The following is a 144179-nucleotide window of genomic DNA, read 5'->3' as shown; positions in this document are numbered from 1 at the left end:
CAACAACCCCTGAAACCACAACAACCGAAACATCAACAGACACCACAACCCCTGAAACCGCAACAACTGAAACATCAACAGACACCACAACCCCTGAAACCGCAACAACAACCCAAACATCAACAGACACCACAACCACTGAAACCGCAACAACTGAAACATCAACAGACACCACAACCCCTGTAACCGCAACAACTCAAACATCAACAGACACCACAACCCCTGAAACCGCAACAACTGAAACATCAACAGACACCACAACCCCTGAAACCGCAACAACTGAAACATCAACAGACACCACAACCCCTGAAACCGCAACAACCCAAACATCAACAGACACCACAACCACTGAAACCGCAACAACAACTGAAACATCAACAGACACCACAACCACTGAAACCGCAACAACAACTGAAACATCAACAGACACCACAACCCCTGAAACAGCAACAACAACCCAAACATCAACAGACACCACAACCCCTGAAACCGCAACAACCGAAACATCAACAGACACCACAACCCCTGAAACCGCAACAACAACTGAAACATCAACAGACACCACAACCCCTGAAACAGCAACAACAACCCAAACATCAACAGACACCACAACAACTGAAACCGCAACAACCCAAACATCAACAGACACTACAACCCCTGAAACTGCAGCAACTGAAACATCATCAGTTCGTGTTAGCTTTTCCAGCAATGAAAATTTTGATTCACAACTGTTAAATACATCTTCTGATGCATTTATTAACAGAAAGAATCTAACTGAAAAAGAGGTATGTAGTGTAACACATTTTTAATGCATGTGCAATTTACTCAGTAAGATAAATAGAAACAAATAATTTGCATGTGAATGTATTAAGTATTTTATTCTGCAACGTAATGTAAATATTAGTGCAAACTATTTGCACCCCACATAGACTAAAATGTATGTTATTTTTACACCAGTGCAATTAGTATCCTTCATTTGTGCACTGGTGTAAATATCACTACACTTTTTTTTTTTTTTTTTTTTAATAATTATAAGTCTATAGTTTAATTTCACAAATTTCACAATGAGTGTCATGCAGTATAGTATGGAGTTAGAAATATGACAACACAATTTGAATTTAAATTTTGTACATTTGAATGATAGACAAGTGTCATTTAACAGTATTGAATATTAAGTGGCATTTTATATAGTTTTGAAGTTAAATTTTTTTTAAACTTGAATCCTGGAAATTTGATATTTAACAATATTGAAATTTTTATGACATCATTTTCTACATAAGTATTTTCAAACAGCACATTTTATGTTCTGAATTCTTAGACTGCAAATATCCACTTCTTGAGAATACAGCTTCAGGTTTTCAACATGAACAAATTCTAAACACGAAATTCAATATTCTAAAATTCAAAACGCAGAAACACAGATACAGAATATTTAAAGTAGGTCAGAGGTCCCACTTCCAGGTTCCACAAGGAAGAGTGGAGGTTCTCGGAAAAGTCGAACATCGCATTTAGGCCAATTACAGAGTAGCAATAATTCTCAGTATGCAAGACATTTATCTCTGGGGGTCTCTGTTATGCCTATTTGTTTTCGTATAAAATATATTTAGTATGAAAGTGCAATTACTATACTTATGCTTCTTTCTGTTATTGGAATCAAATCCAAGTTGGATGTTACTCTATTTCAAACACTCGCTGATGTTTTGAGCTCAATAACTTCACAAATTATCATTCAGATATGTGTAACATAGCAGGCACGATTACATGATACGATTTATTTCCGCACAATATCATTCATATTGTAGACTTGTTAAAATAAATAAAATCAAATCAGAAGGGATAAGTATATGTGACCTATTAAAAGTCCCATTAAATTACACTTGTCTATAATTAAAATTTACACAATTAAAATTCAGATCATATTGTCATATTTATAGATCCATAGCTGGTAGTTTGTGGTGGTTCATTTTTTCCAAGAAGTCCATCAAAAGCCCAAGGTGTAGGCAGTAACAGGTGAAGTCTCTTTAGCTATCTATCAACCTGGGGTGCGTTTCCCCAAAGCGAACTATGGTTGACTAACAATGCTTTGGGGAAATGCACCCCAAGCTGAGAGCTGAATCAGTCCATCCTAAGTAAAGCTCATTGTGGAAGACTGAAGTGATGTAGAGACTGATAAAAAAAAAAGTCTACACCAAATGGTTTAAAAGTTAGATCTCAAAAATAAGTGAATAAATAACAACAACAACAACAACAGAAACTATAGGTGAAAATAGGTGCAAATATTAAAAACAAAAACATGTAAATACTTTTGTAATGGATGATGTACAAAGAAAGTTTAAGTACACAGTTGAGCAAGAACTAAGGCCTGTTACAGTAAATGCTACTATGCACTGAAATTTGGAAACAGTAACTGCATATCATGTAACAACAAATTAATGACATCCTGATATTGTGAAACTGTTTTCCACAGTTTGGGCTAATCTTTAAAACGGAATTCAATGATACCTTCATTGCATTGACAGTTATTTCATTCAGGTGAGTATTTCTTTATTTTACTTATAGTAAGAATATATTTCATTTTTGAAATTTGTTTTTTCTCTTTTTTTTTTTTTTTTTTTTTTTAGAAAAAGTCTAATATATTTATTTAAAAAAGTTAATAATATAACCTAGATTACACATTTTTCAATTTTACTCAAATTAGGGTGATGCAAAATGATTACACCCTACAACAAAAACTATTACATCTAGTACTTTGTATGGCCTCCATGATTTTTAATGACAGCAGCAAGTCTTCTAGGCATGTAATGAACAAGTTTGCAACATCTATCTTTTTCCATTCTTCAAGAATGACCTCTTTTAGAGACTAGATGCAGGATGGAGAGTGATGCTCAAATTGTCTCTTCAGAATTCCCCATAGGAGTTTGACTGGGTTCAGATCAGGAGCCATTGAATCACTTTCACCCTGATCTTCTTCAGAAGTCCAACACTGGCCTTAGATGTGTGTTTAGGATCACTGTCATTTTATAAAATGACCACGGAGTGATGGTAGCATCTTCTCTTTCAGTATAGAGCAGTACATCTGTGAATTCATGATGCTGTCAATGAAATGCAGCTCCCCGACACCAGCAGCACTCATGCAGCCCCACATAAGGACACTGCCACCACCATGTTTCACTGTAGGCACCAGGCATTTTTTCTTTGTATTCCTCACCTTTGTGATGCAATACAGTTTTGAAGCCATCAGTTCCAAAAACATTAATCTTGGTTTTTATCACTCCAGAGTATAGAGTCCCAGTAGTCGTCATCTTTGTCAGCATGGGCTCTGGCAAACTCTAGGTGGACTTTTTTGTGCCTGGGCTTTAGGAAAGGCTTCTTACGTGGATGGCACCCATGCATGCCATTCCTCTGCAGTGTATGCCGCATTGTGTCATGGGAAATAGTCCCCCCCAGTTTGGCTTTCTACTTCTTTAGATAAATGCAGTGTACTTGTATGCTGATTTTCTTCAACCCTTTTCATCAGAAGACACTCCTGTCGAGGTGTTAACTTCAATGGGTGACCTGGACGTCTCTGAGATGGTTGTAGTTCCATCTTTTTTAAATTGTTGAACCACTTTTACTATAGTATTGTGACTGATGAGCAAAGTTTTGCTGATCTTCTTGTAGCCTTCACCTTTCTGGTGTAAAGAAATTATTTTCTTTCTCAGGTCTTGTGACATTCGTCTTCCATGTGGTGCCATTGCTGACAGCATAAAATGGGAAGGGGATTTAACACCCTTTTATAGTCAACTGTCTGCTGGACACCTGTGTAATGAATAATTAGACTCAACTCTGGTTGACTTCTTGTTAAATTAGACATTTGTAGTCTAAAATTTAGCTTTGTTCCAGAGACTTTCAGTGTAGTGTACTCATTTTTGCATCACCCTAATTTTAGTAAAACTGAACATTTTGTTCTCCAAGTTATATTATTAACCTTACGTTCATGTTATCATGTTATAAGTTAAACAGATGTTATACAAAGCTTAGTCTTGTCAACATTTTGGAAAATAGTTTTTGTGTTCATTGAGATACTGTTTAAAATGTTACTTTTCAAAGGGGGTGTACTCATTTACTCTGAGCACATATACATATACATATATATATATATATATATATATATATATATATATATATATATATAAACACAATTTTATTTTTACAAACATTACTATTACAAATGTTGTAATGATTCAGTGGTATTTTTGTATGAATAAGGAGTTTGATAACAGAAGGTATGAACAACACATATCTATTCACACCATTATTGAGTCAGTTTGGAAAACATGGAAGACACAGAAGCATCTGAGGCTAAACCCTAAATCCATAGAACTATGGCAACTTCCCAAGATGTCTGGAACAACCTACAGTATCTCATAGAAGTGAGTACACCCCTCACATTTTTGTAAATATTTTTATTATATCTTTTCATGTGACAAAACTGAAGAAATGACACTTTATAAAATATAAAGTAGTGAGTGTACAGCTTGTATAACAATGTAAATTTGCTGTCCCCTTAAAATAATTCAACACAGCCATTAATGTCTAAACCGCTGGCCACAAAAGTGAGTACAACCCTAAGTAAAAATTTCCAAATTGGGACCAATTAGCCATTTTCTCTCCCCGGTGTCATGTGACTCGTTAACGTTACTAGGTCTCAGGTGTGAATGGGGAGCAGGTGAGTTAAATTTGGTGTTATCGCTCTCACTCTTTCATACTGGTCACTGGAAGTTCAATATGGCATCTCATGGCAAAGAACTCTCTGAGGATCTGAAAAAAAAAAAATTGTTGCTCAACATAAGATGGTGTAGGCTATAAGAAGACCCTGAAACTGAGCTGCAGCATGGTGGCCAAGACCATACAGCGGTTTAACAGGACAGGTTCCACTCAGAACAGGCCTCACCATGGTCAACCAAACTTGAGTGCATGTACTCAGCATCATATCCAGAGCTTGTGTTTGGGAAATAGATGTATGAGTGCTGCAATCATTGCTGCAGAGGTTGAAGGGGTGGGGGGTCAGCCTGTCAGAGTGCTCAGACCATATGCAGCACACTATATCTAACTGGTGTGCATGGCTGTCGTCCCAGAAGGAAGCCTCTTCTAAAGATGATGCACAAGGAAGCCTGCAAACCTGGATTACTGGAACCATGTCCTGTGGCCTGATGAGACCAAGATATACTTATTTGGTTTAGATGGTGTCAAGCGTATGTGGTGGCAACCAGGTGAGGATTACAAAGACAAGTGTGTCTTGCCTACAGTGAAGCATGGTGGTGGGAGTGTCATGTTCTGGGGCTGCATGAGTGCAGCCAGCACTGGGGAGCTACAGTTCATTGAGAGAACCATGAATGAGCAGATCATGATCCCCTCCCTTCGGAGACTGGGCTGCAGGGGAGTGTTCCAACATGATAACGACCCCAAACACTCCTCCAAGACAACCGCTGCCTTGCTAAAGAAGCTGAGGGTACATAAACCCTATTGAGCATCTGTGGAGCATCCTCAAATGGAAAGTGGAGGAGCGCAGGGCCTTTAACATACACCAGCTCCGTGAAGCCATCATTGGAGGAGTGGAAGAGGACTCCACTGGCAACCTGTGAAGCTCTGATGAATTCGAGGGCCCAAGAGGGTTAAGGCAGTGCTGTGAAATAATGGTGGCCACACAAAATATTGACACTTTGGGCCCATTTTGGACATTTTCACTTAGGGGTGTACTCACTTTTGAGGTCAGCGGTTTAGACATTAATGGCTGTGTGTTGAGTTATTTTGAGGGGAAAGCAATTTTTCACTGTTATACAAGCTGTACACTCACTACATTGTAGCAAAGTGGCTTTTTCTTCAGTGTTGTCACATGAAAATATATAATGTTTACAAAAATGTGAGGGGTGTACTCACTTCTGTGAGATACTGTACCTACAAACTTCCTTAAAATCTGAGTACATCTAGGAAAGAGCTGTTTTGAAGGCAAAGTGTGGACACACTAAACACTGACGTGATTTGCATAATAAACGTTAATTTTTAAACAGTACAATAGATTGCTGGTAGGTTGTTTCAGAATCTTGGAAAGGCTTTGACACTTCTATGGCTGTCGGCTTTAGTCTCAATTGCTGTGTCTTCCTGTAATCCCAGACAGATTCAATGATGGTGAGATGAGATCTTTATGTGAACTGTACCATCTATTGTTGAGCTCCTTATTTATTGTAAAACATGCCAAGATAATTTCAAAACTTGCAAAAAGAATTTGTAAATATAAGATACTACTGATATACTTAGGCAAAAGTAACTGTCAAATGTTTTTGTGAATCATCTATATTTTGTTAATAACAGGATCAAACAGACTTGTATAATACCACAAGAAAACTACGGAAAATGAAAAATAGCTGCATAAATTAACTCTTCACCAAATGCATTATAAGATTGTCTGTGCTAAATCTTACTCATTTAAAAAAAAAAAAAAAAAAAAAAAAAAGACAATGACTCCTTCTCTTCCCGTCCCTTCTGTAGTCATGGATCAATCATCACTGCTATGGAGGCAACATTTAAAAATGTACCCATTGATGTGAGGATAACCGATATTATTACAAATAGTAGCACCTCTTTTAACATCACCAGTGTAAACGGTAAGTCAAAGCAATATCTTCAATGCAATGTAATTCGGAACTATTTATTATTCTTTATTGTTATCAAACTTTTGTTGTTTATAGATTTTCTCTTGTACACTATTTTTATCTTGTTGGAAAATTATAGTTTTTTTTTAACTGTTATTTTTGTTTAACTATATTCTACAAATTATCTAAACACACAACAGTAACAATCATAACCAGTCCTACTACAACTACAACCACAACCAGTCCTACTACAACTACAACCACAACCAGTTATACTACAATTACAACTACAACCCCTGAAACCGGGTCAACAACTGAAACATCAACAGACACCACAACCCCTGAAACCACAACAACCCAAACATCAACAGACACTACAACCCCTGAAACCGCAACAACCGAAACATCAACAGACACCACAACCCCTGCAACCGCAACAACAACCCAAACATCAACAGACACTACAACCCCTGAAACCGCAACCACCGAAACATCAACAGACACCACAACCCCTGAAACCGGGTCAACAACTGAAACATCAACAGACACCACAACCCCTGAAACCGCAACAACCACAGAAACATCAACAGACACCACAACCCCTGAAACAGCAACAACAACCCAAACATCAACAGACACCACAACCCCTGAAACCACAACAACTGAAACATCAACAGACACCACAACCCCTGAAACCGCAACAACAACCGAAACATCAACAGACACCACAACCCCTGAAACCGCAACAACAACCCAAACATCAACAGACACCACAACCCCTGAAACCGCAACAACCCAAACATCAACAGACACCACAACCCCTGAAACCCCTGAAACCGGGTCAACAACTGAAACATCAACAGACACCACAACCCCTGAAACCGCAACAACAACCCAAACATCAACAGACACTACAACCCCTGAAACCGCAACCACCGAAACATCAACAGACACCACAACCCCTGAAACCGGGTCAACAACTGAAACATCAACAGACACCACAACCCCTGAAACCGCAACAACCACCGAAACATCAACAGACACCACAACCCCTGAAACAGCAACAACAACCCAAACATCAACAGACACCACAACCCCTGAAACCACAACAACCCAAACATCAACAGACACCACAACCCCTGAAACCGCAACAACAACCGAAACATCAACAGACACCACAACCCCTGAAACCGCAACAACAACCCAAACATCAACAGACACCACAACCCCTGAAACCGCAACAACTGAAACATCAACAGACACCACAACCCCTGAAACCCTTGAAACCGGGTCAACAACTGAAACATCAACAGACACCACAACCCCTGAAACCGTAACAACCGAAACATCAACAGACACCACAACCCCTGAAACCGGGTCAACAACTGAAACATCAACAGACACCACAACCCCTGAAACCGGTCAACAACTGAAACATCAACAGACACCACAACCCCTGAAACCGGGTCAACAACTGAAACATCAACAGACACCACAACCCCTGAAACCGGGTCAACAACTGAAACATCAACAGACACCACAACCCCTGAAACCGGGTCAACAACTGAAACATCAACAGACACCACAACCCCTGAAACCGGGTCAACAACTGAAACATCAACAGACACCACAACCCCTGAAACCGGGTCAACAACTGAAACATCAACAGACACCACAACCCCTGAAACCACAACAACAACCGAAACATCAACAGACACCACAACCCCTGAAACCTCAACAACAACCCAAACTTCAACAGACACCACAACCCCTGAAACCGGGTCAACAACTGAAACATCAACAGACACCACAACCCCTGAAACCGGGTCAACAACCACCGAAACATCAACAGACACCACAACCCCTGAAACCGCAACAACCACCGAAACATCAACAGACACCACAACCCCTGAAACAGCAACGACAACCCAAACATCAACAGACACCACAACCCCTGAAACCGCAACAACAACCCAAACATCAACAGACACCACAACCCCTGTAACCGGGTCAACAACTGAAACATCAACAGACACCAAAACCCCTGAAACCACAACAACTGAAACATCAACAGACACCACAACCCCTGAAACCGCAACAACAACCCAAACATCAACAGACACCACAACCCCTGAAACCGCAACAACAACCCAAACATCAACAGACACCACAACCCCTGAAACCGGGTCAACAACTGAAACATCAACAGACACCACAACCCCTGAAACCGGGTCAACAACCACCGAAACATCAACAGACACCACAACCCCTGAAACCGCAACAACCACCGAAACATCAACAGACACCACAACCCCTGAAACCGGGTCAACAACTGAAACATCAACAGACACCACAACCCCTGAAACCGCAACAACAACCCAAACATCAACAGACACCACAACCCCTGTAACCGGGTCAACAACTGAAACATCAACAGACACCACAACCCCTGAAACCACAACAACTGAAACATCAACAGACACCACAACCCCTGAAACCGCAACAACAACCCAAACATCAACAGACACCACAACCCCTGAAACCGCAACAACAACCCAAACATCAACAGACACCACAACCCCTGAAACCGGGTCAACAACTGAAACATCAACAGACACCACAACCCCTGAAACCGCAACAACCACCGAAACATCAACAGACACCACAACCCCTGAAACCGCAACAACCACCGAAACATCAACAGACACCACAACCCCTGAAACCGCAACAACCACTGAAACATCAACAGACACCACAACCCCTGAAACCGGGTCAACAACTGAAACATCAACAGACACCACAACCCCTGAAACCGCAACAACAACCCAAACATCAACAGACACCACAACCCCTGTAACCGGGTCAACAACTGAAACATCAACAGACACCACAACCCCTGAAACCACAACAACTGAAACATCAACAGACACCACAACCCCTGAAACCGCAACAACAACCCAAACATCAACAGACACCACAACCCCTGAAACCGCAACAACAACCCAAACATCAACAGACACCACAACCCCTGAAACCGGGTCAACAACTGAAACATCAACAGACACCACAACCCCTGAAACCGCAACAACTGAAACATCAACAGACACCACAACCCCTGCAACCGCAACAACAACCCAAACATCAACAGACACCACAACCCCTGAAACCGGGTCAACAACTGAAACATCAACAGACACCACAACCCCTGAAACCGCAACAACTGAAACATCAACAGACACCACAACCCCTGCAACCGCAACAACAACCCAAACATCAACAGACACCACAACCCCTGAAACCGCAACAACAACCCAAACATCAACAGACACCACAACCCCTGAAACCGGGTCAACAACTGAAACATCAACAGACACCACAACCCCTGAAACCGCAACAACAACCCAAACATCAACAGACACCACAACCCCTGAAACCGCAACAACAACCCAAACATCAACAGACACCACAACAACTGAAACCGCAACAACAACCCAAACATCAACAGACACCACAACAACTGAAACCGCAACAACAACCCAAACATCAACAGACACCACAACCCCTGAAACCGCAACAACAACCCAAACATCAACAGACACCACAACCCCTGAAACCGCAACAACAACCCAAACATCAACAGACACCACAACCCCTGAAACCGGGTCAACAACTGAAACATCAACAGACACCACAACCCCTGCAACCGCAACAACAACCCAAACATCAACAGACACCACAACCCCTGAAACCGCAACAACAACCCAAACATCAACAGACACCACAACCCCTGAAACCGGGTCAACAACTGAAACATCAACAGACACCACAACCCCTGAAACCGCAACAACTGAAACATCAACAGACACCACAACCCCTGCAACCGCAACAACAACCCAAACATCAACAGACACCACAACCCCTGAAACCGCAACAACCCAAACATCAACAGACACCACAACAACTGAAACCGCAACAACCGAAACATCAACAGACACCACAACCCCTGAAACCGCAACAACAACCCAAACATCAACAGACACCACAACCCCTGAAACCGGGTCAACAACCCAAACATCAACAGACACCACAACCCCGGAAACCGCAACAACAACCCAAACATCAACAGACACCACAACAACTGAAACCGCAACAACCCAAACATCAACAGACACCACAACCCCTGAAACCGCAACAACCCAAACATCAACAGACACCACAACCCCTGAAACCGCAACAACAACCCAAACATCAACAGACACCACAACAACTGAAACCGCAACAACCCAAACATCAACAGACACCACAACCCCTGAAACAGCAACAACAACTGAAACATCAACAGACACCACAACCCCTGAAACCGCAACAACAACCCAAACATCAACAGACATCACAACAACTGAAACCGCAACAACCCAAACATCAACAGACACCACAACCCCTGAAACCGGGTCAACAACTGAAACATCAACAGACACCACAACCCCTGAAACCACGACAACAACTCAAACATCAACAGACACCACAACCCCTGAACCCGCAACAACCCAAACATCAACAGACACCACAACCCCTGAAACCGCAACAACAACCCAAACATCAACAGACACCACAACAACTGAAACCGCAACAACCCCAACATCAACAGACACCACAACCCCTGAAACCGGGTCAACAACTGAAACATCAACAGACACCACAACCCCTGAAACCACGACAACAACTCAAACATCAACAGACACCACAACCCCTGAAACAGCAACAACAACCCAAACATCAACAGACACCACAACAACTGAAACCGCAACAACCCAAACATCAACAGACACTACAACCCCTGAAACTGCAGCAACTGAAACATCATCAGTTCGTGTTAGCTTTTCCAGCAATGAAAATTTTGATTCACAACTGTTAAATACATCTTCTGATGCATTTATTAACAGAAAGAATCTAACTGAAAAAGAGGTATGTAGTGTAACACATTTTTAATGCATACAATTTACTGAGCAAGATAAATAGTAACAAATAATTTGCATGTGAATGTATTAAGTATTTTATTCTGCAACCTAATGTAAATGTAAAAAACTATTTGCACCCCACATAGACAAAAAATGTATGTTATTTTTACACCAGTGCAATTAGTGTCCTATTTCATTTGTGCATTGGTGTAAATGTCACTACACTGTTTTTTTTATAATAATAATAATAATAATAATAATAATAATAAGTCTATATTTTAATTTCACACTGTGTGTCATGCAGTATAGTATGGAGTTAGAAATATGACAATACAATCTGAATTTGAATTGTGTAAATTTGAATGATAGACAAGGATCATTTAACAGTATTGAATAACAAGTGCCATTTTATATAGTTTTGAATTTTAATTTTTTTAAACTTGAATCCTGGACATTTGATATTTAACAATATTGAAATTAAGACATTTTCTACATAAGTATTTTCAAACAGCACATTTAATGTTCTGAATTCTTAGACTGCAAATATCCACTTCTTGAGAATACAGCTTCACGTTTTCAACATGAACAAATTCGAAACACGAAATTCAATATTCTAAAATTCAAAACGCAGAAATTCAGATTGTATTGAAAGTAGGTCAGAGGTCCCACTTCCAGGTTTCACAGGGAAGAGTGGAGATTCTTGGAAAAGTCGAACATCGCACAGGCCAATTACAGAGTAGCAATAATTCTCAGCATGTGAGACATTTATCTCTGGGGGTCTCTGTTATGCCTCTTTGTTTTAGTATAAAATATATTTAGTATGAAGGTGATTAGCATGCGTAAAAGTCACACATAACAATTACTATATTTCTGCTTCTTTCTGTTATTGGAATCAAATCCAAGTTGGATGTTAGGCTATTTCAAACACTCGCTGATATTTTGAGCTCAAGAATGTCACAAATGATCATTCAGATATGTGTAACATAGCAGGCACAATTACATGATATGATTTATTTCCGCTCAATATCATATTGTAGGCTAAAAAATAAATTAAATCAAATAAATATCTGTGACCTATTAAAAGACCCACTTAATGACACTTGTCTATTATTCAAATTTACACAATTAAAATTCAGATCATATTGTCATATTTGTAGCTTCATAGCATAGCTGGTAGTTTGCGGTGGTTCATTTTTTTCCAAGAAGTCCATCAAAAGCCCAAGGTGTAGGCAGTAACAGGTGAAGTCTCTTTAGCTATCTATCAACCTGGGGTGCGTTTCCCAAAGCGAACTATGGTCGACTAACAATGCTTTGGGGAAATGCACCCCAAGCTGAGAGCTGAATCAGTCCATCCTAAGTAAAGCTCATTGTGGAAGACTGAAGTGATGTAGACACTGATAATTTAAACCCCCTCATTGGTCACTCAGCCTTGGAAAAAAAAATAACAACAACAGAAACTATAGGTGAAAATAAGTGCAAATATTAAAAAAAAACAAAAACAAAAACAAAAACATGTAAATACTTTTGTAATGGATGATGTACAAAGAAAGTTTAAGTACACAGTGGAGCAAGAACTAAGGCCTGTTACAGTAAATGCTACTATGCACTGAAATTTGGAAACAGTAACTGCATATCATGTAACAACAAATTAATGACATCCTGATATTGTGAAACTGTTTTCCACAGTTTTCGCGAATCTTTAAAACGGAATTCAATGATACCTTCATTGCATTGACAGTTATTTCATTCAGGTGAGTATTTATTTTACTTATAGTAAGAATATATTTCATTTTTGAAATTTGTTTTTTCTTTTTTTTTCTTTTTTTTTAGAAAAAGTCTAATATATTTATTTAAAAAAGTTAGGTAAGGTTGAAAGTAACGTTAATAATATAACTTAGATTACACATTTTTCAATTTTTCTCAAATTAGGGTGATGCAAAATGATTACACCCCACAACAAAAACTATCACATCTAGTACTTTGTATGGCCTCCATGATTTTTAATGTCAACAGCAAGTTGGCGACATTTTGCAACATCTATCTTTTTCCATTCTTCAAGAATGACCAGCCAGTTTGGCTTTCTACTTCTTTAGATAAATGCAGTGTACTTGTATGCTGATTTTCTTCAACCCTTCTCATTAGAAGACGCTCCTGTCAAGGTGTTAACTTCCGTGGGTGACCTGGACGTCTCTATGAGATGGTTGCAGTTCCATCTTTTTTAAATTGTTGAACCACTTTGCTTATCAGTCAGAATACTGTAGTAAAAGTTTTTCTGATCTTCTTGTAGCCTTCACCTTTCTGGTGTAAAGAAATTATTTTCTTTCTCAGGTCTTGTGACATTTGTCTTCCATGTGGTGCCATTGCCGACAGCATAAAATGGGAAGCTTATAGTCAGCTGTCTGCTGGACACCTGTGTAATTAATAATTAGACTCACCTCTGGTTGACTTCTTGTTAAATTAGACATTTGTTGTCTTAAATTTAGCTTTGCTCCAGAGACTTTCAGTGTAGTGTACTCATTTTTGCATCACCCTAATTTTAGTAAAACTGAACATTTTGTTCTCTAAGTTATATTATTAACCTTACATTCATGTTATCATGTTATATGTTAAACAGATGTTATATAAAACTTAGTCTTGTCATCATTTTGGAAAATAGTTTTTGTGTTCATTGAGATATTGTTTAAAATGTTAGGGGGTGTACTCATTTACTCTGAGCAATATAGATATATATATATATAAACAATTTTATATTTACAAACATTAGTATTACAAATGTTGTAATGATTCAGTGGTATTTTTGTATGAATAAGGAGTTTTATAACAGAAGGTATGAACAACACAGATATCTATTCACACCATTATTGAGTCAGTTGTTTGGAAAACATGGAAGACACAGAAGCATCTGAGGCTAAACCCTAAATCCATAGAACTATGGCAACTTCCCAAGATGTCTGGAACAACCTACAGTATCTCACAGAAGTGAGTACACCCCTCACATTTTTGTAAATATTTTTATTATATCTTTTCATGCGACAAAACTGAAGAAATGACACTTTAAAAAATGTAAAGTAGTGAGTGTACAACTTGTATAACAATGTAAATTTGCTGTCCCCTTAAAATAATTCAACACAGCCATTAATATCTAAACTGCTGGCCACAAAAGTGAGTACAACGCTAAGTAAAAATGTCCAAATTGGGCCCAATTAGCCACTTTCTTTCCCCGGTGTCATGTGACTCGTTAGTGTTACAAGGTCTCAGGTGTGAATGGGGAGCAGGTGAGTTAAATTTGGTGTTATTGCTCTCGCTCTTTCATACTGGTCACTGGAAGTTCAACAAGGCACCTCAAGGCAAAGAACTCTCCGAGGATCTGAAAAAAAAAAGAAAAAAAAAAAAAAGTTGCTCTACATAAAGATGGCGTAGGCTATAAGAAGATTGCCAAGACCCCAAAACTGAGCTGCAGCATGGAGACCAAGACCATACAGCGGTTTAACATGACAGGTTCCTCGCCATGATCAACCAAAGTTGAGTGCACATACTCAGCGTCATAACCAGAGGTTGTGTTTGGAAAATAGATGTATGAGTGCTGCCAGCATTGCTGCAGAGGTTGAAGGGGTGGGGGGTCAGCCTGTCAGTGCTCAGACCATATGCTGCACACTGCATCAAATTGGTCTGCATGGCTGTCGTCCCAGACGGAAGCCTCTTCTAAAGATGATGCACAAAAAAAGCCTGCAAACAGTTTGCTGAAGACAAGCAGACTAAGGACATGGATTACTGGAACCATGTCCTGTGGTCTGATGAGACCAAGATAAACTTATTTGGTTCAGATGGTGTCAAGTGTGTGTGGCGGCAACCAGGTGAGGAGTACAAAGACAAGTGTGTCTTTGCCTACAGTCAAGCATGGTGGTGGGAGTGTCATGTTCTGGGGCTGCATGAGTGCAGCCAGCACTGGGGAGCTACAGTTCATTGAGAGAACCATGAATAAGCAGATCAGGATACAGATCCCTTCCCTTCGGAGACTGGGCCACAGGGGAGTGTTCCAACATGATAACGACCTCAAACACACTTCCAAGACGACTGCTGCCTTGCTAAAGAAGCTGAGGGTACATAAACCCTATTGAGCATCTGTGGGGCGTCCTCAAATGGAAGGTGGAGGAGCACAGGGCCTTTAACATCCACCAGCTCCATGAAGCCATCATTGGAGGACTGGAAGAGGACTCCACTGGCAACCTGTGAAGCTCTGATGAACTCGAGGGCCCAAGAGGGTTAAGGCTGTGCTGGGAAATAATGGTGGCCACACAAAATATTGACACTTTGGGCCCATTTTTTTTGGACATTTTCATTTAGGGGTGTACTCATTTGTGGCCAGCGGTTTAGACATTAATGGCTGTGTTGAGTTATTTTGAGGGGACAGCAAATTTACACTGTTATACAAGCGTACAAAGTGTCATTTCTTCACTGTTGTCACATGAAAATATATAATAAAATATTTACAAAAATGTGAGGGGTGTACTCACTTCTGTAAGATACTGTACCTACAAAATTCCTTAAAATCTGTGTACATCTAGGAAAGAGCTGTTTTGAAGGCAAAGTGTGGTCACACTAAACACTGTACAGGTACAGTAGTTTGCTGGTTGTTTTCAGATCTTGGAAAGGCTTTGACACTTCTGTGACTGTCAGCTTTAGTCTCAATTGCTGTGTCTTCCTGTAATCCCAGACAGATTCAATGATGGTGAGATGAGATCTCTATGCGAACTGTACCATCTATTGTTGGGCTCCTTATTTATTGAAAAGATTTATTGAGAAGATAATTCCAAACAACAAGATAATTCCAAATTAACAAGATAATTCCAAAACTTGCAAAAAGAATTTGTAAATATAAGATACTACTGGTATACTAAGGCAAAATATATCAGAAACTGTCAAATGTTTTTGTGAATCATCTATATTTTGTTAATAACAGGATCAAACAGACTTGTATAACACCACAAGAAAACTACAGAAAACAAAAATAGTTGCATAAATTAACTCTTCACCAAATACATTATAAGATGGTCTGTACTAAATCTTACTCATCAAAAAAAAAAAAAAAAAAAAAATGACAATGACTCCTTCTCTTCCCGTCCCTTCTGTAGTCATGGATCAATCATCACTGCTATGGAGGCAACATTTAAAAACTTAAGTAAACATTTACCCATTGATGTGAGGATAACCGATATTATTACAAAGAGTAACACCTCTTTTAACATCTCCAGTGTAAACGGTAAGTCAAAGCAATATCTTCAATACAATGTCATTCAGAACTATTTATTATTCTTTATTGTTATCAAACTTTTGTTGTTTATAGATTTTCTCATATACATTATTTTTATCTTGTTGGAAATTAATAGTTTTTTTTTCAACTGTTATTTTTGTTTAACTATATTCTACAAATTATCTAAACACACAACAGTAACAATCATAACCAGTCCTACTTCAACCACCACAACCATTCCGACTACAACCACAACCAGTCCTACTACAACTACAACTACAACCAGTCCTACTACAACTACAACCAGTCCTACTACAACTACAACCAATCCTACTACAACTACAACTACAACCAGTCCTACTACAACTACAACCAATCCTACTACAACTACAACCACAACCAGTCCTACTACAACCACAACCAGTCCTACTACAACCACAACCAGTCCTACTACAACTACAACCACAACCAGTCCTACTACAACTACAACTACAACCAGTCCAACCACAACTACAACCAGTCCAACCACAACTACAGCCAAACCAACCACCACACAAACAACAATAACGCCCACCACCACAACCACACTACCACCATATCCTCAGTTAACAGTAGCCTTACAGGTTGTCATTAAAGTGGAATTTGTTCCATCGCTTCAGAATTCAACAAGTCCAGAATTTATTACCCTAGCCACAAAGATAGAAGCTGAGGTAAGTTTTACACTGCAGACCATCCACATTCTTCAAAATCTTCTTTAGGTTCAAGAGAACTGAAGAGCAATACATACGTATTATCATTCTCAAAGATAAGGATATGATGGATTTTAAAAATCTTTTTGTTTTGATTTTAAATGCTTATATGTTTTGTTTTTTTAAATAACAGTAAAATTCAAAAGCAAAAATCTAAACTTAATTTAATACAAAGAATGTAAAATTATTTTTATTAGCACTAAAAAAGATCTACATCCATGAAATGTAATAGTTTTATAGAATATTTAGAAACATTCCTAAAACTGACTCACTATTTTCACAGTTTAACATAGTCTACAAATCAAAGTATGGGGATCTTTTCATCAAGACCAATGTGGTTGCTTTCACGTAAGTTAATAGTTTGCTTCAGTACTTAATTTACACTCTTTATCTTGCTTTCAATGTCAGACAGATTGTGTGACATTCTTAACATATTAAATAATGTCATATAAACTTACATTTATGCATTTGACACTCACTCATATTCTCATATATCTGGAAGCAGTTATAAACCGTGCTGTTTTTGTTTTGTTTTAGAGATGTTTCCAAAACCAGGGCAGATGTACAGGCGGATGTACAGGTAGATGTTAAGTTAGTGTTTAATGAAACATCAACGGAACCCATCCCCAGCAGCAATGCCATTGTGGAGACTCTGAAAGAAGCAGTTACAGCTCAAAACTCAACCTTTAACCTGGCAGTTGATACCAACACTATTACTGTCGTTAGTAAGTTCAAATCACAGATGATTTACAGTTATCTGATTTGCCCAATAAGAAATTTACAATTAATTTTCTCAAAGACTGATTTTATTGTGGTCAATGTATGCTTTTACCTTTGAGCTTTTTGGTTTTATATGCATTTTTATATGCATAGTAAAATAAAACCTGTAGCTGTAGTTTGCCTTTTTTGACAAATAATTTTGTCAGATAAATAAAATTAATTATACGTATATTTTCCTCATACAGTATCTTGTTGGCTTAATCCAACTTGTAGAGTCATTAAAAATACTTTTGGCCACTACTGTATTCCCAATAAAAAGAACTTTAAATCTTTGAAGGAATGCAGATTATGAGCTTTGACACTGAGAGAGAATACTAATGTGTTAACATTCAAAACAGTTCAAACTGACAGTGTTACTCTGTCTACTTTATTTTTTTTATCCAAACCAGCCACAACTACAGCCAAACCAACCACCACACAAACAACAACAACAACAACAATAACGCCCACCACCACCACCACACAACCACATCCTCAGCCAACAGTAGCCTTACAGGTTGTCATTAAAGTGGAATTTGTTCCATCGCTTCAGAATTCAACAAGTCCAGAATTTATTACCCTAGCCACAAAGATAGAAGCTGAGGTAAGTTTTACACTGCAGACCATCCACATTCTTCAAAATCTTCTTTAGGGTCAAGAGAACTGAAGAGCAATACATACGTATTGTATCATTCTCAAAGATAAGGATATGATGGATTTTAAAAATCTTTTTGTTTTGATTTTAAATGCTTATATGTTTTAGTTTTTTAAATAACAGTAAAATTCAAAAGCAAAAATCTAAACTTAATTTAATACAAAGAATGTAAAAAAAAATTATTAGCACTAAAAAAGATCTACATCCATGAAATGTAATAGTTTTATAGAATATTTAGAAACATTCCTAAAACTGACTCACTATTTTCACAGATTAACATAGTCTACAATGGAAAGTATGGGGATCTTTTCATCAAGACCAATGTGGTTGCTTTCACGTAAGTTAATAGTTTGCTTCAGTACTTAATTTACACTCTTTATCTTGCTTTCAATGTCAGACAGATTGTGTGACATACTTAACATATTAAAGAATGTCATTTAAACTTACATTTATGCATTTGACAGACATTCATATTCTCATATATCTGGAAGCAAGTTATAAACCGTGCTGTTTTTGTTTTGTTTTAGATCCATTTCCAAAACCAAGGCAGATGTACAGGCGGATGTACAGGTAGATGTTAAGTTAGTGTTTAATGAAACATCAACGGAACCCATCCCCAGCAGCAATGCCATTGTGGAGACTCTGAAAGAAGCAGTTACAGCTCAAAACTCAACCTTTAACCTGGCAGTTGATACCAACACTATTACTGTCGTTAGTAAGTTCAAATCACAGATGATTTACAGTTATCTGATTTGCCCAACTAAGAAATTTACAATTAATTTTCTCAAAGACTGATTTTATTGTGGTCAATGTATGCTTTTACCTTTGAGCTTTTTGGTTTTATATGCATTTTATATGCATAGTAAAATAAAACCTGTAGCTGTAGTTTGCCTTTTTTTGACAAATAATTTTGTCAGATAAATAAAATTAATTATATGTATATTTTCCTCATACAGTATTTTGTTGGCTTAATCCAATTTGTAGGGTCATTAAAAACACTTTTGGCCACTACTGTATTCCCAATAAAAAGAACTTCAAATCTTTGAAGGAATGCAGATTATGAGCTTTGACACTGAGAGAGAATGCTAATGTGCTAACATTCAAAACAGTTCAAACTGACAGTGTTACGCTGTCTACTTTATTTTTTTTATCCAAACCAGCCACAACTACAGCCAAACCAACCACCACACAAACAACAACGACAATAACGCCCACCACCACAACCACGCTACCAGCATATCCTCAGCCAACAGTAGCCTTACAGGTTGTCATTAAAGTGGAATTTGTTTTAGACCAACAAAGTCCAGAATTTAAGAACCTAGCCGCAAAGATAGAGGCTGAGGTAAGTTTTATACTGCAGACCATCCACATTCTTCAAAATCTTCTTTAGGGTCAAGAGAACTGAAGAATAATACATACATATTGTAGGATATGATGGATTTTAAAATGTTTTTGTTTTGATTTTAAATGCTTATATATTTTAGTTTTTTTTTAAATAACAGTAAAATTCAAAAGCAAAAATCTAAACTTAATTTAATACAAAGAATGTAAAAATATTTTTTAGCAGCACTAAAAAAGATCTACATCCATGAAATGTAATAGTTTCATAGAATATTTAGAAACATTCCTAAAACTGACTCATTGTTTTCACAGTTTGATGTAGTCTACAAAACAAAGTATGGGGATCTTTTCATCAAGACCATCGTGCTTGCTTTCATGTAAGTTAATGGTTTGCTTCAGTACTTAATTTACACTCTTTATCTTGCTTTCAATGTCAGACAGATTGTGTGACATTCTTGACATATTAAAGAATGTAATTTAAACTTACATTTATGCATTTGACAGACATTCATATTCTCATATATCTGGAAGCAAGTTATAAACCGTGCTGTTTTTGTTTTGTTTTAAAGATCTGTTTCCAAAACCCGGGCAGAACAAAGGGTACAGGCAGATGTTAAGTTAGTGTTTAATGAAAAGTCAACTGAAACCATCCCCAGCAGCACTGCCATTGTGAAGACTCTGAAAGAAGCAGTTACAGCTCAAAAGTCAACCTTCAACCTGGCAGTTGATACCAAAACTATTATTGTCATTAGTAAGTTTAAATCACAGATGATTTACAGTTATCTGATATGCCCAATTTCTAAAAAAATTAACTATGTTAGCTTGCCTAGAAAACAGCAGTTTGTGATCATTTTTTAAAATCATATTTGTAGAGTCACCACAGACAAGTCCAGTGATAATCCTGACTGAAGGAACCTTTGTGACTGCTCTTTCAAATAAAAGTTCACCTGAATTTCAGAACAAGGCAACGATGATAAAAACAGGGGTAGGTGTAATGTGTCTTCTTTTTGGTTATTTTAGGAAACATGCTTTTGCCAATTTAGTCTAAACAGCTCTCTCTTTTTTTTGCAGCTTGAACCCTTTTTCTTCGCTGAATACCCTGGATTCAGTAGCTTAACCATAACAAACTTCAGGTATGTATATGCTGCCGTGTTCTTGAATATAGCTTATAATTTATCATTATACTCAGTTTTAATGAATGAATTTCGATTCACATTCCCTCTCTCCAGTGATGCAGGTGTAAGAACAAAGAGTGTGCCCATGATCCGAAACTCCATAGATCTTACATTTACAGCGGAGGCCATTCTACCCAATAGCAACCAGATAGTGAACACTATAGTTCGAGCAGCCAAAAACAACTCGTTAACTTTCCAGATCTTCACGTCTGAAATTGTGATAAATAGTACAGGTAAGTGATGCACTTTAATCTTTTACTCAGACTAGTATTTTCACTTTAATTACTGCACTGTAGTATTTTTTTTTTAATTCTGTAGGATAGAGTACAGTTGTGTTTTTTTTATGCAATATTGCGCAAAATAGTGTTCACTCCTGCAAGTTCTGCGCTATCAATGCAGGAATACTTGTGCTTGGAGTCAGTTGTTTTATTTGTGATAATGCAATGAAATATGCCAAATTGTATGATAGCCTGGCCAAAAATTACATCCACACAAAGAAATTATGAACACATGCAAACAAAACCAGCAAAATATTAATAACTGATTTTAATGTGGTCAATGTATGCTTTTACCTGTGAGATTTTTGATTTTATATATGCATTTTTAGCATAGTAAAATAAAACCTGTAGCTGTAGTTTGCCTTCTTTTTGTCAGATAAATACCTTAACTATATGTATATTTTCCTCTTATTTTGATGGCTTAATCCAACTTGTAAGGTTCAATAAAAACAAATATCCTATCCGGTCAACACTTCTGGCCACTACTGTATTCCCAATAAAAAGGACTTTAAATCTTTGAAGGAATGCAGACACCGAGAGAGAATCCTAATGTGTTAAGGCCTGTTTAACACTGCAAGCATGAGCAGCGCATATTTTTTCGGCGCCCATGTTAACCAACGGATGCATTCACACAGGCTTCGGGAGCATCGCGTAAGCAGCAGTGAAGCGGGGTTTTCGGCGCCGAGTTTATTTTTGCTGCGCTGCTGATGCTCAATTAAAGTGAAAGCACACTTTTGATGGACAAAATAAATATAATTTCACACACAAAGTGTTCAAAATGCCCAGAATAAGCATGTCTAATGTGTTTTAACAAAAAATTGAGTATGACAGAAAAGAAAATTAAGAATCAAAAATAATTATAGAAGATTTACCCATTTAAATTAGTTTTTTAATTATTCAGTTTAGATTAAAGTATGGTGTATTATAAAAAACTAAAGTAAACTAGCCAGAAAATATGATATATAAACATTATTTTAGTTATTACACAGACAGCAATATAAGCTCTTGCATACCCAAATCAAACCAGAGTTTGCTCCCTTGTAAACATGTGCAAGCGGCAGATGATGTCAAACACAAACCTTACCTCATTTGTGTGCAGGATGACATGAGGCTTTTATTTATTTATTTTTATTTATTTATGTATTTACGTTTATATGAGAATGTTGTACACCTCCCCATGTTAACAAACTTTCAAGACTATCAAGTTTATAAATGATCATCTTATAAAAACTAATTTATAGCTGTCTTTGTAAACAAATGCTCACTTTATATGCAGCTTCGAGCCGCTGCTGTGACGCTGTACAAATGCTTCCAGTGTGAATACTCGCGCGTCTCTGCAGCTGCAGTGATGGTGTAGTTACACTCACGCGCTGCTCACGCTTGCAGTGTAAAACAGGCGTTAACATTCAAAACAGTTCAAACCTGCACTGTTACAACCCTCCTCTGTCTACTAGATGAGCTTTAGGCAAAATTCTGAAGGGTAACTGAATGATAAATTCTGTCTGTTCTGTTTTCTTTGTAACGCAGCAGTTTCATCAGCAGAAGTCAGCAGCAAGATCAGTGTGTTGACCGCTTTAGTCCTGGTTACTGTGTCACTTCTGGTCCCGGGGTTTGATTGACCATAACTACACATCCCAACATTACTGATTCAGACAGGTCTGAATGTCTCCTTGCACTTCTGCTCAAGTGAAGGACTCATACATAAAGCTACCGATGCTACTTAATGTGTAGTAATGAATGTACTATTTTACATAACTCTATTCTGAAAACTACAAACTTAAGCTATAATGTATTCCATTTCAGTTATGGATCTGTGTGTTCCTACATGTTTTTATAGATTTAGATCAGAACCCAGCATTGTGCACTTTTATAAACATGTAAATTCATTACATTGGTTTGTAAACTCTAAAGTTTGCTGAAATGCACATTATCTCTGGGATCATAAATTGGATAACACAAGTTCCACAACTACCTGTGATTTATATATATATATATATATATATATATATATATATATATATATAATGTTTCTGGGTTTCACACACAGACATTTATCTCATGTACACATACTTTGCAGTTCTTCTGAAATGCAACATAACCACTCTTTTGAAAGCGAGCATAAGCCATGTAATAGAAAATCTGGGTCTCTTTTATGCAGGCTGACTTCGAAGAGTGTGGAAAAGAGCTTTGATGAGCAAAAGGATGAAGTATTTCAATGATTATGAAACTTGTAAAACAACTTGGAAGAATGATAAATATTTACAGGATGTGACATCAGAAACATATGGTGGAAAAAAGTACAGATAAGATGGTCTGATAATATTACATAAAAACCTGTACAAAACAATACTTTGCCGCAGTTGGTTTTCCTCATCTTCTAAGCATCATTCTTAGTTTGTTAGCTGCATAATATTTAACAGGCATGGTTAATGCAAAATTATCTGTATCATACCAGTATTTTCTAAATTATTTAACTAAAATGTATATCCAATATTTCTGATGTTAATGTAATGCAAACCTCTTTTCTGGGGTCTTTTCTGTGAATTCATGAGAAATGTATTGACTGTTATATTGTTCACGCTGGATGTGGTAATTATTTTTCTATAACAGTTATGTATGTAGTAATATTTATCACTTTTCTTAGGACATGCTAATTAACTGTGGTGACAACTATGATTTTAATGGTGATAATAATAATAATAATAATAATAAAAAAAAAGATTCTAATTTTTAGTCATTGTATATTTTTTTTCTCTTCCTTTCTCTCAGCATTCAAATTTTCATATCAGCCGAGTTTAATTATTAGATTTAATCTGTCTTCCTACAGCCGTCTGTCCAGTTTTAGCAGTTTCATATGCGATTCATTGGCTTTTTTTAAAGCATATGATAATTAAATGATTACAAAATAATTTTGCCACCTGATGTCACCTGTTGGAGTTTGGGTTCCTTGCCGCTGTCGCCTTTGGCTTGCTTAGTTGGGGACACTTGACATTTGACTTGACATGTGATATTCAACAGTGCTTTGTTCTGCCTGCATTGACATTATTCTATAAGAGCTGCTGTGCAGCCAAAATTATATACCAGTTATCACTTTAAAGCTGCTTTGACACAATCTGCATTGTAAAAAGCGCTATATAAATAAAGGTGACTTGACAAAACATTATTAATTGATAGTCCACCTTGAAATTACATAATTTACTTACCCTCATTACATTCTAAATCTGTATGAGTGTGAAAAGATATTACACAAAAAGATATTTTGTTTTTACATTCCATGCAATGTAAGTTATGGGAAACAACCCATTTATTGTTTCACATAAGAAAGAAAGAAAGAAAGAAAGAAAGACTGCAGCTTCCAATATACATTCTTGGCCACAAGTTATGTCAATACAATCAATAGTCTGTGATTTGTTCTCTTGAACTTTTGTTTAATTGTCAAAAGAACAAAGAAAAGATTTTCAGAAAATAAATGTTTTCACTGACCAACTTAAAGGGCATATTGCAGGTTAGAGCTTCAGTGATTCAATGTATAGAAAAATAATGTAGAAACTAGATTTTCTTTAAAATACACATATAAATTAGCTACTTAAGCTTCTGGAGTCGTTTTTTTTTTAATGAGAAAATGTTACTTCCGCGTCTGAAAAATGCTAAATCGGAAGTGACGTAACAGGAGGGAGTGCAGTCAATATAAACAATAGGAAAACAATGGATCGCAATGACAGTTCGGACACTGAGGAAATTGTAAATGTTTATTCATACTTGTATAACAGACCACAGCCATACAATTATCCTGCTATATGGGCAAGAGAGCAGGTAGAGACTGGTGTTAGCTTATAGATATACACATTAGCAAACAATGCAACACTGCTCAGATCACAATAGTGTACAGATTATCATCATGTATCAGGCAACAGCAAAGCTAGTATTGGTCATCTAGGAGGCAGGATGCAGAGCTGGATGTTTACTGCTGTGATGTTTGCACGGCACAGAAGGGACCCAGCCAACACTCTCATGTGCCGTTGCAGCAGTACCTAGTCGGGGCACCCCATGGAGAGGATTAGATAGGACATTTTGGGTCCGTCCCCCATCACGGAGGCCAGAAACAGTTTTGTCCTGGTCGCAATGGACTATTTTACAAAGTGGCCAGAGGCATATGCAGTGCCAGATCAGAGTGCTTCCACGTCGGCACAGCGGCTAGTGGACGCAATGTTCGCCCGGTTTGGAGTGCTGGACAAACTTCATAGTGACCAGGGGCGGAACTTTGAGAGCCGATTGTTCAGTAAGGTGTGCCAGCGATTAGGGGTGAAGAAGACAAGAACCACTTCCCTCCACCCTCAGAGCGATGGACTGGTTGAGCAGTTCAACCGCACCCTGGCCACCCAACTTGCTATCTTGTCCAGTCATCACCAGAGAGACTGGGACCAGCATCTGCCCCTGGTCCTGTGGGCGTATAGGACAGCAGTGCAAGAGTCAAGCCAGTTCACACTGGCGGCGCTGATGTTTGGGAGGGAGCTCCGCACGCCGGTGCACTTGGGGGTGTTCGGGTCACCCCCAAGCCGGAGATTGCTGGTGGTCTAGAACTGGAGTACTTCAGGCGATTGAAGAAGCGCCTGAGCACGGTCCTTCGACTGGCCAGGGATGCTCTAGTGGATGCTGGAGCCCGCCAGAAGCGGGCATACAGTGGGGATCGAAAGTTTGGGAACCCCTTTCAGAATCTGTGAAAATGTGAACATTTTTAATAAAACAAGAGAGATCATACAAAATGCATGTTATTTTTTGTTTAGTACTGTCCTGAGTAAGGACATCTTCATCCTATTCAAAAGTTTTCACCCCAGATCTTATTGTATTGTGTTTCCTTCTGGAGCATCAGTGAATGTTTAAACCTTTTTTAACAGTTGTGTTTGAGTCCCTCAATTGTCCTCAGCATGAAAAGATGAATCTCAAAATCATACAGTAACTGCTGGAAAGGGTTCAAATATGCAAAAGATGCTGGAAAACTGAAGAATTTGCAGGACCTGTAGGATTTTTCTGAAGAACAGAGCTCAGTTTAACTGCTCAGAACAAACAAGAGCCTCATGAACAACCATCACAAAACATAAAAACAGTCATGGATCATCACGTAACCACACAAAGTATTAAGATCCAAGGGTTCCCAAACTTTTGAACGGGGTTATTTTAATAAATTCAGCTATTTTTTTTGTCTTGTGGACTATATGTAAACATCTTTTATGTAAAATATCTTACTTAGGACAGTACTAAACAAAAAATAACATGCATTTTGTATGATCTCTCTTGTTTTGTTAAAAACACATTTTCACAGATTCTGAAAGGGGTTCCCAAACTTTCGATCCCCACTGTATGGCACTCAGGCTCACGGGCCTACCCTTGGGCCAGGAGATAGAATGTGGGTGTTGCCCCCAGAGGAAGTGGGGGTTGTCACCCAAACTGACTCATCATTGGCAGGGACCTGGAGAGATTCTGGACAAAATTTCTGAGGTGGTCTTCCGGGGCGGAATGCCTGGATGGGGTTGACGGGTGGTGCTACATAAGGATCGGTTGGCACCGTACCACCCGCTGGCTCCAGAGCAAGAGAATGGTGGGAGCCAAAGAGGCTCCCCAGAGTCCACTCCCAGCACAGAAACGGACAATGATGGACTCAGGGCTGAGCCTGGCGCTGCGGATAGAACACCAGGGAGGCCGAAGCGTGTTCGACGTCGGCCAAGACATTTGTTGGATATTGTTGTGGGGGATTAGGGTTGTGGGGACACTAACCCTTTCTTGGGTTATTGTAATGACCCAGCATTCAACACCAGCAGCCAGTTGCATTATGGGTATTTGTTTGTTTTGAGTTGATTTATGCATTATTTAAGCAAGATGGTTGGGTTTTTGCTTTAGCAAAGTTATGTGTGCTTATGTGTTAAGTTAGTTTGGGTGGGTTGGTTTATTTACCACCTGGTTATAAAAGTGTGGTTCTCACCGTCATGGAGAGAGATGTCTACGGGAGGGACTTGGCGCTCTGGCCTTGCCTGTGTAGTTCTTATTCTGTGTTCAGAATAAAGAGGAGAAAAGACAGTACTGCCTCCTGCTGTTTTATTCTGCCTATAGAGACACTCATGGTCGTGTGGTGTATGAGACAGGCATGCTCGTACTAGTATTTAGCATAGTACAAGTATACTAGTTTAGTATAGCTCCAGTTAGCCACACGCTCTACTAAAGAACTGACAATTACAATATTATATATATATATATATATATATATATATATATATATATATATATATATATATATATATTATATATATAGTAATTGTCATATATATATATATATATATATATATATATATATATATATATACACACACACAGTGGGTACGGAAAGTATTCAGACCCCCTTAAATTTTTCACTCTTTGTTATATTGCAGCCATTTGCTAAAATTATTTAAGTTCTTTTTTTTTTTTTCCCTCAATGTACACACAGCACCCCATATTGATCATCCTTGAGATGGTTCTACACCTTCATTTGAGTCCAGCTGTGTTTGATTATACTGATTGGACTTGATTAGGAAAGCCGCACACCTGTCTATAAAAAAATTTCTGCTGCACTTAAGGTTCCTAAGAGCACAGTGACCTCCATAATCCTTAAATGGAAGACGTTTGGGACGACCAGAACCCTTCCTAGAGCTGGCCGTCTGGCCAAACTGAGCTATCGGGGGAGAAGAGCCTTGGTGAGAGAGGTAAAGAAGAACCCAAAGATCACTGTGGCTGAGCTCCAGAGATGCAGTCGGAAGATGGGAGAAAGTTGTAGAAAGTCAACCATCACTGCAGCCCTCCACCAGTCAAGGCTTTATGGCAGAGTGGCCCGACGGAAGCCTCTCCTCAGTGCAAGACACATGAAAGCCCGCATGGAGTTTCCTAAAAAACACCTGAAGGACTCCAAGATGGTGAGAAATAAGATTCTCTGGTCTGATGAGACCAAGATTGAACTTTTTGGCCTTAATTCTAACTGGTATGTGTGGAGAAAACCAGGCACTGCTCATCACCTGTCCAATACAATCCCAACAGTGAAGCATGGTGGTGGCAGCATCATGCTGTGGGGGTGTTTTTCAGCTGCAGGGACAGGACGACTGGCTGCAATCGAGGGAAAGATGAATGCGGCCAAGTACAGGGATATCCTGGATGAAAACCTTCTCCAGAGTGCTCTGGACCTCAGACCGGGGGCGAAGGTTTACCTTCCAACAAGACAATGACCCTAAGCACAAAGCTAAAATAACGAAGGAGTGGCTTCACAACAACTCCGTGACCGTTCTTGAATGGCCCAGCCAGAGTCCTGACTTAAACCCAATTGAGCATCTCTGGAGAGACCTAAAAATGGCTGTCCACCAACTTTTACCATCCAACCTGACAGAACTGGAGAGGATCTGCAAGGAGGAATGGCAGAGGATTACCAAATCCAGGTGTGAAAAACTTGTTGCATCTTTCCCAAAAAGACTCATGGCTGTATTAGATCAAAAGGGTGCTTCAGCAAAGGGTCTGAATACTTAGGACCGTGTGATATTTCAGTTTTTCTTTTTTAATAAATCTGCAAAAATGTCAACAATTCTGTGTTTTTCTGTCAATATGGGTGCTGTGTGTACATTAATGAGGAAAAAAAATTAACTTAAATGATTTTAGCAAATTGCTACAATAACAAAGAGTGAAAAATTTAAGGGGGTCTGAATACTAACTCCTCATATAACTCCTAATGAGTATGCATGGAACTAAAACAAATATCAATTTTTATAATGTTAAAATATTTTTTCCTAAAGTTCTTTTTATTCAACACACACACACGCACACACACACACACACACACACACACACACACACACAAAAACTGTATCCCAATGAACTTAGTAATATCTTCCTCATTTACTTTTACAGAAATCAATTCAACAAATTTAACAAATATGACACCTTTCATATAAATGGCCTTATAAAAGCAAATTCCTATACAACTCACTATCATTGTTTATGGACTCTTAATCTCAAAAACAAGAGCAACTACAAGCAAGGTTCAGATGTTCACTCTGCCACAATCAAAACTTTCCTCTCAAACATTGTTTGATTGGAGTGAGGAGTAGGTTTGTTTTTTGTTTTTGTTTTCTTAAATATCCCATAAACCATTAAATAGCACCATCTGCTGGGTCTAAAAGCAATGCACATAGCACATACAGTAATTCAGCCATTCATTCTCAAGTCAGAGTCTTGATGCCCTGCATTTAAGCCCAAACAGGCCCAAACAAAAATAAACTTACTTGATGGAAGGAGAATTGTGCAAAGTCTTCAAATCCAAAAGACTTGAATTCTTATGTTATATTAAGAGATGACCAAGTGTGTGATACCATTAAAACAGGTTTTTGTAATTCTGCCCTATACAAAGATTACTGATGCTTATAAACACTCTAAACATTTGTCCAGCGAGAGCTTTTCATAAAATCTCTTGATAAAATTTGTACATAATTATTAATGTAATGTGTCTTTGTGATAAGACCAAGCAAAGCTACTTAAAAAAAAAAAAAAAAAAAAAAAACCTTTTAAAATGCACAACAAAAATGTGTGTATGTTTTTGGCAGCGAGTGAGAAGAAGACTTGGTAGTGTGATTTTGTTTTGTTTTTTATATTTGGTAATTAGTGGGCTGGTAATTAACTGGACTATACGATTTCAATGCATTCGCCATATTAGTAAACATTTATTGTCCTTTTAAAGGGCAATTTTGTTACAGCACATGATGACACACACTTAAGCCTGGAATTCACAACTATAAAATCTAAACAGATTTTAAAACACTCACCATCGTACACTTTACAACTTTGTACACTTTACGACTACGTAAATGGTTACAAAAATAGAACTGGCCATCATACGAGAATTTCATGGTATTCTGAACACAACAAACTCACATAGAAACATGGAGATGCGTGACAAATGAAAACAATATCTTTAATCTTCTCCAAATATCAAATATGTTTGATATTCTAAAAAAAATAAATAAATAAATAAAAATAATAAAAATATGTCTATGAACATCATATACACTACACATTTTTCTATGAAATCTGTCGATCTGGACAAAAGTTGTGTAGTGTATTCCAGCCTTTACAAAACACATTAACAACAAAAGGAATATACAATAATATCTAATATATTATATATTATTATAAAAAATGTTGTTAATGCCTTTAAAGGTAAACTGAAAATGATTAAGTTGTGAGTTCTTAAAGGTCGTGAATAAATCACTTAGATGACAATCAGTTAAGACACAAAAAGTTACAATAGCACTTTTGTTCTGGGAAAAAAAGCATTTCATATTCATCTCTTCTTGGCTTTTCAAAGCTTATCATCTGGTCTTCAGTATGTCAGCAATGAGGAATGAGGAATGATACAATCTCAGTCTTGTTTGGCTAAAATGCAATGTTATAAAGCACCTCTTAACAGCCTAAGAATGACTGAGAAGAACTTAAAACTTTGGAATGTTGCTTAACAATTGCACCTGTCATTGAATGATGGTCTTCCTCCTTTCATAGAACTACTTGTCATTGTGATAATGACACATCACATGACTCTTAACAGAGGTAATAAAACACTGAATTTGAGTAACGCATCACTGCACTTTACCATGGGACTTACAGTTCAACCTGTGTTTTAGGTATCATTCAACTCCATCATCATTAACTTGAAGTGATTAGACGAATTGGGTGAGTTTTTCTTTCTTATCTTAGAGGATTTTATTGAAATAAGAACATTTCCCCAGAAGATAAAAATCAATGGTTTATTTTTAAATAAAAAAAAATAATCTAAATGTATATAGTATGTTGTTTATTAGCTTGCATATTGGCTGTTTATTAGTACTTATAAATAGGGCTGTTCGATTCCGGATTTTTTGGAATCGATTCCAATTCCTGTTTCTGGAATCGAAAGAATCGATTCCAAGAATCGATTCCTCACTGTTATTTTCGATTTTTTTTTTTATACCAACACCGTGTCTAACATTGTCGCGTCTAACCGTGCCACACAGCAAGAAACTCTCTACACCGGGCTTGACAAAGCGACCGTTGCAAATCCATTTGTCCTTCCTATTAGATGTATTGCGAGTGCTGCTTGGTCATAATTATAACGAGGCATTTACTTCGGGGATTTGTCATCTCGTGCTTCCTGCGTCAGGTGTAGACAGTAGACACCGTGTAAAGACAACGAATATGTTCACCATATACATATAGGTAGATTCTATTTACATACATACAGGGTGTGATTTGTGAAAAAAAAAAAAAAAACAGAGGGGGGGATGTTTTGAAAAGTTTATTATTATTATTTTTTTATATATATATAGCTATATACTATTTTTGGCAGCTGTTACAGAAACATTAAAAAAAAAAAAAAAAAAAAAAAAAAGATTTAACCTTGAGATTTGAAGTATTAGACAGCTTAAACATTTGCAACACTAGTGTCATTGTAGTGTTGCAAATATCTAAGCTATCTAATAAATTAATATAATTCTTAATTTCTGATAGAAATGCAAAATCAATCGGTATTATTAATAGAATAACGATGCACAAACCTTTACATTCAATCGTGTTTGGTCCCATTTTTTACAGTGCATACACATACAAAATTTTAGTCCAAAAGTGTGCACTTTTGGAGAAATGCACGTTTACCTCTTATTTCATTAGATAGAATATAATCTGGCCAGGGTTTCATAATTACCGAGGACAGAAAATGTAGTTTGCCAGGGGGGTACGGGGGCATGCTCCCCCGAGAAAATTTAGATTTCCCTGGTGTACATATATGAATGTTTCAGATGTTTTAAGGCCAACAAATTGGATAACAATAAAACCATGTCGACAAATACATGCATGCACAGTTTTGAGGCAGCTTTAATCGCATAATTTCATGACTTAACTTACAACAGAACAACGACAGTCATTGCTCGTAGTTTCTTTTGCGCTTTATTTAAGCTATAATAAAGTAATTATGCAGCGTGCGCTAGCGCATTTGCGCATGCAATTCTTGAGTGCGCGCCACGAGCACAGTATAACGGCTGATTGGACAGTCGTGTTAATTTTGAGTTTTACCAACATAGCTTGACAACATCTCATCTGACCGCAGTTCACGGTTGTTCAACTGAAGCTCCCTCGTCGTCACCTTTTCCGCGCTCGTTTAACTTGCGCCTGGCGCTGAGGCGAAGCCGGATATTTTATTTATCCCCACCGGGATAAAGGGGATAAAAATAATTCAGCAGAGGCAGGGATACATAGACCAGAAGGGGGGAAATCCTAGGCCTTTACACATATAAACTTTTTTTAGGGCCTTTACACATATATTCTTCGCGTGAGTGTGATTGATTGTTGTTGTCAATTGATTTATTCTTCTTGTCCTAAACTACAACGAGTAAGATCAAACCCCGCCCAGCAACCGATTCTAAAGATTTCATTGGGTCAGTCATTACGCGTGATTGCCTACACAATGCTGAAATAATCATCCTACCCTAAACCATACTCTGTGTCACGACTGGATCCATTTATTTAGTCTGAACTTTATTTCTTTACAGGTGACGTGATTGTGTTGACAAATGAAATCGGCTACAGGCCACGGTTTGTGTTAAAAAAAAATCTTAAAGAGGAGTCGATTCCCCTTAATGGAATCGATTCCAACCTTTGGAATCGACTCTCAATTCCCAACGGCTCGGAATCTATTCTTTTTGGAATCGATTCCCAGCCCTACTTATAAAGCACATATTATTGCCTTATTCTGCATAACCATATTCTACATCTCAAAATACTACCTCATACCTAAACTTAAATTCTACAACTACCTTACTAACAATAACTAAACAGTAAATTAAGAGTTTATTGAGGCAAGTCATAGTTAATATTGAATATGTGTTCCCCATACCAAAGTGTTACCAAATGTTATGTTTATATATGAGGAATTGCCTTATTAAATATTAATTAGTTTGCATACACATCCAGAACATAAGTCTGAACATTGGATGAAGTCAGGTTTAAAAATGTTGTTCCATTGCGTGTTGCAGGTAAAGGTTTTTACAGAGGGGATTTTGAAGACATAAAAAAAGAAAAAAATCACCATGTTTTTAGGAATAAAATCTTAAATCAGCTGAATTATTTTTGAACAACCCCCTCAGTAAAAACCTTAAGAATATAGATAGGAATAAAATGGTAAAATCTAGTGTATGTAAAGGCAGGAACACACCAAGCCGACGGTCGGCCGTCGGACAGTTTTGTTCATCGGCCGACTAAGTTTTCTCAGTGTGTTCTGCACCGTCGGCTGAAGTTGGTCCTCGACGGCTTTTTTTTTCAGCCGATTCGACATGTTGAATTGGCGTCAGAGCTCATCGGTCCATCGGGCCATCTGATCATTCTGATTGGCTGTTCAGCTGTCAAACGTCGGTTTGGTGTGTCAGGGCAACTTTGGACACAGACGCTGCCGACGTGAGCCAACCCCGCAGTCTAATTTCGTCACCACTAGTTTGTCTGCATCGGCTTGGTGTGTTACTGAAGTGGAGAAAAAAAAAAAACATTTTGAGCCTTTAAATTAAATAAATCTACAGGTGCAAATATATAGTGTAATAAGATAAACACTTAAATGTGTATTTCAGATGTTTTCTTTCCAGTCTGAAATAAGATATGGAAGCACAATACATTTCTCAATGATTTTGCCTGTAGTGTAAATCCAAAACTTGTCATGTAAATGAAACTGCACTTGGCTCAACCAGACAGCTACAAATTCTATTCTATTATTTGATTTACAGAAAGTTTCCTACTATATACTGAAATAGATCTAAATGTAATGTAATTTAATGTAATTTTACAGTAAAATGCAATTAAATTAAGTTTGTTTAAAGGTGCCCTGAAACCCTTTTTCACAAAATGTAATATAAGTCTAAGGTGTCCCCTGAATGTGTCTGTGAAGTTTCAGCTCAAAATACCCCATAGATTTTTTATTATTCAATTTTTTAACTGCCGATTTTGGGGCATAATTAGAAATGTGCCGTTTCTGTGCGTGTACCCTTTAAATGCTCGCACTCCCCGCCCCCTAGCTCGCGACTCTATAATACATTACATAAACAAAGTTCACACATTTTTAAAATGTCATGTGTTACCACGATGGTGTTCAGTGTTTGTGCGAATGACACAATGTGTGCACTTTATATATATTAGTGTTGTTCTTCTCAGCTTGTGAAAAAGCTTCTTGTGATGAACTATGATTCATCATGTAACTCTCATCACCACTGTGTTTGGTGGTCAGTGGTCAGTGTATTACAAAGGTACAAAGAAGATATTGGTACTTCAATAGGTTGGTATATTAACATTATATTTAATGAATTATATAGTTTTACAGATTTAAATAGTTATGCATTATGGGAAAATGGGCTTTCATAAAGTCTGCTCAAGCACTGGAATTTTTTTTCAGGATATTTCCCTGATTTAACACACCTCATTCAACTAATCAGCTCATTAGTCAAGAGTTCCATGACCTGAACTGGGTGTATCAGACTGGAGATTGCAAGAGAGATTGAGACATTTTTAACAATACATTTATAGGGCAAAAAAAAATAAAATATATATATATATATATATATATGACATCTATTTTTTGATGTACCTTAATTTATCTCTCATATGTTGTGTTTTAGTGTGATTAATTCTGACAGCTATCAAGATGTGGAGAACAGCATGGATTACCACAATTTTTATGTTAACATGTAAGTTTGTGTCTTTTTATGTATATATTGAGTGTCATTGTTTTTACTTATTCAGTTCTGTTTATGCAATATATGCACTTGATCTAACATTTGGTCTTTTTTTAAATAGTACATACTGTAATCAGAGCTCAAACAACAATGACTGATGTTACAGAAGCCACAGACACAACAGATGACATTACAAATGATTCTATGACAAACACAACTGATGAATTGCCCACAGAAATAACTATGGAATCAATTAGCACAGATGAATCTATAACCGGTTTAACAGGTAAATTCACTTAACTACGCACAATTGCTTCAACTTCCCAGAAAAGAATTTACTAAAAAAATATTCACATTGTTTACAGATAAGTCAACCTATGATGACATGACGAAAATGACAACAATGGAAGATTTTTCAACATCTTTGTTGGATGACCCTACCATTGATCTTACAGATCAGTCAACCAACATACCAAAATTTACAACAGATTTTACTGACAAATCACCAACAGATTTCACAGATGCATCAGCCACAGATGTTACAGATGAATCAACAACAGAATCTACAACAGATTCATCAGAGGAAAATTCAACAGAGGAAACTGAATGGTCAACAACTGGATTTACTGATCAAACATTAAATACTGATGAGACACTGGAACCGATAACAGCATTCACGCCAGACATATCTACAGGGGTCACTGAAATATTAACACCATTTACAGATGATTCATCAGAGGAAGATTCAACAGAGGAAACTGAACCATCAACAGCTGGATTTACTGATCAAACATTAAATACTGATGAGACACTGGAACCAATAACAGCATTCACGCCAGACATATCTACAGAGGTCACTGAAATATTAACACCATTTACGGATGATTCATCAGAGGAAGATTCAACAGAGGAAACTGAACCATCAACTACTGGATTTACTGATCAAACAATCAATACTGATGAGACACTGAAACCGATAACAGCATTCACGCCAGACATATCTACAGGGGTCACTGAAATACTAACAGAATTTACAACAGATTCATCAGAGGAAGATTCAACAGAGGAAACTGAACCATCAACTACTGGATTTACTGATCAAACATTAAATACTGATGAGACACTGGAACCGATAACAGCATTCACGCCAGACATATCTACAGAGGTCACTGAAATATTAACACCATTTACGGATGATTCATCAGAGGAAGATTCAACAGAGGAAACTGAACCATCAACTACTGGATTTACTGATCAAACAATCAATACTGATGAGACACTGGAACCGATAACAGCATTCACGCCAGACATATCTACAGGGGTCACTGAAATATTAACACCATTTACAGATGATTCATCAGAGGAAGATTCAACAGAGGAAACTGAACCATCAACAGCTGGATTTACTGATCAAACATTAAATACTGATGAGACACTGGAACCAATAACAGCATTCACGCCAGACATATCTACAGGGATCACTGAAATATTAACACCATTTACAACAGATTCATCAGAGGAAGATTCAACAGAGGAAACTGAACCATCAACAACTGGATTTACTGATCAAACAATCAATACTGATGAGACACTGGAACCGATAACAGCATTCACGCCAGACATATCTACAGGGGTCACTGAAATATTAACACCATTTACGGATGATTCATCAGAGGAAGATTCAACAGAGGAAACTGAACCATCAACAACTGGATTTACTGATCAAACAATCAATACTGATGAGACACTGGAACCGATAACAGCATTCACGCCAGACATATCTACAGGGGTCACTGAAATATTAACACCATTTACAGATGATTCATCAGAGGAAGATTCAACAGAGGAAACTGAACCATCAACAGCTGGATTTACTGATCAAACATTAAATACTGATGAGACACTGGAACCAATAACAGCATTCACGCCAGACATATCTACAGGGATCACTGAAATATTAACACCATTTACAACAGATTCATCAGAGGAAGATTCAACAGAGGAAACTGAACCATCAACAACTGGATTTACTGATCAAACAATCAATACTGATGAGACACTGGAACCGATAACAGCATTCACGCCAGACATATCTACAGGGGTCACTGAAATATTAACACCATTTACGGATGATTCATCAGAGGAAGATTCAACAGAGGAAACTGAACCATCAACAACTGGATTTACTGATCAAACAATCAATACTGATGAGACACTGGAACCGATAACAGCATTCACGCCAGACATATCTACAGGGGTCACTGAAATATTAACACCATTTACGGATGATTCATCAGAGGAAGATTCAACAGAGGAAACTGAACCATCAACTACTGGATTTACTGATCAAACAATCAATACTGATGAGACACTGGAACCGATAACAGCATTCACGCCAGACATATCTACAGGGGTCACTGAAATATTAACACCATTTACAGATGATTCATCAGAGGAAGATTCAACAGAGGAAACTGAACCATCAACAGCTGGATTTACTGATCAAACATTAAATACTGATGAGACACTGGAACCGATAACAGCATTCACGCCAGACATATCTACAGGGGTCACTGAAATATTAACACCATTTACAACAGATTCATCAGAGGAAGATTCAACAGAGGAAACTGAACCATCAACAACTGGATTTACTGATCAAACAATCAATACTGATGAGACACTGGAACCAATAACAGCATTCACGCCAGACATATCTACAGGGATCACTGAAATATTAACACCATTTACAACAGATTCATCAGAGGAAGATTCAACAGAGGAAACTGAACCATCAACAACTGGATTTACTGATCAAACAATCAATACTGATGAGACACTGGAACCGATAACAGCATTCACGCCAGACATATCTACAGGGGTCACTGAAATATTAACACCATTTACAACAGATTCATCAGAGGAAGATTCAACAGAGGAAACTGAACCATCAACAACTGGATTTACTGACCAAACAATCAATACTGATGAGACACTGGAACCGATAACAGCATTCACGCCAGACATATCTACAGAGGTCACTGAAATATTAACACCATTTACGGATGATTCATCAGAGGAAGATTCAACAGAGGAAACTGAACCATCAACAACTGGATTTACTGATCAAACAATCAATACTGATGAGACACTGGAACCGATAACAGCATTCACGCCAGACATATCTACAGGGGTCACTGAAATATTAACACCATTTACGGATGATTCATCAGAGGAAGATTCAACAGAGGAAACTGAACCATCAACAACTGGATTTACTGATCAAACAATCAATACTGATGAGACACTGGAACCGATAACAGCATTCACGCCAGACATATCTACAGGGGTCACTGAAATATTAACACCATTTACAACAGATTCATCAGAGGAAGATTCAACAGAGGAAACTGAACCATCAACTACTGGATTTACTGATCAAACAATCAATACTGATGAGACACTGGAACCGATAACAGCATTCACGCCAGATATATCTACAGGGGTCACTGAAATACTAACAGAATTTACAACAGATTCATCAGAGGAAGATTCAACAGAGGAAACTGAACCATCAACTACTGGATTTACTGATCAAACAATCAATACTGATGAGACACTGGAACCGATAACAGCATTCACGCCAGACATATCTACAGGGGTCACTGAAATATTAACACCATTTACAGATGATTCATCAGAGGAAGATTCAACAGAGGAAACTGAACCATCAACTACTGGATTTACTGATCAAACAATCAATACTGATGAGACACTGGAACCAATAACAGCATTCACGCCAGACATATCTACAGGGATCACTGAAATATTAACACCATTTACGGATGATTCATCAGAGGAAGATTCAACAGAGGAAACTGAACCATCAACTACTGGATTTACTGATCAAACAATCAATACTGATGAGACACTGGAACCGATAACAGCATTCACGCCAGACATATCTACAGGGGTCACTGAAATATTAACACCATTTACGGATGATTCATCAGAGGAAGATTCAACAGAGGAAACTGAACCATCAACAACTGGATTTACTGATCAAACAATCAATACTGATGAGACACTGGAACCGATAACAGCATTCACGCCAGACATATCTACAGGGGTCACTGAAATATTAACACCATTTACAACAGATTCATCAGAGGAAGATTCAACAGAGGAAACTGAACCATCAACTACTGGATTTACTGATCAAACAATCAATACTGATGAGACACTGGAACCGATAACAGCATTCACGCCAGACATATCTACAGGGGTCACTGAAATACCAACAGAATTTACAACAGATTCATCAGAGGAAGATTCAACAGAGGAAACTGAACCATCAACTACTGGATTTACTGATCAAACAATCAATACTGATGAGACACTGGAACCGATAACAGCATTCACGCCAGACATATCTACAGGGATCACTGAAATATTAACACCATTTACAGATGATTCATCAGAGGAAGATTCAACAGAGGAAACTGAACCATCAACTACTGGATTTACTGATCAAACAATCAATACTGATGAGACACTGGAACCAATAACAGCATTCACGCCAGACATATCTACAGGGATCACTGAAATATTAACACCATTTACAGATGATTCATCAGAGGAAGATTCAACAGAGGAAACTGAACCATCAACTACTGGATTTACTGATCAAACAATCAATACTGATGAGACACTGGAACCGATAACAGCATTCACGCCAGACATATCTACAGGGGTCACTGAAATATTAACACCATTTACAACAGATTCATCAGAGGAAGATTCAACAGAGGAAACTGAACCATCAACAACTGGATTTACTGATCAAACAATCAATACTGATGAGACACTGGAACCGATAACAGCATTCACGCCAGACATATCTACAGGGGTCACTGAAATATTAACACCATTTACAACAGATTCATCAGAGGAAGATTCAACAGAGGAAACTGAACCATCAACAACTGGATTTACTGATCAAACAATCAATACTGATGAGACACTGGAACCGATAACAGCATTCACGCCAGACATATCTACAGGGGTCACTGAAATATTATCACCATTTACAACAGATTCAACAGAGGAAACTGAACCATCAACTACTGGATTTACTGATCAAACAATAAATACTGATGAGACACTGGAACCGATAACAGCATTCACGCCAGACATATCTACAGGGGTCACTGAAATACCAATAGCATTTACAACAGATTCATCAGAGGAAGATTCAACAGAGCAAACTGAACCATCAACTACTGGATTTACTGATCAAACAATAAATACTGATGAGACACTGGAACCAATAACAGCATTTACATCAGACGTATCTACAAGTGTCACTGAAATATCAACAGCATTTACAACAGATTCAGAGGAAACTGAACTGTCAACTATTGGAGTTACTGATCAATCAACTGCAACCACAAAACCCCAGTCAACCACCAGAATTACAGCTGGATCCACCGTAGAAGAAACAACTATAGACATCACTGATGAAATAACTACTGATGAGACACTTGAACCAATAACAGCATTCACTTCAGACATACCTACAAGTATCACAGAGATATCAACACCATTTACAACAGATTCATCAGAGGAAGATTCAACAGAGGAAACTGAACTACCAACAACAGGAGTTACTGATCAATCAACTGCAACCACAAAACCCCAGTCAACCACCAGAATTACAGCTGGATCCACCTTAGAAGAAACAACTATAGACATCACTGATGAAATAACTACTGATGAGACACTTGAACCAATAACGGCATTCACTTCAGACATACCTACAAATATCACAGAGATATCAACACCATTTACAACAGATTCATCAGAGGAAGATTCAACAGAGGAAACTGAACTACCAACAACAGGAGTTACTGATCAATCAACTGCAACCACAAAACCACAATCAACCACAAGAATTACAGCTGGATCCACCGTAGAAGAAACAACTATAGACATCACTGATGAAATAACTACTGATGAGACACTTGAACCAATAACAGCATTCACTTCAGACATACCTACAAGTATCACAGAGATATCAACACCATTTACAACAGATTCATCAGAGGAAGATTCAACAGAGGAAACTGAACTACCAACAACAGGAGTTACTGATCAATCAACTGCAACCACAAAACCCCAGTCAACCACCAGAATTACAGCTGGATCCACCTTAGAAGAAACAACTATAGACATCACTGATGACATAACTACTGATGAGACACTGGAACCGATAACAGCATTCACGCCAGACATATCTACACATGCCACTGAAATATTAACTGAACTACCAACAACAGCAGTTACTGGTCAATCAACTGCAACCACAAAACCCCAGTCAACCACCAGAATTACAGCTGGATCCACCTTAGAAGAAACAACTATAGACATCACTGATGACATAACTACTGATGAGACACTGGAACCGATAACAGCATTCACGCCAGACATACCTACACATGCCACTGAAATATTAACTGAACTACCAACAACAGGAGTTACTGGTCAATCAACTGCAACCACAAAACCCCAGTCAACCACCAGAATTACAGCTGGATCCACCTTAGAAGAAACAACTATAGACATCACTGATGACATAACTACTGATGAGACACTGGAACCGATAACAGCATTCACGCCAGACATACCTACACATGCCACTGAAATATTAACTGAACTACCAACAACAGGAGTTACTGGTCAATCAACTGCAACCACAAAACCACAATCAACCACAAGAATTACAGCTGGATCCACCTTAGAAGAAACAACTATAGACATCACTGATGACATAACTACTGACGAGCCACTGGAACCGATAACAGCATTCACGCCAGACATATCTACACATGCCACTGAAATATTACCTGAACTACCAACAACAGGAGTTACTGGTCAATCAACTGCAACCACAAAACCCCAATCAACCACCAGAATTACAGCTGGATCCACCTTAGAAGAAACAACTATAGACTTCACTAATGAAATAACTACTGATGAGACACTGGAACCAGTAACAGCATCCACATCAGACATGTCTACAAGCTTCACCAAAATATCAACAGCTTTTACAACAGAGGAACATTCAGAGGAAACTGAACCACCAACAACTGGAGTTACTGATCAATCAAATGCAACTTCAACACCACAATCAACTACAAGAATTATAGCTGGATCCACTCTAGAAGAAACAACTGTAGACTTCACTGGTGGATCAACTACTGATGAGGCACTGGAACTGACAACAGCATTCACATCAGACATATCTACAAGTGTCACTGAGATATTAACGGCAGTTACAACAGAGGAACTATCAACTACGAGAGTTACCGAACAATCAACAACAACCTCAACACCACAATCAACCACAGGAATTATAGCTGGATCAACATTAAAACAAACAACTGTTCAGTTTACTGACAAAATAACTACTGATGAGGCACTGGAACTGACAACTGCATTCACATCAGACATATCTACAAGTATAACTGATATTTCAACAGCACCTACAACAAAGGAACATTCAGAGGAAACTGAACTATCAACTACAAGAGTTACCGATCAATCAACTACAACCTCAACACCACAATCAACCACAAGAATTACTATTGGATCCACCATAAAAGAAACAACTATAGACACTGCCTTATCAACTACTGAAAATGCACTGAAATCCACAACACCATTCACATCAGGAATATCTAAAAGTGTGACTGAAGAATCAACAATATCATTTACATCAGAATTGTCTTCAAGTGTTACTGAAAAATCAACACCCTTTACAATTGAGGAAGCTTCAACTGCAGAGACTGAAATGCCAACTACAGGAATTACTATTCAATCAACTACGCTCATGACACCAGACTCAACCACAGGATCCAAATCATTCACTAAGATTCCTGATTTATCAGCTACAACAGGAGTGATTTCAACAGAATTTACAACTACAGGAATTGCTGATCAGTCAGTTTCATCCATCACAACAGAAATTAAATCCACATTAGCAGAATCAACCACTCATGTCATGGCTGAGTCCACAGCTTCATCAACCAAGGCTACTACAGTAAAATCAACGACATCAATGACAGAACAGCTAACAATCACATTCACATCAGAGTCATCTACAGGAATTAGTGGAGGAAAAGAAACCACAGTGATGACAACACAACCTGAGGTAACCACATCCAGGACTACAGCAAATACAGAAGAATCAGTGACATCAGTGGATACTACATTAGCTACCATTGAGAGCTCATCTACCAGTGCAACCACTGTCTCGCATGAAAGTCCCAGCTTTTGTAAGTTAGACAAACCCATATTCATTTTGTGTGATACATGACAATGCATAATGTTTTGCTAGGGTCACTGAAATTTTTCCAGTTGAAAAATTTGTTTGTAAATTATTAATTTGGCATCCTACTCTACAGAAGTGGCAGAAGGTAGGAAAGCCAGTAATTGAAGATTGTCCTCCATTAAGATCATAATATTTTTCCTTTGGTTTTCATTCTTTAAATATAATCTGCTTCTTTGTGTTTCATTCAGATCGCTTGGTTTTAAAAGAGAAGTTGTGTATTTTCCTGATTGAGACTAATATCCATTATTCATTCTTTGAAAACAGCACCACAATCTACAACACAACCACTAACCACTGGAGTGGAACTCACTACAACTGCAGCAAAGCCTACACTACTTACAACTACAGTCCTTGTCAGCTTTACAAGTGATGAAAATTTTGATCAAGAACTGAAGAACTCAACTTCATCTAAGTTTACAGATCGAGAACAAAAAGTCAAACATGAAGTATGCTGTGTAGAAATCTATTCAATACTTTTTAAGATATTCTTTAGTACAGACAAAGTGCAAAGTAGTGAAAGAACGGAAAAAAATGTTTAAGTGCAATGCATTCAAATTTGGACATAACTGATACTGTAAATACAACAACAAATTCATCACCATCATAACTCTTTATATGCTGTTTTTTTCTGCAATGTTTTAAAGTTTATAACTTAATGTTTTACCTGCCTTTGATGCTTTCCTACAGTTTGAGCCAATCTTTAAAAAAGCATTTACCTTCTTCCTCGGATTGACAGTTATCCGGTTCCGGTGGGTATTTCTTCATTTCTTGATGTCTGTCATCTCTGGAGTACCTAGCCATCTCTATGCAAATATCTGTGCTTGTTTAATAAATGGTGTTTTTGATCACTGCACATGCCATACTTTTATGCTACCACAAGAAAAATACATAAAACAAGCAACATAACATTTTCTCAAATGCTATGTATCTAATTACATTAATCAAAGGCTAATTTTGAAACCTTTCACACTATTTGACACAACCTTTAACAAAAACTTTTGCTCTCTTTTTTATGTAGTTCTGGATCAATCATCACAGACATGAATTTGACATTCATAGACAAAGTCCCTGAGGATAATAATATCACACAAGTTATCATGAATGCAAACACTACATTTAATATAACCAATGTAGAGGGTAAGTACATCATTTGATATAACCAAAATTTGTAAATTATCATTGAATTGAATTTAATGGAAATTATAATTGAGACTAATATCATTTCTCATTTGTTTTTGTCAACTATAATTCAACCCAAAATTCACAACCAATTATATACTTTACAATAAACAACATCAGTCAATCCGACAACAAGCCAGACTACAGTTACAACACCACCCCAGGATACAAACAGCACCCAGACTACAACCCTCACAGCAACTATATTACAACCTGTAACAACTGCGATCCAGTCATTAACGACTTCACAACAAACTGAAATCGAACCTACAACTGAGACTCTGTCAACAATGACATCATACCTTGCAACAGCTACAATCTCAACAACTGCCCAGCCAAAAAATACAACTCATTCTGTGACCAATTCACAACCTACACAAACTGCAATCAAACCTATAACTACAGATATAACCCAGACCACAACACAGCCTAAAACTTCAATCCAGCTGACAAAATTGACCCAACCTCAGAGTACAACTCAATCTACCATTATATCTACAACCAGCTCTACAACTGCAATCCAGACCACAACTACAACCCAACCAATATCAACTACAGTCCAGTCAACAATGACATCAAACCCTGTGACAGCTACAAGTAAACAGCCAACTACAATTACAACCCAGCAGGCAACATTAGCCCCTTTAAAACCTACGATTACTGCCCAACAAACAACAAATTTATTCCAACCTACCAGTACAATTCAAGCTACATTTAAATCTACAGGCAAATCTACAACTACAAACCAACCTATAACTCCTACAATCCAACCCACAATTACATCTCAGTCTCCAACAACTGCAACTCAGCCTACACTTCAAACTACAACACAGACTATAGCTTCTTCCCAGACAACATTAACTATGTCACCACCCACCACAACTACAAACCAGGTAATAACTTCACCTGCAACAACTGCAACACAGTCTACATCTTCAACTATAACACCATCTAAAACACCAACCCAACTCACCATAGCTACAATCCAGCCAACAGTAAATACACTGAAACCTACAACTAAATCACAGATTGTAACTACACCTACAACTCGACATATAACAACTGCAGCCCACTCTATGTCTTCAAGTACTACCTCACCTAATGCAACACCAACAACACCACCATCACCACATTTACCAACCACAACACCAATACCAAAAACAACAACCACAACACCACTACAACCACCACCACCACCAACAACAACAACAACCACAACACCAACACCCACGACCACAACACTAACACCACCAACAACAACCACAACAGCACCACATCCACCAACACCAACAGCCACAACAACAACCACAACACCAACAACAACATCCACAACAGCACCACATCCACCAACACCAACAGCCACAACACCAACACCACCATCAACAACACCAACAAGCACAACAACAACAACCACAACACCAACAACAACATCCACAACAAGAGCAGCCACAACACCAACAACCACAACACCACCACCACCACCACATTTACCAACAACTACAACACTAACACCACCAACAACCACAACAGCACCACATCCACCAACACCAACAGCCACATCAACAACACCAACAGCCACATCAACAACACCAACAGCCACATCAACAACACCAACCACCACAACACCAACAACATCCACAACAAGAGCAGCCCCAACACCAACAACCACAACACCACCACCACCACATTTACAAACAACCATAACACCACCACCAACAACAACCACAACAGCACCACATCCACCAACACCAACAGCCACATCAACAACACCAACCACCACAACACCAACAGCCACATCAACAACACCAACCACCACAACACCAACAACATCCACAACAAGAGCAGCCCCAACACCAACAACCACAACACCACCACATTTACAAACAACCATAACACCACCACCAACAACAACCACAACACTAACACCACCAACAACCACAACAGCACCACATCCACCAACACCAACAGCCACATCAACAACACCAACCACCACAACAACACCAACAACAACATCCACAACACCACCACATTTACCAACAACCACAACAGCACCACCACATCCACCAACACCAACAGCCACATCAACAACACCAACCACCACAACAACACCAACAACATCCACAACAAGAGCAGCCCCAACACCAACAACCACAACACCACCACATTTACAAACAACCATAACACCACCACCAACAACAACCACAACACTAACACCACCAACAACCACAACAGCACCACATCCACCAACACCAACAGCCACATCAACAACACCAACCACCACAACAACACCAACAACAACAACAACAACATCCACAACAAGAGCAGCCCCAACACCAACAAAAACCACAACACTACCAACAACCACCACAACAACCACAACACCAACAACAGCCACAACAAGAACAGCCACAACACCAACAACAACAACCACAACGATAACAACCACAGCACTAAAACCAACAACAACCACAACAACACCAACAACAACAACCACAACAACCACAACAACACCAAAAACAACAACAACAACCACCACCACCACCACCACCACAACAGCAATTCCAACACGCCCTCCACCAGCTGTAACCATAGAGATGGTCATTTTAGTAGTATTCACCGAAGAGCTACAAAACACGGCAAGTGTGGCATTTAAGAACCTAGCTGAACAAGTTGAAACTGAGGTGAGTTTTAAACAACAAAATCTTTCTTTGGATGTATTAGCAAGTGCAAAGAGATTCTATTTTTGCTGTTTACATTGTGGTTTGTTTGGTTTTCATGTTTAAATAGAAAATAAACAGTTTAAATAAACAGTGCCCTCCATAAGTATTGGGACAGTAAAGACAAAATTACTCTGTTAGCTGTGGTGTCAAGACATCTATAAATATGATTAAAAGATTAATATGAGGCAGAAGAACAAAATGTCACATTTTATTATTGGCTGTTTCAACACAAAATGTTTTACCAACTAAGAAGTACAGCACTTTTAGAGTTTCATCCTTCCGCTTAATGTGAGCATAAGTACAGGGACAGTTTAACTTAAAGCAAATGTGTAAAAGCTAATATTTAATTGTTAATCCCAACTGGCCAATTCTACAGATTTAAACCCTATTTAACATGCATTTCACTAGATGAAGAGGAGACTAAAAGCAGAAACTCTCCAAAACAAGCAACCATTGAAAATGGCTATATTAAAGGCTTGGAAAAGCATTTCAAAGTGTGAAAACAAGAGTCTGGTGATGTCTATGGGTCACAGACTATCTTTTACATATGCTCACATTAGGAAGAGGGAAGAAACTATAAAAGTTCTGTACTTCTTATATAACACAATATTTAATAACATTGCCAAAACTGACTCTTCCACAGTGTTACAAAGTATATAAAATGAAGTATGGACCTCTTTTCATCAAGGTTATTGTGATTGCTTTCAGGTGGGTTTCTATACAGTTTACTAAATTATAAATTATGTGTGTGTGTGTGTATATATATATATATATATATATATATATATATATATATATATATATATATATATATATTATACACACACACACACACACACACACATAAAAGACAAAATATATAAAAGACAAAATCCTCATGTCTTCTACACTGGCAGATGTAAACTGTATGCGTTTCCTTTCAGAGCTGTTGCTAAAACCCGGGCAGAACAAAATGTACAGGCAGAGCTTCAATTAGTGTTTGACCAAACCTCCACTGAACCCATTCCTACCAACACTGAAATTGTGCAGACTCTAAAAGAAGCAGCAACAAATCCGAACTCAAACTTCAACCTTACTGTTGATGTGACCTCTATTACTGTTACCAGTAAGTTACTAGTAAATTATGGTTGACCTGAAATTTAAGCTCTTCAATGTTAACATCTCTTGAAAAATCCAACTGATACACTGTTTTCTTAATTTTAAACCTTTTTAGAATCACTGCAGATAATTCCATTGACAATCCTGACTGATGGAACCTTTGTGGCTGCTCTTTCAAATAAAAGTTCAATTGATTTTCAGAACAGGGCAACAATGATAAAAAATGGGGTAAGTGTGAAGTGTCTATTTAAGAATTTTGGGTATGCTATGACAAAAGAAAATTTTGTTGAAACAACTCTTATTTTGCAGCTTGAACCTTTTTTCTTTGCCGATTACAGTACGTCATTCAGCATCTTAACTGTAACAAACTTCAGGTAAGCATGTATGTGTATGCTGGTGTGTTTTGAATAAAACTTTTGACATATAATACTCAGTTAATGAATTTTGATTTAAAACTCTCTCCAGTGATGCCAGGGTAAAAACAAAGAGTATGCCCACGATCCGAAACTCTATGGATCTTACATTTACAGCGGAGGCCATTCTACCCAATAGCACCCAGATAGTGAACACTATAGTTCGAGCAGCCAAAAACAACTCGTTACCCTTCCAGATCTTCACGTCTGAAATTGTGGTAAATGGTACAGGTACGTGATGCACTTTATTTATTTTTATTACAGGAAAACACTGTTTACTCAGATTAGTGTTTTTACTTTGATTAATACAGTTATGTAAATACAGATGTGTTTTAGATAAATTCCGCATTGACAGTGAATGATAAATATTAAATAAATGTTCTGTTCTGCTTTCTTTGTAACACAGCATTTTCATCATGTGAAGTCAGCAGCAAGATCAGTGTGTTGACCGCTTTAATTCTAGTTACTGTGTCACTTCTGGTTCCATGGTTTGATTGACCATAATCCCAATATAACGGATTCAGACAGGTCTGAATTTGTGTGGGAAGGACTGGTACATATATGTAAACTAAATTTCAGCTCTGTATATACCTAGAGAACCATGCCTAGTCTTAAAAGTACTTTCTGTCATTTGTTATTTATTCTAAAAAAAAAAAGAAGAAGAAGAAAAAAAACACTCCCATTAACAATTATACTGTCATGACTTTCATTTTATGATTAATGTAATCTGTAAATCAAAGGCCTTTTCTCTAAATTCATCAATGTATTGCTTGTTCGCACCGGATGCAGAAGTGGATACAACTTTACGATCTACCAAGTATTTTGAATATTGAATACCATTGTAATATATACATTTCAGAATACTGTATGTACATATATTGAATGTAACTATCTCTGTTATATTTTAAAAAAAAAGCATATATGTTTTCAAGGTTTCAGGTAAACTCTGATAAAACTATTGGAATTCATTACAGTTGTTAATTTATTTATTTATTCATCAATAAAAACAATCAATATAATTAGTTACCAAATCTCAGAAACCAAATGTTCTTAGTCTTTCACTTCAATTTTTTTTTTATTTCAGATGTTATATCTATCATCAGATTTATCTGCTCCCTCTTCCCACATCCCTGTTTCTCCAGCTTCTGCTTAGTTCTTTGATCCATTCGCTTTTGGGGAAATGTAAAAAAAAAAAAAATAGGAGTGCTAAATAGGAGAAGGATCTACTGCCTGCAGTTGATTTTGATATTCTAGGTATTATCAGCTGGCCTGAATTCTGAGATTGCAATAGACATAAAGGACTATAATGGATTAAGATCTTGCTCAGGTACTGGGGAGCTAAACCACTTAGTGCTTTGTAAGTGATTAGCAAGATTTTAAAATATTTTATCTTCAATAAGGAGCCAATGCAGTGTTGACAGAACCGGGTTAATATGGTCATACTTCCTAGTTCTAGTAAGAACTCTAGCTGCTGCATTTTGGACCAGCTGTAGTTTATTTATCAGGCGAGAACAACCACCCAGTAGAGCGTTACAGTAATCTAGCCTTGAGGTCATGAATGCATGAACTAACTGTTCTGCAATGTGGTTTTCAAATGAAAGATTGGTATGAAAGAGCACACCCAGGTTCCTAACTTTCGACAAAGACTTAACAGAGCAGCTAACACGCACATCATCAGTATTAACAACAGAGGTTTTGCACATACAAAGAGCTGCATTTTTTTTTTTGTCCATCCGAAATAAGGTGGGTATTTTCTACTAACCAGTTCTTCACACCTATGCACAATCATAAAATCCATTTGAAGGATTTGGGGAAGTGACCATTATAAGCCCATGTTCCATATAAGCCCAAGTTGATTTAATGTAAGATATTTAAGATTAAATACTCTATGTAATTATACCCACAAAACATTACTTTTTGTCAAGTCGGTTTATTAGGAACAGCTCCATCGATCCTAATAAGCTCAAAACACTTTGAAGCTCATATAAAACAACATTAACTATACCCACTTGTATGCAAAATGGGGAAAAAATTAGCAAATAAGTAAAAAAAAAAAAAGTAAATGGAAAAAAGTAAATTACAAACAATAGGATAAATACAATAGAAAAGATTATAAAAAATTTTTGATTTAAGTTTTTCATGCAAGTCTGCAAGGTAACCTACAACAGAAATTGAATAATCAAATGTAAAATAAAACAGCAGTCTTCACCACAAGAATTAAACTTGCTTTGATTCTTAATAAAGCTACAAAAGTCCTTCAAAAGCGGTGAGTGATTTTCTCTTTTGTTGTTTGATTACCATGAATGACACAGACAGCAGTGGTTTATTAGGCTGCTGTCACTTTAAGACTGACTGCAGGAATCCAGTACAGATACACATTTTATTTTCTCCCTACTGATTTGAATTGTAGAAGTAGATAATAGTTTATAAGTATGCAGGTTTAAACAGATGTGTTTTTAGTCTAGATTTAAACTGTGCGTTTGCTTCTTTGAGTCGTAACAAAGCACTGTTCGCCAGAGGAGAACTGGCCCCCCGACTAAGCCTGGATTCTCCCAAGGTAGTTGGGGACACTTGACATTTGACTTGACACTTGATATTCAACAGTGCTTTGATCTGCCTGCATTGACACTATTCTTTAAGAGCTGCTGTGCAGCCAAAATAATGGACATGTTATCAATGTAAAGCTGCTTTGACACAATCTACATTGTAAAAAGCGCTTTATAAATAAAGGTGACTTGACTTCCCGAACAACGGCTACGTTTACATGGACAGCAGTAATCTAATTACTGACCTTATTCTGAATAAGACAATATTATGATTAAGGTGTTTACATGAGTTGCTTTTAGAATATTCCATTCATGTTCCCATTTTACATGTTATAGAACTTAGATCGATTAATGGCAAACGTCATTTATACATATCGATTTATACATAGAGGGAACAAATTAGTAAATCGTTTGCACGATTTAGCCCAGGCTACTATTTATTTTCTCTCTCATGTGTGGGGCTCTGTAAATAGACAACGGTGGATACAAATTCTCCAGCAACAGGCCTCCTGTACTTTAATTCGGCAACTTTTATTCATGCCACCGCGACAAATTCATAGGTACTGGATGAGAGATGAGGTGAGAGGAATTTGATTTGTGGCTTCTTGCTTGACGCTTGATCTCTTGTTTGCCGTCAAACGGTTGACCACTGCCGTGTGTGTATTATGTGGCAAAATGTGGCAAAAACTCCCACATGACGTTAATAGTGTGATTAAGGTGTGTACATGTCTACAATGCACTCCAATAATGCGACTAAAATAGGAATACTCCACCTGTCTTAATTCGATTTGTGTTTACTTCGAGTATGACTTTAGTCGGATTAAGGTAATAAAACATCGCTGTTTACATGGTTCTTTCTTAATCAGAGTATTGTCTTAATCTTATTAATATCGGATTACTGCTGTCCATGTAAACGTAGTCAATGATAGCAAGACTGTTCCAAAGTTTAGGTGCTAAACAGGAAAAGGATCTACCGCCTGCAGTTGATTTTGATAATCTAGGTATTATCAACTGGCCTGAATTCTGAGATTGCAATAGACATGAAGGACTATAATGCATTAAGAGCTCGCTCAGGTACTGGAGAATTCAGTGTAATCAGACTTTACCACTGAAAATAAGTTACAGAAATAAGCACAAATGTCAGGGCATGTCAAAACACCTCCAGGGTCCAGAAAACACCTCAGACCCCAGAGGGTTAACAAACTTTACTTTTGGTAAGTTCATTTTTAAGGCCCTATTTGATTCACTCCCCGAAATATGTGGCTCTATACTGCATTATCAGGCTGCTTGTAAACAGCTAATCAGATCTGACCTGGAAAAAAAAAATCCTTCCCTGGTACACAATCAGGTCTGTCATCAATGTTGAGAAAAATGTCTGTAATGAGAAACATAAGTAAAACAATTCCTTATCAGCAAAATGGAATCACCAAGGTCATTGATTCTGATCAAACAGTGTTGAGTCCTCTTGATATTACTTGTACTATTATAAGTCAGGCTATTAATCTATACAAATACAATTCAAAAACGCAGTCAAATGAATTACACTAGGGCTTTTCACAGTTGAAATACTTAACCCAGGTTCATTCTAAACCCAGGGTAAACAGAATTCTGGGTTACCTTGCTTCACGGTTCATATATTATATGTTGCCAACTGTACTATCAAGTTTATTCTGAATGGACTTTTCGAACTATAAAAGGTAAAAATGAAACAGTCAATTCATTTGTCGCATTTTCTGTCACCATTTGACATCTTTCCCCTCAGATGCTGAAACAAAGCCTATTGTTTATAAAACGCGCACTGTTTCCATGACTGTCCAAAGTAAATTAATATGAGGAACGTGATTGGCTGGCTGTTGCCAAGCATCCTAAGCATCTAGCAGTAACATTCTAACATTTGTTTCACACTGTGGGGCGCAAAAGCCTTTTAGCCAGGATTAAAAGCACGGTTTAGAATGATGATAACCAGCAAGCGGAGAAGCGGAGGAGAAAACCCGCGTAATTTAAAAACTATTTTATTGTGTCATGAAATGTAGTTTTAAAAGTTTTTCAGGTGAGAATGTAGTTGTTTAAAGCTCAAATCTGTTGTTTATTTATAAAGATAGAGCCTATTTGAAAATTTGATCTGACGTTGTTTGAGTTGTGAGATCCAGGCGATCACGAGAGCAGCTGTACTTCGGCTAGTCCTTCTGACATTTGCCGTCGGCTCTGATGTCCCTGTAAGTGGTTAAAAACAAGATTTCATCCATCTTGTGTATAACGGGCAATCTTTGGTCTCATGAATTTATAATTTGTTCCCGGACAAATCGCTTTGGCTGAGGGCAAAGTGAAGTTTCAGAACTTTATATTTTTATTTAACTTTTACCGTTGTAGTGCGCTGTACGTTTGACCGAATTGTTTGCTTGTCTATATTTCTTATTGTATAGCTTCTCATACTTTATACTTACACTTTTATAATGGTTATTATTGGTAATTAAAACTGACTTTTAACAAAAAGAGGGTTGTTTTGTAATTTCATTTTATTATAGGCTTCATACAGTGAGGATAATCAGAGTACATATGCTCATATTGCCTGAACCACATATTAATAGGTTTCATATTTTTCAAATGTAAACGAAAAGAGGCAGGGTTGTGTTTTATATTATGTTTTGTTATATAGGCTACATGAAGGGAAGATAATCAATGCACACATTGCCTGAACCACATTTGTGTGGCGCCTTGTGTTGTCATTCCCCTTGCTCACGCGCAAGTGGCGATTCTCTGTCAACCAATCACCGTTCTGCAGAGTGTAGCTCCACCCTTTTGTGCTTGGTACCCCAACGAAAGGGTCCCAAAAAAGTGGTAAGGTACGGTTCGGTTCGGAATTAGGGTACCATTCACAACTTTTGACAATGGAAACGGCACCATACTGTACTGCTCAGTGGAAACGAGCCATAAATCTCATTATAATCGCATTATGAGGGTGCGTGTAAACATGAAACATGCAAATAGTTTAAGAAATGCCTTTAGAAGTAAATATATTGTGTTTTCTATCCTATTACTGACCAACATTCCACAGTGATTCATTCAGACAGTCTGAAGTCAGATTGCGATAACTGCATTTTTAAAATGGCACAACACACTGAAAGTAGATGAAGCCTGAAAACACACCCTGTCTGAATGACACCTTACTCAAGGCTGACTGCAAACTCACACTGCATTTATATGGTACTTCAAACTTGAAATGGCACGATGCAATGGTTAATAATTAATTGTACTAAAAATGAATTGCATTGAAATAAATCTCATTTTCAACATGTTGATACTGGAACTTTATTTGAACAGGATTGATGGAGAAGATAAACTATAAAGGGAACTTCCCCAGATCAAATTTTTGTTAATATTTTTTCTGTAGAAAGTGATGAAAGCCAGAATATTAAACATCACAGATGTATATTTACTGAGTAATCCACTATTTTGAGTGTCAAAGTGACCATTTTCACCTGAGATTTGGAGCCAAATTAGAGGAGTGTAAAAATGACTTTAGAAAGATGGCAGCATTGTTATTTTATTGTTTACACAGAGATTGGTAGATCTATTAGTAAAATCTATTGAAACTAGAACTGTATGTTGTGTTTTTCTATCAACTCAATTGCATTGAACATTTGCATTGAGTGCCATAAATATTCCTTTTCCAAAGTTGTCATGCCTAAAACTCTAAAAGTATTCAAGATATCTTAATATCCTTCAAGATTATCATTGTTAATAAACTTTTCTTTTGGAAACTTCATTTTCAAGTTTAAGAACCAGAATCTAAAAGGATATCAAAATATCTTTAATACTTCTTGAGTTACAGGCAATCAAATTGGGTAACACTTTAGGATAACTCACGCTATGAAGCATTAGTTAAGCATTAGTAAATAGTTAATTCCTCATTTATAAAACATTAATAGACATTAGTAAGCCATTTATAAATACAGCTATAAATGCTTTGTTCTTGATTTATAAGCATATCTATAATGAGTTTAATAATTGTATTTTCATACTTTATTAATGATCAATTTATCATTTCTAAATTATGTATTACATTATTCACAAACCAGTAATTTAGGAGTTGTCAGTGGTTCATAAGATCATTTAGGAAGTGTAAGTAAATGATTAATAAAATATTTAAATGTACATTTATGCATCTTATTATTTAGACATATAGTAATAGTTACTCAGTGTGTTAGTAAATGCTTTATTAACATATTCCTAGTGTCAAAACTACCTCGGTACTAACTTTAAAACATTAGAGAACAGCAGTGCAGAAGATCACTGAAGCTTTAAATCTCATTTATAAAAGCTTTACAAAGCATAAATAGTCCTCACTTTAGATGAGCTCACAAAAATAGTTAACTGACTACTTCTAAATGTTTTATAACTACCTGAATTAATCATGAATTGCAGTAGGAATATGTGTTAATAAAACATTTACTAACACACTAAGTAACTATTACTATGTGTCTAAATAATAAGATGTATAAATGAATGTTTAAATAGTTTATTAATCATTTACTTACACTTACTAAATGAACTACTGACAACTCCTAAATTACTGGTTTGTAAATAATGTAATACTTAATTTAGAAATGATAAATTGATTATTAATAAAGTATGAAAATAAAATTATTAAACACATTATAGATATGCTTATAAATCAAGAATAAAGCAATTATAGCTGTATTTATAAACTACTTACTAATGTCTATTAATGCTTTATAAGTGATGAAATAACTATTAACTAATGCTTAACTAATGCTTCATAGTGTGCAGTTATTATAAAGTGTTACCGTTGCGATAATACTTCAGCTTTAAATCTAAATCGATTCTTTCCAACAGTCACAAGGTGACGTATATATCCAGTCTGAGCCTTTCCCTACTGACCTTTACTGAGGTAAAAATACAAATTATAAAGAAGACAGACTAGTAAAACTGCATTGAATTGACATTTCAGGAACTCTGATGTGTTTTTTTGTTTTTTTTTCCTTGTGCACTTTTTATTAATTTCTTTTTTTATAAATTTGTGGTATCTCTATTTGTGTGTTTGTGAGTATGTGTTTAATTTGGTACTGATCCCATGACCAGAAACATGACAACTTGCAATGTTGCAAGACAGTGAGTATTTGTATGTTTTGTTTGGCTACATTCCATAGAAACTTTTCAAGTAGTAAGGTAGAAGGAAATAGATTATCTAAAGATGTAAAGATTTCCAAATAAAAGGAGCATGACAAAAAAGTCCATCAGAATGTTCTAGATCATGTGAGAAAAATAAAGTTTAAGTAGTCACAGAATAGTTTTCGCATCATCATATCATAATCTGACCTCTGTGCCCAATAGCCACCAATAATATAACAACCCTGCTGAGAAGATCAGCACAGATGCTCACTACAGGGTCCCCACCATGCTTCGAAACTTAACCACCAATACTGCCTTGGTCAACCGGTATAACCAGAATGATTGCACAGGCTGGACACGCATTTTGCTGATGAACAGATTTATTCATGGAAAAATGGTAGGATACTAATCTTGCTGGTGAGGAGAAAACCAGCTTAAACAGCATAGATTGAGAACCCGTGTTTATGGACCTGCTGGTAATTTTTTTTAAAACTGTAAACAAGATTATTGGAGTATGTTTTACAAGAAAATACTATTTCAGTCTTTATTCTTCATTCAATGCGTGTCTTAGTAATTCATTTGTGAAATGTACGAGCAATTTCTGAGTGAAAATTGTGTAAAACCCTACACCATTTCTTTAGTGAACTTTCTGGTGGAAATACTCATTGACAGCTTTTTAGCTTTATAGAAACAGTATTTCTTTCAGTCTTTCTTCAACTTGACAGACCTGGATGAGTGTCTCACATTTTTGTCAAATGATACATACAGCTTTTATCTGAGGAAGCGTAACACAACACTTTTTCCATTTTAGCTGTAGCCACATTTTTTTAAAATAAATACTTGACTTTCTGGTAGTTTACTTCATTATAAAAATTTCCTAGAGTACTAATTTATTTTACAACAAAATGAATGCCAAGTTAGTGAGCTAGGGTGAGTCCACAGACTGTAAACTTATCAAGATTTTCAGGACTTTAAAGCATGGCTTGAAACTGACTTTTTTGCCACACTTGCCAATGGTCGATGGGTTGAGAAAATTTACCGGCCATAAATATTTTTTTACTGGCCATGAAATTGTATTTACATTATTTCATTAAAAAAGACAGAACAAATTATATTTTCCTAATTTATTCTGCTGTTTTTTAATGAAATAATGCAATTTCATTGCAATTTGTTTGCAATTTTTTTAAAAATATATTTTGTTAAAAGAACACCAGGTTTGCGATGCTTGTGCGTAGGACTGCATGATTTTACCCCAAAATCATATTGCGATTATTTTGCCATATTTTTTTGTGATGTATTATTTTGTTGTTGTTCTCTCTCCACTTCAGTTGTCTCAAGCCTCATTTATTATTTTTATGGAACCCATTTAATATTAATATACAAACAATAAAATACATTTATTTTATTAAAATATATAAATTACATTACTTTAGAAATAATACAGTATTATTGCATTGTAAAAAAAAAAAAAGAACTATATAATAAAAACAATTTTATTATAATAATTTCACAAAATAACAGTAAAATTACAATATTAATATTTATGCCCATCTTAATTTCTTAGCTTTAAAGCATTAAGCAATGGCACTTGTATTGTGGCAGAAAATGGCAGGGAGACTTTAAAGCTTCTGTTTTGCTGATAAACTTGGGAAGATGTTTGGTGCATGTTGCATTATCAAATGCACGTTATAATAAAATCATGATCACTAAAGTACACTTTGAAAGGCTTGTGTGCTCATAATTACACGGCGGTCTTTGCAATTGATGATCACAGTGAGCCATATCACGTTCTCACAAGCATGCATTATTAGAATTCATTAAAAAATGACCGGCCAGTATAGGTGAACAGCACTGATTTTTTAAACTCGCATATGGTGTTAATTATAGGCCATGTTTTAAAGTATTACACATTTATAAAAGTATGGCCTTTATAAAAAAAAAATTATAATAAAAAATAATAAAAAATAGGGTTATTGTTAACTAAAACCATAAAAAATAAACATTTCCATTACTTGAAATAATTACTAACTTGATCATCTACACAAAACAGAGACTAAACAAAGTTTAGCAATAAACCACTGATGAGTGACTGGTATAATAGTTACAATTCCAGCTTTAAATCTAAATGGATTCTTTCCATCAGTCACATAATGACATATATGAGTGTCTCCAGTCTGAGCCTTTCCCTACTGACCTTTACTGAGGTAAAAATACAAATCAAAAAGAAGAAAGACTAGTAAAACTACATTTAACTGACATTCCAGAAACTCTGATGTGTCTGTAAACATTTCATAGAAATAGAAAGGAAAGAAAGGAAACAGATTATCTAATGAATGGAACACGCCTAAACGAGGGTGAGAACATTTTAGCTCACATGAGAAAAACAGAGCTATTTTTAAATATGAAAAAAAAAAAAAAAAAAATCACCTGGCTAAAGAACAAACTTTTTTTTAAAAAAAATAATGCCATTTACACATCTGACCAGCTGGAGGAGCAAACAGCTAACAGATACTTCATCAAGGGTTCCTCTAACATAACCTACAGGAACATTCAAATGCATATGACAGCTCATGGCGTAAGACTATAAAGTCCAATGTCGCAATATCGGAAAAAAAACAGAATTGTGAAATAAAATGTCGAAATTATGACATACTTATTTGAAATGATGTCATAAAGGCCTGGTTTCACAGACAGGGCTTTGACTATAAACCAGAATTAGGCCTTTATTCAATCATTAGGGTATTTAAGTAGATTTTATGAGTGTGCCTTAGAAAAACATGTTACTGGCGTGCATCTTGAGACAAAACAATGGGAGTAACTTATTTTAAGATATCTCTGTGCAAGTTTCTTTCAGTTAAAACAGCATTTTAGTCTGGGGAAAGTAAGGTACATTCACACTTGGCATGTTTGGTTTGATTAAAAACGAACCCTGGTGTGATTGCTCTGTTAGTGCGGTTCATTTGAACATGTGAACGTTGTCTCCTCACAGCAGATAATTTGTAAGTGTGACGGAGGGATTCTTGACACTGTTTTGACTCCTTTCAGGGCTCAAAATTAACTTTTTTACTTGGTAGCACTGGTGTTCCCATCTTCAAAAAGTTAGGAGCACCAGCAAATATTTAGGGGCATCTGCCAAAACTTAAAGGGATAGTTCACCAAAAAGTGAAATTGTGATGTTTATCTGCTTACCCCCAGGGCATCCAAGATGTAGGTGACTTTGTTTCTTCAGTAGAACACAAATGATGATTTTTAACTCCAACCGTTGCAGTCTGTCAGTCGTATAATGTGTGTCAATGGGAACACAATCTATAAGAGTCAAAAAAACATGCACAGACAAATCCAAATTAAACCCTGCGGCTCGTGACGACACATTGATGTCTTAAGACACAAAAGGATAATTTGTGCAAGAAACCGAACAGTATTTATATCATTTTTTACCTCTGATACACCACCGTGTCCAACTGCCTTGCACATGGCATCCGGTGCGTGAGGTGTGTACGCGCTCCGGCGTAAAGGATTAGTCCACTTTCAAATAAAATGTTCCTGATAATTTACTCTCCCCCATGTCATCCAAGATGTTCATGTCTTTCTTTCTTCAGTGGAAAAGAAATTAAGGTTTTTGATGAAAACATTCCACGATTATTCTCCTTATAGTGGACTTCAATGGCCTCCAGATGGTTGAAGGTCAAAATTACAGTTTCGGTTCAGCTTCAAAGAGCTTTAAACGATACCAGACGAGGAATCTATAATAGTGAACAAATCTGACATTTCAGTTTGCTATCAAGACAGAGATTCTTAGCTTATTTATTTATTTTTTTAAATCTGGAAATTAATGACCATTATCAACTCACCTATGAGGCATGCAGTGAAAAGGGATGATGCGTTTTCCCTCCTCCTCTTGGAAATTTGCCGATACTCCTCCCTTCCTCCCAAGATTCACGGCATGACTCTCCAAGAGCTGCAAATGCTGACTTGGTGGCTGCATAGATTCCTAAAATAATTCCCACTGGGTTAAATACTGTTTACACAGGGTTAACAATAATTTTTACATTTAACAAATAAATCCAGTTACTAGAGCTGCATGATCAATTATGTAAACATCACAATATCATTCCTAAATGACAATTGCCTATTAAACATGAATAAAAGTTTATAGTTTGAATATAAACCCTGGCGTCTATAGAAGTGATCAAAATAGAGCACAGCACCTTTTGAAAGTAATAAATAACTTCAAATAACAATTGTATTGATTACATCGTTATGCCACAAGGTGGTGACAAGTGACTTATTAAATTTATTAGTCACTGAACCATTCATTCAAGAGATTCGTAAAAAAAAAAAAAACACTGATTCATCCAGTAATGAAACAAGTGAAGTATTTATGAGTGAGTCATTGAATCATTCATCAAACCTTTTTTTAAAATAATTCGTTCAGATTAATTAAACATTTTAATTAGACTGCAGCAATTGACACTTTGTCAGAACCTCTATTAAATTACATGTTATTTTGTTTAGTTGTTCAGAATCGTGGGAGAATCGTAATCCGTGTTTGAAACAAAAAACTAGTAATTCTCAATTTATCCAGAATCATGCAGCTCTACCAATTACAATAGAAAAACCAACATACGCATTCAGTAAGACACTGAATATATTAATTGTATATTGCTATATAATACTAAATAGGCTGTGTATTAATAATAATAATAATAAATATATATATAAAAAATCCTCACCATCAGCATTTGCGTGTTCCTCCTCAACATGTCCGACGAGGATGTTTGTGAGCTGTCCATCAAGCAGGAAGTGGACACTATCACACACTCCTTACCAGACAGGTCGTTGTCTTCGTCGATAACGAAAGAGATGTACTGAGCTGACGATACTTTAACTGCGGTGTTCTCGCGGATGGTATCTGCTATCACGCCGATGATATTGGCACATGATTTGTCATGCATGCATCATGTTGATCGCAACGCCGTTCTTTTTCATGAGCTGCAACATAGGTTTAAATTTAGTAAAGGCAAGCTCTTCTTTGGCGATGGTGTAGGTGGTGTTAAATTTGACATTCAGCTTTGCCAATTGAGCAGAATGACCGGCAGCATCCTGACGATTAAAAGCCTTAATATTCGAACCTGATGAACCCGATTTGTTTGCCACACACGCTTAAAATGAGTTGATTCAATGGCAAACGCTGTTACCTGCAAACTCGTAAACCCACAGACTTTACCATCAGACTGTGAACGTGTCCCTGTGCCTTTAGGTTCAGTATCTTATGGTTCAGTGATAAGAATGCCAATCTGAACGCTAAATGTTTTTTGGTCCAGACCAAATGAACCAAGCGAACTGAACCACAAGTGTGAACACACCCTAAACCAGCACTATAGGAACTATCAGTGACGTGTACATTGATTGGTCAAACACATGTCAAACACTGGTATCCAGCATTTTTAAAAAGCTGTGTGAACATATTTACTTCACGAACATGGAAAACAGTGATAATGGCACTTACCTGTTGTCTGCAGGGTTGTTCTTTTCTCCACCTTGATGAGATGAAATACTTAAAGTTGTCATAGGAGATTTCGTCTCTTAGCCCCACTTTTTGCTCTTTCAGTTGTGTAAATTATGTGTTTACATTCAATCTCCGTTATCACGAAACTCATGACACACAACAAACACATCCTCCATCCACCAGTAAATGCTGCGCTTGACGCCGCTGTCGACCGCTTCAGAGTTCCTACTTCCGGTGCGAAAGCAACCAAGAACATGGCCCGGGGGAGAAATTACTTCTCGGTGAACAATCGTAGTGGCTAGTTCCTATAACTGTGTTCCTAGAACTATTCAGTGCAAAAGCCCCTTAAGTCTTAATTATAAGTTTAGAACATTCTGAATTTTAAGTCCGGCATTATTGATATTAAAAGTCGAAATTATGACTAATTAGGGCTAAAGGTGCCACAGAGCAAAAGGCGCTTTTGATTTTATTTTCTTCTAAACCACTAGATGGCACAAAAACTTGCCACAGCACTTTCCTAAACGTCTAATGAAAATTTGACTGATACTCGACACGATGGGCAGCAGTGCAAAGCTGATTCTGAGGCAGTTTGATCTAATATTTGATGTTTTTTTTAAATGTTGTTGATTTAAGTAGCTAATGAGAATTGATTAAATTAATGTTTGTATTTTCAGACAAAGGTCTTCTTAATGATTTTCAGTTTTGTTCAAGGTAATTCAAGCAACAGATTCAACGGAAGAATATGTAAAAGAATGGTATTTGGGGGTAAAAAGTGCATCTGCTGTGGGGGCAAAAGGCACAATAATTAACATGATAATAAAGAGCTGCTGACTTTTCCATTTGTTGACATGACATGATTAGATTCAGTTAATATCATAAGAGATAATACCCATATTTATAATGAAACAATCCCATTTAAAAATACAATATTAATCATATATAATAAAATATATTTATTAGTATTACTACTGTAATAAATATTATGGGAACTCCTTCAATGCTTTCAGAATCTTTACTTTTTAAAATAATTTTATTTGTGCATGTTTAAATACATTTTTATATTTACATATTTTAATGACAGTATATTTATTGAAAAAAATATAAAAATGATTTTTTTTTTATCAAAATAAACAAAAAAAGTACAAACGTTGCTAAAGTGATCATTTTTGAACAAGTATTAACCTAGATATTATTGAAAACATTATTTTAGCTAAAGTATCAATACTTTGTGCCTTTTGCCCCATGCTGGCAATACATTTAATAGACTTTTAAACAAAATTAACCACTTTTATGATATATTTTCCCACAAAATCTGTTATTTTTTCTGCAATCATACACTTTGAGAGTAGTGAAAAGCACTTTTTTTTTCTTAAAGTGTGCCTTTAGCCTCGTTGTACCCTAAATAAGCCATCATAACATTTCGAAATTATGTCATAAAAAGTCTTAATTATGAAATAGCAAGTCATGATTTCGACTTTTATCTCAAAAATTAGTTTTTAATCTCATAATTATGATCTCTGTCATAATTGTTGTTGTTTTATCTCAGAATTATATGACTAAAGTCTGACTTCTTATCTCATAGTTTAGTAAATGATAATTATGACTTATTATAAGATTTTTATCTTCCATATTATACGCTTAAAATCACTGAAAACACAACGGACATCTGACAGGATTCTTTTCGCGCGCTTTCTCTCCATTCAAACTTCAATCGCAGTATAAAAGATTATTTATTTGCAAACATGGTTAGATGCATTAGAAAGTTGCTTACTTTAAAGTTGATGATGATGATGTTGGTGATTTTGTTCATTCGTTGTAATCCAGTTTTCGATGAGAAAATTAGCACGGTTTGTAGCGGAAGAAGCGATAACATGACTCGAGGCTGTATGGAGCAGCGCCCTCTGTTGACCAAAACAGCGCACAACGCACTTGTTTTTTTTTCCAGTTGTAAAAAAAAAATGCGAAAAAAGCAAAGGAAACTCATTTATTAAATATTTAATAGTATATACCCATCAAATGACAAGACACCAGTTTAATTTAGAAGAAAATGCCTGTGTATTTTCGTGAATTTTCGTGAAAATGCCTTTGTATTTCGTGGTACATCAATAATATAAATGTATAAAAGCCACTTAAATGTCCTAATTGAACTAAGGCATAATACTGAAACCGGGCCTCATATTTTAAATTAAGATCGGCTACGTGGCCGGAGAGCAGCGTCATCAGGCCAATCAGCGGCGTCGCTGAGCACCACGTGATCCAATCAGGAAGTGACCCCGAGTGCCTACGGTGTCCGGTGAGCGGTCCTCTGCTGTGTTGCTTTCATTGTGAACGCCCGCTTCCAGCATCCAAACATTGAAAAACGGGAGTTCGGTCGTTTTGAGCAGCTGTCAATCACAGAGCTCTTGTCTTCAGGTAAGCGCGTGGTTTTACCGCTCGTCTCCCTGACAACAGAGGAAACACTCGCGCGAGACCGAGCCTACCTTAGATTATCGACAAAACGCACACACACGAACACATTCGCCCCAAACTAAGACTTCAACATGTGTAATGAGTTTCCATTAAATGCTGTCGACTCTTTTCAGCGTCTGAGCGATAAAACATGATGTTTTCTTCAACCCTAACCGGTTAGCATCACAGCTAATGCTAAACAACAATTGACTGACAGTTGGGTGTTGCTGTCTGGTGTTATCATGGTGGTTTCTGTGTTATGTTGATGTTGTCACTCAATATTCATGCTTTTTAAAACTACATCTGGATTTCATCTAATGTTTAAATGCTTTTCAACGCTTTAATGTGCAGATCTGTACATCTTCTGTATACTTAATCTGGATCTATATTAGTTAAGTATTTATTTTAATTCTGCTTATTTAATATATGGGTCAGTCTGCAGAATTGGTTCAAAGTCAGAGTTGGAAACGTCTTGAAAAAAAAATGTCTTTTACCACAAATTTTGTATGTATGAAAATTGTATAAAATCCAGGCTGCACATTTCTATTAATTGTGTAGTTAATTCTCATATTGAATTTGCAGAAAGTTTTGGAATATTTTTCATCTTCCTAAATTTGTCACTACGGAAACACAATAATAAATAATTTAATAAGAAGGGTTACATTGACCTATTAAGATTGTTTACACATCGTAAATATTTTTTGCTATTTTATTAAAAAAATTCACAGGTAAATAAATAACAATTACAATTTTAACAATATTTCAAGTGTAATTTATGAGATTTGTTGTATTTTGAATCCAATCTTTCTTTGTAAAAGTCATAAAGTTTATCAAACTGATTCAAAGTGAAGGATTCATTAGTTTGAACCAAACACTATAATAACATCTTAGCTGATCATTCAATATACTTTATTTCTGACAAACATCCATGTGTCGGTCGTGATGCACAGTTTCAGTAGTGACAGTAATGTGTTGGTAGTGACCACATCACATGACACAATTCAGCTCACATACTAAAACATATTAAAATACTAATGATCTGCATAACTGTACTAAAATTGTGTTTATTTCCCCCAAATAAATGATTTTATGTTTTTTTTGTCACTACCAAAATAATCATGTCACTACCGAAACATGTGGTGAAGTTTCGGTAGAGACAATTTTAGACATTTTTGAGCCGCTCAGAGATGATAATCAGCACATGGTTATCTAACACAGTTCTGAACACACATAAAAACTACATTTTATGGAATAACACCCAAAAAAGTTTGCTTAATTTCAGAAAAAGGTGTTCGTTAGTGACGTTCCTTAAAGCTCCACACAGATTTTCAGGCTTCTGAACACATTTAGCTCAGAATGATGATCTATCGGCTGTGAAAGAGAGGCTGTGAGAGGAGGAACACAGGAATATTTCCTGAAGTGTGTTAAAATCAGTCTCAGACACTGTTTCGGTAGTGACATGAACATGAGGGACACTTTTTACATAAAGTTTCATGATCTAAAAATGAAATATAAAATAAATATTTTTTGTTTAACTTCACTTTTAAAAAAAATCAAAAATATAAATTGTAAAAAACAAAAATGGAAAAAATTGCAAAATTATTTCAATATCATATTAAGTTGAAATTTAGGGGTCAGGGTTCGGGGCAGCCACCTCCCTATTGAAAGTACCCAATAAATGATGATTTTATATATATTAATCTTACTGATATTTTAAATATTATTGTGGGATTCAATAAATAATAGAAGGATCTTAGTAAACATCTAACATTTGAATACTTAAATGCTTTTTAAATGTGTTTTTGGTTGTTGGACGGCAGTTTACACCAATTCTGTAGAATGGCCCACACACACACACACACACGTTTGTACACAGCAGATGTGGTTGAGATTGAAGATCAGTCCCATCATGCTTTTGCCGTTGGCATTTATCCAGTCATATGACAGTGTATCCAGTGCACTCAGTAGTCGACACTCAGTTCTTGCGGCAGATGCCAAAGCTTTTGCTCTTGAACATCCAGAGAAATTAAATGAACACAGCAAGGAGGAATTCATGCACTCCTCGCGTGAGTAAACTTATGGAAAAGCAATGGACTTACATTAACATGTAATTGTTATGATTTTGCTGACTGTTAAATACATTATAATTAATAAATGGAGCTCACCGTCTGCATAACATGTCGTTGTCGCTGTTGTTTCTTCACGCGAGTCGAGTTTGAGCTGTTGATTTTAGGAAAGCTGAAGACACTTGATCACGTGACAGTTATTATTCAATAACTAAATGAAAGTAAAGCGTTGTGGTCCAGTCGAGCTGAAGCTCAGTCGTTGAATTCTCCTCCTTACCTGTTCGTCCTCGGCGCTCATCCAGCAGGTTTGGAGAACGGAGCCGCTCGTGTGATTGCGAGGATCATGTGATTCTGGTGATCCGCTCACTGCTCGTCGTCTTCTCAACAGAGATCTGTTTGTTTCCTGAAGCACATGATGTTCCTGCAGCTTCATCTGAAAACAAAACATCAGACGTGTTAATTTAGCAGAACAATATAAAGATGCAGATCTGAAGAGATGATATAGAGACCAGTGAAAGTCTGAGGCCCTAAATATGAATAATAATAATACAAATCCAATAATAATAAGCTGAAATTACCAACAGTGTCATTTTAGTATCATTGAGATACTATTATAGTTTTTTATTAATGTTTTGAATTCGTTTTTTTTTTTCTGTGTTCATTTTAATATGTTTTTGCTATTTTTATTACTTTTTAAAAAATATATATCTACGTAGTTTTTAATAATTCCTTAGTCATTATAGTGCATCAAGCTAAATAAATGAACATTTAGATGAAATAATATATTTAATTTCAGTTTAAGTTTATTTTGTTTTAATTTTAGTTAAGGTTTTAGTTTTTTTGCCATGTTATTATTATTTTTAAATATATATATATATATATATATATATATATATATATATATATATATATATATATATATATATATATATAGTTTTTTTTTTTTTCAATTATTTTAGTTATTTTAGTGCATGAAGCTAAACTTGAGTTTTTTTACATTTTATTTTATTTTGTTTTAATTTTAAAGTTTTAGTAATTTCGTTTTCTACGCAGTTTTAGTTATTTTAGTGCATGAAGCTAAACTTGTGTTTGTTTGTTTTTTACATTGTATTTTATTTCAGTTGATGTTTATTTTGTGTCAAGTAGCTAAAAAAATATGGTTTAGATTTAGTTAACCGTAAGATCCCTGATTGCCACTAATATGGCATGTTATTGTTTTATAGAAATGCACATTTGACAAGTAGAGCATTAATTTTGCTTTGACATGCAGATTAATATGTTTACTGATATTAAAATAACAATAAATACCAGTTCATATCAAGAACGATAATCATATTAGCGTCACACCAACAGATGATATCGTTTTGTTTATTCTCAGTTTTGTCGTCTGTCTCTTTAAATGCTCGAGGATGGATTCTGATTGGCTGTCAATGTTTTTATTGTTCGTCAGTTGGAAAAAAATCATTCTGAAAGTGACTCTAATGATATCCTTCCTCTGCCGTTATCATTATCTGCTATTCTTCTATATTTTAGAGTGATTTAAAAAAAAAAAAAACTTTTATATTTGGGATTTTATATCTTTTTCGTTATAGTTATCGGTCTGTTATAAGATCTGTAAATATTAGGGATGCACCAATACCACTTTTTCTAGAATGAGTCTGATACCGATACTTTCATTTTTAGTACTTGCCGATACTGTATTTTCATTGCATTTTTAGTTTTTAAAAGTATTGGCCAGATAAACCAAAGGATTCTCATGTTGTCTGTTATGTGTGTGTGTGTCAGCTGGCGAGCGGTGTGGTCGGCAGGATGAGTTCAGACGGAGGCGGGCGGCCGGTGAAGGTGGGCTCTCTGGTGGAGGTCATCGGGAAGGGGCAGCGCGGGACGGTGGCGTACATCGGCGCCACCCTGTTCGCCTCGGGAAAATGGGTGGGTGTGATCCTGGACGAGCCCAAGGGCAAGAACGATGGGACGGTGCAGGGAAAACGTTACTTCACCTGTGAGGAGAATCATGGGATATTTGTCAGACAATCTCAGGTAAGAATCACAGATGTGTAAATTATATAGCATATTTGAAACTGTATTTTGTGTCTGTAAAGCTGCTGAAGTGAAGAAAAACTCATTTAAAAATATGTGTTGTAATTGGAATCTACAGACGCAAATAGATAAAGGAGTGTCTATTTACAGTAAGTGCAAATAGTGTATCGTGTTGGCAAATGCTATTTACACTAGCTCCGCCCACCAATGTCTGGTTGGGCCACTCAAGTTTAAAAAAAAAAGGCTCGCAGACCTGACTTTTAACACAACGTGGGTATGTTAAAATATACAGTACAACTTACTGAAATCCATCTCATGTAATCGCTCAGTGTTTCAACCTCGGAAAGATTCAATAAAACAGCTTCAATGTCACGTGACGTCACATTTACCTCAGAAAAACATTCTGATAAATATAGCTATGCACCGTTACATATTCATTATAATGTTCTTCAATTGAATGCATGTTTGAATAAATCAGTTATGACAGCCATGATTTAAATGTTTATATTTTAAAAAAAAAATGAATTTGAGTAGAAATATGATTATATAAGTCTAAACTTTATTTATTATAAAAAACATCATTGAGTGTAATTGAAGTGTTTGAATATAAATATAAAAGTTAATTTTAACCTTCAATATTATTATAGTAGTACCAACTGACTTAAACATGTAGTTTTTTGTGGCATACAGTACAGTCCAAAAGTTTGGAACCACTAAGATTTGTAATGTTTTTAAAAGAAGTTTCGTCTGCTCACCAAGGCTACATTTATTTAATTAAAAATACAGTAAAAAACAGTAATATTGTGAAATATTATTACAACTTAAAATAACTGTGTACTATTTAAATATATTTGACAAAGTAATTTATTCCTGTGATGCAAAGCTGAATTTTCAGCATCGTTACTCCAGTCTTCAGTGTCACATGATCCTTCAGAAATCATTCTAATATGCTGATTTGCTGCTCAATAAACATTTATGATTATTATCAATGTTGAAAACAATTGTGTACTTTTTTTTTCAGGATTCCTTGATGAATAGAAAGTTCAAAAGAACAGCATTTATCTGAAATACAAAGCTTCTGTAGCATTATACACTACCGTTCAAAAGTTTGGGGTCAGTAAGAATTTTTATTTTTATTTTTTTGAAAAGAAATTAAAGAAATGGATACTTTTATTCAGCAAGGATGGCAGTAAAGACATTTATAATGTTACAAAAGATTAGATTTCAGATAATCACTGTTCTTTTGAACTTTCTATTCATCAAATAATCCTGAAAAAAAATATTGTACACAAATATTTTGTACAATTGTACACATTAAATGTTTATTGAGCAGCAGATCAGCATATTAGAATGATTTCTGAAGGATCATGTGACACTGAAGACTGGAGTAACGATGCTGAAAATTCAGCTTTGCATCACAGGAATAAATTACTTTGTCAAATATATTTAAATAGTACACAGTTATTTTACATTGTAATAATATTTCATAATATTACTGTTTTTACTGTATTTTTAATTAAATAAATGTAGCCTTGGTGAGCAGACGAAACTTCTTTTAAAAACATTAAAAATCTTAGTGGTTCCAAACTTTTGGACTGTACTGCATACTGTAACTGATCCAAAATAATCAATATCAAATCGAAATCGTAATCGAATGGAATCGAAAGCATGTCAACAGAAATCGAATTGTGAAAATTGTGTCAATACCCAGCCCTAGTAAATAGAATCTATCGCTAAGAAAATATACAATTTTCACTTAGTGTAAATAGCCGCTGCCAATAGATAAAGTGTAATAAAATAAACACCTAAGTGTGTATTTCAGATGTTTTCTTTCTAGTCTGATAATAGCCCAAAATTGACCAGTGCATGAAAAAGCTTGGTTTCGCTTGTGGTGTCTTCCTTAATAAGCACATCCATAAAGTCTAAAAGGACAAAACATCAAGGCTTTTAAGGCCTGTAAACGTGGCTTTGGGGAAGAAGCTCTTGTTTCTCACAGGAAGCTGGTCAAGCGGTGAGAATTCACAAGCTAGTTAACGCATCTCTTCGCTCTCCAGATTCAGCTCATGGATGAAGGAGGCAGTTCTGCTACGTCTCCAGAAACGCCGGACTCAGGTGTGGCCAAACTGCTCAAGAAAGGTGAGATTCTCCATCAGATTCATGCTGTCAGATGATCTGTGCTGTTTAAATCAAATAATGATCGATTGTTTTTCTGTGCAATATTACAGAAGTCCAGGAGACACCGAAATCTGTTAAACAGGTATGAATCAGTGTTATTTATATACTATTATATATTTTTTATTCATATTTAGGTTTAATTTTTTATTTCAGTTTTAGTTTTTTTATTTATTTTATTTCATGTTAGCAATTTTTGTGCTTCAACTTAAAATAGAAGAACATCAGAAATGTTGTCTTTGTAACATAAAATAACTAAAACAAGTTTTTCATCCAATAAATTATTTCAGCTTAATTTAATTTAACAGAAATGTTGTAATAGTTTCAGTTAATGATAATAACCCTGGTTTGAATGTGTGCCAGCTTTCCTCTGCTGCGTTCAGTTCATTCTCTGTCAAAAATATTGAATAAGGAAATATTGAAAATAAGGAATGTTGAACTGTGTTTGCTAACATGATGAAAAGACTCCAACAGCAAAGAAGGTACATGGGTATTTTGTGGGTTCACTTCATGTGTCCGAACACAACATTTCACACACTATGTTTGCTTTCACTCTTTATTTGAAGTCTTTTGGCTTTTGTTTTAGTGGTATTTCTGTTCTGTGGTGTAAAATTGCAGTTTCCATTCCGACGTCTCACAGAAGCACCCACGCACCAAGTGTTTGCATGATCTCACGCATATCGCATATCATCTTATTGGATGTTTTCCATGTCACCACAGTCTGAGAAAGATCTCATTTGAATGTCACATGACGGCGTTCAGAGGGACATGATGAACTCAACATGTGGAAACGCTCTCAGACTGAGCTGCACCAGCCTAAACATGGATTAAATCAACATGATCATGAAGGTTATAATCACAGATTAAAGTTTAATCACTGAATTCTTCAATTAAAAGAATTCCTGGCATAATTGAATCCTTTTTGGTGCAGTGAAGGCTGTCGTTGTTGTTTTCATATTGAAAAGTGAGGAATGATTATTTCAATTCGAATACTTAAGAGACCTAAAAGACAAATAAAACGCACATAAAACCATCATTGCACAGAAGGTTCCTCATGTTGAAGTTCATTTCAGTGTCTTCTGCGGTTGTGGGATGATGTTGATTAATTTCCTGATGCTGTTTTAGGGAAAAGCTCTTGTTTCTGCAGATCCTCAGTGTTTGTTCCTCCATCCGTTCATGCAGTGTTTAAATCTCTTTCCTGCTCGTCTTCTCTTTGCAATCCCTTCAACTTTGCCCTGTCTCTGTATTTCCCTGTGTATGTGTGTTTTCTGCTCCTCCCTCAGCCTCCTATGCGCCGTAGTACCAAGGTGAGCAACAAAGCATTCTGGGAAATGTCTGGTCTGATATAGGGCTTTGTTCGGAATGGAATACTATTTTAGTGGATGTTATGACTGAATTACACATGCAACTTTATGAAGTCCAAACATACTATTGTTTCAAACGTTGCACACCTCAATTGTCTGGTGAGATTTCCCATCATCACTGCTGTTCTGTATTCCCATCCGAACTCAGTCTCATTTATCTGCTGCTGATTACATTAGATTATTGCACTTTCACTTCACTGAAATATTCCATTTACATTCATATAGATCAGTAATATTATCGTTATTTGACTGCACTGACACAGAAGAGAACAGAATTTGAGCTCAATAATGACACTATTGTCTTCTGTTGAGCTGCTGAATTGAGTTTGTGATGATGAACGTGATCAGATCGTCTGAGTATTTGCCATTAAAGGGTTAGTTCACCTAAAAATGAAATTTCTGTCATTCGTAAATCCTTCGTTAATCTTCAGATCACAAATTAAGATATTTTTGATGAAATCCGATGGCTCAGTGAGGCCTGCGTAGCCAGCGATGACATTTCCTCTCTCAAGATAAACATATTTAAATCAGTTCATGTGAGTACAGTGGTTCAATATTAATATTATAAAGCCACGAGAATATTTTTGGTGCACCAAAAAAAACGAAATAATGACTTATTTAGTGATGGCCGATTTCAAAACACTGCTTCAGGAAGCTTCAGAGCACAAATGAATCAGTGTATCGAATCATGATTTGGATCGCATGTCAAACCGCCAAACTGCTGAAATCACGTGACTTTGGAGCTCCGAATCATGATTCGATACACTGATTCATTTGTGCTCCGAAGCTTCCTGAAGCAGTGTTTTGAAATCGGCCATCACTAAATAAGTCATTATTTAGATTTTTTGGTGCACCAAAAATATTCTCGTTGCTTTATAATATTAATATTGAACCACTGTACTCACATGAACTGATTTAAATATGTTTTTAGTACATTAATGGATCTTGAGAGAGGAAATGTCATTGCTCAAGTCTCACTGAGCCATCGGATTTCATCAAAAATATCTTAATGTGTGTTCTGAAGATGAACGAAGGTCTTACGGGTGTAGAACGACATGAGGGTATTGAGTAATTAATGACATTATTTTAATTTTTGGGTGAACTAACCCTTTAATGCTGGAGTCAGCTGGTCTGTGTGTGGAGACAGTGACGGAGCGTCAGGTTAATTGAGCTGTTGTTTGTTGTGCGTGACAGTGGATCACACCGGGCCGTCTGTCTAGCTCCAGCTCCCTGCCCTCTCTTGTCATGGTATGTCCCAGATCACAGAGGTGCTGGACGATCACACGTCACTGGCCCAGTTTACACTGACAGCACTCAGTACAGATGTTAACCCAGTCTAAAGCATGCGGTCCTGAGTAGAATTAAAACAGCTTTTCCACTTACATATAGCTTCAAAAGATGACGATTGTGCTGTTGAAAAGTTCGCAATTTATTTAAAGTCGTCATTAAACCGAAGTCTTTTCTTCTCTATTGTGTCGTATATCCATGTGAAACGCTTATCAAACAAGAACAAATGTAGGGCGTGGCTTGATTTTGTCTGTGGGGAATTGATTGGATGGTTGTGGTTTGCTATTGGTGGATCTCATGTGAGTGACAGGTTGCCCCGCCCTCATCATCAGAGAAGAGAAGAGATGCTGCAAGAGGGAGATATTCTGATTCAAGATTACCAATTTCAGAAACAAAAAAATTTTGTTTCTGAAATTGGTGCTACATGATGTTAATTACCACTATAACCATCAGATGGCGGCAGAGGACCATTTATTGGCTCATATTAGCCGTTTTCTGTAGTCACATCATCTGATCCCTTCACTCACATGTGTGAGACACAAGTGAGCTGTGAGCTGGGCCAGTGACATCACTGCTGTCAGGGGTCTGGTGAGCACTGCGTGTGGGGTCAGAGGTCACGGGTCCGGTAGATACGACAAGACAAGTGCCGCTTGTGAATCATTGACACTTGGTGAAAATAACTGTGTTGGTCCTCAGGCTGGTCGGCCCTCTGTTGGAGGTTCAGTGCTTTCTGAATCCGTGTTGGTGGAGAATGAGTCCACATCATCTTCCCAGATGGCACTGGGAGCTCCTGTTGTACCGCAGCCCAGTGCCGCCCCGAGCGCCCCGCCTCCTGCGACCCCTAGCAAGGTGAGCGACCTTTGACCTTGCCATTTTACGTCATATTGGCATGAATGAACTGCCAAAGAAACAGTACAAACAAGAATTAGTACCACCAGTGGTGACTGATGTAAACAATTAAAATGGAACAGAATAGAATAGGTGGATTATTTCAGAGATGTGTTAGAAGGCCTCCTCTTCTGTTTCATGTGATGTAGCAGGAGCCTGTGTTTGTCTCTGTCTGTCTGCAGGAGGAGGAGTCTCTCCGAGCTCAAGTCAAGGACCTGGAGGAGAAGCTGGAGACGCTGCGGATGAAGCGCTCGGAGGATAAAGCCAAACTCAAGGAGATGGAGAAGCACAAGATCCAGCTGGAGCAGCTGCAGGAGTGGAAGAACAAGATGCAGGAGCAGCAGAACGAGCTGCAGAAGCAGCTGAAGGAGGCCAAGAAGGTGCCGGATCAGCCACACACACACACACACACACACACACACACACACACACACACACACACACACACACACACACACACACACACACACACACACACACTCACAGATGTGTTCATGTTCAGTTAGTGCTGTTCACTGCAGGCATTGCCCTTTTTAGTATCAATCAGTGTTCATTAGGAAGTTTTGTTGTAATGTGCATTCGGGAACACCGAACACAAACATTTCCAACACTGATTACAGTAGTTCACATGTGTCACGTAAATTTATACAGAGAAGTGTTTGCAAACCTGTTTCCTGCCAAAATAAAAGCTTGAGGGTTTAACTCTAGCAAAGGGAAGAAATTAATTGTTAATTATTATATAAACCAAAGCAACCAGGACAGAGTAATACAAATAGTTATATGTGTGCATGTTGTATAAAATAATAATACTTATTATTATTGTTGTTGATATTATTAACAACAACAACAATATAAAGGTTTTTTATAATTGTTATGATAATATTTAGAGGAATGTATTGTTAATTATTGAGATATAATGGTATATTATTATAATTCTGATAATATTTAGAGGGATATAGTGTTTATTATTGTGATATAATGGCTTATTATTATTGTTATATTTAGAGGGATAAAATGTTTATTAGGATATAATGCCATATTATCATTGTTTTTTATTATGATAATATTTAGAGGGATATAGTGTTAAATGTTGAGATATAATGGTATATTATTATAATTATGATAATATTTAGAGGAATATAGTGTTAAATATTGAGATATAATGGCATGTTATTATAATTATGATAATATTTAGAGGGATTAAGTGTTAAATATTGAGATATAATGGTATATTATTATAATTATGATAATATTTAGAGGAATATAGTGTTAAATATTGAGATATAATGGTATGTTATTATAATTATGATAATATTTAGAGGAATATAGTGTTAAATATTGAGATATAATGGTATGTTATTATAATTATGATAATATTTAGAGGGATATAGTGTTCATTTTTGAGATATAATGGCATGTTATTATTATAATTATGATAATTAGCGGGATATAGTGTTCATTTTTGAGATAATGGTTTATTATTATAATTATGATAATATTTAGAGGAATATAGTGTTAAATATTGAGATATAATGGCATGTTATTATTATAATTATGATAATTAGCGGGATATAGTGTTCATTTTTGAGATAATGGTTTATTATTATAATTATGATAATATTTAGAGGAATATAGTGTTAAATATTGAGATATAATGGCATGTTATTATTATAATTATGATAATTAGCGGGATATAGTGTTAATTTTTGAGATATAATGGTTTATTATTATAATTATGATAATATTTAGAGGAATTTATTGTTAATTATTGAGATATAATGGTATATTATTATAATTATGATAATTTTTAGAGGAATATAGTCTTAAATATTGAGATATAATGGCATGTTATTATAATTATGATCATATTTAGAGGGATATAATGTTCATTGTTGGGATATATTGACATAATTATAATATTTAGAGGAATATAGTGTTAAATATTGGGATATAATGGCATATTATTATAATTATGATAATATTTAGAGGAATTTATTTTTAATTATTGAGATATAATGGCATATTATTATAATTATGATAATATTAAGAGGAAAATAATGTTCATTATTAAGATACAATGGCATGTTATTATAATTATGATAATATTTAGAAGGATTAGGTGATTAGACCTTTTTTAATACTCTAAACTGTGAGTGTCCTGTGAATGTAGTTCAGTTCAGAGTCTGACAGAGACGTGTACATGTTTCTGCTCCCGGTCTGTGATGGCAGGAGGCGCGCGAGGCTCTGGAGGCCAAAGACCGCTACATGGAGGAGATGGCAGACACGGCGGACGCCATCGAGATGGCCACACTGGACAAAGAGATGGCGGAGGAGCGGGCCGAGTCTCTGCAGCAGGAGGTGGAGAGCCTGAAGGAGAAGGTGGAGGAGCTGACCATGGACCTGGAGATCCTCAAGCACGAGATCGAGGAGAAGGGTACGAACGCACTCGCATGTGCCGCCGCACAGACGCCTGAGACCGGCGTGACGTCTGTCTGTGTCTCGTTTCAGGCTCAGACGGAGCGGCGTCCAGTTACCACGTCAAACAGCTGGAGGAGCAGAACAGCCGTCTGAAGGAAGCTCTGGTCAGGTAAAACACTACAATAAACTGCATTTGCTTCATGTCCGTGTTTTTGAGCTTTCCTCAGTATCTGCATGTGTTCAGGATGAGGGATCTGTCGTCGTCTGAGAAGCAGGAGCACGTGAAGCTTCAGAAACAGATGGAGAAGAAGAACTCTGAGCTGGAGACGCTGAGAGCACAGAAGGAGAAACTGCAGGAGGAGATGAAACAGGCTGAAGACACAATCGATGAGCTCAAGGAACAGGTTCGTTCAAGAAACATGCGTTCAGCATCATAAAAAACCCTCCTGACGTCCCTGTGCTGTTGATTCACTCCTTTGAATTGGTTGAATATATATTCAACCAATTTATTATTTATTATTTATTTATTATTCAACCAGTTTAGAGTATTAAAATATTGAGCGATATTTTACAGCATCTATTAACCTTTGTTGATGTTAGTTAATAAAAATACAAATAATCATTGTTTATGTTAGTTGACACTGCATTAATTAAGATGCAACCTTTGACTTTAGTAATGTATTAGTAAATGTAGAAATTAACAGTAACTGAGTTTAATAAATGCAGTAGAAGTATTCTTTATCGTTAGTTCATGTTAATGAGTGAAACCTGATTGTGAAGTAATAATAATACACTGTAAAATGAGTCGGCAAATATACTAGCCAAATAATAAATCATTAAATTGGTAAATATTTATGAATTCAGTTGATTAGACACCTCATCCTCTTCATGGTGTGTGTGTGTGTTTGCAGGTGGACGCTGCTCTGGGAGCTGAGGAGATGGTCGAGACACTGACGGAGAGAAATTTAGACCTGGAAGAGAAAGTGCGAGAGCTGAGAGAGACCGTCAGTGACCTGGTGAGCAGCGCTACTTTACTGTCATGGAGATTACGGCACAAAAATGTTAATAAACACCTTCTTTTGGCCAGAATTATGTTGGCCAATGTCAGAAAAATTTATTGTAAGCAAAATTGATTTCTAACAGCAAAAGTGTTTATAGCAGTAAAAAAAGTCTGACTCATTTCTCAGGAAGCGATAAACGAGATGAACGACGAGCTGCAGGAGAACTCGCGCGAGACGGAGCTGGAGCTGCGTGAGCAGCTGGATCTGGCCGGAGCTCGAGTCCGAGAGGCCCAGAAGAGAGTGGAGGCGGCGCAGGAGACGGTGGCCGACTATCAGCAGACCATCAGCAAATACAGAGAGCTCACCACTCACCTGCAGGTCAGCCAGACGCACAGCTGATGTTGTTACAAAGCCTCCTAATGTTGTGTAGAGTCTCCTACAACAGCTTTACTTGCGTTCAAGATCAAAAAACACTTAATTTGCTCATAATATCTACTGCAACATCAGCATCTGAAATGCTTCGATCAAGGATTCAATCTCTCTAAACCCCGCCTTTCTGAGAGCTGCTCTGCTCTGTTTGGTCAGTCAGCTGTGATTAGTCAGAAACCAAGCGCTCATTATCATATCTGAATCTCAGCACTTGATACACTATATATAGCAGTGCTTCCCACACATAGATTTTACTTGGGCGGGCCGCCCACATATAATAACGGCCGCCCAAGTATATTCGGAGACACATTTTTGCTTTTATTATTTTTATCCTCTTATACTTTTATATCCGCGCAAGATTATGAAACCGTCCGCGATCGATTAACTAGTTGTTTCATACCTGCTCGTTATGTGTGCGTCAGAGCTTTTTACTCCCACTAACATTCAAACAGGCACTGCATTTTGCAAAGTCACAAGGGGGCGCTGTTGCATGTTCTACAAGCTCGCGCAACAGCGCTTCAGTCTGCTTCAAAGTGATTCTCAATCAATGAAAAGCGCAGAATTATGCCAAGCGATTTCTAATGAACTCAAGTTGATGAATTATTACAAAGTCTACTTTATGACCTTTATATAAAATGTTTTAGACGATTGTAAGAATCTGAAGGATCAGCCTGCAATAGTACAGACATTTCAAAATAAGAGTCCCGGTGTATTTCGGGCTTGTTTATAATTAAAAGTCACACGCTAAGTTTTTTCTTTTTCTTCTGGGCATTATTGGTATTTTGGTTACACAATAAATTGTATTTAATTTGATTTCCATTTAATTCATAGTAAATTATTGTAGTCTACCCCACAGGAAGAACATTATTTGACACATATATTATTCATTTTATAAATTTAACTAGTAAAATCTGTGTCCCATTCACTGAGAGAGACACTATATGACAGCAAGGAGAACATAGGAAAATGTAAACCATTTATATGCTGTAATTTTGCATAATTTACAATGCATAATAATGCATATTATTAGTATGTGATTAAATGTAATTAAAATTAATTTCAATAAATAAAAATACTGTTAAAAATCACACATTATTTGCTTGTCACATGTAGTAGACCATTTTTATGCCGTGGGAAATAGGAGGATTTTTCGCCCAGCTACCACCGCAAGTATATTTCAAACCTGTGGGAAGCACTGTGTGTGTGTATATATATATATATATATATATATATACATACATTCATACTGTATATATAAAGTTGGTCTTTTCTCCTCTGCATAAACAGGAAGTGAACCGAGAGCTGACCAGTCAGCAGAGCAGCACAGCCGAACAGCTGCAGCAGCCGGCGGCCGAACTCTTCGACTTCAAGATCAAGTTTGCGGAGACCAAAGCTTATGCTAAGGTACCGTTAGCCTGTGTTTCCTCCTGAACCATTAAACGCACCGCGATCGGAGCTACAGGTGTGTGTTTGTGTGTGTTTAGGCCATCGAGATGGAGCTCCGCAAGATGGAGGTGAATCAAGCCAACCGTCAGGTGTCTCTGCTGACGTCGTTCATGCCGGAGTCATTCCTGAGACACGGAGGAGATCACGACTGCATCCTCGTGCTGCTCCTGATACCCAGACTCATCTGTAAGGTAACAGATCGACTCCTCCACGAGTCTCAGACCGCTGTGAAAGCTCAAAAACACGCTCCCTGTTCTTGAGCATGAGTGTTTCAGATGCGCTGGTTTGTCGATGTGTGTAATGAAGGGTGTTCCTGTGGTGTGTCGCAGGCGGAGCTGATCAGTAAGCAGGCGCAGGAGAAGTTCGATCTGACCGGCGGTTCTGTGGAGCGTTCTGGACTCCGCGGCGCCGCAGGAGAGCAGCTGAGCTTTGCGTCGGGTCTGGTGTACTCTCTGACCCTGCTGCAGGCCACGCTGCATAAATACGAGCTGTACGTGTCCGTCACCACTGCATGTCATACAATCAGGGCTGTCAAGGGATTAAAAATCTAATACATGATTTGCAGATTAATTAATCTAATTTAATAGCACAACACATTTGGCTGAGAAATTACGACCAAAAGATAATTTAAAGTCATTTTTGCGTTAAATGAGAAAAGCATCAAATAGACGTTACAAAGTTCGCTTTAGAAATAGGGATGTAACGATTCACTCAACTCACGATTTGATTTTCTCACGATTTTTGTAACAAAATGAGATTCAACTGAGAAAGTGTCGTTTTATTATTTCTGACAAAATGCTGCATATTTCTTGTGAAATAGAAATATCTTTTATAACAAAACTAAATTGAAATTTTAAAACAAATCCTAAATCAAATAAACAAAAAAATAAATAATACAAACCTCTTCATATGAGTACATGAACAAGATGTTTATTTGCTCTATTACAGGCTGAACTATCTGTAGCCATTTAATATGAGAGTCATCCACTGCATTTTAATCACGATCCCAACAAAGATGCTACATACATGCAGTTTTTAATTTAAATTAGATTGTATACTTTTTAACATTTGAAGCAAAACCAGAATGTTCAGACTTTAGCTTTGTGAAATTATGCAGAGGACAAAGTTGAGAACGCAAATTCACTGTCTGACAGCAGGTGGCGCTTATTTCTTACAGTATTTATTATTCTCTGGTAAGGTTAATAAAAATACAAATCACTCTTAGTTCATATCAGCTCAGGTCTATTAAATAATATTAACAACTTTTATTAGCAATTAATAAATTGACATTTGACATTCAACAGTGCTTTGATCTGCCTGCATTGACACTATTCTTTAAGAGCTGCTGTGCAGCCAAAATAATGTACCAGTTATCACTGTAAAGCTGCTTTGACACAATCTGCATTGTAAAAAGCGCTAAATAAATAAAAGTGACTTGACTTGACTTAAATGCTTTAGAATGCCTGTTTTATAATATATAAATGCTTATTTTTCACTGTTAGTTCTAATGTTGACCAAAGGAACCTTATTGTAAAGTGTCACCTATAATAATATATCAATGATACTAAATCTTGAATATTTTTGGCTGAATGTGGCATAAATGTTTGATTTTCAGCTGAAGGAGAGGTTTAGAAACAGAGTTGATATAGTCAAGGTTTATTTCCGGTGTTTGTTCAGTCAGATTGAGTGTTTGTGCTGCTCTGTCCGTCAGCGCTCTGAACCAGTGTGGCGTGGAGGTGTACAAGCGCATGGGGACGCTGTACTCGGAGATGAGCGTTCACGAGCGCTCGCTGGACTTCCTCATCGACCTGCTCCATAAAGACCAGCTGGATGAGACGGTGCAGGTGGAGCCGCTCACCAAAGCCATCAAATACTACCAGGTGCGCACACACACACACACACACACACACACTGTTCATAATGACAGTAATACAGCAGTGGAGTGTGTGTGTTCAGTGCTGAATGTTTGTTCTTGCAGCAACTGTACAGCGTTCACCTGTCCGAACAGCCGGAGGACTGCACCATACAGCTGGCCGACCACATCAAGGTACATCACCCACATCATGTGACTCATTAAGAGAGTCGTTCGCTCATCAGTCGCTCTACTCTAGTTTTTGTGTATGTTCATTTTGTATCCTGTCCATATGTACAGGAACACACACCGGCTGAAATAAATACTCAAATAATTATTTATTTATTTATATACTATTCATTTTTAGCAATTTAATTTAGTAAAGTTTTATATTTCCAGTTTTAATTTTATTTTATAATCCCACCAGTGTCATTTTTGTGTCATTGATGTTCTATTATAGTCAATTTGTTAATATTTTGAATTAGATTTTATATTTATATATTTGTATATTATTTTAATTTTAAGGTTTTAATAATTTTGTGTTTTTGTAATTTTATTCATTTTTTTTTAAACAAGTATATTTATTAAGTTTTAGTTTATTTGGTATTAGTTATTTTAGTACTTCAACTACTTATGCTCTTTATATACAATTATAGTTTTTATTAATATTTTGAATTAGATATTATTTTTCATATTTTCAGTTTCCATTTTAATTTCTTTAGTTTAATTTTAAGTAATTTTGTTGTGCTTCTTTGTCATTTTTATTAGTTTTTGTGTTTTTTATTGCAATTTAGGTTCACATTTTCATTTTTTTTTTTTTTTTAATTTTTAGTAGTCTTATGTACTTTTTTTGTCATTTTTTTTATTTTAATTTTGTCAGTTTTCATTTTATGTTTTTATATATTACTGTTTAGGTTTAATTTATTTTTATTTCAATTTTAGTTTTTATTTATTTCCAGTTAGTAATTTCAGTGCCAGTGTTATTTTAGTATCTCTGATTTACTCTTTTAGTTTTTATTAATATTTTATTAACAATAATAATAATAATAATAATAATAATAATAATAATAATTTAGCTTTTTTAATATTTATTATCATTTTAAAATTTTGTGTTTGTGTTTTGTCATAAATATGTCTATATAGTCCTTATTCATTTTTATTTTAGCTTTAGTTTTAGTTATTTTATTCAAGTTAAAGTTTTAGTAAACAATAATAATCACCCTGTTCAGTGCTTCAACTTTAACCCTGATATCTATATTTGATTTCAGCTTTATTTCAGTAATAGTTTTAGTTTCATTAATGAGGTTTCCTCAGGTTTCTGAATCGCACACAGCTGCAGTCAGTCTCATGATCAGTTGTGTTGTTCTCTAGTTCACCCAGAGCGCTCTGGACTGCATGGGGTCAGAGGTCGGCCGTCTGCGGGCATTCCTGCAGGCGGGACAGGAAGGGGCGGAGCTTTCAGTGCTCCTGAAGGACCTGGACACTTCCTGCGGGGACATTCGGCAGTTCTGCAAGAAGATCCGCAGGAGGATGCCTGGGACGGACGCTCCTGGAATACCGGCCGCGCTCACCTTCCTGCCTCAGGTGCAGAAATACACACATCATTACTGAAAGGTTTTCAGCGTCTCAGAGCGGCTGGATCACATGCTCCCCATCATGACTGTGTGTTGTAGGTGGGCGAGACGCTGGCGGACTGCAGGAAGCAGCTGACGCGTGTGGTGGCCGTCCTGCAGGAAGTGGCGGCCGCCGGCGCTCAGATGATCGCGCCGCTGCCGGAGCCGGAGGGACTGACGGCTCTGAAACTGGAGGACGTGACGTTTACAGCAGTGGAGCAGGTACACAACGCCACACACTTCATCTCACGCTCGTCGCTCCGCTCCGCCGCTCTCAGTGACAGTCTGTGTGTGTCCACAGGTCTACGGCGCTCACGGTCTGAACCCGTACGAGTGTCTGCGTCAGTCCTGCAGCGCCGTCATCGCCACCATGAACAAGATGGCCACCGCCATGCAGGAGGGAGAGTACGACGCCGAGAGGCCTCAGCGTCCGGTACACACACACACACACACACACACACACACAAACAGTAATGATCCATCAAGATCTGGTCTCATCTGTGGTGTGTGTGTCTGTCCAGCGCCCTCCAGTGGAGATCCGTGCGTCGGCTGTGAGAGCGGAGATGACAGACGCCGAGGGTTTGGGAAATAAACTGGAGGATCGAGAGACCGTCATCAAAGAGCTGAAAAAATCCCTCAAAATCAAGGTCAGGAGTCAGAAAACAACAATATACACGAAAAATACTCAAAATTCTTTTGGTCACAATAATTGTGTAGTGAGAGTCTGATATCATAACAGCCCTAATTATTAGCAAAAAAAATTGGATTTTAAATTACAAAGTACATGTGTGTGAACAAAAATGAAATAAATAAATATTTGATTATATTAGTAAATAATAGAAGCTGGTGTGTGTTTCGTCTGCTTCAGGGCGAGGAGTTGAGCGAGGCGAACGTTCGTCTGAGTTTGCTGGAGAAAAAGCTGGACACGTCCACGAAGGACGCAGACGAGCGCGTGGAGAAGATCCAGACCAAACTAGACGACGCTCTGAGTCTGCTGAAGAAGAAGGAGAAGTGAGAGCGTCACATGTTTACATTATCTCTCATGGAACTGTTAAAGGCATCACATCTGATTCTTCCCGTCTCTCTGCAGAGAGTTTGAGGAGACGATGGACGCGTTACAGGCAGATATCGATCAGCTGGAGGCAGAGAAGGCGGAGTTAAAACAGAGGATCAACAACCAATCACGAGCCGGAGCCGAAGGTTTCCGCGGGCCGCAAGCATCTGGCATCGCCTCTATCGTCACAGGAGCCGCCGCAGGTGTGAACACACATATTCCTATCCTTCCCTCCATCCTTCCCTCCATCCATCCATCCACACCGGCATTGGTCTGAACAATTCAGAACAATTAAAACAGAAAAAAAAAAAAATTTGAAAAGATAAAATAAAATGGAATTTGGGGGGAAAATAAAACAGATTTTCATAGGGTCCTACATTTTTATGACACATTTGTGTAATAAACAGGAAGAGTTGAAGCTATTATCCTCTTATTGGCCCTACAGTTGAATAAATTAACACGTATTATACAGACACGTCATATTTAATGATATCAGATGATTTGTTCATTTTGTTTAATAGATTTCACTTTCAACAAAGCGTTTGCAATCTGTAATATAGAGTAAAAGCTGTTTTTATGCATGTTTTTGTTGCATTTACACCGTTCTGACCAGCAGGTGGCGTCTGTGAATTAAATTAAAACATTACACAAAAAAGATTATATATTATATTGATTCAAAGTTTAGAAAAGCTTTGTTTCTCCCGTCACTCGTCTGAGCACCTGTTTATTTTAGTTTTTATGTTAGTTTTATAGATATTTTGAATAAGCTTTTATTTTGTTTCATTTTCATGTTTATTTTTGTTACATTTTTAATCATTTCATTATGTACGGAAGAGGATTAGGGCCAAGCAATAATAAAAAAAAATAAAACCATCTTGAGATTAAAGTTGTTAAATTTCGAGAAAAAAGTCGAGATAAAATGTTGAGAATAAAGTCATTAAATTACGAGAAAAAAACTCGTTAAATTATGAGAAAAAAGTCGTTAAATACGAGAATTCTCAACATTTTATCGACTTTTTTCTCGAAATTTAATGACATTTTTCTCATAATTTAACACGTTTTTTCTCGTAATTTAACGAGTTTATTCTCAACATTTTATCTTGACTTTTTTCTTGAAATTTAACGAGTTTTTTCTCGTAATTTAACGAGTTTATTCTCAACATTTTATTTCAACTTTTTTCTTGAAATTTAATGAGTTTTTTCTCAACGTTTTTTCTCGACTTTTTTCTTGAAATTTAACGAGTTTATTCTCGTAATTTAACGAGTTTATTCTCAACATTTTAGTTCGACTTTTTTCTTGAAATTTAACGAGTTTTTTCTCGTAATTTAACGAGTTTATTCTCAACATTTTAGTTCGACTTTTTTCTTGAAATTTAACGAGTTTATTCTCGTAATTTAACGAGTTTATTCACAACATTTTATCTTGACTTTTTTCTTGAAATTTAACGAGTTTTTTCTCGTAATTTAACGAGTTTATTCACAACATTTTATCTTGACTTTTTTCTTGAAATTTAACGAGTTTTTTCTTGTAATTTAACGAGTTTATTCACAACGTTTTATCTTGACTTTTTTCTTGAAATTTAACGAGTTTTTTTCTCGTAATTTAACGAGTTTATTCACAACATTTTATCTTGACTTTTTTCTTGAAATTTTAAGTTTTTTTCTCAACGTTTTATCTCGACTTTTTTGTCGAAATTTAACGAGTTTTTTCTCGTAATTTAACGAGTTTATTCTCAACATTTTATTTCGACTTTTTTCTTGAAATTTAACGAGTTTTTTCTCAACGTTTTTTCTCGACTTTTTTGTCGAAATTTAACGAGTTTTTTCTCGAAATTTAACGAGTTTTTTCTCGTAATTTAACGAGTTTATTCTCAACATTTTATTTCGACTTTTTTCTTGAAATTTAATGAGTTTTTTCTCAACGTTTTTTCTCGACTTTTTTGTCGAAATTTAACGAGTTTTTTCTCGAAATTTAACGAGTTTTTTCTCAACGTTTTTTCTCGACTTTTTTGTCGAAATTTAACGAGTTTTTTCTCGAAATTTAACGAGTTTATTCTCAACGTTTTATCTCGACTTTTTTGTCGAAATTTAACGATTTTTTTCTCGTAATTTAACAACTTTAATCTCGAGATGGTTTTATTTTTTTATTATTGCTTGGCCCTAATCCTCTTCCGTAATTATGTGCTTTTTTTATTTTATTAGTTTTTGATTGTAAAAAAATGCTTTTTAAGTTTAATTTTATTATTTTTAGTATTCATTTAATTTCATTTAATCATTTTTAGTGCTTCAACTTAAGCTCATTTCAGCATTATTTGTAATGTTTGTAATTTTCATTTAGTTTAAGTTATATTTCAGCATTATTTCAGTGTTTGTAATAGTTTGAGTTGCCGATGACGACGCTGGTTGGATGTGTTTCAGGGGGCGTGTCTGCAGGTGTGGGCGGAGTCTCCGGAGCGGTTCAGGTCGTGGATTCTCCTCTGCTCAAGCAGCAGATCGACGTGCAGCGACTCGCCATCAAACAGCTGAAGAGCGAAAACTACAGACTGAAGGTCAGTTTAATCCTCCATCACTGAATGAACGCACTCGTGTGTTTTTACTTCATGACCTCTGACCTCCGCTCACAGGCCGAGAAGATGCGCGCGCAGCTGTCGTCGCTGCCGCCGCTGCAGGTGCCGAACATGTCGGGTGTGATGGGAGAGGGGGCGGCGTCGGGGTCGCTGTACCGCCGGACGGACCTGCTGCTGGGGAACCTGCTGAAGATGAGCGCCGGACTGAGAGTGGTGGACATCAGCGGCAAGAGCACAGGTCAGAGGACATGCAAAACAAACAACGCCAGGAACTGTAATGCTACATCCAGAATATAGTTTCCTCTGGCACCAGCAGCTTTGTTGTTTTAGCAATGTTTTAATGTATTTTTTGGTCTTTATTACAATACAAACAGAAATATGTACACAAAATGTAAAAAAAAAAAAAATGTTTTTAACAAAATTGCTTCTTTAAGCAAAAATCAGTATTTAGTGTGACCTCCTGTCACATGCCTCTGGACTTCCATTTTCTCAAAAATGAAACTCAGAATTTGAAAGTTTTCTTGGCCTTCCAGTCCTTTTCCATTCCGTTTATGTTTAACAGAAGGAAACGTTTCCTGCTGTTGCTCAAGTGTAAGAGGAAGTCACTAAATACTTGCCACTTTAGTTTTTTTTTTTCGTCTGATTTTGTTTCTGTTTTTAATACTGCATACAGTCTATATTTTCTGGTTATGTTCTAATAAAGCGACTGAGAAATAATTGTATATGAAGAGTTCAGATGCAAAAGCCTCTAAGTCCCGTCTGAAATTTTCTTCTAAAATGAGCATTTTTATCAAGCTCGTATGTTTAGGTTCAGTAAGGTTCACTTTAATGTCAATTAATAGGACATTTTCATTGCCATTAAAGTGAATTAACTGAACAAACATGCGAGCTTGATAAAAATGCTCATTTTAGAAGAAAAGTTCAGATGGCACTTAGAGGCTTTTGCATCTGAACTCTTCATATGGTCATTATGCCATTGCTAAAACAACATCTAATGGTGGCCTAAGACTTTTGCACAGTACTGTGTGTGTGTGTATATATATATATATATATAAGATTTAAGATTATAAGGGATATAAAGGTTGGTAAGATTGTTTAGTGTTTTTAAAGAAGATCAAAAATACAGTAAAAACACTAATTATTACAGTATTTGTAATATTGAAATTTAAAATAACGGTTTCTATGGAAGCCCATTTCCACACCTATGAAAAAAAAGATTTGGTAAATCATTACTGACATATGAAATCATAATTATGACAAACTAAGTCTGAATCATTAGACATGGTGTAGTGTGTTTAAAAAATTATTTTTATGTTTGAAAAATGTTTATGTAAAAAATCTAATAAAAAATGTGTTGTCAGACTCAGAATTATTATTTTTCTACATTGAAGAAGAGCAATCAAGTAGATTTTTAAAAATTGGAAAAAAATGTTCTGAAGGAGTAAAAAAAAAAATCAGTATTAAGAAATAAAAAGTCAAAATTATGAAAAAGCATTTAAATACTAAGTAATAATTATGACAAAAAGTCTATACTTATAATTGTGACTTTTTATATCAAAGTTGTAATTTACCAAAGCATGATTTGTTTTGTCTTATGTGCCATAAATGAGCTTCTATAATTTTCTGTGAATATACAGTAAAGTGTAATTTATTCCTGTGATCAAAGCTGAATTTTCAGCATCATTACTCCAGTCTTCAGTGTCACATGATCCTTCAGAAATCATTCTGATATGATGATTTGTTATCAATGTTGAAAACAGTTTTATTTTTTGTGGAAACTGATACATTTTATTTCTCAAGATTCTTTGATGAATATAAAGTTCAAAAGAACAGAATTTATTTGAAACAGAATCTTTTGTAACATTATAAATGTCTTTACTGCCACTTTTGATCAATTTAATGTGTCCTTGATGAATAAAAGTATTCATTTCTTCTCGCTGCTGACCGCTCATGTTTGAACAGCACTGACCGTGTGTGTGTGTGTGTGTGTGTGTGTGCAGCGAGTGCCAGCGCTCAGTTACTGGAACAGACGGCCAGACTGAAGTCTCTGAGCGACGCGCTGGATAAACTGAAGGTCAGCTGATCAAGTGTCATCATCACTCACAGGCCGTGTGTTTGTTTCAGCGCACTGATCATGTGTCTGTTTCAGGCTGACGTGTCGCAGCACGTCGTGTCGCAGCAGCCCGGCGCTCGTGTGCCATCCGACTTCGCCACGTTCCCCTCGGCTTCTTTCGTCAAGGTCAGAGCGCACAGACACACGACACACATCTGTACGAGATCAGAGCGTGTTAATAACCTGATGTTTGTGTCTCAGGCCAAAGAGGAGCAGAAGGGCGGCTCGGTGCTGGTGGGGAAGGTGATGATCCCCTGCGCCCGCGGTCAGGAGCAGACGCACTGCCTCGTCCTGTCCCAGCAGCAGCTGCAGCGCGTGCACCGCCTCCTCATGACATAAACACACTCACAGCCAATCGCACGCCTCGTCCCGCCGGCTCAGGAACCAGTCAGACCAAATCCGCTCATCTTCTGAGCGTAGATCTCAAAAAGCCATTCAACTCTCAGACGGATCGTTCGCCACACTATATCAGCTCTCATTGCGTTTCTTCTTTAACAGCGTATGGGTTTGAAAAGACACGCTTTTCCATTAAGGGAAACGAGGAATAAAATCAAAAAAGTAATAGCGCCTTTTTATCTCACAGTTCTGACTTTTTTTCTTGTAAGTTTATAACTTGGTTAAAATGTAGTTTTATTTAGTCTATTTGTTTGGAAACTGGTCTCACATTTCACATCATGAAGCATCGTCAGTTTTTGAATAAGCGTTTGATTTGGTGACGGAGGTTAAATATTACTAACACTAGCGAAGCTCACCTAAAATGCACCGCTGTAGGAAATCAATGAGAACGTAATGAATATATGGTAGTTTTTGCTCACTCGTATATTAGCGCTTCATTAGACTCGAAGGACCAACTCAATCAAGAGATCCACGACTATCACAGAAACCATCTGAATGACACTCATGATTTATGCAAGACAGAAGCACAAACGTGTTTTCAGTCACTGATTCTTATATTGAACACCTTCTGATCTCTATAAGACGATCTCTGGTTGATTTACATTTATTTACTTGGATTCGTTGGTTCAGTGTTTTAATAGTTTATGCATTTGACATGTTTCTCAATGGAGATGACTGCAATAAAGATGGAAAAAAAAATTATTTTAGTGTTTGACTTATTTTTTTAACTTTTTTTTCCATCCAGCACCAACATGTTTGATCATATTAAATGGCAAAAAACAAAGTCTAACTTCATGTATTCTTGAATGTGGGTAAGTTTCATTAAAGGGGATCTATAATGCTCCTTTCACAAGATGTAATATCAGTCTCTGGTGTCTGTGAAGTTTCAGCTCAAAATACCCCACAGATCATTTATTATTGCTTGTCAAATTTGGGTGTGAGCAAAAACACGCCATTTTTGTGTGTGTCCCTTTAAATGCAAATGAGCTGCTGCTCCCGCCTCCTTTCCAGAAGAGGGCGGAGCTTTAATAGCTCAACAACAACAAAGCTGGAGAATCTCACGCAGCCAAAATGAGGATTGTCAGTAACGGTGTTCAGCTTTAACAACACTCTACTACAACATCTCTAAGTAAGAAAGATAATGCAAGAAAATACATAAAGAAAAACAATTTATTTTCCCTTTTTTTAAATGATTAAAGTGCTTTTGATTGACATGAACTATAGATGCATTAAGGGATTAAATCATAAAGAGCAGCATCAGTATTTAAAAAGAAAAAGGCAAACAAGGTGTTTACAGTAACAAAAGCCTCTGGACATGTTAAGATCATTAAAATGCAATCCCAGTATTACAGCATGTTAAACATGGTCTCCTCGGAGAGAGCGCTGTAGAAGTCGAGCATCTCTTCTTCTGTCTGGACGTCATCACAGAACGGCGGAGGAATGAACTCCCCTGGATCCTCCACCCCCCTCACTCCATTAAAATAGCTGAAAATCACATCATTATTGTTAAAGTTGAGCTGTTATCATCACTAGGGCTGGAGAAAAGACAAACACTGAATCACATATAAAGCATCTTACGTGGTGACCATCCAACCGCGCTCTTCTGTGTAGTAAAGCGTTGATACCGGGATACAGCCGAACTCTGTGACGGTGGCCACATATTTACCTGGAATAAAACATGGAGTGTTAGTGACTGTTTAAATGTGACGCTCTGGCTGTAGATTTAACATTCATCCATCCAAAACATGAGAGAATTTACAACCCTTTTACTTTCTAATGACTTGATTTTATTCCTCAGGAAAAGGTTGTTATTTAGTATAATATTGATGGCAATAATATTTAGTTGTTTCACAGCGACCTCAAAAAAGTTGGTAATACTTTACAATAACTTTAACCAACTATACACTTGTTTCAGTATTTATGAATCTTTGTTAATGAAATACAACTTGTCATTTCAGGTTCATTAAATAATATTAATAGATGCATGTTTTGATTTTAATAATGCATTATTGAATGTTGAAATTAACATTAACTGAGATTAACAGTATATAATCAAGTATTGTTCACTGTTCAAGTTAACTAATGTAAACAAATGCTTTATTAAAGGCAAATCATCTTAAAAGAATCCTGCAGATGCTATATATGTATGTATCATTTTATTTAGCTTAATTTAACATTTTAGATATTTTTTAATCCTTTTTCTTATTTAATCATGATTATTATTATTATTATTATTATCTATCACTGTATTTTTTTTTTTACTTTAAATGCATTTAAAATATTATTTGTATTCTTTTTTTATTTCTTATTTGAATTCATGCTGATTAATGTTATTGTTTATATTTTTAATTTTTAAATACATTTTAAATAGTTTTTCCTTTTTATTTAACTTCATGATTATTGTTTTTATTTATTTATTTTTTTGTAATACATTTAAATAGTTTTTTATTCCTTACTTTTTTATTTATTATTTAACTTTATTATTATTATTATTATTATTATTATTATTATTATTAATATTATTTTTAAATACATTTAAAAAAAATTTATTCCTTAATTTTTATTTATTATTACTTTTATTTCACCTTCATGATTGTTTATTTTTATTTTTATTTTTTTTAATAAATTTCAAATCATTTTTTTATCCCATACTTTTTTATTTATTTAACTTTATTATTATTTGCAATGATTTTTAAGTAAAGCACTCTGAATTATCATTGTGCCTTAAATCATCATTCATGAAACATGAGCAGAACAATTTCTGTCGCTAAAAATAAATCTTTACAGGCGTCGCTGTTTCCATAAAGAATCTTTAACATTCATGGAATCTTTCCATCGCATAAAATGTTCTTTAGATTATTAAAGTGTTTTTCATACTAAAAAAAAAAAATGGTTATTTTAAGAACTGATGACTGAAAGGTTATTTGGGGAACCAAAAGTGGTTCTTCAATTAAATCACTGCAAAAAAAAAAAACTTTTGCAACCTTTATTTTCAACTAGTTTTAACACCCTTTTTGTAAATCTTTAATGTAACTTGAAGCTGGAACTGAATGAACAGCTTGAAATCAGTCAGGACATGTGTTGAGTTCGACTGACCTCCGGTCTCAGGCACGTCTCCCGTCCAGGTGTTGACCAGCAGACCTTCGCCCGGCCCTGACGATCCTCCCAGAACCACCTGCGACAGCAGCGATGCGTTGTGAGGGATGTGAGACGGGTGGAAGGCGGTGTGGAGATGATTCTTCTGACAGGTCCTGTTTCTGTAGCTGATGGTGTACACCACACCCTGAGCGAGAGTTGACGAGAAACACAATCACAAACCTCTTCATATCATCCATCATTTTCTACAGAGCTGCTTTACAGCCGAACTCATTTCATAATCTCATAAACTTTATACAGTTGTTGAACTGATCTGAATAATGACACTATTGTCTTCTGTAGATCTGCTTTACAGAATCTGAATTCGTCTCATATTTGATGAAGTTTGCATGTTTTTTTCTGGTTTATCCCTGTGAATAAAGCTGACTGGACAAACGCACATGCTGAGTGTCCTTTTTTATCACCCGAGATTAATAATTACTGCATATATGTTTGTGCATGTGGTTTCAGTTCAGTTAATATCTGGTGAATTTAGTCAATGTTTATTTACATACAGTTGAGTAAATATTGACAGAGTAATCGCACTCTCAGTACACTGGTAACTGTTAGAAAGATTAGCGTTCAGATCAAACCGTAAGGCGTAGAGACTTGAAACCATGAGGGCTGGTAGTACTCACACCGTCTACAACGTCACCAAGTCTCGTCCCGATCGGCCTGACGGGGGCGCTACAGCGATCAAAAGTACGAAATCACATATTTTCAGATATTTTGAAAAACCTACTTTTGCAAACTAGTCTTAGGTTTTACGGTCAATCGGAATCAAACCAGTGTGGAAAGATTCTCTGGAGTCTGATTGGCTATAGCTATAGAAAAGATGAAATTTCGGTTCACGTCTGCGACGGGACGGCAAAACGTTTGGAGTGGGCGGAGCCACTTTTACTAAAACGGCTTTAACTCTTGAACGGAATGAAATAATTTCACCAAAATTGGTACACCGGTGTACAGCCTCAGTCTGTGGTCGTGTGAAAGAGGACGCAGCGACTGTCCACTTGGTGGCGCTATAAACTGAAGAAAAAAAACATGAAACAGCTATAGCTACGCAACAGTCAGTCCGACTGACTTGAAAACTGGCATGCAGCGTCTCTGTTCAAGGTGTCACGATTGTCTATGAGGACATTCGTATATCTCGAAAAACATGGCCGCCATCATCCAATGAAGTTCAAGCAGCTATCAAACAAGGTTAACGGAGGCCGATCGGAAAGAAACTCGCTGGGCCTGTTTGACTCACGGCCCTAGAGGCATGTGAGAAATTCGAAAGAAATCGGTAAACGGGGGGCGCCATCGCATGTTTTGGGCGCATTTGATTTTTCAAGCATGCATGCAATATTAATGCCGCAAGATAGATCTCTTTCTGAACTGCTTCTAGGACTGCCGCTGTCAATCAAAACGATCGTTAAATACTGGAGATTATTTGAAAAACCTACTTTAGCGAACTTGTCTTAGGTTTATCACCAGTGCAGCGAGATTCTCTAGAGTCTGATTGATAATTATTATAGAAAAAAAGCCAAAATTTCCATTTATGTCTGTGACGGGACGCCAAAACGTTCAAAGTGGGCGTGGCCACTTTTACTAAAATATCATTCTTGAACGGAATGAGATAATTTCACCAAACTCAGTACACATGTGAAAGGGCTCAGTCTGTGCTCACGTAAAAAAAGGACACGGCGAATGTCCACTTGGTGGCGCTATAAAATGAAAAGAACTCAAAATGGCTATAGCTACGCAACAGTTAATCCGATTGACTTGAAAACTGGCACGCAGAGTCTTTGTCCAAGGTGCCGCGATCTTCTACGAGGACAATCTCGAAAAACACTGTGGCCACCGGCCAATGAATTTCAAGCGGCTGTCAGACGAGGCCGATCAGAACGAAACTCGCTGGGCCTGTTTGACTCACGGCCCTAGAGGCCTGTGAGAAATTCAAAAGAAATCAGCCAACAGGGGGCGCCATCAGGTTTTCAGGCACATAAATTATTGTATGCATTCAATTTTTCAAGCATGCATGCCATATTAATACCGTAAAATAGATCTCTTTCTGAACAACTTTTGCTTCTAGGACCGTCTCTGTCAATCAAATCGATTGTTAAATACTGGAGATTATTTGAAAAACCTATATTTGTGAACTTGTCTTAGGCTTTTCACCCGATCAAAGCGTTCGAAGTGGGCGTGGCCACATTTACTAAAATATCGTTCTTGAACGGAATGAGACAATTTCACCAAACTCAGTATACATACAGTACAGTCCAAAAGTTTGGAACCACTAAGATTTTTAATGTTTTTAAAAGAAGTTTCGTCTGCTCACCAAGGCTACATTTATTTAATTAAAAATACAGTAAAAAACAGTAATATTGTGAAATATTATTACAATTTAAAATAACTCTGTACTATTTAAATATATTTGACAAAGTAATTTATTCCTGTGATGCAAAGCTGAATTTTCAGCATCATTACTCCAGTCTTCAGTGTCACATGATCCTTCAGAAATCATTCTAATATGCTGATTTGCTGCTCAAGAAACATTTATGATTATTTTCAATGTTGAAAACAGTTGTGTACTTTTTTTTTCAGGATTCCTTGATGAATAGAAAGTTCAAAAGAACAGCATTTATCTGAAATACAAAGCTTCTGTAGCATTATACACTACCGTTCAAAAGTTTGGGGTCAGTAAGAATTTTTATTATTATTTTTTTGAAAAGAAATTAAAGAAATGAATACTTTTATTCAGCAAGGATGCATTAAATCAATCAAAAGTGGCAGTAAAGACATTTATAATGTTACAAAAGATTAGATTTCAGATAAACACTGTTCTTTTGAACTTTCTATTCATCAAATAATCCTGAAAAAAAATATTGTACACAAATATTTTGTACAATTGTACACATTAAATGTTTCTTGAGCAGCAGATCATCATATTAGAATGATTTCTGAAGGATCATGTGACACTGAAGACTGGAGTAATGATGCTGAAAATTCAGCTTTGCATCACAGGAATAAATTACTTTGTGAAATATATTCAAATAGAAAACAGTTATTTTAAATTGCAATAATATTTCACAATATTACTGTTTTTTACTGTATTTTTAATTAAATAAATGAAGCCTTGGTGAGCAGACGAAACTTCTTTTAAAAACATTAAAAATCTTAGTGGTTCCAAACTTTTGGACTGTACTGTATGTACAGGCTCGGTCTGTGGTCGTGTGGAAAAGGATGCAGCAACTGGCCACTTGGTGGCGCTATAACATGAAAAAATTGTATTGGCTGTAAATGGTCTTTTCCATCTATAATCTTGGTCGTTACAAGCTCTGTAAATAAAACATATCTTTTTACGCATACAGGCCTTAAAGGGCTTGAACCCCGATATCTGTTGCTTGCAGCTATATTCTCTACAGTTTTTACACTTTTGCTGCTCCGTCCGAGCACAAACAAACTGTATGTTTTTGAATGTCATTTTCTGACAGTATATTAAAGCTGATTAATATTGAGGATGTGGAGTACATAATTTCTGTCCAGTTTCTGTTCCTGTAACACTGATATTTCAGAGGTTTCTGTTTGAACATGTATAGTGTTCACGAGAAATGAAAACCCCCTGAAATGATGTTCCTCAGTGTAGTTTCACACTTCACCTCTCGAAACAGGAACAGCATATTCAGATGAAATGATCTGTCGTCAACGTGTCCAAATTCCCAAACACGGATGCGCTGACCAATGGCATCGTAGCGATATTTGGCTATCGCCCAGTCCTGACCTTCTCGAGCGCTCTGAAACACACACAGATAGATACCGCTCAAATGATTGCATTTATTAGACCAAAAATACGGTAAAACAGTGAAATATGTGAATATACAGTAAAGTGTAATTTATTCCTGTGATCAAAGCTGTATTTTCAGCATCATTACTCCAGTCTTCAGTGTCACATGATCCTTCAGAAATCATTCTGATATCATGAAACACTTCTGATGATCATCAGTGTTGGTGAATCTCAGGTAACTCACCACGCTCAGACTGCCGGACAGCAGCGGCGGAGTGCCTGTCGAAGCAAGATCACAACATTTAAACAGTGTTTACAGCATGAATTAATGAAGATGACGCTGCGCTCGTGATCTGGAATCTGTTTTAGCTTTATTGTTTGTCACTTCCCTTTTACTGGACGAGGCAAATTGTTTTCTGAGATCTGATAACAGACAAACTCTGACAAACACATTACTGTAATTCCTGCATGATTATGCAGTATTTATGAACTCATTAACTACATTTAAATATTCATGTCAAACTGCAGGACCATTTAAATGACATAAAATAAATATAAAATATAATTTAATAAATAAAAAACAATTGAATAAAAAAAAACTGCAAAATGTTCTTTTGTTTTAAGCTTTAAACCTCACTGAATTTAGTTTAATTTATGATTAAAAACCAAGAAAAAATTTAAAACAGAATTGAAACTGATTGAAATAGTGACCTGCATTCAAAAACACAGTTTTGACACTTAGAAATTCAGATACATTTTAATCAAAAATCTTAATTATATTCATTTTAACATTCTTAGCAAACATCAACATTTCTACAACAGGGTTATTATTGTTAACTAAAACTATACAGAAATAAATAAATTAATTAATTAATTAATTAATTAATTAATTAATTAATAATAAAATAAATAATAAATATTTATAAATAATAAAATAATTTTTCAGCATTGCTAAGGCAAAGTTTCTCATTTTCATTTCAGTTTAAGTACTAAAATAACTCAAACTAAATAAAATACAACTAAGGTTAATGCATTAATTAACATTAATTAACAGTGAGCGACACACTTTTGTTACAGTATTTGTTAATCTTTGTTAAAGTTAGTTTATAAAAACACAACTGTTTATTGTTAGTTCAGGTCCATTAAATAATTTTATCCTTTGATTTTAATAATGGTGAGATTAAAATTAAAACAGAGATATTTATTATCGTTATTTCAACTAATGTAGTTAACTAATTTAAGAAATGAAACCTTATTGTAAAGTGTTTTTCCGGACATGTACCATGGTATATTCTTCAGAGCACCTGTGATCCATGTAAATAAGATGATCCATGAATATAATCATCACAGTAGTATGGTGTTGTTATTACACAGATGATAATTAGACATGATCAGTGTTCCAGCACACTTACGGCATCGATGCGGCTTCTGAGCCGAGCAGCTCGCGGTGAACAGCAGCAGCAGAGCCAGAGAAAGCAGAGACTTCATGATGTCCTCAGCTCTGAAGACTGAACTTCAGTGTGACCTTCAGCAGCAGCTGTCAGTGTAAACACATCCACAACTTCCTCATTCACTCACAGTTCAGTCCACAATCCACGCCTGCTTTTCCTTCTCTATACATCCAGTCCGCGGACTCCAGTGAACTTCCGCGAGTTTCCTTTCGGATCAGGATTTCTTTTATTTTGGTGCAAACTGCCGTCCAACAACCAAAAAACACGTTTAAAAAGCATTTAAGTATTCAAATGTTAGATGTTTACTAAGATCCTTCTATTATCTATTGAATCCCACAATAATATTTAAAATATCAGTAAGATGAATATATATAAAATCATCATTTATTGGGTACTTTCAATAGGAAGGAGTCTGTCCCGAACTCTAAACTTTTCAACTTAATATGATATTTAAATAATATATATATATATATATATATATATATATATATATATATATATATATATATATATATATATATATATATTTAAAATATTTATATATTTAAAATAAAATATATAATATTTTTTTAACTTTTATAAAAAAAAAAAAAAATATATATATATATATATATATATATATATATATATAGGCTATATATATATATATATATATTTTTTTTTAAATAAAAGTTAAAAGAAATATTATATTTTTTTTTATTTTTTTTGTCCCGAACTCTAAATTTCAACTTAATATGGTATTTAAATAATTTTTAAATATATATATATATATATATATATATATATTTTTTTTTTTTTTTTTATAAAAGTTAAAAAAAATATTATATATTTTATTTTTAAATCATGAAACTTTATGTAAAAAAAGTGTCCCTCATGTTCATGTCACTACCGAAACAGTGTCTGAGACTGATTTTAACACACTTCAGGAAATATTCCTGTGTTCCTCCTCTCACAGCCTCTCTTTCACAGCCGATAGATCATCATTCTGAGCTAAATGTGTTCAAAAGTCTGAAAATCTGTGTGGAGCTTTAAGGAACGTCACTAACAAACACCTTTTTCTGAAATTAAGCAAACTTTTTTGGGTGTTATTCCATAAAATGTAGTTTTTATGTGTGTTCAGAACTGTGTTAGATAACCATGTGCTGATTATCATCTCTGAGCGGCTCAAAAATGTCTAAAATTGTCATTACTGAAACTTCACCACATGTGCCGGTAGTGACATGATTATTTTGGTAGTGACAAAAAAAACATAAAATCATTTATTTGGGGGAAATAAACACAATTTTAATACAGTTATGCAGATCATTAGTATTTTAATATGTTTTAGTATGTGAGCTGAATTGTGTCATGTGATGTGGTCACTACCAACACATTACTGTCACTACTGAAACTGTGCATCACGACCGAAACATGGATGTTTGTCAGAAATAAAGTATATTGAATGATCAGCTAAGATGTTATTATAGTGTTTGGTTCAAACTAATGAATCCAAAGAAATGAATACAAAGAAAGATTGGATTCAAAATACAACAAATCTCATAAATTACACTTGAAATATTGTTAAATTGTAATTGTTATTTATTTACCTTTTTTTAAAAATAACAAAAAATATATTTACAAAGTAAATGTAAACAAAATCTCAATAGGTCAATGTAACTCTTCTTAATAAATTATTTATTATTGTGTTTCAGTAGTGACAAATTTAGGAAGAGGAAAAATATTCCAAAACTTTCTGAAAATACAATATGAGAATTAACTGCACAAATAAATGAGTCTTGATGAGAGACGTGAGCAGAGAGGAGGAGATTGTGTTCATGTATTTGTTTTGAAACTCTGGAATGAAGTTCTTCTGGTTTCAGTCACATGATGCAGCTGCACATTAATGATGTAACAGTCATATGACTCTGATAATGTGGCCCACATATTTCTCAGTGTGGGAGTGCGTTTATTGAGTCCAAAGGTTCTTGTGGTCTGACTGATAATACTCAGTTCCTCATTTCTCATATAATATGAACATTTTAATAGCCTATAAATTTCCACAAATAAAACATGCAACAAATTTTTATATTAGGGTGAATTCAGCTAAACTGAGTCAGTAAACTATTGTCTTTTTAAAGCAGAATTTGAATATCTGATGTAGTTTGCATCTGTGAAGCTGCTTTGAAACTATCTGTACTGTATAAAGCTCAGTTCTGTTATTGTACATCATGTGATGTGTTTGAGTCGGGCAGCTCTGCAGATCTCGTTACAGTCGTCTCCGTGCTGATGTTTAATGAAGTTGTTGATTCCGGTCTGCTGGAAGTTGCTGGATCTCGGCTTCCTGAGCGAGTGAATCTGAGGGTCGGTCAGGTACGTCAGTCCCTTCCCGTTGGCTGTGATCCATCCTGAGGAGAAAAACGCTTTAAAATGGGAAAGTTGCTGGAACGCTTTTCAAAACAATCTTAAAAAAGGTTTCAGGGAGTTCAGAGACACTGATATAGAGAAGAACAGCAACATTACACACTAGAGACAGTCACAGAGATCTCAGATCCCTCACCTTGCAGATCCACCACCACTTCCTGATGACCGGAGAACTCGTAGGTGAAGTGACCGAAGGCGATGCCGTACCTGGTCGCGTCGGTCTCCGCTTTACCTCTTGCGTTGTTTGTGAGTTTTACAAACGTGCCAGACATGTAGGGCTCTGCAGACACACAGGTCAAGATACGGTCCGCCTCCAGAACCTGAAACAGACAAGCCTTCAGTTCTGCTTCAGTGCTGAAAACATCTTATTTAAAAACTCCAATGTCATGTGCCTTATACACAATAGAAGAACAAAAATCATAATATGATTTGTATAATTTATGGTTCAAAAAGCACATCCCATCAGTCTCTTTAACCAGCCTCCTACTGATTTATTATATTTCCCCCCATTCAATGTCTATGCAATAATAATATTAATATTAATAACTATTATTGTTATTTACAATATTTATATTGTTATTTAAACAAATACTCTTCAGAGCACAAATACATTACAATTCCAATAATACTATTGCACTGTAAAGAATTTAATAATAATTATTTTATTTTTTTATTATTATTATTATTATTATTAAAAATACTATTTTATTGTTATTTAAATTTTATAAATTAAAAATCAATAAACAAATATATTATTATTCCAATAATACTACTGAACTGTAAAAAAAGTGTATTGTTATTATTATTAATTTATTTCATTATTATCACTTGAATTGTATAAATTAAAAATCAATAAAATATATTACAATTCCAATAATACTATTGCACTGTAAAATAACAAAATAGTACTTATTATTATTATTATTATTATTAATAATAATAATAATACTTAATAATAAAAATAGTTATGCAAAATATTTTGTTTAATTATTTACATTTTTTGAAATCAATAAATAAAATATTACTATTCCAATAATACTACTGCATGGTAAAATAACAAAATAGTATTTAATAATAATAATAATAATAATAATAATACTTATTATTAAAAATATTTATTCAAAATATTTTTGCTTAATTATTTACAATTTTTTAAATCAATAAATAAAATATTACTATTCCAATAATACTATTGCACTGTAAAACACATAAATAATAATAACATTATTATTATTAATAATAACAATTTACCTACTGATTTACTCTCATAATTAATTATTACACATTCAGTGTAATGTATCGTCTCGGTTACGTATGTAACCCTCGTTCCCTGAAGGAGGGAACGGAGACGTACGTCAGTAGTGACCGACGAATTGGGATATCGCTTAGAGAGCCCTATCATCTTCGTGTAAACTAAAACAAGCCAATGGAATTGGCGTGCGATATTTGCATAATGCGCACCGCCCCCGACAGGTGTATATAAATAGGAAGCGGATGCAATCGCACTCTGTTTTTCGCTGAGGAGACAACTGGTGTCCGCACTACAGCGAGGGTACAGAAACTGTGGCGACGGGACGTACGTCTCCGTTCCCTCCTTCAGGGAACGAGGGTTACATACGTAACCGAGACGTTCCCTTTCAGTCGGTCACGTTCGACGTACGTCAGTAGTGACCGACGAATTGGGATCCCAACTAAAACGCCACAGTTACGAAACCCCTTCCAGTGCCCAGCGCAAGCTCAGCCGCCCATAGCACCGGCTGACGGTGAAGGGGGCGAGCTTACACCGAGAGAGTCTACTGCTGTCTAACCAATACCCACTAAAGTAAACTAGACTACACTGGGGAAGCGAACCCGTGAGGGACGCTGCGGAGACCACTACCTACCCAATGGGGGAGGAGTTTACGTGGGAATACACATATGGACTGGCCCGGGGGGCAGTACGCATATGGAGTCCCTGGGATGGCTCCACCTGGTTAGGGGGAGACTCATCTGACAGGTGACAGCAGAGCTGGCTCTGCTAAGGGAAAGACACGGACTCGGCCCGTAGGGAGTTTTAAACCGTGGAAAATACACATATGGGACCGCTCACGTAGAGGGGTCACGACATATGGGCCCCAGCCAACAGACAGCGTCAGCGACGGATGTAGGCCTGGCATCAGACACTCCGCAATGTCCGAGCCGAAGGGGGAGGCGGAGGAGCTCGACAGGGTTCGCCAAGCGGGGAACACGACTGGAGAGAAGTATGCACGTATCCAGCCAGTGGCGGGAATGGCATTGCAAGCCGACACTTAGAGTGGGTACAGCACGTCTACCGGCTAGTGGATGCGAGTACACGTGAAGATACCGGCTCTACACGTAGGCTATAAAACCTAGCGAACGTGTTGGGTGTCGCCCAGCCCGCAGCTCTACAAATATCTGTCAGCGAGGCGCCATGAGCCAGCGCCCAGGAAGAGGCCACCCCTCTGGTGGAGTGGGCTCTCAACCCGAGCGGGCAAGGCACGCCCTGGGATTCATACGCCAAGGCGATGGCATCCACTATCCAGTGGGCCATCCTCTGCTTGGAGACAGCCTTTCCCTTCTGCTGGCCTCCGTAACAGATGAAGAGCTGATCTGAGGTCCTGAAGCTTCGCGTTCTATCCACGTAAACGCGCAGAGCGCGGACGGGACAGAGCAAAGCTAGGGCTGGGTCTGCCTCCTCCGAGGGCAGCGCTTGCAGGTTCACTACCTGATCTCTGAAGGGAGTGGTAGGAACCTTGGGCACGTATCCAGGCTGGGGTCTCAGAATAACGTGAGAATCACCGGGCCCGAATTCTAGGCACGTTTCGTCGACCGAAAATGCATGCAGATCCCCTACCCTCTTCAGGGAAGCCAATGCAACCAGAAGAACCGTCTTAAGAGACATTAGTTTCAGATCGACTGATTGCAAAGGCTCAAAGGGATGACCCTGGAGAGCTGTGAGAACCAGGGTCAAATCCCAAGAGGGTACGGAGGAAGGGCGAGGAGGATTTAATCTCCTCGCTCCCCTCAGGAATCTGACGATCAGATCGTGTTTCCCCAGGGACTTACCCTCAACTGCGTGGTGATGTGCGGCGATAGCGGCAACATACACCTTGAGGGTGGAGGGAGACAGCCTTCGCTCCAACCCATCTTGCAGAAAGGAAAGCACAGATCCGACCGAGCATGATCGGGGGTCCTCTCGGCGAGAGGCGCACCATTCGACGAACAGGTTCCACTTCAGCGCGTAGAGACTCCTAGTGGAAGGAGCTCTAGCGGAAGTGATGGTGTCTACGACCGCTTGCGGGAGATCACTCAGAACCTCCGCATCCCGTCCAGGGACCACACGTGGAGGTTCCACAGATCGGGACGCGGGTGCCACAGGGTGCCCCGTCTCTGAGTCAGGGGGTCCTTCCTCAGAGGAATCGGCCAGGGAGATGCTGTCGCGAGGAGAATGAGGTCTGAGAACCAGGTCCGAGTGGGCCAGTACGGAGCCACTAACAGAACCTGCTCCCCGTCCTCCCTGACCTTGCACATGAGTTGTGCGAGAAGGCTCACTGGGGGAGACGCATGTTTGCGCAGACCCGGGGGCCAGCTGTGTGCCAGGGCAACCGTGCCGAGCGTGCCGCCGGTCAGGGAATAAAACCACTGGCAGAGGGCAGTTTCCGGGGAGGCAAACAGGACTACCTGGGCCTCGCCGAAACGCTGCCAAATCAGCTGGACCGCCTGGGGGTGGAGCCGCCACTCGCCCGCAAGTAGATGCTGCCGTGACAGCTCGTCGGCTGCACGGTTGAGCACACCTGAGACACGAGTGGCCCGAAGGGACCTCAGATCCTTCTGACTCCACAACAAGAGATGGCGGGCGAGTTGCGACATGCGACGGAAGCGTAGACCACCTTGACGGTCGATGTACGCAACGGCCGCAGTGCTGTGTGAGCGGACTAGAACGTGCTTGCCTGACAACAGCTTCTTGAAGCGGGCCAGCGCAAGACGAACCGCTAGCAACTCGAGGCAATTGATATGCCAATGCAGCTGAGGCCCCGTCCAAAGACCTGTCACTGCATGCCCGTTGTACGTGGCCCCCTATCCCGTGGCAGAGGCATCTGTGGAGACCACAGCATGCCTGGACACTCGTTCGAGGGGTACTCCGGCCCGCAGGAACGAAGGGTCCGACCACCGGACAAGGGTGCGACGGCAGCTCGGTGTCACGGGGACACGGAGCGTGCCGCACTGCCACGCCCATCTCGGGACCCGGCCGCGGAGCCAGTGTTGAAGCGGTCTCATATGAAGCAATCCGAGCGGCGTACCCGCGGCTGCAGATGCCATATGCCCCAGGAGCCTCTGAAAATCTTTCAGTGGAGCCGCTGTCCTGCACTCAGGCAGTTCAACACCGACTGGACGCGCGCCTCTGTGAGACGCGCAGTCCGTGCGACCGAGTCTAGCTCGAGACCGAGACAAGAGATCCTCTACCCGGGGGCGAGTTTGCTCTTGTCCCAGTTGACCTGAAGACCCAACCGGCTGGGAGCTACAACCATGTCGGGTAGGACTTTGTACTGACATGCCCGACCCTCGAACGCAGACCGACCTAGGAAGGGTCTGTGTCGAGGCAGAATCGAGGCATGAAAGCACGCGTCCTTCAGGTCCATTGCTGCAAACCAATCCTGGGGACGGTCCAGGATTGGCCGTAGCCCACCGCCCTTTCTCGGTACAATGAAGCAGGGGCTGTAGAACCCCGACTTCATATCGGCTGGAGGGACCGGCTCGATTGTATCCTTCGCCAGGAGGACAGCAATCTCCGCCCGGAGAACAGGTGCATTGTCCAACGACACCTGAGTGAAGTGGACAGCCCTGAAGACCGGGGGACGCCGGGCGAACTAAATCGCATAGCCGAGTCTGATAGTACGAATGAGCCAACTGGACAGGCTGGGGAGCGTGATCCACGCTTCCAGACACTGAGCCAGCGGGACCAAAGGCACCACAGACGCACCGGGGGTGGGGCAGCAAGGCAGAGAGGGACCCGACCCGGACGGCTTGGGGGCGGCCCGGAGTGGGGTCGGACTCTGCGAGGCAGCAGTGTGCATGGGAGACAGCGCACGGGGCACGGTCTGCACCAACACACTGCCACCTGCTGGCGAATGGGGAGGGAGCTGTCAGCGGCGAGGCGGAGCCTGGCACACTGGCAGACACCCCTTGTTGTGACCTGGAGTTTGAGGAAACTGCTCTTTTTGTGAAAAAGTGGGTACCGCTGGACTCCGGAGAGCCAGCGGCGGTGGACAGACAAACACAAATTCCCCCCGGCCCTCCTCCGGGGGTGGGAGAGATGGTGGAAAACTCTCCCGAAGAGCAAGATCCTTCCCCTCCAGGTTGCCCGTCTCAGTGCCGTGTCTTGCTCTTACGTTTACCACCGGGCTTAGCGGAGACGGGCTGGGCACCACGCCCGCGACCGGCACCCTGCTGTCTGGCTGGTGTAGGCTGCTGCTTTGCCGTCTTAGCAGGGGCGGAGGACGATGCAGGCGGGCGCCCTCGGCGACGAGCGGGCTGAGGCTGAGCCACGGGCGGCTGGGTGGAGGCAGCAGCGGACCGCCGTGGCATGACGTGACTGATAGCCTCAGCCTGCTTCTGTGCAGCGGAGAACTGTTGGGCGAAGCTCTCCACCGCGTCGCCGAATAGGCCGACCGGGGACACGGGGGAGTTCAGGAACCGCTGCTTGTCGGCATCCCGCATGTCCGCGAGGGTCAGCCAGAGGTGGCGCTGCTGGACTACCAAGGTAGACATCGCGTGACCAACAGCGCGTGCTGTCACCTTCGTTGCCCGGAGGGCAAGGTCAGTGGCAGCGCGCAGCTCCCCCAGCAGCTGTTGGTCAGGACCTTCCTGGGGCATCTCCGACAGCGCCTTTGCTTGGTGAACCTGCAAGAGGGCCATCGCGTGCAGGGCGGAGGCAGCCTGCCCACAGGAACTGTAAGCTTTCTCAGTCAGACCGGCTGAGAACTTACAGGCCCGGGACGGGAGACGCGGCTCACCACGCCAGCCGGTGGCTGTTGGACACAACTGCATCGCAACCGAGCGCTCGACTGGCGGGATCCTCGCGTACCCCCTGGCTACCCCGCCGTCCAGGGAGGTGAAGGCGGACGGGGGCCAGGCCTGGTACGGGCACTATACGGTGTCTGCCAAGACCTGGTCACCTCATCATGCACCTCCGGGAAGAAAGGCATTGGGGCGGGACGCTGGGGCTGCCCAGCGCGACCCCCCCCAAGTACCAATCATCCAGCCGAGATGGGCCGGGACAGGGTGGAGGGTTCCACTCGAGCCCGACGCACAAGGCTGCCCGAGAGAGCACAGCCGAGAGTTCGGGATCCGACTCGGCCACCGCTACCGTCCCGGAGGGCGGCAGCGCGTCCGGATCTTCCTCTCCCGAATTCTCAAACTCGCCTTCCGACGCAGCGACCGACATCTGATCCTCCGCCGGCGCACCGAAGGTAACGGCTGGACAGTCCGAAGAGGGCCCAGCGGAAACCAACGGGCGAAAGATGGGTTGCGGTGCTGGCGAGGGGGCAGGGGCCCGAGGAGCGTTTCCGCTCGGCGGGGGAGCCCTGACCGTTATCCTCAGGCCGCCCTCCCTATACAGCGCCGTACCGTCCTTCCGGTTCCCACCGGAAAAAACGGTCGTACGCGGCATAGGAGAGGGGACTCCCGCTTCCTGAGACTTCAGGAAGGAGAGCCTCGACCTCAGCACCGCGATGGTCATGTTCCCGCAATGGGAACATGAACCATCCACAAAAGCTGCCTCAGCGTGCTGAACGCCCAAACACGAGATGCAGCGATTGTGCCCATCAGCAGGGACCAGGGAACGACCGCACCCAGTAACGCACAGACGAAATGACATACTGTCAGGGTTCGTCTGTAAAGCTCTTTTAGAAGGGGAAGTCAACTCACTCGTGCTGAAGCACCCAGGGAGCGACGCGATGTGTCAGGTACACCACTCCCTGACACACCGAGGAACCGGCCCAAATCGCTCACACACACACTCTTTGTGTTGCCGTGAAAACAGCAGTTTTAGAGCTTATAGCTCAGCTCCTCGGACACTCGCGACCTCGCTGAACGTGCCCTCTTCACCAGCACTGAAGCTCGCTGTAATCCTCTTCTTGAGGCAATGTTTTAATTCAGAAAACAACGAAGAAGGAGTCTTCAAACAGGACACCAGTAAATGGCTCCGAAGCGAAAGACAGAGTGCGATTGCATCCGCTTCCTATTTATATACACCTGTCGGGGGCGGTGCGCATTATGCAAATATCGCACGCCAATTCCATTGGCTTGTTTTAGTTTACACGAAGATGATAGGGCTCTCTAAGCGATATCCCAATTCGTCGGTCACTACTGACGTACGTCGAACGTGACCGACTGAAAGGGAACTCCAATTCCATGTCAATCATGCTGTGGGTTATGTTTAAAAATACAGGATCTCTAAATGTGCGAGACATATTTGGCGAGTTTGATAAATTATTAATAATGTGTTGGATCTCACCAGCAGCACTTCAGAGGGGATGAAGAAGATCTGGGTTGTGACGTTATTATCATACAGGCGTTTATTAAACTCAGTAACGTAGTATTGGGCCGTCATCTGTCGCTCCACGTCGTCCAGGTGCGCATGAAGCCCTTTATCCTTCAGATACTCCTTCCCTACATAACTGATGATTGAATATGATGATTAGAATATGATGATTTCCATATCAGTATGGAAAAATCCCACCTGAGCAATGTTTTGATTCTTGTGGCATGATTGTTCATTAAGGTTTGTATTTGTGCATTTGTGTTGTTTCACCTGTTGAGCAGTTGTTCCTGGTGCAGATACTGAAGCTCGATGGCTTGTCTCTGTTTGCCTTTCACACCCATCGATTTCCCAATGTAAACGCTGGTTTCGCATCCCATCCAGACGCCAGAGGCCTTCGAGTACTTCAAGACGATGGCATCTGCAGATCAGATGAAGAAAGACTAGTCATTTCAGCCACCAACACTTCATAAGGTGAAGTACATCAGAACCATTAACCTCAGTCTGCAGAAGAAACAGCGTCTGGCGTCACCTACCGTAGGCCTTCTCCAGTTGTCTGCTGTCCAGGGGTTTCAGCGGTTTGTTCGGCAGCCGCTTGACGAGGCAGCTTTGACAAACTCCAGCCAAGAGCGATCGGTAGTCACGCTCCGTCAGAACGTCACTTCCCATGATGCAGTTCTTGAAGCATTCGTTGCACGGCGGCTCATTGTGTCCCGTAGACGAGGGTGGGATGGTAGAGTCTGACAGATGCTCAAACCCCAGTTCCTCAAACGGTTCGCTCTCGGTGGACAACAGAGTCGTTCCTTGGCATTCCTGAATCTTTTGCGGGAACGCTTTTGTAAGGCGATCTGTGGGGCTCATGGACAGTTTTTGCCAAGATGAGTGCGATCCGAAGCTATCGCACAGGGAAAACGAGGAAGTGCTTCCACCTTTGGGATGGTCAAACTTTGCACCTTTATTGATTTCGTTGCTGTCATGGGAAGGATCTACAACGTCCTCCACGGTTTCAATGCCGCTTTGAGACGCTCCTGATACATGTTCCCATGAGGAGCCGCTGTGCTTCCGAACATCTTTCTGTTGGTCCTCTACGTCTTCAGTTGTGACGAGTTCTTGCTTTGGTTGGGATTGTCTTTGGGATCCTTTGTCGTGTCCAAAAGTGTTGGGAACACTGCTTCGATTGCTCGGAGAGACAACGTTTGCTTCTTTACTTCCATCAAGAGCCTCAAAAGAGCCAAAACTGCTTCGTTCATCACAAGTATGACAAGGATCTACAATGTCTTCCACAGTTTCCACACAACTCTGAGACAGTCCCGATACTTGTTCCCACGAGGAGCCACTGTTGAAGGAACTTGAAGATGTCCTTGCTTCTGGGTTCTTCCGAACGTCTCTCCATTGGGTACCTGATGTATTCGGTGTGTTGTCCTCAACATCTTCAGTTGTGACGAGCTCTTGCTTTTGTTGGGATTGACTCGGAGATCCTTTGTCGTGTCTAAATGTGTTGGGAACACTGCTTCGATTGCTCGGAGAGACAACGTTTGCTTCTTTACTTCCATCAAGAGCCTCAAAAGATCCAAAACTGCTTCGTTCATCACAAGTATGACCAGTTTGAGAAGGATCTACAATGTCTTCCACAGTTTCCACACAACTCTGAGACAGTCCCGATACTTGTTCCCACGAGGAGCCACTGTTCAAGGAACTCGAAGATGTTCTTGCTTCTGGGTTCTTCTGAACATCTCTCCATTGGGTACCTGATGTATCCGGTGCATTGTCCTCAACGTCTTCAGTTGTGACGAGCTCTTGCTTTGACTTGGAAAGACTTTGGGATTCTTTGTCATGTCTAAAGGTGTTGGGAACACTACTTCGATTGCTTGGAGGGACAACGTTTGCTTCTTTACTTCCATCAAGAGCCTCAAAAGATCCATCACAAGTATGACCAGTTTGAGAAGGATCTACAATGTCTTCCACAGTTTCCACACAACTCTGAGACAGTCCCGATACTTGTTCCCACGAGGAGCCACTGTTAAAAGAACTCGAAGATGTCCTTGCTTCAGGGTTCTTCCGAGTGTTGGGAACACTACTTTGATTGCTCGGAGAGACAAAGCTTGCTCCTTTACTTCCATCAAGAGCCTGATCAACCAGGACTAAAGATGGATTCTGTTTGGAGGAAAGCAGGGTCGAATGATCGGCCGTTGCAAGAACTTCTGTGTCCGTCTGAAATGCTGTTATGCATTGTGCATGAGTCGAGCACGAACCACCTCGAACGCCGTTCTCGAATGCCTCACAAACCGACTTGTGATGCTTCCCAAAAACATCCAACACCTTTGGAAAATCGCCGAGCGCAAACAAAACAGGGCCGAACTCCACCGAACGGTAGCTGTCGGGAATAAAAGAGCGCGGGTCAGAATTACGGAACGTTTCCACCTTCAACAACGACTTAATCTGTTGTATCCTCGCCATGATCTCGGCACACAAAGAGGAATCCGCTCTAGCGCAGTAGTCGACAAATAAAGTGAAGGCTTCCCGACAGACGCTGGCCGCTGTGATGACCGTCTCGGACGTGCCGCTCATCCATCTGTGCGTCATGGCTAAGCAGTAAGCAGCTTTGAGGAACGTGTGCAGCTCCAGCTTGCTGGTGACGGCGTCTCCTGCCGTCTTTGTTAACAAGCCGATCTCAAAGGCCTCTTTGGCCAAAGCGAGGTGCGTTTGCTGTTCCTCCATGGGGCATTTCTTTGAGAAACTGTAGGATAGTAAACAAATGCCCTGGGCGACCTGCAGAAGAGCATTAGGAGGGGGAAATAAAAAGGTAAACACATCTAGTGTTAATGCTCACCTGACATTGTAGAACAGATTCAGTGTAAAAACAGCAAATGAGTTTGTCAGTCTAATGAATGGGTCTTATTATTAATGAATGAATACAGTAATGCATATTTATGGAAGCCACATAAGAAATAATGTTTTGATAGGTCATAACCATGACATAAAAAGTAAAAATGGACCTTTTTGATTTTTCATCTCATAATTCTGACTTAACATTATTATTTAGACTTATAATTGCCTTTTTGTCATAACGACTGTAATAAACTCAACGTTTTATCTCATAATCTCAACTTTTTGACTATATATCTCATAATTTTGACTCATAATGTAATAATTCTGACTTTTTATCTCAATTATGACTTAATATGCTGTAATTTTAATTTATCACATGATTTAGATTTTTTTGTAAATTTTGATCTCATAATGTTGACTTTTTATCATAATTATGACAGTCATAATTCCGACTATCTCATAATTTCGACTTCTAATAATTTTTACTTTTTATTATAATTATGACCGTCATAATCTCAACTTTTTATCAAATAATCTCATTTTTTTGTCAACTTTTTGACTATATATCTCATAATTTTGACTCATAATGTCATAATTCTGACTTTTTATCTCAATTATGACTTACTATGTCAAAATTCTGACATTAACAATTTTGACAATTTATATCTCATTATTATGACTTACTATGCCATAATTTTAATTTATCACATGACTTAGATTTTTTTTGTCAATTTTGATCTCATAATGTTGACTTTTTATCATAATTCAGACTAATTATCTCATAATTTCGATTTTGTCAGTTTTGACTTCTAATAATTTTGACTTTTTATTATAATTGATAGTCATAATCTCAATTTATCAATGTTGACTATATCTCATAATTTATGACTCGGTCTGTCATAATTCTGACATTTTATCCATTTTGACTTTTTATCTAAATTATGACTTAATATGTCATTATTTTGACTTTGACATAATGACTGTCATCATTTTGACTTTATATCTCATTATTATGACTTACTATGCCATAATTTCAATTTATCACATGATTTAGATTTTTTTGTAAATTTTGATCTCATAATGTTTACTTTTTATCATAATTATAAGAGTCATAATTCCAACTATCTCATAATTTCGACTTTGTCAGTTTTGACTTCTAATGATTTTTACTTTTTATTATAATTATGACCGTCATAATCTCAATTTTTTATCAAATAATCTCAATTTTTTGTCAATGTTGACTATATATCTCACAATTTATGACTCAGTATGTCATAATTCTGACTTTTTATCTCAATTATGACTTACTATGTCAAAATTCTGACATTAACAATTTTGACAATTTATATCTCATTATTATGACTTACTATGCCATAATTTTAATTTATCACATGACTTAGATTTTTTTTGTCAATTTTGATCTCATAATGTTGACTTTTTATCATAATTCAGACTAATTATCTCATAATTTCGATTTTGTCAGTTTTGACTTCTAATAATTTTGACTTTTTATTATAACTGATAGTCATAATCTCAACTTTTTATCAATGTTGACTATATCTCATAATTTATGACTCGGTTTGTCATAATTCTGACATTTTATCTATTTTGACTTTTTATCTCAATTATGACTTAATATATCATTATTTTGACTTTGACATAATGACTGTCATCATTTTGACTTTATATCTCATTATTATGACTTACTATGCCATAATGTCAATTTGTCACATGATTTAGATTTTTTTGGTAAATTTTGATCTCATAATGTTTACTTTTTATCATAATTCAGACTAATTATCTCATAATTTCGATTTTGTCAGTTTTGACTTCAAATAATTGTGACTTTTTATTATAACTGATAGTCATAATCTCAACTTTTTATCAATGTTGACTATATCTCATAATTTATGACTCGGTCTGTCATAATTCTGACATTTTATCTATTTTGACTTTTTATCTCAATTATGACTTAATATATCATTATTTTGACTTTGACATAATGACTGTCATCATTTTGACTTTATATCTCATTATTATGACTTACTATGCCATAATTTCAATTTATCACATGACTTAGATTTTTTTTGTAAATTTTGATCTCATAATGTTGACTTTTTATCATAATTATGACAGTCATAATTCCAACTATCTCATAATTTCGACTTTGTCAGTTTTGACTTCTAATGATTTTTACTTTTTATTATAATTATGAACCGTCATAATCTCAACTTTTTATCAAATAATCTCAATTTTTTTGTCAATGTTGACTATATATCTCATAATTTATGACTCAGTATGTCATAATTCTGACTTTTTATCTCAATTATGACTTACTATGTCAAAATTCTGACATTAACAATTTTGACAATTTATATCTCATTATTATGACTTACTATGCCATAATTTCAATTTGTCACATGATTTAGATTTTTTTGTCAATTTTGATCTCATAATGTTGACTTTTTATCATAATTATGAGTCATAATTCTGACTATTTCTCTCATAATTTAAACTTAATTATGACTTAATATGTCATCATTTTGACTTTTTTTCTCATAATCTCGACTTTTTAGTGAATTTTGACTTTATATCTCATAATTATGATTTAGTATGTCAAAATTCTGACATTATCAATTTTGACTTTATATATTTTTTTCCAGTTTTGTCTTCTCATAATGTTGTCTTTATATCATAATTATGACTGTCAACATTTTATCTCATAATTTTTACTTTTTGTCAATTTTTACTTTTAATAATTTGGACTTTTTATGTTGTAATTTTGACTTTTTTTATCTCATATTCACAACTGTCACATACTAAAAAGAAAGTGAATATAAAAATGTATAAAATGTGCATTAGCATATAAAATACTTAAGACAGTAAAAGGCACTTTACACAAACACGGTACAAAACAGTGTGTCAAACTTAATTTCGTCATTTAAACAAACTAAATATTACAAATGAGCAGTTATATTATGTTAATTTTTTTTTATAAGGTTTGCAGTTTTGCAGCACATTTTGTTATTTTACAGTCATATTAGTGCCTCTAATGCTTTAGAATAATTCATGTGACATGCAACAAACTCTGTTTGTGGAATAAAGGTGTTAAGGATCTGTTTACGCTGACACAGAGTCGACTCACCACATTGGTCAGGACGTACAGAGATCCATACTGACTGAACACAACCGCCATTTTGGCGGCCCGCGCCGCAGACAGCAGACGATGGCGAGTCTCTCCGAGAAAACTCTAGAAAAGAGCCGGAGAACATCTGACAACAGGCTCAGCACAGGCAAAAACTGATTCAGGACATTTCAGACTGTCTTACCAAGTCAATATGAGGCTTTTCCTGAAGCGCAGCGAAGTCTCTGTCGTTCATGGAGGTCAGTATGATGGCCAGGAGCCCGAGGGACGTTCCAATGCCCTGAAAACAGATTCAAGAAGATGATTGATGCTCAAATACAGACACACTGATGGGCAAAATGAGTGATAGATGTCAACAGTGTGTAGATTCATCGTGAGAGTCTGTGTCCAGACCTTTTTATCAGGTTGTGGAAGAGCGTAAAAGCCAATCAGAGACGCCCATATGAGTTCAGCAGCCTCAAGCCACAGACCTACAATAAACACAAACATTATAACAGACACATTAACTTGATAAAAGAGTCTAAACTATCAATCAGATGACAGAAGGGCTGGAGGAGATTGTTTTGATCATGTTAGAGGCCTTAGAAACACGATCCAGCAGGTTAATACCGAGTTAATTCCTGTAATTCCTCACCTAGCGTCTGCAGCACTTGTCCGCGCACCTGAAGACTGACGGCTTGCACTAGCGTCTGATCACTGGCCTTCTGATACGTCCAACAGCCTGAAACAACATTCAGCCCACAGTCAGAAACAACACAGTAGAGATGGACAGATGAGGTGGAAGAGGAATGAAAGTGAACGCACCTGTTGAAGCTTTATTATTGATCAGACTGCTGAGAATGAACTCGGCCTTCTGCAGTTTACCTGCATCACAAAACCAGACGATCACACTGCGGAAGAATCCCAGCGAACAGAGAACGTTCTGAACAGAGGCTCTTACAGTAACGTCAATAGAACGTTATTTGGTCTTTAATAATGTTCTCAAAACATTAGCACAAAAACATTATACATCGTTCATGGATTGTTTTTCTGAAACATTTTAGTTGGACATTAAATCTAACTTGATTCAAAACATTCAGAGAACATACTGAATGTTACTGACAATCCTCATTTTGGCTGCGTGAGATTCTCCAGCTTTGTTGTTGTTGAGCTGTTAAAGCCCCTCCCTCTTCTGGAAAGGGGGCGGGGAGCAGCAGCTCATTTGCATTTAAAGGGACACACACAAAAACGGCGTGTTTTTGCTCACACCCAAATTTGACAAGCTATAATGATTTGTGAATACGAGCTCACCGGTGTTCAGATAGACACGAGCCTGTCTGATGATGACCTGAGGGGCGATGGGAACGTCCGGGTAACGTTTGTGCAACATCTTAGCAACCTTCAGCAGGACATGCGAGCCGTCCATCCAGTACAGAAGCCGGTCGAGCAGGAAGACGGCAGCGACGGCCCACTGCGGCTCATCCGCGGCGATGCTGTCTCTGAGAAACACCTGGAATCACAGCAGGATCAGATCTCGGATTCAGCGTTATTCACCGAGAGTGACGGTCCGATCGTTACCAGTAACTGCGGCAGATGCTTCCTGACGAGGTCCGACGAGTTCGTTTTGTCCTCAGACTTCACCGACTGTTTGTACTGCCACTTCTCCTCCACGAACGGCCACTTTCTGTCCGCCGCGTCCTGTAGGAGCATGTTCAGTTCGTCCGGAAACGACCCTGAGGGTGAGAGGTCAGAGGTCAAGCCGTGTTTATTGTCTTTCTTGGATCAATGTTTTGTTTTCGTCCATACAATGAAAGTCAAATGGGTCCAACATTTTGGGTGAACTACCCAGATAACAAAAATATTTGCTATTTTTGTAAACTTACATGCAGAAAGTGGGTCATAGCTGCTATTTTCACACTTATATACTAACTTTTGCATTCAAGAATCGAAAGGAATAAATAATAATTATAAAACAGATGAACTTATTTGCACTGTAGGTTAATCATCATAAATAACTGACTGACTGGCGCCCTCTGCAGCGCTGTGTGCGTCATTACCGCGGCGGTGCGCGAGCGTCGCGGTGTCTCCCGTCGGTCCGCTGACTGCGCGCCTCAAACACTCCTGCAGCAGCAGCGACACCTCCTGGCCACTCATGCTGTTACAGGCAGAAATCAGGACCACACTTCACTTTATAGTCATGTTTTTATGGAACACCAATATATCACAACATTGATATCTAGCCTATTTCTGCCACATAAGGAAAAAAAAAACCTTAATTACGACATAAAATTTCGAAATTATGACATACTAAGCCATAAATTATGAAAGAAAAAAATTATTTCGTCATGATGACGTCATAACAGTTACAACTTTTTAATTACTCCGATTTTTTTAAAATATTATATTTATTACGTATTAATTCATAATTTCGACTGTCATAAATATGTTTTACAAAAGCACGATTTTTTTTCCTTATGTGGCCAAATGTAATCAAATATTTATAAATCACCGTTCAATGCTTCAAACTTGTTACTTTTAAACTTGTTTCCGAACACGTTCCGTCATATTACATTACAAATAACATGAACACAGATCATTTACAACAAAAAAAAATAACGGAAATAAACGCAAATGTTTTTTACCTTCAGAAATCCGACCGGTTCTTGGAGGTTACCAGAGTAAATCACACGACAACAAAACGGGAACTGTCATAAATAAGTCCTCGCCGTTAGAGTTTGACGAGAGGTACATCTACCGTGTTAATATTTACTATGTAATAAACTTTGTTTGTAAACCTTGTTTATTTGTTTATGTTGAGAAGTTAACAGAGTAACAACAATATCGGGTCCGTTTCATGTTCCTTTCGCTTCCGGGTGACGTGTACAGCGTCTCAGCCAATCACTGGCGTCTCACGAGCGAAACGACACAAGACTGAACGCGGATCTAAAGTAACATGTAAGAGATTCATATTCCTAATGTTACAGATTATTAAACATTTAAGATAAAAAAAATACTGAGAAAACATTTATCTTAAACGGTTTACAGTATAGCTGTATAATAGGCGTAATATTCCGCTCGATCAACAGGTGGCTCCGTGGCGCAATGGATAGCGCATTGGACTTCTAGGCATATCTAGCGATGTGATTCAAAGGTTGTGGGTTCGAGTCCCACCGGAGTCGCACTTTTTAAATTATGATCGTCAAGTATATTAATTATATAATAATAATAATACTATAATAATGCAACTACACGAGTCCTTTTGTGCTATAAATATAATAAAGCTTGATTGATATTTGTTAGATATTGTAGACACTCCTTATTCTGAACAATCGTCATTGTCCATGCAAATCATTTATTTCTGTTCTGTTTCTGTATTTGCATAAACACATTTAATGAGCATCATTAGCTGAACAAATTCATGTGTTTTACAGCTGCTGTGAACGACATATGCAAACGTACGTGTGTGTGTGTGTGTGTGTGTGTGTTTGCCTTAGTGATGGCTGTCATTGTCTGTTATTGTGTACTATGTATGAAATGTATGATTTGAAGGGGAAACTTAAAATCCTGTCATCATTCACCCTCATATTGTTGCAGTGATCTAAACCAAAAAACAGCAACAAAAACAATGATCACTAAATAATCATAATATTAAATAATAATAATAATATTAGTTCATGTGACTCATGCAGAACAAGTCTCATATTACAAGTCTTCTGAACCCACAGGGCAGACAGAAAATCTATCAACTTTCATTCCTGTCCTTCCTGACCTACAGGATCTGACGGATCACTGAACTTTTTTTCTGTAACATCAAATGTCAGCTTTATAAGCTAATTAATAAATGTTATTAGTTAAGATAACACACCTAATGTTAACCATGTCGGGAAAAAGCAGGTGATCGTTATCTGACAGTTACTTATTATTTTTATGGGTATAAAATAATAATTAGCAGGACAAAACTAATGATAGCTTACTCTAATTACAGCAATCGATCTCCTGTAACGTTAGTTGAACTTGATTTAAAATGGCAGGACCGTTTCTGACGATTTAGAGTTGTTTCTAGTGGCATATTATATTGATTTTATCTACTGAATTTGCTGTTTCAAAAATATTATTGCTCTAGAAACAGAATAGCCTATTATTTTATAGGTAGACTTTTAAATTGTGTATAATTTTTATAGTCTATTTAAAATACATGAATGATGACGCAGTCGTCTGGGCGGAAGTTTGATATCGTGACTCCGCCTCCGGCTCCACGACGATTCCTTCTGCGCATGCCCAGGCTCCAAACTTTTTTTTTTTTGACGTATTGCGTAACGTGTCAGCGCCCATTCATCAGCCCATTTTGGCTTCAGTTCATTACAATGGAAGGAAGCGGCGTCGCGTCGTCCATCTTTTTTTACAGTCTATGTTCCTGTCCCCTTATATTTAAATCTCATCTGTATTTTCAGCTGCTGTTCCTCCAGCTGTCCAGCAGAGGTCAGTGTCTCCGGATTGACTCTCCTCCTACTGGACAACACTGACACTACAACTGAAAGAGCTTGAAATAAAATAAGATAAATAAAATATGCTTAAAATATATATAATAAATAAAGTATAAAATAAAACAAGCTTAAAAAATAAGTTTGAAATAAAATAAAATAATCTTACAATCAAATAAAATAAGCTTAAAATGAAATAAAATTAGCTCAAAGTCCCCCTGTAGTCATCAATTTTATCCCTTAAAACTCAGCAGCTCAGACAGTGAGAGTGTCGGACTAATGGCGAGTCATGCACTATCAGCTAATTCTGCAACATGTCACATGTGTTAATGCAAGAAACAGTTTGTTGAATTTAAAATCCTGGAACCCTCACAAGAAGTAACACTTGGAGACAGTCACTCTGTTGAAGCAACACGTGGAGTTGTGCGGCTGAAGATGACATTGACTGATGGTAAGACAGAAGAATGCAAGTTGAATGATGTTTTGTATGCATCCACAACTGTCATCCACAACTGTAACTCAGTCTGGAAAAAAAAAGTCAAGTTCACAGAGAACAGATGCTGCATCATGGATGTTAATCAAAAGTCGATTGCTACTGCAACAAAAGAAGGCAGTCTCTATTATGTGAACTGTAGAGAAAGTGAAAAGGTGCATGTAACAGAAAATGTGAATGTGCATTGAAGGGGTGGATTCTGGAATCCGCTGCCGCTTCAATATATATCTTTTAAGTTATTAATCAACATTTATCTTTCTGTTAAATTATTTGAATGACTTCTTCAACGTATGTTAAAGCATTTATTTTCCTTTTCAAACACTCGTCAGCATCCTGATGCATGGAGATACGCTTCTTATCTGTCCATGTGTGGAAGAATTCTTCTCTTTGCCAATCAGAATCTTTTTTACCTTAGTAATGACGTAGTCAGTAGATTCTCCCTTATGAAACAAAAATATATTGCAGTATATTGGAAAATATCATGTAATATATTAGGCAATATATTCTTAAATATGGGATTTAATATTTATATTTTCTAATATATGCATAGACCATATATGTATATATAATGATACATATAAAAAAAATATTGCAATCAAAACCAAAAAGGCACTATATTTTTACATGTAATATAATTTTATATACTTTACTTTAATATACTGCATATATGCATGTGCTATATATATATATGTGTGTGTGTGTGTGTTTATACATACATATACATACATATATATATATATATATATATATATATATATATATATATATAGCTGAATACTTCCTGACATTCATTGATGAGAATACTCAATATGTTAGCTGATGCAAAACGACCTCAGAAGTTCTGTGCTGAAGCACTATCAACAGCTGTGTATCTGAGAAACAGAAGCCCAACGAAAGCAGTGAAAGGAATGACTCCTTTTGAAGCCTGGAGACAGGTGAGATAGCAAATGTTGATCATCAACGTGTATTTGGATGTACTGTATATGCACATGTACCTAAAGATGAATGGAAGAAACTTGATCCCAAAGCAAAGAAATGTATGGAAAGGAAACAAAAGGATGTCGACTCTATGATACAATTCACGAGTTCACACTTACAAATAAGTCAAGTCATCTTCATTTATATAGAGCTTTTTTCACAATACATATTGTCTCAAAGCAGCTTCACAGTGACAATAGGAAAATTCTTATCGAGCTAAAGTTGGTTTTTGATTGAATCACTTCCGTTGTAAAAATTGTTAATTATTACTTTAGGGGGCGCTTAAACGACACCTTTCCTACTGAAAACCGAATAACTTTAATGCATTCTTGCCGTTCATTTACGTGTTTAGTCTAGAGGTTTGTGTGTGTGTGTTTGAGTGTGGGCACTGCAAAAAATGCTGTTTTTGTCTTGTTTCTAGTCAAAATATCTTAAAGTTCTTAGATCAAGAAGCATTTTCTTGACAAGTAAAAATAATTTTCTTGTTTTCAGAAAAAATAAGTCAAAATTAAGTGAGTTTTTCCTTAAAACAAGCAAAATAATCTTATATCAAACCAAAAATAAGATATATAATCTTGTTTTCAGTTTGATATAAGATTATTTTGCTTACCCCACTGGCAGATTATTTTGCTTGTTTAAAATATAAAAGTTACATAAAATCTCACACTTTTTGTGACAGAAACCTCATCATGTTTGATGAATCAAAGGCTTAACTTCAGAATTTGAACTAAAATCAGTATTCTTATAATTTCTCTGAACATATTTAAGACAAATTTCAACAAACTTTAAATTACTTTTTCATAAACTTAACAAAAATAAATAAATAAATAAATAAAAAATAATACAAATGTAGGTGTGACAAGGTTGTGATTTTTTGCCCAAATTGGCCACTGCTCTTAATCTTAATCTTAAATCTTAATTTACTTAGGAAAAAAAAACACATTACCAGCAAAAAAAGCACAGATGGAAAATAATTTCTAAAAAGAAGATAAAATGTATGTCATGTTGTTAAACATTATTAAAGGAGGCATTTCAATTAATACAAAAAGCTTTTAAAAATATATTTTGGAGACCCAATACATAAAATACACTGAAAAAGGTCAGAGGGACTCAAATTGTACCGGTTATGCATCAGTCTCACGAGGGTCTGATTGTACAGGGAACAGCGCCATCTGCTGGCTCGGACAATTCACAACAGACATTACGCTGTTTTATCAGCTGAAAATATTCCCATATTGAACTGCAAGCTGTCTAGACAGACACATTTGCACCTTCGCCTCACTTCCTTTGTTAGTTTCAGAAGTGCTTCTTAAAATACAATAGCATAAGCAGTAATTTTCCTGAACAAGCTGTTTTTAAATGTCATAGAAGACAGAGAGAAAACAAATAGTAATAATAATTTTATATATCATGAAAATAAATGACAAACCATAAAAAAATCCTCTACAAGGTAAATAATATTATTTTGTTAAAAATAAACACCAGCACTCACTAAACACCAATATATGGGTCGTTCCTGGGATTCAGTAATATTTCAGTTCCTCAGACTTTTTTTTGGTTCACCAAAATGAAATGTTAAAAGCTTTTCACAATACTTTGGTATGTCAATTATCTTAAATAAAAATAGGCTAATTATTGCATTCAAATAATTCCTTATTTCTGTCGTACTTAGAGATAATTTAACAAAAACTGCACAGTGCTTATAATATGTGGCAATATTTCAATTATTAATGTGTAATATTTTCTTGTGAAAAATATTTTTATAAAATATTACACATTAATAATACTCCGTCACGCCTACAATAATTTACACTCCACCCATTACATAATACCAGATATCATCGGTCTCTTTCAACAGTGGTACAGAAGGTAAGTAGTGTCAAACTTTTTCATATTTTTTATTTGTTTATTGAGTTTGAAAGTAGATTATTTGGTCATTTATTTAATAATGTAGGCTACTTGATGTGTCACGAGCGAAATGTGAACTTATTAACTGTCCATGATCATTTTGCGAGCAATTGAGCATAAAGAAAAATGTCACGTCGCAATATTGGAAATATTTCCGTGTTAAACCATTAAGGCAGGGACATCACACAAGCAATGTGCAAACTTTGCGCGAGAATTATGCCGCTGTAAAAAGTACACGCAGTCAGTTTATAATTTAGCTTTTGAAAGTGAAAGTAAAGAAAAAAAGAAAAAAAAAGACTGAGCTGAAATATTACCGAAACCCAGAAATGACCCGTATATATTTCTTTACACGTTGAAAGTAAACTACACAGACCACTGGAGTAAATTTCCAAGAAACTTGCAAGCGATTGAATGGATAATAAAGCTATTTCACTGATCACGTGACTTTCAGGAAAACCACAAACGGTGCTAATATACGCACATGATGTGGTGTAATACTACCAAAACAATAATAATCATAACCTCTGTCTCCATACCAAAATCCCAGATGGTAACACAGTGATTCATCTTTTATAAATCGTAAAAAAATAATGTCTGTGACGCCGTGAGCACGGACACTGTTGTGTAGACTGTAAGTATTTTAAATGTTTAACTTTAAAATGTTAAATGTTTATTATGTATAAATAGCGCTCATAAACGTCCGTCGAGATCAAGAAAAGATTTTGGTAACCCAAAGATATAACAATACCACCCAGCACTAGTATAGCAGGGGATTTATGAAACTGCAGTTTAATGTTATGCCATTAAGCAATGACATTCTTCCTTGACAACATATCATTTTTTTTTACCTTTACACAAGCAAATTTCATAAAGTGATTTTCTCTAACACTCTCATACAACTGCAAAGATCAAATTGGATCTGATGAACACTGTGTAAAAAGGGATACAACAACTTGTCACGGGGACAGTGCCCTTAAAGGGCATATTGCAGGTTAGAGCTTTAGTGATTCAATGTGTAGAAAAATAATGTATGAAATAGATTTTCTTGAAAAAACAAGCATAAATACGCTACATAGGCTTCTGGAGTCGTTTTTTGTGAGAGAATTTTACTTCCGCATCTGAAAAATGCCAAATCGGACGTGACGTCACTGAAGGGAACGCGATCAATATAAACTATAGGAAAACAATGGATCGCAATGACAGTTCGGATGCTGAGGAAATTGTAAATGCTTATTAGCCTGCTATGTGGTCAAGAGAGCAGGGACAGGCCAGAATTAGACAGAATAACGGTCAAAAGAGACAAATTGAGCTGTTGTGTGAGGAGAAGCAGTGGAGAACAGGACAGAGACCGGTGTTAGCTTATAGATATAACGTTAGGTAACGACATGTGCTCAGATCACAATATGATTATGATCATGAATCAGGCAATAGCAAAGCTATTGATAATCTAGGAGTAACTGATTACTAATAACAGAAACGAATAAACTTTGATCAAGCGTATGTCACACGCGTTAATATCCGTCCACACTAACGTTACGTGATATAGCCGTTTCTCATCACGACTGATTTGGTAGTTAGCAAATGTAATAATCAAACACAAAACTTAAAATGTGCACCGTAAGTCTTCATCGAGCTGCATCTCTGACGGATCCGTGATCATGTCTCCCACCGGCGGCCAAACATATAGTTAACTTACTGTATGTGTTTCATGTTATCCTTTATTCATTAATTCTGTGTTATGAGTTTATTCCGTGCCCATTCACTGATAGTGTGAGGATGTATGACGCCGTGATTATGTAGTTGTGTGAAGTTGAATGTATATATAAGTTTACATACATGGCATGCATGAAGTTGGAGTATTTAGCTACCAGCACATCATTCAAAACTGTTTTGTGTGAGACTGTACGCATGTGTACATAATTTGTATTCAGTGTTTAAATTGAATACATAATTTGTATTCAGTGTTTAAATTGATTCAAGTAAAAACGTTGAAGAAGCATAGCGTAAGTTTATTCATTTAATATAATCATTTACAGAAGTATTACAATGTTGAACTCCATCATATCGCCAGGATGATAATCCTCCAGTCTTAAATGAACGCGTTTTTCGACGCAGATGCAGAAGTGAAGTCCCGTCTCTTCACCTGCACAAAACAAACCCCGGCACAGAAGATAGCAGCGTAGTTTTTCTTGTTAGTAAACCTCTGTACTCGATGTCCTGACAGGCTGAAGTTTGTGCAACCTCCACAAACACAATAATTTACCATTACGATGATAAATAGAATACAAAAACTACCGAAAACACACTGATTCACGGCCGCTGTTGCTAAATACCAATATATTCTACACTGAATCAACACAGAGCTCTGCGAACATCTCCCTGTAGTGACGTAAAATGACGCGACGCTGAAAAAAAAGCGGTTTTTACAGAGACCGTCACTTTATCTACTAAATTAATGCCCTTATGTCTCGCAAAACATTTTTAAACCCTGCAGTACCTTTTTATATGGTATTTTTGTACAAGGTTATATATTCATCTCGAAAAAAATGTTAAACCTGCATTATGCACTTTAAAAGCACATCTTTTACACCTAAAAGATTCATAGTAGTACCTTAAGTTAAGTATTGCTACTCCAAGCTACAATAAATATTCCATTTAGTGGTAAAAAAAATAAAATAATAAAAATAATAATGCAGTGCGTCCTTTTAAGGGTACTGCCCTACACTGTCAGAAATAGGGGTACAGTAGGAGTCCATTTCTGTCCCCCAAGGTACAATCTACACTAACGTACCCCATAGGGTTTATTATTGGACCTCAAGGTACATGTATGTACCTTTTTGAGGGTCAAAAAGGTACATATATGTTCCCAAGCATTAAAAGGTACATATATGTACCGTTTCTTTTAAAGGTTAAGGTACAATATCAAGAGACAGCCTCTGCTAAGCCCTTTTTTTTTTCTTTTTTTTTTTTGTAAAAGTTATTTAAATATTTTATTAATTATTTATGGTAAATAAATAACTTGCACTGTAAAAAAAATCTGTAATTTTACAGAATTTTACTGTTTTATTTTACAGATCTTTCCTGTATATTGAATATTCTGTAAAATTACAGAAATATAATGTAAATTTAGTACATATCCGCCGTAAAATAATGTGAAAAACATGTAACTGTGAAATAACATAACATTTCCGCTTTTTTATTGGACTTAATCACTACTCTGACTGTTCCGCTTGTCAAATTAGTTCTGCTGCGTTCAATGTTTCGTTTCGTAACGGATTTCTTTTCATAATATCATCTCGTAATATAACATAATCATACATTCTTTGTTGAAATACGCGGACATTTCAACTATGAAGAGTTTAAATATTAGAACTGAAAGAATTCCCGCCCGGCGCATTGATACAGTCTCTTCAAATCACACGGTGAGCGGAGCAGCGGAGCTGACTGGAATCACTCGACTCGAACGTTAGGATTGCAGCAGTTCGTGGATGTGAAGCGAAAATAAGCAGGTAAAATACACATTTTCTAAACTTCTCTTTATTATTATATGTTGTTTTTAGCATTTTGAACCATCCGAATGCATGAGTCGTTAAATCAATGACTGTGTGTTTTAATTTTTCAAACGGTGCGGGCCGTTAATCATTTAAAAGGTTTATGATTTTTAAAATTACGTTACGTATCAGTTGACGGTAAAGTGTAGTTTTGTTATTAACTTGACATTATCAAAGTCATAATAGGGCTGGGCGATATATCGCATGCGATTCTCACGCGCATTTCGTCAGTAAAGCCGGTTCCCTGATTACCGCTAAATCGCCATCACCTGCTTTCAAATGGAGTGGCATTTAATAGACAGAGCCGTAGATCACTGATAAGCTACGCAATGATGGATTTATAATTTTTTGGGACTGAATCTACATGAATATATATATCAAAAGTCAAAAGTTTGGAAACATTAGGCCTAGTATTTTTAATGTTTTTGAAAGAAATCCCTATGTTCATCAAGCCTGGATTTAATTGCTAAAAAAATACAGAAAAATAATGGTTTCTTTAGATTATGGATTTGTAAATTAATGTGTCCCATGCACTCATTTCTCTCTCTGTCTCTCTCTGCAGATAAATTGTGTGAGTTTCTGATATTAAAGACATGGTGAAAAGGTAAGAGTTGCACCATTTAAAGATAATATAATTGCTGGAATATATGTTATGTTTTATTTCTCACAAAAAGTTACATATCTCTTCTCTTGTCTATATGAAAAACAGGAAGAGTACGTTGATTCCTGAGGTCCAAATCATTGTTAATAGCCACAGCACCACTTTCAGTGATTCTGTTGAGTCTGCGTCCTACAACTACCTGAACATCTCGTACCCAGCAGGCCAAGGAGCAACTCTGGAGTTCTTGCAGAGGTACGAAACCAGCAGTTAAGTTAATACATCAAAACCGTTATGAAACGCTCTCTCTACATTATCTACATTAATCCGGACACATTTGAAAACACTTCTATCTGAAAACACTTCGGACACTTTTCTGATATTTTTACTGTTCATTTATTAAAAGAGTTCTATAGTAGAGTCCGTTTCATTACTCATGTTGTTTTTTGTTTGTTTGACAGATGCCTTTTCAAGATAAACCCCAAGGGATCAAAAGCTGAGAAGAGCACTTCAAGAAAGCCGATGACGGTCAGTCCACAGCATGTGTCAAACTCCGCTCCTGGGGGACCACTGTCCTGCAAAGTGCTCCAACCCGCTCCAGAACACCTGCCTGGAAATTTCTAGCAATCCTGAAGACATTGATTAGCTGGTTCACGTGTGTTTAATTAGTTTCTGTAGGGCCACTGTCCTGCAGAGTTTAGCTCCATCCCTGAGTTTGACACCCTTATTCAAAAGATTCTTTCTCTCTGAACTGAAACTGCAGACTATGAATAGAAGACATACATGGGGAACATTCTTCAGAAGGAAGTCCAATCTCCCTCCATTCACTTGCACAGACATTTTCATCAGTGTCACACGGACTTTAAGAACACTCACTCTTTCCTGCTTTGTTTAATTGTTTGTTTTTTAATGACTCCTTGTAATTCATCTGTCGACCATTGGTCAGGTTTTGAAGGCAGACTGTTTAATTATTATTCAACTAACTTTTTTTTTTTTTCATTTGTAATATTGATGTATTGTTATATTAAGTATACTGCTGCAGTTGAAACCATTACTAGTTTTAAAACTGTTTTTGGCTTTTTATAAAATAAAAAACTAATAATAAACATTCTTTTGCAGTTAAGACTGGTTATTTGTATTAAAAAGCTAAAGAAAATACAGAAGATTTTATGTAAAATTACGGTTATAAATTGTATTTTATTAACAGAAAATTACTGTATTTTTAAGAGACATTTATTTTACGGAATATTTCAATGATTGTACTGTCAAAGCCAATTTTGTACCCTTTTTGAAGGGTCCATTTTTGTACTGTTAAATAAAGGTACAAAACTGGTCTCTTAAGGTACAAATCACAAGGGTACAAATTTGTACCCTATGCCAAGGGTACAAAAGCTGTACCCTTGAGGGTACAGCCCCAGTGACAAGCCATTGTACCCCTGAAGGTACAATTATGTACTTTAATTTCTGAGAGTGTAGTTACAGCTGCTGTACCCCTAAAGGTACAATTTTTACACTTTTTTTTTCTGAGAGTGAATGACGGTATTATGAGTAATAAATTTGCTCAGACATTAAGGAAAATAAATTAGTGGTTGGAGAATCATTATAATTAGTGTCCCATATGAAGAAGGGCCCAGAGCCAAGAATAACCTGAATATTATTCACCTTACAGAGACTGACGTCATCAACAAACAGATCATGGAAAGTAAGTAATTATTGTTGCACACAGTGTTTTTAGTTTAAAATGTACATTGATGGAAACTCACATTATAATTTTGTATTTTAAAATGTATGATTATTATTATTATTATTATCATCATTTACAGAGAGAACAATCATCCTTATTGGAAAAACAGGAGAAGGCAAAAGCAGTGCCGGGAATACGATTCTCGGAAAAGAAGTATTCATCGCTAAAGCTTCAGCTAAGTCTGTTACAGCTAAATCAGAAAGAAAACAAGGTTTTGTTCATGGAAGAAAGATCACAGTTATTGACACACCTGGATTCTTTGACACAGATCGTGATGAGAAGGAGATTAAATCTGAGATTGTTAATTCTCTGATTGAATGCGCTCCTGGTGTTCATGCCTTTTGCTTTGTTCTAAAGGTCGGAAGATACACAAAACAAGAAAATGAGGTGGTACAACAATTTCTGAACACAATGAAAGGGGAACATGTCCTGAAACACACCGTGATCTTATTTACTCATGGTGAGAAACTAGATGACCAGACCATTGAAAATTTTGTAAAGGGCAATTCCATACTACAGGAGCTTGTTGATAAATGTGGAGGACGTTGTCACGTCTTTGACAACAAATACTGGAATGACTGTGATTCAGGGTACAAGAGCAACAGAGTTCAGGTGAAAAATCTGCTGGACACCATCGACAAGATGGTGAAAGAGAACGGCTTCTTCACCAATGAGCTGCTTCAGAAGGTGGAGGAAGATATTCAAGAGGAGGTGAAGAAAAATAAGGACAATTTGCCCCCAGATGAGAAGCGAGAAAAAGCAAAGAAAATTGTTCATAAAAAGTATATGGTGCAATTTGCAGGATTAGCAACAGGGGCTCTGATTGGTGCTCTTCTGGGTGTAGTTGTTGCAGTAGCTGCAGCTTTTACTTTATTGAGACGTTTTTGCCCAATAAAAGATCTAGTAAAAGCCAAGATAGTGGCGGCCGCAGGAGGAGCAGCAACCACAGGAGGAGCAGCGAACGCAGGAGAAGCTGTGGCCGCAGGAGGAGCAGCGACCGCAGGAGGAGCAGCGATCGCAGGAGAAGCTGTGGCCGCAGGAGGAGCAGCGACCGCAGGAGGAGCAGCAACCGCTGGAGGAGCTGCTGGAGGTGCCGGAGCAGGTGCAGGGGTTAGTACAGGTGTGGCAATTGCTGGAGGTGTTATTGGAGCTGCAGCTCTTGCAGGAGCCATTGGAGGAGGAGTCACTGGATGGAAAGCTGCAGAAGAAGCTGATTCAGTGTATGACGCAATGACCAAAGCTGCAAACCTTAACTTTGAGAATGCAACAGTTATGATAAAGAAAATACAAGGACTTGCTGTCACTGCTTTTAATCTAAAGAATAAGGAATAAAAAATGATATTAATTAATTAAAAAAAAAATCATTTATATTCAGTAATGACAATTTCCAGTTTTGTTAACTATTGGCCACATTAAAAGTTGTGGAAAAAGAAACCTCTATAAATAAATAAGTGCTATTCAGATTCATTTTGACTTACTCAGACCCTGCTGTCTAGGATTGTTAATTATTCATTTGTGTTGCAGCCACATATGTTAACTTCCCTGTACATTCATCATGCAGATATGGGCTGGTTTTTGTTTTTTTAAATCATTAGTGATAAACTTACCCAGAATTTTATATTTAGTTCCTCAATTTATCAGAAACAAATTGCCATAATACAATTGATGATACTGTGTAGGAACTGTGGACAAACCAGACACATTAATCATTTAGATGATTCTTTCAAAACATAATTCTAATTCAGAATCAAAGTTCCGGCTCCAGCCATCTACAGGAAAACCAACGTTAATTACTTTTATAACCCCCATGCTTCCTGGCAGCAGGAGAATTGACAAACCAAATGGTCATCCAAGAAGATAAAGAGTCTTTGATCACCAGATCAAAAGAGAACAGAGAAACAATGCAGGCCCTTTTGGTTTCTCTAAGGGACCTAAAACTTTACAGAAAACCCAATGAAGACTGTTCTGCAACTAAAACTGCATCAAAATTGTTCCAAACAATTTTAAATGAACTTATCAAACATATTTTAACTGCATACATTTTAAATTGTGTCCACAAGTACTACCTGTAACCAGTTTTGCTTTAGAAGACCCACAATTCATGTAAATGTGATAACTCTTGAATGACTGACTGAAAGTATGCCTTATTTAGACTTGATTTAATTATTTTCCTCTTTTCTAAATCCTGACTTGAATGAAATCTGTTTAAAATGTATCATATTCCATTTAATCGAAATTATGTTAAAATGGCACTCTCTGCTAAAGCAGAGACGGGAAATAACACCTAGACAGGATGATATCTGATTGGCCAAAACTCCTCTGAGGTGTGAAAAACAACTAAGTTTAAATAGTCAAGTCAAGACAAGAAGACACAAAAAACAGAAGAAAGAACTGGTCAGCCATGACCAGAGTAAGCACAACAATGGAGTAACAAGAAGAACAGACAAGCAGCTCATTCAAGCCATCCAACTTTCAATTTTCTTTTCCACTGAAAGTCTTGTGTTCTAAGTTTTTGCCGCAAAGTTCAACCAACGACTTCTGCCGCTTTAACTCCAGCGACAAAGAGACTTCCTTTCAATTTTCCAGCAAGCTAAAACGTGATTGGTTTTTACCTAACTACCATCTGGAACTGAAAAGACAAACCATCGACTTGGAAAACGCTTCTCTGCATGCCGACGAGGGAAATTCACATTTAAAGTCGTCGCAAGCAAGTACCCCAGATTAAAACTGAACTGGTGCATTTAAATTAACAATTCATGGTTCGTTCAGGTCAGATCTTCCAAAGTGCATAATTTTGCTCGGAATTCATCATATCATACTCTCTCTCTCTCTCCTAAAACTCTTTCTCTCTCATTTCCTTTCTTACTGCAACACATATGAATAAATGTGTGTATGTATGTGTGTGTTCGTGTTAGATTAGTTTGTGTTAGAATAAATAAAGTCTTTTGTAGATTTTAAAAGAAAGTGTCTTGTATTATGTGCTTCTAAAATTTAATGTCTTAAACTGATCTTAAAGTTACCGTGCTCTAATCAGTGTTTTCACGATTGTTGGATATTCATATCCGCTACAAGAGCTTATTACGGCTCGAGCAAATGAACGCTGGACGACTCAGTTGCTCCGTCATAAACTAAACAACTCTTTATAATTTCCTATAAATATTTAATTTGAGCTAATTTTACTTCCTAGGATGTTTTCCCTACAACTGTATTGGTAACACTTTACAGTAAGGTTCATTAGTTAACATTAGTTAACTATATTAGTTAATATGTACTAATAATGAATGCACTTCTAAAGCATTTATTAATCTTTGTAAATGTTAATTTCAACATTTACTAATACATTATTAAAGTCTTGGTAACATTAGTTAATGCACTGTGAACTATCATGAACAAACAATGAACAACTGTATTTCCATTAACTAACTTTAACGAAGATTAGTAAATGCAGTAACAAATGTATTGTTCATGGTTAGTTCATGTTAGTTAATACAATAATATGTTTAACCTTATTGTAAAGTGTTACCACTGTATTACTGTTTCTATACAGGATGTGTGATTGATTATTTTAAGTATAAGTTTGATCTTTGCAAAATACATGAAGTGATGAACATCAGTTAAGATGGCATTCCAAGGACCAGTTTACAACAGGGCTCCTCTCTATCTGCTGGTGTGGAAGAATATGTGCCAGACTGTGATTGGATCCTTGGTCAATGAACATAGATAAAGAAGGGAGACCATCTGCACCCACCACCTCCAAGGAGAGGACTTCTCATTGGACGACAAGTTGACTCTGACCACCAAACTCATTCCTGAGGTGTAGGCAGGGGCTGCCATAAAAATTCCTTCAGGACCTCCTGGATGCAGCAACAGTGACTGAAATAAAGAGAGCCCACAACGATCTATTGTGGGGGAAATTTTGAGTTTCTGTATAATTTCCATATGATTTTACTTATATGCTTATGGTTAAATGATTTAGTTTTTCTCGGAAGTGCTTAAGTATGTGTGACAAGTGAAAAAACACTGAAGTGGTAAACATGTTCCTGTAATGATTTAACGATGTAGCGATTTACTACAGTTATTAATCAATTTATGGGTGGAATATGAATATAATAATTCATAAAGATTTATGAATCATTATTTTGCACATACCGACCCAAGGGGGAATTAAACATATATTGTGCATTAATTACAATGAATTATAATCAATTACATATATGCTTAGTTCTGGTTTAATAATTCTGCAGAGAACTATCGGTCCGTCCAGCAAACTGGTAAGTTATCCACAGACTATTACGACGGAAATATTATCCTCTGGCCAAGAGGATAAATTTCTATGATAGCATCCAAACGTAAAGCAAGGGTATAGGATCGAAACGTTAAAGTGACTTGGTCCTCAGTTGAAAGAACAAACAGAACAATCGAGCATGAATTAAGTGTTTAATATATGCAGCTACGACTACAGAGATTATACGTCTAAAATATATACAGAAGTATACACATATATATACACAAGAGTGAAAATGAAGAAAAGACAGGGAAAGAAAGATGATCAAAGAATGGCAAATTACACAGTTAAACCTTTTTGAGAGAGCCAGCACAGAAGTCCGTGTGTAGCAGTTTCAATGCGCTTGGCTTGGTTGGTCCTTTCCGAGAGGGTTTCTCCGGCGGGGTTTTTCAAACGAGGTTTAAACTGAAGAGTAACTTAGCCGAAGAGAGAGAAGAGAGAGAGAGTCTAAGGAAGTGGTCCTCCCGAGCTGCGCGCGTGGTTGGGAAGCGCGGTCACCTGAGGCGTCTGGAGAGACGTGCACGAGACGATCAGGAGATCACCGGGAGAACAAAGGAGAAGGTGTGTGTCGTTGTTTTTATGGAAACCCAAGCTAACACACCTCCTGAATTGTAGCGGCCAATAGATGCTCAGCACTATTTGGCGGGCAAAGTTCCTTTGTTTGGTCTCCTAGCTGAATTTGCATACTTAATGACTATCAGATCGGATTTCGAGATGGGGTACGTTCTTCACAGGATCATTAAACACATAGAAAAATGCATTTGTCAGCTATGTGACATCTCTCAGTGAATAGCTCGAGTCCGGAGCTTTACGGAGAGATCAAACTCGATAGATCAGAAAGGCATAGAAAAGTAGTTATGGTTTACAGACAAAATTCTACTATTAAAATGCACACTAGCACAAATACACTCATTTAAACACTAGGAAACATGCATAGGCCCTAAAATACATGATGGATATATTTCAGCATAGTTGTATTTTACATATACAGTCAAAAATGTATGATTGTGTGTTTCTGTATGTGTCTGTGTGTGTTTTTGTGTGTGCCTGTGTGTGTGGGTGTTGGAATGTGGATCTGGTCAGTCTCTGGGGGGGGGGGGTTGCTCCTTTTGAAGTCACCAAAGTGAGGAAGTTGGAGTTTTCTGTTTACCCTCGCAGGTCCACAAAAGTGTCAAGTGGGCTCATCTTTGGCAGATCTGTTCGGAGCCGAGATGAGGTTTTACAACCCAGTCCAGCATGCTAAAAGCGTTCTGAACATTCCAAAGTTTATTGATTATCCTGATACGTGTGCATATGCTACATTCCTGATATGGTAAAAGGACAGAGGCTTCAGCCTTGGAGGTTAGAGATATAAAAGTTCTCACTCTTTGTCTTACACTCTGCAGCTACTCGTGTTTCTGTTGATTGTTTAACCTTTGTTTTTGTTTTTTTGAACATTATATTTATTGTTTTTTTTAAATAATACAAAATACAAATTAGTCAGAATAATTCTTTTCCATGTCACATCCTTATATCACACCCCAAACCTCCCTCCCACAGTGCCACAAATAAACCATAAACAGATTAAACAAGAAAAAGGCATTTAAAGTCATATGAGGTTTAAGTATTTTGTCCTGTTGTTGTTATACCCAGATATGAAAGGAAGCTGCCCCAGTGCTTTACAAACAGATCCTGACGTTTCTTCAAACGAAATGCTATTTTTTCAAAAGGTACATAGGATGATACTTCTGTAGTCCACATAAAAGTAGTAGGAGATTTAGGATCCTTCCACCTCAGATTAATGCCCTTTCATTCATCCAGTAATGAAGTGTCCCTCAACAGGATAACCCTAGGCATATTAGTGCTGACAACTGTGCCAATGATCTCTAAGACCCCTTCCCAGTATACCTCTAGATCAGGACAAGACCCTACATGTATAAAAGTGTCCCTCTCTGCACTTTACATCTGGGACATAGCTCTGAATAGGTACTTTTAAAGGTGTGTAGTCTTACTTGGGTGTAATAGACTCTGTGTATCACATTAAATTGAATGACTTTATGACAAGCTTTCTCAGATGTGATTTCCCATTCATCATCACTGAATGAGCACTCCAGGTCTTTTTCCCATTTAGATTTAACATTGCAAAAATTACCAGCCATCAGCTGGGACAACTTGCCATAGATAAATGAGATAAGACCATTAGGGTCTTTTTTATCAGATAAGATGGCCTCCAGGGGTGAAAGGGAAAGGTTGGATAAGTGACCACCTTGCTGAATGTAGTGTCTAACTTCTAGATATTTAAAGAAAAATTTAGAGGGGAGGTAAAATTTCTGTTGTAGCTTCTTGAAAGATATGAGTGTGTCCCCCTCATAAAGTCCTTCAAAAGTTTGAATACCACAGTCATACCATTGTTTGGTTATGCCATCTTTAAGAGCTGGGGGTAGAAAAAGATTATAATAAAATGCAGTGGATCTGAACAAAGTTTGTTTGTAATTCATCTTTTTCCTGAGTTCTGTACAAATTTTACAAGTACCAATGATCAGAGGGTTAGAAGTCAATTTCTTTAAGCAATTTAGAGGAACAAAAGGTGTTGCAGCAAGAAATATACCCTGTACTAATTGTCGACAAGCAGGAGGGGAGGCGCAACACTCTAAGTCAAATACAACATGATATCGTCTGCGTATTGTGAAATTACATGCCGAGATTGAAGCGTAGTAAAACCACTAATGACATCATGCGAGTGAATTGCAATAGCTAAAGGCTCTATTGCTAGAGTGAATAAAAGGGGAGACAGTGGGCAGGAAAACAGAGTCGAGATCTCACTATTGCTCTGAATGACTGCTTTTGGGTGGTTATAAAGCATCTTAACCATATTAATAAATTTAGGATCAAAATACATCTTTTGGAGGACTGAAAGCAGATATAGCCACTCTACTCGGTCAAAGGCCTTTTCAGCGTCTAAAGAGATGGCAATGACAGGACAATCCACCTGAGAAGCTGAGAAAGTTACATTCAGAAGTTTGTGAACGTTGTCAAAAAGACATCGATTTTGAATAAATCCTGTCTGATCCATATGTAGTAACTGTGAAATTACTTTTTCCAATCTTAAGGCAATAATTTAGGCAAATACCTTGTAGTCTGAATTGAGTAATGAAATTGGCCTATATGAGCCACACAGAAAGGGGTCTTTACCAGGCTTAAGGAGTAGAGTTATCATTGCCTGTTCAAGAGAATCTGGTAAACGCTGAGACTTTATAGCCTGTATATACATATCCTTTAGTGGCTTAATTAATTTGGGTATAAATGCTTTAAAAAAAAAAATCTATAGACAAACCGTCCATACCAGGCGACTTGCCAGCAGCTAGGCATGATATGGCCTCTTGTATTTCTACCTCAGTGATGTCCCCCTCCAAACAGTCCCTGCAATCTTTAGTAAGAGATGGTATGTCCAATTTATCCAGAAAAGTGTGCGTTTTCACCATATCAGTGCCTTGGGAGGTATATAACAACTTATAGAATCACATAAATTCCTGATTAATAAGAATAGAAAGAATTTTTTTTTTCCAGATGAGTACAATATAATTATTCTCCTTAGATAGGCCTTTAATGACTCCCAAATCACCCCTGGAGAAGCAGAGCCCACAATAAAGTTCAAGAAACTTTCTATATTGTCATTTAAAAAAGCTATAAAATCAAGGTCATTGAGGAGATAATTACTAAATCGCCCTCTTCTAAGATGTGTTCTGGTAGTAGGAGCATTAACCATAAGAACTAATGGGGAGTGATCAGATAGGGTTCGTGAAAGGTATTCACATGAGTCAACTAAGTATTCCTGTGTTTTGTGCAAAAAGAAAAAAGTCTATTCTGGAAAAAACTTGTATGTGGCTGGGAATAAAAATAGAAATCTTGTTGGGTCTTATGTGAATCCATCCAAATATCTATCAGCTCTTACTCATCCATCATGTGTTTCACAGCTCTTGCTGACGGTGTCAGGGCAGAACATTTAACAGGTGATCTGTCTGCTGGATCTAGGACCAAGTTAAAGTCACCTCCAATGATTTTACAAGGCAAAAAAAGTTTGAAATGTAAATTATGGAAAAACTGAAGTTCATCTTGATTGGGGGCATAAACATTTGCTATTGTGATACTCTCAGATGCAATATATCCTTTAAATGTGAATCTCATCTGTATTTTCACCTGCTGTTCCTCCAGCTGTCCAGCAGAGGTCAGTGTCTCCTGATTGACTCTCCTCCTACTGGACAACACTGACACTACAACTGAAAGAGCTTGAAATAAAATAATATAAATAAAATATGCTTTTAAAAAAAATAAAACAAGTATAAAATAAAAAAAAGATTAAAAAATAACTTTGAAATAAAATAAAATAATCTTAAAATAAAATAAGCTTAAAGGATTAGTTTACTTTTAAATAAAAATTTCCTGATAATTTACTCACCCTCATGTCATCCAAGATGTTCATATCTTTCTTTCTTCAGTCAAAAAGAAATGAAGGTTTTTGATGAAAACATTCCAGGATTATTCTCCTTATAGTGGACTTCAGTGGCCTCCAGATGGTTGAAGGTGAAAATTACAGTTTCAGTGCAGCTTTAAAGAGCTTTAAATGATACCAGACGAGGAATAAGAGTCTTATCTAGCGAAACGATTGGTCATTTTCTAAAAAAATACAACTGTATATGCCTTTTACATGCTTCCGTTTTCCATATTCTTCAAAAAGCTTATGCTGTATGCAGGGGTGCAGGCGCACCAAACTGCGTTCTGGGGGGGGATTGTTATGACCACGGGTGGTGCACGTGTGCATGTGCCGAGCGCGTCTTTCCACGCTCGTGGGCAAAGGAGCTTCTTTGAAAGGCTCGCGCATGAGACTGAGCGGAACGCGGGAAATGGAGTATGCCCGGGCCTTAACAGCCTTAAATTGTAATGGACTGGAGCTCATGGTTCACATCGGGAGAAATGGGAACACGGGGGCACCGCGATGCGACCGCAAAAGGCACTTTCACTTTCGCGATCAAAGTGCATCTCACTGATAAGCATTGTAAATGCAGTATTACAGTAGCCTATATACATACCAATTAAACACTCCTCTCGTGCGTCCTCCCCACCGTGTCGCTGGTCGAGGCAATAATCACTTTCGTTTTGCTTTCAGATATCTCTTTTATAGATGCCATAAATGCTTTTAGTTTTCTAGATGTAATTACCGAAATCAAAACAGTCCATAAACTATAAATCCTAATGAAAACTTCAGTCAAGCCAGCTCGCGCATCAACCTGAGAGATCAGCCTCCTGTTACATTTTCTCGGTTTCTGAATGGACGGTTTGGCTTGATTGACAAACTCTAACATTCAGGCAAGATTTATATACCATCGACCTGTCCTAAAACGTTAGCACGCTTTGATCGATTGTTTGGAGATCGCGTGTTTCTCCGTTCAAGAGCACATTTCCTGTTCATATCCGTGACAAAACAGTTGATTATTTATGAATGAAAGCTCACAGAAACGTGAAAATGATCTCACTTGAAAGAAAATCCTAAGCTAAAAGATGATATAGTGTGACTGATTGAAGCAGTCTTTATCAAAAGTGTGGGGGTCGATTTCTATCTTTTCAAAACAGCGGGGGTCCTGACCCCCCTGTCCCCCGTGTCAACGGCACGTCTGGCTGTATGTCCTACACCTTCCCTATTCTACTTATGGAACGAACGCGGCGCCAGTTTCGTTTTTTCCGTGAGTAGAATAGGGCATACAGTGTAAGCTTTTTGAAGAATACGGAAAGTGGAAGCACGTACAAGACGATAATTTGTGTCTTTGGTTCACTGCAGTTGACTGGTGAATTTGCACATGGTTTGTCTTAAAGCATGTTAAAAAGACCATATAGACATATGTGACCAGTCACGGAAAGTAGGGACACAAGTCGGTTTTGGGGCATTTTGAGTTATTCACAGATTCTGAAAGTGCAGTCTCCAAGCTTTCCAACGATGTGTGACACATGGAAATCTGATAATATTTGGAGAAGTTGTGGCCATTTGAAGGTAGGCAATCAAGAAACTTCAAGAGGGAGAAAAACCCCTTTAAAGTTTGTGCAGTTCTCACCTGTTCTCACCTGCTGGGAGTGACAATAGGGCTCATTTACATCTCATTTAGATAAGCCATGCCCCCTGTAAAGCTGCATGGACCGCATACTATTAATAATAAAGGTTAATGTGCATTGTAAATGTCAGTAATTTTTTTTTTTTTACTTTTATAAAAATGATTTAGAGGCTGAAATATGTGACTTTTTTGTCAAAACTCTATTTGAACTTGTGCATTGTAGATAACATGTTGCAAGACACTCTGCCCATCATTTTTAATGTTATTATTTTAATGTTTATGTAAAGAAAAAGTACATATTGATGCTAATTTTATTTTTTATTTGCTGGTTTTCTACATAAAACTTGGTGAATTGACTTTTTGAACAGGATTCTGTGATAACCGTGATCATTTTGGTCACTAATCATGAAATGAAATGTTCTCACCTGAGAAGCCTGTTAAAGAAGAATAGACAATCCAGGAAATAACTGGACTAACAGAGGCCAGAGATCGCTAACTATGGCTATTCAAAACACTTTTCAAGACAATAAATACACGATTGAGACGATGAATGCATGTATTGACTGAATTTGCCTCTGAATAGCGCTGGCTCCGTGGGCGTGGCCGCATTAGCGGATAATGAGCTGAATCACGGACTTCTGACATGGCTCTCTTTTCATACAGATTACATAAACACAGAAGGTTTGTTTTCGATTTGACTTACACGTTTTAAAACTTGACATTTCAACGTTTTTTCAGACATAAGTATAATTTTTTTATGATTAGTATTCACTAAGTTACAGTTCATTTTCTGAGAACTATTAGATGACGGAGTATTTTAAGTCTGTTTTTCTGCAATGTGAAAAAAAACCTGCAAAATGCGCCGGCGCGTTACCCGACTCCAGAGAGATAATGTCTTATTATGCCGCTTTCATCGTCGCTCAGATCGTCTTCAGAATCAGTGAGCGCTTGTTCATAAGCATCCGGCTTGTCGAAGAAGTACTTCAAAACATTTTCGGTGTAACGGCCACGGTTCTTCATTGAATTTTGATATCAGCTAGAGCCGGCCAGAGCGCTGCATAATAAGTAGCCACGCTTCCCAGTATGGAAATACACACAGACATGACACGCCCCTACTGCGTGCTAGAATCTCCGAAAAACAAGCCGATTTCGACCTCAAAATGTACGCTTTTAAATATACCAATACTGCTATCTCAAACACGGAAAGGCTTCTTCATGATCTCAACTAACAGATTCTGCAAAAAAACGAAAATCACCAATTTTGAAAAAAAATGCTTCTTTCTCATTTTGCTCGAGAGTTGTGCTGCCGACTTGTGTCCCTGGATTCCGTGACGGGTCACATATAAACAACATTAAAATCTTGTTTTTCACTACTGGGTGACTTTAAGATAAAATAAATAAAAATACAACCCGAATTCTGGAAATAAAAAAAAATATTTATGTAATACACCTATGATAATAATTTTCAAAATATTAACATAATTAACATAATATTATAAATTATCAACATGATTAATAATTGATTGATTTATTTACCTGTGTAATTATTTAGCCATAACCCGAATTCTGGAAATGTTGGGACGTTTTTTAAATTTAAATAAAATGAAAACTGAAAGACTTTCAAATCACACAAGCCATTATTTTATTCACAATAAAACATAGATAACATAACAAATGTTTAAACTGAGAAATTTTACACTTTTATCCTCTCATTTCAAATTTGATGCCTGCTACAGGTCTCAAAAAAGTTGGCACGGGGGCAACAAATGGCTGAAAAAGCAAGACATTTTGAAAAGATTCAGCAGGGAGAACATCTAGCAACTAATTAAGTTAATTGATATCAGGTCTGTAACATGATTAGCTATAAAAGGGATGTCTTAGAGAGTCTCTCAGAAATAAAGATGGGAAGAGCTGTGAAAAAGTGTGTAAAAAGATTTTGGAATACTTTAAAAACAATGTTCCTCAATGTCAAATTGCAAATCTCATCATCTACAGTGCATAACATCATCAAAAGATTCAGAGAAACTGGAGAAATCTCTGTTCGTAAGGGACAAGGCTGAAGACCTTTATTGGATGCCCGTGGTCTTCAGGCCCTCAGACGACACTGATTATGTCATGTCAATGGGCCCAGGAATACTTCCAGAAACCACTGTCGGTAAACAATCCGCCGTGCCATCTGCAGATGCCAACTAAACCACTGTCGGTAAACAATCCGCCGTGCCATCTGCAGATGCCAACTAAACCACTGTCGGTAAACACAATCCGCCGCGCCATCTGCAGATGCCAACTAAACCACTGTCGGTAAACACAATCCGCCGTGCCATCTGCAGATGCCAACTAAACCACTGTCCGTAAACACAATCCGCCGTGTCATCAGCAGATGCCAACTAAACCACTGTCGGTAAACACAATCCGCCGTGCCATCTGCAGATGCCAACTAAACCACTGTCGGTAAACAATCCGCCGTGCCATCTGGAGATGCCAACTAAACGACTGTAGGTAAACACAATCCGCCGCGCCATCTGCAGATGCCAACTAAACCACTGTCGGTAAACACAATCCGCCGTGCCATCTGCAGATGCCAACTAAACCACTGTCGGTAAACACAATCCGCCATGCCATCAGCAGAAGCCAACTAAACCACTGTCGATAAACAATCCACCATGCCATCTGCAGATGCCAACTAAACCACTGTTGGTAAACAATCCGCCGTGCCATCTGCAGATGCCAACTAAACGACTGTAGGTAAACACAATCCGCCGCGCCATCTGCAGATGCCAACTAAACCACTGTCGGTAAACACAATCAGCCGTGCCATCTGCAGATGCCAACTAAACCACTGTCGGTAAACACAATCCGCCATGCCATCTGCAGATGCCAACTAAACCACTGTCGGTAAACACAATCCGCCGTGCCATCTGCAGGTGCCAACTAAACCACTGTCGGTAAACACAATCCGCCGTGCCATCTGCAGATGCCAACTAAACCTCTGTCGGTAAACACAATCCGCTGTGCCATCTGCAGATGCCAACTAAACCGCTGTCGGTAAACACAATCCGCCGCGCCATCTGCAGATGCCAACTAAACCACTGTCGGTAAACACAATCCGCCGCGCCATCTGCAGATGCCAACTAAACCACTGTCGGTAAACACAATCCGCCGTGCCATCAGCAGAAGCCAACTAAACCACTGTCGATAAACAATCCACCATGCCATCTGCAGATGCCAACTAAACCACTGTCGGTAAACAATCCGCCGTGCCATCTGCAGATGCCAACTAAACGACTGTAGGTAAACACAATCCGCCGCGCCATCTGCAGATGCCAACTAAACCACTGTCGGTAAACACAATCAGCCGTGCCATCTGCAGATGCCAACTAAACCACTGTCGGTAAACACAATCCGCCATGCCATCTGCAGATGCCAACTAAACCACTGTCGGTAAACACAATCCGCCGTGCCATCTGCAGGTGCCAACTAAACCACTGTCGGTAAACACAATCCGCCGTGCCATCTGCAGATGCCAACTAAACCTCTGTCGGTAAACACAATCCGCTGTGCCATCTGCAGATGCCAACTAAACCGCTGTCGGTAAACACAATCCGCCGCGCCATCTGCAGATGCCAACTAAACCACTGTCGGTAAACACAATCCGCCGTGCCATCTGCAGATGCCAACTAAACCACTGTCCGTAAACACAATCCGCCGTGTCATCAGCAGATGCCAACTAAACCACTGTCGGTAAACACAATCCGCCGTGCCATCTGCAGATGCCAACTAAACCACTGTCGGTAAACAATCCGCCGTGCCATCTGGAGATGCCAACTAAACGACTGTAGGTAAACACAATCCGCCGCGCCATCTGCAGATGCCAACTAAACCACTGTCGGTAAACACAATCCGCCGTGCCATCTGCAGATGCCAACTAAACCACTGTCGGTAAACACAATCCGCCGTGCCATCAGCAGAAGCCAACTAAACCACTGTCGGTAAACACAATCCGCCGTGCCATCTGCAGGTGCCAACTAAACCACTGTCGGTAAACACAATCCGCCGTGCCATCTGCAGATGCCAACTAAACCTCTGTCGGTAAACACAATCCGCTGTGCCATCTGCAGATGCCAACTAAACCGCTGTCGGTAAACACAATCCGCCGCGCCATCTGCAGATGCCAACTAAACCACTGTCGGTAAACACAATCCGCCGCGCCATCTGCAGATGCCAACTAAACCACTGTCGGTAAACACAATCCGCCGTGCCATCAGCAGAAGCCAACTAAACCACTGTCGATAAACAATCCACCATGCCATCTGCAGATGCCAACTAAACCACTGTCGGTAAACAATCCGCCGTGCCATCTGCAGATGCCAACTAAACGACTGTAGGTAAACACAATCCGCCGCGCCATCTGCAGATGCCAACTAAACCACTGTCGGTAAACACAATCAGCCGTGCCATCTGCAGATGCCAACTAAACCACTGTCGGTAAACACAATCCGCCATGCCATCTGCAGATGCCAACTAAACCACTGTCGGTAAACACAATCCGCCGTGCCATCTGCAGGTGCCAACTAAACCACTGTCGGTAAACACAATCCGCCGTGCCATCTGCAGATGCCAACTAAACCTCTGTCGGTAAACACAATCCGCTGTGCCATCTGCAGATGCCAACTAAACCGCTGTCGGTAAACACAATCCGCCGCGCCATCTGCAGATGCCAACTAAACCACTGTCGGTAAACACAATCCGCCGTGCCATCTGCAGATGCCAACTAAACCACTGTCCGTAAACACAATCCGCCGTGTCATCAGCAGATGCCAACTAAACCACTGTCGGTAAACACAATCCGCCGTGCCATCTGCAGATGCCAACTAAACCACTGTCGGTAAACAATCCGCCGTGCCATCTGGAGATGCCAACTAAACGACTGTAGGTAAACACAATCCGCCGCGCCATCTGCAGATGCCAACTAAACCACTGTCGGTAAACACAATCCGCCGTGCCATCTGCAGATGCCAACTAAACCACTGTCGGTAAACACAATCCGCCGTGCCATCAGCAGAAGCCAACTAAACCACTGTCGATAAACAATCCACCATGCCATCTGCAGATGCCAACTAAACCACTGTCGGTAAACAATCCGCCGTGCCATCTGCAGATGCCAACTAAACGACTGTAGGTAAACACAATCCGCCGCGCCATCTGCAGATGCCAACTAAACCACTGTCGGTAAACACAATCAGCCGCGCCATCTGCAGATGCCAACTAAACCACTGTCGGCCACGGTTCTTCATTGAATTTTGATATCAGCTAGAGCCGGCCAGAGCGCTGCATAATAAGTAGCCACGCTTCCCAGTATGGAAATACACACAGACATGACACGCCCCTACTGCGTGCTAGAATCTCCGAAAAACAAGCCGATTTCGACCTCAAAATGTACGCTTTTAAATATACCAATACTGCTATCTCAAACACGGAAAGGCTTCTTCATGATCTCAACTAACAGATTCTGCAAAAAAACGAAAATCACCAATTTTGAAAAAAAATGCTTCTTTCTCATTTTGCTCGAGAGTTGTGCTGCCGACTTGTGTCCCTGGATTCCGTGACGGGTCACATATAAACAACATTAAAATCTTGTTTTTCACTACTGGGTGACTTTAAGATAAAATAAATAAAAATACAACCCGAATTCTGGAAATAAAAAAAAATATTTATGTAATACACCTATGATAATAATTTTCAAAATATTAACATAATTAACATAATATTATAAATTATCAACATGATTAATAATTTATTGATTTATTTACCTGTGTAATTATTTAGCCATAACCCGAATTCTGGAAATGTTGGGACGTTTTTTAAATTTAAATAAAATGAAAACTGAAAGACTTTCAAATCACACAAGCCATTATTTTATTCACAATAAAACATAGATAACATAACAAATGTTTAAACTGAGAAATTTTACACTTTTATCCTCTCATTTCAAATTTGATGCCTGCTACAGGTCTCAAAAAAGTTGGCACGGGGGCAACAAATGGCTGAAAAAGCAAGACATTTTGAAAAGATTCAGCAGGGAGAACATCTAGCAACTAATTAAGTTAATTGATATCAGGTCTGTAACAT

At 37.7% G+C, this 144179-nt stretch overlaps 8 protein-coding genes and 1 non-coding gene across 14 annotated transcripts in view; 7 read left to right on the top strand and 2 right to left on the bottom strand.

The window, feature by feature from the left end:
* LOC125263940 (bromodomain-containing protein DDB_G0280777-like) overlaps positions 1-280 on the top strand; it is a 2655-nt gene extending 2375 nt beyond the window's left edge. Inside the window, exon 2 of the mRNA XM_048183140.1 lies at positions 1-280. This exon is cut by the window's left edge and continues 780 nt beyond it. Within this exon, the coding sequence (XP_048039097.1) occupies positions 1-186 (186 nt within the window). The 3' untranslated portion in view covers positions 187-280.
* A 6270-nt stretch (positions 281-6550) lies between these two features.
* LOC125263939 (bromodomain-containing protein DDB_G0280777-like) lies at positions 6551-8107 on the top strand. Its single transcript, XM_048183139.1, has 2 exons — positions 6551-6644; positions 6849-8107. Exons 1-2 carry the CDS (start codon positions 6551-6553, stop codon positions 7967-7969), a joined length of 1215 nt encoding a protein of 404 aa, XP_048039096.1. The 3' UTR covers positions 7970-8107.
* Positions 8058-24525, top strand: LOC125264226 (mucin-2-like; the record flags this gene model as incomplete). Its single annotated transcript, XM_048183433.1, has 16 exons — positions 8058-11597; positions 13277-13341; positions 16723-16850; positions 17040-17551; positions 17874-17938; positions 18128-18315; positions 18760-18953; positions 19277-19341; positions 19532-19719; positions 20165-20346; positions 20658-20722; positions 20915-21096; positions 21218-21330; positions 21417-21478; positions 21575-21753; positions 23326-24525. Coding segments are annotated over 16 exons (5820 nt in total), but the record flags the coding sequence as incomplete, so codon positions are not given.
* A 5842-nt stretch (positions 24526-30367) lies between these two features.
* Positions 30368-50393, top strand: LOC125263938 (serine-rich adhesin for platelets-like). Its single transcript, XM_048183138.1, has 16 exons — positions 30368-31533; positions 35490-35558; positions 35668-35832; positions 35912-43882; positions 44203-44384; positions 44626-44687; positions 44957-45075; positions 45238-46451; positions 46514-47438; positions 47509-47798; positions 48481-48545; positions 48761-48942; positions 49051-49163; positions 49245-49309; positions 49401-49579; positions 49755-50393. Exons 2-16 carry the CDS (start codon positions 35516-35518, stop codon positions 49844-49846), a joined length of 11667 nt encoding a protein of 3888 aa, XP_048039095.1. The 5' UTR covers positions 30368-31533; positions 35490-35515; the 3' UTR covers positions 49847-50393.
* A 14372-nt stretch (positions 50394-64765) lies between these two features.
* Positions 64766-90389, top strand: dctn1a (dynactin 1a). Of its 5 annotated transcripts, XM_048183434.1 has the most exons (30): positions 64766-64948; positions 68836-69087; positions 71142-71223; positions 71313-71344; positions 71724-71741; positions 72543-72566; positions 73818-73871; positions 74607-74759; positions 74981-75178; positions 77028-77232; positions 77307-77385; positions 77461-77620; positions 78128-78232; positions 78404-78595; positions 79934-80050; positions 80131-80283; positions 80422-80582; positions 81804-81972; positions 82071-82139; positions 83316-83528; positions 83618-83779; positions 83859-83990; positions 84079-84204; positions 84426-84568; positions 84648-84814; positions 87030-87160; positions 87236-87416; positions 89179-89252; positions 89328-89417; positions 89493-90389. In XM_048183434.1, the coding sequence occupies exons 2-30, from the start codon at positions 68860-68862 to the stop codon at positions 89628-89630; spliced, it is 3756 nt and encodes a 1251-aa protein (XP_048039391.1). In that variant the 5' UTR covers positions 64766-64948; positions 68836-68859; the 3' UTR covers positions 89631-90389. The 5 variants fall into 5 exon arrangements, with proteins under 5 accessions (XP_048039391.1, XP_048039392.1, XP_048039394.1 ...); XM_048183435.1 differs by lacking the exon at positions 71724-71741; XM_048183437.1 differs by lacking the exon at positions 73818-73871.
* A 450-nt stretch (positions 90390-90839) lies between these two features.
* epdl1 (ependymin-like 1) lies at positions 90840-98152 on the bottom strand. Its single transcript, XM_048183432.1, has 6 exons — positions 98001-98152; positions 96833-96867; positions 96464-96598; positions 92784-92970; positions 91266-91353; positions 90840-91172 (listed from the first exon to the last, which is right to left on the bottom strand). Exons 1-6 carry the CDS (start codon positions 98074-98076, stop codon positions 91034-91036), a joined length of 660 nt encoding a protein of 219 aa, XP_048039389.1. The 5' UTR covers positions 98077-98152; the 3' UTR covers positions 90840-91033.
* A 1679-nt stretch (positions 98153-99831) lies between these two features.
* alpk1 (alpha-kinase 1) lies at positions 99832-116825 on the bottom strand. 2 transcript variants are annotated; one of them, XM_048183430.1, is made up of 14 exons: positions 116575-116825; positions 115957-116087; positions 115511-115665; positions 115244-115442; positions 114758-114817; positions 114588-114674; positions 114347-114423; positions 114138-114233; positions 113954-114058; positions 108516-110748; positions 108253-108400; positions 107956-108118; positions 100576-100759; positions 99832-100423 (listed from the first exon to the last, which is right to left on the bottom strand). In XM_048183430.1, the coding sequence occupies exons 2-14, from the start codon at positions 116084-116086 to the stop codon at positions 100245-100247; spliced, it is 3816 nt and encodes a 1271-aa protein (XP_048039387.1). In that variant the 5' UTR covers position 116087; positions 116575-116825; the 3' UTR covers positions 99832-100244. The 2 variants fall into 2 exon arrangements, with proteins under 2 accessions (XP_048039387.1, XP_048039388.1); XM_048183431.1 differs by having other exon boundaries at positions 115990-116087; positions 116575-116824.
* Positions 116826-117020: 195 nt separating this feature from the next.
* trnar-ucu lies at positions 117021-117111 on the top strand. The gene is given in 2 exon segments: positions 117021-117057; positions 117076-117111. It is a non-coding gene; the product is annotated as a tRNA-Arg (tRNA).
* Positions 117112-121650: 4539 nt separating this feature from the next.
* On the top strand, positions 121651-130615 carry LOC125264222 (GTPase IMAP family member 7-like). The gene is made up of 3 exons (XM_048183429.1): positions 121651-121753; positions 127611-127643; positions 127765-130615. Exons 2-3 carry the CDS (start codon positions 127637-127639, stop codon positions 129015-129017), a joined length of 1260 nt encoding a protein of 419 aa, XP_048039386.1. The 5' UTR covers positions 121651-121753; positions 127611-127636; the 3' UTR covers positions 129018-130615.
* The last annotated feature ends 13564 nt before the right edge of the window (positions 130616-144179 follow it).

This window comes from Megalobrama amblycephala, linkage group LG3 (genome assembly GCF_018812025.1).
Source record: "Megalobrama amblycephala isolate DHTTF-2021 linkage group LG3, ASM1881202v1, whole genome shotgun sequence".
NCBI lineage: Eukaryota > Metazoa > Chordata > Actinopteri > Cypriniformes > Xenocyprididae > Megalobrama > Megalobrama amblycephala.
Note: the sequence above shows the minus strand (reverse complement) of the source record. Positions and strands in the feature narration are given on the sequence as shown.

Excerpts from the sequence above, each read along its gene's own strand:
- LOC125263939 (XM_048183139.1), top strand. The coding sequence starts at position 6,551 with ATGGAGGCAACATTTAAAAATGTACCCATTGATGTGAGGATAACCGAT. Across the intron at positions 6,645-6,848 it reads TAACATCACCAGTGTAAACG|TCCTACTACAACTACAACCA; the intron begins GTAAGTCAAAGC and ends AATCATAACCAG.
- LOC125263938 (XM_048183138.1), top strand. The coding sequence starts at position 35,516 with ATGTGGAGAACAGCATGGATTACCACAATTTTTATGTTAACAT. Across the intron at positions 49,164-49,244 it reads CAACAATGATAAAAAATGGG|CTTGAACCTTTTTTCTTTGC; the intron begins GTAAGTGTGAAG and ends CTTATTTTGCAG. Across the intron at positions 49,310-49,400 it reads TTAACTGTAACAAACTTCAG|TGATGCCAGGGTAAAAACAA; the intron begins GTAAGCATGTAT and ends AACTCTCTCCAG.
- dctn1a (XM_048183434.1), top strand. The coding sequence starts at position 68,860 with ATGAGTTCAGACGGAGGCGGGCGGCCGGTGAAGGTGGGCTCTCTGGTG. Across the intron at positions 81,973-82,070 it reads AAGCCATCAAATACTACCAG|CAACTGTACAGCGTTCACCT; the intron begins GTGCGCACACAC and ends TTGTTCTTGCAG. Across the intron at positions 83,991-84,078 it reads CCGAGAGGCCTCAGCGTCCG|CGCCCTCCAGTGGAGATCCG; the intron begins GTACACACACAC and ends GTGTCTGTCCAG.
- epdl1 (XM_048183432.1), bottom strand. The coding sequence starts at position 98,076 with ATGAAGTCTCTGCTTTCTCTGGCTCTGCTGCTGCTGTTCACCGCGAGC. Across the intron at positions 96,868-98,000 it reads TCAGAAGCCGCATCGATGCC|GCACTCCGCCGCTGCTGTCC; the intron begins GTAAGTGTGCTG and ends TTGCTTCGACAG. Across the intron at positions 96,599-96,832 it reads TGTCCGGCAGTCTGAGCGTG|AGCGCTCGAGAAGGTCAGGA; the intron begins GTGAGTTACCTG and ends TGTGTGTTTCAG.
- alpk1 (XM_048183430.1), bottom strand. The coding sequence starts at position 116,086 with ATGAGTGGCCAGGAGGTGTCGCTGCTGCTGCAGGAGTGTTTGAGGCGC. Across the intron at positions 114,234-114,346 it reads TTCCACAACCTGATAAAAAG|GGCATTGGAACGTCCCTCGG; the intron begins GTCTGGACACAG and ends ATCTGTTTTCAG. Across the intron at positions 108,401-108,515 it reads ACAACTGGAGAAGGCCTACG|ATGCCATCGTCTTGAAGTAC; the intron begins GTAGGTGACGCC and ends TCTGATCTGCAG.